A 144179-nucleotide genomic window follows, 5' to 3' on the forward strand; every position below is an offset into this window, starting at 1 on the left:
AGTGAAATCTTAGGTGACACATTAGTTTACACAAACTACCGCAGTAGTATTGTTTGCTCAGCCTATGTGTTCCTCCAGCCTCGTAAAAGGCTTGAATAACCCGGCCACTAACCCAGGCTCTACAGCCTGTTTTCAGATGATACAGGTTGATCTCATTTCACTTTTGTGTTGCAGGAATCCTCCTGGGATTCTGTGACTATTGTAATGACACGTTTCAAGGTCTTAAAAAACACATCTCACCGAGTGACAAAGCAGCATTTCTATAATAGGATAATAATGTGGCGAAAACACCGTAATTACTCCCTGACCCAACGATGGGTCCATTCCCACGCGCGAAATGACTCCTTATAAAACACACAAAACATGTTCGGTCAGTAGATAAAGTTGACACGCTCGAGCTGTGACTCTTCTGCGAAAAGCAGGGCTACGTACGCGCACCTGTGTGCTGTGACATCACCACCTTTACCTGTAAGGCACTCGCTCTGAGCCTGCTCGGAGGGCGGGGCCGTGCGCGCTCAGCGCTTCAGAGCAGTGCATCCTCAGCCCGTCACAATTCTCCGTATCCCGGTGATCCTCTTTCCTGCGCTCGAGCTCCACCAGTACGGCGCGCTTTTCATTTATTTTAAATATACAGATCGAATATGTTTTTCTCCTCCTCTGATGAATTTACTGAGATAATGTTAAACAGAAAACGGGCGGATTTTTGTTTGTAGCCGCGGGACAGGATCGGCGACACCAGGGCACACGGAGCGGAGAGGAGAGCGATTCTACGGCTTATTATAACCATTGGACGTTATTCGACGGTACTTTGGATTACTTTGGTGCGCACTTTGTGACTGGGGTACACCACAGATAGTACTACAACAGTTTATCCGCTGTTTCCCTTCATGTCGCTTTCATTTAGTGCGTAATAAAAAGCCCTCTTTATTTTCGGTGAGCGGGCGAACACTTTGCGCTTTGTGGACGACGGGAAACCAGAAACCTGTAGCAGAATAAAAGAACAGGACGCCTTTATTTCATTTCCAAACAATCACCTGAACTTATTTTTTATCTCTAGTTTTTTCCCCCCACTGAACTGGACTCAGACAAATCCAGGATCAAGATCAAGATGCACCGCAGCTGAACCCACGAGTCCGGGAGTCCTGGTGGTGAAATCGGACTGGACAGACCTCCAACCTCCTTGGTGCTGGACAGGAACTGAATCAAGATGACTCTCAGCGGTGCGATATTAAGCCTTCTCGCGTTGCTCGTCTTTCTCTCCGCCGGATCATCGGCTGCGACTCTGAGCGCTCATAGAGGTGAGTTCAACTGCAAGGTGGAGGAAAGCAAAAAAGTCTGGGCACCAAGGTTGGAGCTCACTACTGACAGTCAAAGCTAAAGCGGGCATCAAGGCACGGCTTTTTTCACACTATAAATGTGTCAGTGTGCGAGTAAAAACGGTGCACAGCATCTTTACTGACGATCATGATAACAGATATCAAAACAAGCACACCTGAGGCTCTGGCAGCACATGCAACTTTAGAGGAGTTTGCGTGCCCGTATAGAGCTGAAACAGTGCTCCACAAACGATTAGCGATTTGGCATTTTAAAAGCAAATCAGCCTTTACCACAAGTTCAGGTGTCTTTTGTGTTAACTTCTTCTCTGCGCTGTTGTTGTTTTTTTCTTTTGTTTTACGCACACAGAGCGATGCCAAAGCTCTGCCTTCTGCCTTTATTGTTGCTTGATAAATGGTGATACTGGGGAAGCAGGCAGGTGCCAGACTTGTTCTGCTCGCAGCCAACAACAAGTGCACGGACTGGGCAGAAACGCCAGGCTGTGTGCTGGTTGATCCAGACACGTATCGGCTTTGAAATTTAAAGGGACAGTTCAGTCAAATGAGCTTTCTGCTGGAGGGATTGCTGCTTGTAGGGAATTTGTCTTTTTCGTTCGCCCTCCTCTGGAGAAGCCAGAGGTCAGAATCAGCGGCTCTGTGAGCTGGTAGTGATTCAGCATCTTCGCTGGGGGGGCCGCTTCAGCAGAGAGGATGAAGACGGGCAAACTCAGTTGGATGATCTGGGATATTACCCTGCTGCACAAGTGTAGTTTAAAAAAAAATGACTGTAAAGTAGTGGCATTTTTTTCCTTTCTTTTCAACTCTGTATAGTTGGAAATATTTGAATTGCGAGAGCAATAATGCGAGGATAAAAGAGCCAGACAGATTTTGTATAGCTATAAGTCAGAGTGAACACAAGACAAGCCCGGGCTCTCTAACAAGCTCCCTCTTTGTGCTGTGACCGTCAGGGTCAGGAGCACAGACTTGCCAGCCTTTCTGTTCTCTAAAAAGCAACTGACAGTTTAAATGAAAAAAAAAATAAAATAAAAAAAAATGAGAGGAGACATCCATCACAACAAAATAAGAAGTCACAAAGAGCCATACTGTGTCCCTCCGGAGGCCGGATTGGTGCATGTGTGTGTGTGCTTATATCTTTTATATCTTTGTCCCTGTTGAATGTTTTCTCTTTGTTTACAGGTAATAAGTGCCTTTGCTATCTTCCTCCACTCCCCTTTTCAATATTTTATGCTTGCTTAAGCTCCTTTCGTACTCTATGTAGCACATGATGGTGTTTACGCGCAGATGCAGTGAGGAGGAAAAGATTTAGAGGTTGCGTCACTCTGCCCATTGACCATTAGCTGTCTGCACTTCAGTCACCTGACTGTGTTAATGGGCTTTAGCCCTGTGCTGCACTGTGCTGCAGCGCTTATTGTGCTTTAACCCTTTGTTTTTCCAGGTGTGATCAGCCCGCATCTAAATCCGTCCTCTTGACACGTCTTTGCTGTCGATCCGGGTTCCTTTGGCGGAATGAATGGAGTGCCTGTAACTTAGCTCCCTGGCTCTGTATTATTATGCAACTGTGGCCTGTGGCCTCACAACAAATCCAGTTGCATAGCTCTGATAGAGAGTGGGGAAGAGTGGGAAACAAGCCGATATGTTGCCCCACAGAGCAATGCGTCTGGTTTTCACAATAAAGCAGTTGTAGTTTAAGAAGTGCATCAATAACTCCAGTGTCTCTTCTGTTTTTTGGGCAGATCAGAAGCTTTGGAGACGAGATGCCAAGTGCAAACACGCAGGGCTTATGTCTTCATTAAAAACAACAACATTGTTTTCGTTCAGAGAGCTGAAGTAGTTCCTGCCCTCTGGGTGTGTGTCTCTGTGCATGCTTCACTGTTTGGATGTGTGTTATGATGACAATGGGGGACTCTTATGTAAGACAGTGCTGTTGTTAAGGAGCAACTTTTCAGGTGATGTGTGTTTGTCTTGAGCTAGATTTGCACGTACAGTAACATTTTAGCATGGCATCCTCATGTCAGATGCTATTCTGCTAATAGACTGCAGATACTGACTATCATTCGAAGCCAGCAGAGAATGAATCTCAGTGATTTTGGAGTCGTGACTTTTCATATGGCGCCATCAGAAGGTCAGACGTTCCAGTATTTCAAGACTGCACTTTATGCGAACAGACAGGCAGACAGTCATGCCTCACATTATCCAACTGTCTTGTGAAAAATGTTCTTTTCTGCCTTCCTCGTTGCAGTTATGATAAATCTGTTTTTATGGCGCTTGTTGGATGTGTTTATCAGCTGGTGCTGTGGTTAATTAGACTGATGTGGGACTGTAGCAGTTCTCTGGGTAACTGTTGAGGGAAAAGTCATAAAACTGCTCGGCTGAAATTACACGCTAAATAATGAAGTCACTGGGAGAATGTCGGATTTTAATTGAAAGAAATCACAAACAAGGCCGTGTAGGTGGTCATCATTTTCACTTTCACGAACAGATTTCGATTTTTTTTCTCTACACCCACCTTTCCATTGTGTTTATGTGCATATCCGTTGTGTGCGCTCCCCCTCTGCCAGCTCCAGTTGCACTGGTCTAGCGGCACTTTTAATGCTCCTCACATGAATCTCATTAGGGTGTCGGCACACATGGGAAGGTCTCTCTCCCAGTGGTTTGGTGACTGTGTGGATCAGGGTCCGTTTACAGAGTGGGCTAGAAGAGTTTGGTCTAATTTGATGAGCTCGGTTAGTCGGATACTATGCAGGTATATAAGCGTTATGTTGCTAACAAGGCCACCCGGCGTCCACCTACTGTACCACCTGCTTGCCTCCCAAAAACTATACTTTTTCTTTGTTTATTGTAAACAGCAGCTTAACACAATCTCTTTTCAAACACTTTTCACTTCACTTGCCTTTAGTGAGCAAAGATTTACTACTCGATTGTAGTTTTTTTGTTGTTGTTCCTTGGCTGGCGCTGACTTGTATGTGGTAAACATGGTTGGTACCATCATTTAATATTAAGTGTGTTTTTGGTTGGGAGATGGATGAGTGTGTGGTCATTGAAAACTGGTGTGGTCTGTGGACCTGTTGGCAGAAGGTCAGCTTTTCGATGGATCTTGTTGATTAAAGGCTCTCCTTTCATTGTCTTTGCTCCAGTTGAACTAAACCGTGAAAGAGTTTGGATTTGAGAAAGGGGAAAAATGCAGTGCTGTGAAGGAAAGCAAAGGAAAGCAGTGCACTTTGTACCAAAATTCAAAAGGTATAATATTTATATCCTGAATAACTTGTTTTGATTATAGTTGTAAGCCAGAATTTTAAAAATGCAGTTAATTGCCAAGCTCCATGTTGTATTTTACCTTCTGTGTATGTTAATAATTTAAAACAGAACATGTGTTGAAACTCATTTCATCTGACTTGATGTGGCCATTGTGCATTCGTATGACTCACACTGTTACCAGGAAAATGATTCCAAAATTTCTCACTTGGAGGGCTTGGTAGGCTCAAAATTCTTGTTACTGCGGTATATCCATGTTAGAAACATGCCTGGGGATTAGGCCAGGAAGAGAGGAACTACTAAACTAACTGAAGCAGGCTTTGCCTGTGAGGGTACATGTGGACTACAGTAGATTATGTGTTTGTGTTGAGGATGCATTGTTAGTCTCCCACTGGGGAATGTGACGTGGTTTTGCAAAGACAAGAGAATGTCTTCTTTCTCATTCCCGTATCCCATTGTCTGTTTCTCCCTCATTCATTGTCTGCCCTTCATCCCTCTCCTTCGTGGTAGTGAAGCTGATGGGGCCTGATGCAGTTGAGTGGTACCATGGGAGTGGAGAATGGCATCAGAAATGCTTTTAGCGCTTCTCTCAGTTTGGTCTGATAAGCTCTCGCCTCGGCTATAGCTTGAGTGCAGAGGAGGGGAAAGCTGTTGCATTTTAAAGTCTGCCTTCCAGTCTCTCGTTGGCTTCATCAGAAACACCTCCTCCTGACGCAAAGCTGATTTCTTTTTTCGTTTTATGTAGCAATTTGATATTCAAATCTTAAGATCTTCTCTTTTTTCAACACGTTCGCACTCCCAAAGCGTAGCATTTTATGCCAGGTGACAAATCGTCGATATATTACGCTTCCGGGCACCCAACACGTCCCTAGGTTACGAGTAACGTAACGTTTTACTTAGTGTTTTCCAAAGCGATTTAGCATCATTAAAGTGCTGCTTAAGGTTAGGGATAAGGTTAGGGTTAGGGCTGGAATACACGGCTAGAATGTGTATTACCGCAGGAGCGTCATTCTACTGGATTTCATCTATAACCCGGCGCGTAGCATAAGAGCACGGACGGTCACCTTTCGCGTTCCTCAGGAATGCCACGGGACTTGACAAATCTTCATTATATCAAGCTTCAGGAGTCAGAACGGACTGCTTTTTCTCCCCATTTCTCCATAATTTGTTTCTTCCAGTTACTTTTCTTTTTCCTGTTATCTTCTAAATTCTCAAAAGACCTTAAGCTAACGCTAAAGCTAAGACTTAAGCTAACGCTAAAGCTAAGCCTTAAGCTAAGCTAAAGCTAGCTGACTCGCACACCTACATGGATTTTTCTATAAAGTTAGTGTAAAATATTCGTCCAAAAAATGGCAAATCAGTTGAAATGAAACCAAAATTTGCTACACATGAAGGGAAGAAAGGGAGTCAAAGAAGGGAGGAGAAGATGGATAAATTCTCATTGACTGTTAGCCACCTACAGCAAATACTCTCTCACTCCTTCTTGCTGTCGTCACTAAAGTTCATTAGCTTCTCATACGCTCTGACTTATAAAGCGTCCTCTATAAAGCCCAGACATTTCAATTCTGAGAATTACGTTAGCTGCGCTCACGCACTTGTTTGTCAATGGTCAGCCCACACAGTCGCGCCTTGACTGGACTCTGTCAGAGCAAAGGTCAAACCAAGTCAGATGTCAGAAGCCACGCACACACCCAATGTCTCTCTTTCACACACACATGCATAGTTGACACAAGCAGATTTGTAGGATTACCAAGAGGATTTAATGATTGGAATTCTTTTCACTGCCCTAATTCTGCACCCCCTTTTTTCAGTATAGCTGTCCCCGCTCAGTTTGATCGCCATTACCAGGTTAAACTACACGTCACCTGTAGGTTACTGCATAGGCGGATCGGTGGAGTTCTCCATCTTTCATTCCTTCATTCCTACCTTCTGCATTCTTCTCACTCCCTCGCTAATGGAAATCCTGCGAAAAGTGCTGTGTCATAATGTATATGCCTGCTTTCTTTTCTTTCTGTCTTTTTTTTTAAGCTGTTGAATATTCTGGAGTTAAAGTCGTGGCAGGTTTAGCAGAGAGAGCATTAGCGTGTATTACCTTCGCAGGGCTTTAGAAGAAGTGACGGCCGCATACAGCTCAAGCATATATCATCAACTCATTGGGATTCACACCCGCTTTCCTTCCTCATCTCCTGCCTCTCTAGCCCTCTGTTGCGTGAAAATCCCATCTGATAGAAAGCAATCCGAAACCAATTATAATGCACTGCGAACAGTTTTCAGCGTTTAAACTGAGAGGGTACAGTTAAGCCGTAGATTTAAAAATTTCTATCGCTTGTTCTTTTGTAAAATCTAGTTAAAAGAAGCCTTTAAAACATTTTCATCAAATCTAGGTGACCCTGTCATGCTTTGTGTTTCCTGTCTGTGAATATTGCTGACTATCATCAGTGGTACAAATCAGAAGGGATTGTTTTGGCCACCGACTCAAGGTGAAGTAAAAGGGAGCGAGAAAGGACAGTTGGATTTTCGTGTAATGAACCGAGGAAAAAATAAGGGCTGAAGAGCATGAAAAACAAAGAGGAGGTGAAGGTGGAAAGAGGTCAGAACATTTAAAGTGGGTCTGAGTAGCTCGTGGAAAAGAGACAGAAACTAATAGATATTGATGAAATGAAGCAAAGACAGATTAATTGATCTGTCTGATTCGGGACAAACCAACCAGACAGCGAGGACATAACGGGTGTCACAGGATTTGAGGCAAGGTCAGAGGTCGTGCAGGGTGACCTTGCTCAGGTTCAGACACTGCATCCACTTAACCTGTTAGCATCTCTGCGACCACACGCGCTCTGCTGCAGTCGTAATGAGAGGATCCTCAGAGATTTGGCGGCTGTTTACTCAAACTGATTGGAAGTCCTGAACCAACAAAAGTCATTGGTCAACTGATCCGTCAGTCCGCCGGCTCGTCTTTCTCTGTTTCGGGGTGTTTCAGGTCAGTGCGTGCTTCCATTAGTGGATGGAATGTGAAGGCACGCTCCATTTATTTGCCTCTCACACACTTTTTGGTAATTGATTCATGATTGGATGAGTGATTGGATAAGCTTCTTATGTGCTGAAGTCAAATGGCCTTATTGTGTCTGTGTGTGTGTGTGTGTGTCTGTGTGTTTGCTGTGTTGTTCTGTGTCAGCACTAAGGCAAAAGGTGGGAGTTTATTAGGATGAGGAAGGAAAGGCACACAGACACATCTCTCTCTTTCTTTCCTCTCATGAGCACAATACTTCACTTCCTTGAGCCTTTTCCTGCTTCCCATACTCACACACGCACGCTCGCGTCATCTCGCCAGGTTTGTTTCGGGGCTTTCGATGCCCGCATGCCACCTGCGACTTTGTTTGCGAAGCCAAAATCAAATAAAACGCCACATGAACACCATGTTCTTCTCATAGTGTTTGTCAGAAGTTGGGCTAAAAGGTGGACATGTTAAACTCCCCACATCAGCGCTGCAGTGAACAGTCAGCTTTTTCCACTTTTGTGCCTGTTGGCATTTTTTACTCTCGGTGACAGCTGGAAGCTGGAAAAAGCCATCGTGTGCGGACTGCTGAGTTTGAGCACAGAAGAAATGTTTAGTAAATACTGCTTTCTCCTGGCACCGATGCTTCTGCTTGTATTCTGTCAGACTTAAAAAACAATTAAGTAGTTATGGCACAAAGTGACATCCCTCAGATTATTAAGTAGAATATTAATTTGTTAATGGGGCTTTATGTCTGTGTGGGCAGACAAGCTTTTATCATTAATAAGTTACTCCTCTGAAAAATTAATAAATTAGCGAGTGAGTCTCTCACCCTGTGGATGAACTCCAACTCCAACAATCTGGGACAGACTCTGGTGATGTTAGTGCTTGTTCTGCTCTGGTGAAAAACGACACCAATGAACCAGCTCTCCACCTGCTGCAGGTTCTGGTTAGATCAACCCTCCAGTTTGCTGTGGATCTCCAGAGCAGAAAGTCTAACATCGCCAGCTGCTGTCCAAGACGGAAAAGATGGGATCGGATCCCGGCTAAACATGAGCTGGGAAGGGCTGTCAAAATAAGAGTGAGAGGATTGTGCATGTGTAATTCGATCGCAGGATGACTTTGTTCTCTCAGACTAACACAAAAAATAAAATGCTGAACGTGAATTTCTCTCTGTTCTTAACACAGTTAGTACACACTGGTGGCCCACCCATGCAATGTCTATGTGTGGGAGACACTGCAGAGGGAAATATACAGGCCTATATGGGTAGACCCTTTCAGACTTTCCCTTACCTTTTTCACACCTATTGATTTACTATTGTTATAAATGAGATGATAAACATGAACAGGGAACAGAGTTCACAGTTACAGTCCAGTTGCGATTGGTCAGTCCAGGCTGCTTGTGTGGGCTTCTTTCTCATACCACTTTGCAAATGCAAACGCAGGTTGTTGATAGTGAATACAACATTAAGGAAGTGGAACACCTCAGCTCAGTAATCTTTTGCTTTTCAGTAACAGACATCTCTCAAATCCATCTCCCATGCAAACACGGTGATGCAGCAGCATGATATTAGTCTCGCAGCAGAAGTTATGTGATTGTGCGAGCCTCGTGCAGTAGTGTGAACCCAGTTTAAGTCGGATCTGCAGGTACCAGAAATTGGTCTGTAAATTCATGTCTTAAAGGGCAGTTTAGGTCTACTGGGAAGCCAAGCTACATACTCAGTGATAAAGGTCTGACAGTGCGTACTAGTTTAGTATCTAACCTGCTGCTCCTGTTTTCCAGAGGATTGCTTTACAAATATTTACAATGTTCATCATGTGCTTAATTGTTTTATATTCCTTTTATATTCCAAACAGCACAGCGCAGAGCTTAACAGCAGAGCAGGCTTCCATTCCCCTGCTAAGTAATGTCATAAATGTGACTCAAATATTCTCTAAAGTTCCAAATTATAATCACAATCTGTGTGAACAAGCTTTATAGTTGCCACGTGAGAAGAGTAAACAAATACACACAGTCTATTGGGCTCAGGAAGAAGAACCGGAGCAACAGGTTGAACTCGAGACACTTCATTGCAACCAGTTCTCAGATCCTAAGCATGGATGGTATTTTACACGTAATTTACAGTTCAGTGAAGATTAGGAAAAACACTCTTTGGTCTCTCTCTCTCTCTCACACACACCACGGGGCGTTTGGCGGGTCATGCGGAGAAGGTTACTGCTCCTGCTATGATCAAGGTAACACACCAAGTCATAAAGTCAGAGCAGCGACTCCCGTCTGGCACACACACACTCGTAGCCTTCAAAGAGAAGCTGAGTAACAGGCGTTCTAAATAAAAAGCGATAAGGCTGTCTCAGGCTGCTGTGTGTATCTGTGTGTGTGTGTGTAATAAACCGAGATATCTATTTCCTTTCTGTGAGTTAGGCTTGGGCTCCCTTTGGCAGACTAGCAAATTAAAGCACCTCTCTGCACTTCTTCTCTCTCATTCCTTTTGTGCATGTGTTTATATGCATGCGAGTGTGTGTGTGTGTCTTTTGGCAGCCTTGGTTGGCACACAACCATGAGGTCCATTTCATCTGCACACACACTCACTTACTCGCACAAAGATTGCTTGACAGTAAGGGCTACCCTGCTGTGCTACTTTGTGTTCATTGATTGATAGTGCCTTCCGCTGTGGGGAGTTTCTTTGGTATTATTTTATGTATGTGCGTGTGTGTTTGTGTGTGTGTTGGTCAGTTTCGAACAGACGTATCGACGTAGTCTTGCTTCCTCTCTCTGATTTGTTGAGCTCCAGTTTGATTTTCATTCTTTTTATCAGCCCTTCTTCCTCTTTGGTATATTGACCTTCTGTCTCATTTGTTTTTTTTTTATTTTGGTGTGTGTGTGTGAAAGGGAACTCCTGGCAGTTTTCCTTTCTGTTTGCTTCAGCCTGTTTCCTGCCATTTATGTTTCCCAGTGTTGCACTGCTTTCCTTAACAGCACACACACACACACACACACACACACACACACACACACACACACACACACACACACACACACACACACACACACACACACACACACATCTAAGTTTTTAGCACACACTGATATGAGTGTTATGTAAACATGTATGTCTGATGTCCCTTAAAAAGCCTTAAAAGTCACCAGGATTTGCTAGCAGTTTCAGTGTGTGTGTGTATATATATATATATGTCTGTGTGTGTGTGTGTGTGTACAAACTGCTCATTAAATCCCCCCTCCCTCCCCAAACCACAGCCTCTCCTCTTTTCCTCCTGCGTCCCATATACCTCCCCCTGCTCTCCCTCCTCTGTTCTCTTTTTTGTGGTTTGTTTTAATTGGAATCTGAGGTGGTAATTACAAGGAAGGCGGTAGAGGAGGAGGAAGAAGGAAGCAGGGTCGGGGAGGGGCGGTTAAGAAAGAGGGACAATGAGGAGTAGGAGGTAAGGAAAGGCTCTGTATGAAAGAGGTGAGACTGGAGACAACGTTCAAGAGAAGTAGTTGTTGAGAACGGAGTGCTCGGTGTACTCTCAGATGACCGGGGGATTGTAAGGAGCTGCTTGTGCTTTAGTTGTCTCGCAGACTCAGGTAGTGTGGGGCCCAGTGCTTACACAGTTACTGCCTTCATATTCACAAGTATCCACCAGAAGGGGCCCTGCTACTCCCCAACACTAAAGATCATAGCACTCAGCTCATTAGACATCCTTAAACACTGATCCACATGTGTACTCATAATGTTTGCACTAAGATTTAACATTAGCTAACTCAGCTAAAGACCTATGTGAACTGAACACAAGCTTGTGAGTTAGGAATGTTCTTAAAAGACCCTACAAAACTCATTGTCACTGGTTTGCCTTTTTGAGCAACTCTCAGTCGTAATATAACAACAAAACTAATTTCTGCTCAATTCAATTTCAATTCAGTGTTATTTATAAAGCGCCAAATCACAACAACAGTCACCTCAAGGAGGTATGTATTATAAGGTAAAGGCGCTATGATATTACAGAGAAAACTCCAACAATCAGACGACCCCCTACGAACAAGCATTTGGCAACAGTGGGAACGAAAAACTCCCTTTTAACATGAAGAAACCTCCAGCAGAGCCAGGGAGGGGCCACCATCTGCCGTGAGTCGTTGGGGTGTGGGGGTAGGGACAGAGGACAAACTAATGATTAATTGTAGAGTGACGTGTAAACACATAGAGCGTGAAAAGAGGTGAATGAAGATAAACACTCAGTGCATGATGGGAAGTCCCCAGCAGCCTAGGTCTATTGCAGTGTAACTAATGGAGAGTGTTGCTGCAGTATTTTGGATCAACTGAAGGTTTTTCTGGGAATTTTTTTGGACATCCTGATAATAATAAGTTATAATAGTTGAACCTAGAAGTAGCAAATGTATTAACTTATTTTTCAGCTTCACTCTGAGACAGGATGTTTTTAATTTTAGAGATACTGTGAAAATGCGGGTAACAACTCCAAGATTCCTCACAGTTTCACTGGAGGCCTAGATTAGGCCATCCAGAGTAAGCATCTGGTTCAACAGCGTGTTTCTAAGAGTTTTAGGGCCGCGCACAATAACCTCAGTTTTATCAGTCTTCAGTGATGCACAAGGCTCGAGGCGCTTCTAAACAGTAAACTTTTGAGCATGTAATTCACTACCAATGTCTGACGCACATCCCCAATCAGGATGGCACCAAACACAGTAAACCTAAGCAACAAAGCTGCGCTTCAGTAGAAGGTTAGCAGTTTCCAGCTAAAGCACGCTGATTAAAAAGGGTTTGCTCAGCGTTTGTAGAAGCATTGGTTTTATTTCAAATTACTTAATAACCGTCAGCCAAGAGAACATGATGAGGTCTGGCAGGAAGTGGTGTGCGCCCTCTGAGCTGAGCTCAGGCATCAGGTGTAGCCAATCAGCGATCAAGCCCAGGCCACACTGGAGAGAAAGGGTTGTCGAGGAGCATAACAGTGATGCAGATAAATGAGTGAGGATAGTTTGGTCTTTTTCCAAGACTGTTATGTTATGCATATTCTTGGTATCTCATTGAATCAGCTGATCGTTGAATCAGCTGGGTTACAATCTTCACATCTCATCCAGTCTTACTCAGTTTATATTTGGTCCACTTTAGGATGCGCTCCTATATTATATTACGGTCAAATATTTTTTTTCGAAAAAACATTTTTAGTGTAAATATTCAAAAGAGAATTCATGCGATTTTTATTTCATGTCGAACGGAGCGTCTGACCATGCGCCTCGTGGAGAAGAGCTGACAGCTAAAAGAGCTCCTTCGCATCCTTCGCATCTGGGTGCAGATCTATTTCGGGGAACAATCCAACCACTCGTGGCTAAAGCTCTGCATCCACATCTCTGTGGAGAAGCAGGAGCCATTGCTCCACAAAAAGCCCTAATGAAGATGTAAAGTCCTCTTTGTCATATGTTCACATGTCAGGGCAGCTACTGCAGCCAGTTCACAGTGAAACAAGATATTGGCAACATTTACAGACTAGTGTAAACAGGCAAGCCAAAAAAATCCCATTAGAGCACTAAGGTTTTTCTGTGTGACTGTAGCAGTATGTGTACACACACATGTAACCACTATAACACACATCTCTCTGAGGCCCTCGTGCTATTAAAATCAAGTTCTCACAACTGTTTTGTCCTGTTTCTTTGTCTTTCCATTTTCTCAAAGCACACTCTGGCTTCTTTATTTCTTGGAGCTTTAAGCGTGTCGCCCATGTTTCCCTTTGCTGGATTCATGAAAAACTTTTGTTTAACCACGTGTGTGAGCCCCTCCCTCCCTCTCTCTCTTTGTATGTGTTTTTCTTGGTGCAAGGTAGAAATGCTGAAGGCCTCAGCATTTTGCTTTCCTGCAGGGAGTAACCTGCGTTAAATGAGATACAGTAGCTGCCCCTCCTCTCCTGCTGTCTGGGACACACACACACACACACTCACATTGCACACAACATTGTTGAAAGCCAGCCGTGCTGTAAGGATACATTAATGCTGATCCACATTATCATAATTGAGGTGTCTGCTGAGCCTGTTTGTGTAGTTTGTGTGTGTGGTGGGGTCCGGGGGGAATATAGAAAGAGAGAGGGTCTTTAGTGCCAGACAGACACCATACTTTCATCTTTTAGCTTAACATTACAATAGACGACAGGCTCTTCCAAAAAATGTATGTGTGTGTGAGTAATATCACTCATGCTGGAAAAGCCTCATATAAGCCATATCACACTGATCTAGAAAGCATGCTGGCATTGCAGAGCACTGCATAGGGGCATATAAACATAGGTGATGGCATCACAGTAAGCGCACTTTATCCGGGCCTTTGTTTTGATGAAGTGAGCACAGATTAAAACTCAGATAGTCCCCACACAAAGACAGTAACGCCATTGTTTGCTCAAAATGTTCAATATTTAACCTGCTTTAAGTTTTAATGTAGTGAATCTGTTGAGACAGCACCACACAACCTCCATTATGAAACAGCGGGCTACCGACCTGATCATGATTTAAAGTTTTAATTAAAAGTTTTCGATGACATCACACCTCGGCGTGTGCAGTCAGATGGCGGCACGACATCGCAGCGGCCTCCGTCTCGGCAGATCTCATCAGCTTAAGTGCTTTTATGTAACGGCTTCCTTGCCCACGTGGAACAGAATAGAAATGAGAGCGAGAGAACTGATTAGATTAATGACATTGCTGCTCGATGTGGCGCAGAGACCTAACAAATGCATGCACGTGAAAGCTGCTAGCACAATTACAAAAAAATGGCCAAAATAAAGAAAATTGAATTTGATAATCTGTTAGATGGACTTGCCAACCTTGATGTCATCTGCAGGTTTGTTGAGTCGTTATTTGAAGCAGGACCTTTTGGCCGTTACCTCCATCCATCCATTCATCCATCCATCCATCCATCCGTCCGTCCGTCCGTCCATCCGTCCGTCCGTCCGTCCGTCCATCCGTCCATTCATTCATTCATCCATCCATCCATCCATCCATCCATCTGTCATCCATCCATCCATCCATCCATCCATCCATCCATCCATCCGTCCATCTGTCATCCATCCATCCATCCATCCATCCATCCATCCATCCATCTGTCATCCATCCATCCATCCATCCAGTCATCCATCCATCCATCCATCCATCCATCCATCCATCCATCCATCCATCCGTCCATCTGTCATCCATCCATCCATCCATCCATCCATCCATCCGTCCGTCCGTCCGTCCGTCCGTCCATCCATCCATCCGTCCGTCCGTCCATCCATCCATCCATCCATCCATCCATCCATCCATCCGTCCATTCATTCATCCATCCATCCATCCATCCATCCATCCATCCATCCATCCATCCATCTGTCCAGCCATCCATCTGTCCATCCATCCATCCGTCCATTCCGTTCAATTTTTTTAGCCACTCATTCAATATATATAATACTTCCTAGAGTCAAATGTTACAATAAAAATATGACCATCATACTGTAATAAACGGGTCTTAAAACCTGCGATTGAAACCATCGACTGTTTCCGTGGTCATAAATTAAGGGAAAAATATAGAGAAGCAGAGAATTTTTCCATTGTTTTCCATACAAGCAGACTTGTTATTGCAGTTGGAGGAGTTGCCCCCTGCTGGCTTCTAGTGCATGAAGTCCACAATGTTTCTAACTTTGGTTTTGACTTTGGTGTGTCTGCCTGGATTATTAGGTGGCCAAACTAAACATTTTAAGACCTCACATTGAACTTTGGAAGGGATAATGCTCTGCTCTTTTATATAACTCGATTATGTCATTGACAAGGAGGGCAATCAAGAAATTAAAAGTATAACCTGCTTTTTCTGCACCAGTTTAAATATTTTCTTATGCCTCTGTAATTACCTTTTAGTAGATGAACGAGTAGAGGACAGCTTTATCTTCTTGTTCACTGTTTACTGACCTCACATACTGAGACCTTTGTCGTCTTTACGCAAGCACAACGTAAAGGTAAACGAATGCAGGGGAAATCTGTTAATGAGACTGTCTGTGTGCTAATGTGTGAGGACTGGTTAGTGCACTAATAGGGAATTTAAAGCAAACACTGTAACCATAGACTCAGAGGTGAAGTGGACTTATCCCACCAAACATATGGGTCAGGTCAAAGCCTTTATGTGTATGTGTGTGTGTTTGTGCTTAAGAGGGAATTTAGGGCTAATAAGCTTGTGGTTTGGTATCTAAGGTGAATCACTTTGATAATTAATTGCAAGGCTTAAGTGTTTTCGTGCTTATGTTGATTACATTATGCAGCTCCTAGTTGCTTTGTGCAAGATTGGCAGGATGTTAAGGCACTACTTACGATTATCTCATCACACCCATGTGTGTCCTGTTGTCATGGAAGAACACAGAAGGCTTTGTTTTGGCAGGACCGGCAGTGCTTATAAGCTGAGTCTATGGTAGAACAGGTGACCTATTTACACATATGTGGCCGGAGCTGCTAAAATCAGACGTTATAAGAGTATTTGTGTTATTTGCCTCATGATTTCAGTGTCCAGTGAGTGATTAACGCCATTAATGGCTTATTCACAAACCCAGGAAACCATTACGTACCTACCTGTGTCAACAGTCTTCTCGGTACTAAATAATGACTGCGCCATGCACCGTACTGTGCTGCGTAACAGGATTTTGCAAGCTCCATAACATCCCATTACTTTGCACAGATACCAGCAGTGCAGCAGTGTTGCACATGCTACGCTTCGACAGATAGAAAGGATTTGTGAATGTAGAAGCCAAGTTAGCAGAGATCAGTCTTTGCCTGTGAAGAAAATCATGTGGATATAATAATAAAACTAGAGGAATATTATGGAGAAACTATGATTTTTGTAATGAGCTCATGAGTTGTTTTATGGGCTTACTGCTCTTAAATAGTTACAGTTCATTACAAAGTAAAGAATTACATGCAAATTACACGCACTCAGACTCGGATAAATCTTTGTGGGGGACTTTGTCAGTGTGAGACACAGAAAAACTCTAGTTCAAATTCCAAGTAACACTCTGGGAAACTCGTACATTCATGCACAACACGCTTTCCCATCATTTGGATGTAGTAATTCAATTTTTCCCAAGTTTGCATTTTTTTTTGTCCATATGGGTGCATGTTTGTTGTGTCAAGTAAATGCATCGTCAGCTGACTTCACGCCAGCTCATGAGTCACCTGTATTGCACAAACACCCTTACAAAATACACACATACTTTCAGCTTTGGTTTTAACAGCTGAACATGAAGAGCAGGGCATGAAAAGAGTAGGAGGAGTCCCATTTAATAAGCATAATAAATGTCACTTACAGTTCTATTTGTAGTGAGAAGAGTTAAAGATGTGAACTAACATGGCAAGTGAAGGTTGACCGAGGACGTGTCAGGCCAGTTAGTAGCTTAGCAGGCATGTTTTGTACGTGGACATGGATATAATTGTTTTCAGCATAAGAACTGGAGCAAGACAAAACTACTCTTTTAAAGTAGATCACTTTAAAGCGTTAGGAAAATGAGTCCAGCTCCTTTCCCTTTAAGTGCTGGTTCTGTTTGTGTAGTATACACGTTCTAAGTCACGTTGAACACCATGGGCGTGTTTAGCTTTGTCAGCTGGACTGGTTTACATTATGAACGAGTTGGGAATTTGCATGTCATCATTGTTGTGTTTCAAACAGAGCTGCCCTCTGAGATGCCGGGAAAGACGGCATATTCTTTTAACTATAAGATATTTATAGCTTCAGATGTTAAAGTTAGGTTGCTTTTTAAAGCTAAACTCTGTGCCTTTGCAGCAATAATAGGTAACAGAAAATGCTGCTTACTGTCAGGTTTTGTGCATCTAAACTGTACTTGTAATGTAAAAATGACCCAGTGGCATAAAGTGTCTGTTATACAAAGGACTGGAATCATGATGCAAAGAAACAATTATTTCTTTCTATTGTTACTGTTCACTTTAGTACAACAAATTTGCAACAAGAGCAGAAAATGTGTATTTTTCTCTGCAGCAAGTTGTTTTTTTTTAACAGGCTTATTTGCATTGTCAGCCAGAAAGACAGAATCTGCCTGACAAGTGAATTGACACCACAGTTCAACCACAACAGCCAGAAACATTCAGACAATGTAATGTTGCTATATTTTATCAAGAAACAAGTCAGAGGTTTCAGCTGTGTGAGCTCACTTTCGACATGCCTGAATTGGTTGGTGAAGTGGGTATTTGTGTATATGCCTGCATAAGAATCATACTTGCTCTATATTAAATATAGAGAATTTGTTGCATGCTACTGTGCAATGAGCTAAGAGCCCTAAGAATGGACACCTGAATGCATTTAACCCTGACCTTTTTCTGTATATGTGGTATGCATCATGCATTTCCCCCCTCTGAATCGACACAATAATCAATGCTCATGTGTTTTTTGTATATATCTTTTGTCTTTCTGCTTCTTCTTATCGGTGCATACGTGTGTATGGATGTGGGCTAGCTCATTGCTTGTACCTAAGCCAGCTGACTCATTGCAGACCGTTCAGTGCTCCATTGCTGGACTTTAAGCCATCAAACACTGATAAACATGTCAAAAATTTGCACAGCTAATGTTATGAAAATAAATAAGAGAGGAACACAGCCACACACATGCTTCATGTCAGACGCATGCAACTAACACACATCCTTATTAGAGCATAAGGCCCAGAATATTTATAGGTGTCAAAACAATGTCATCAATTTCCACTTTTTAAAAATACAGTTTGCACACATGCACATGCTGATTAGCAGGTTCCAGGGCAGCTAAAAGCCATTACACAGACAAAGATTTCCTTGTTAGGTCAAACACACAAACACACACTCACACACATACAGAGCGATCGTAGCATTTGCCAGGAATGAGCTAAGGTTCATTAATCTTGCTTGTCCTGGAGCAAACTGACCAAATTTAACCTCTCTCTCTCTTTCACACACACACATGGAGAATATTCATGTATTTACACTTGCAAACATGCTGCTTATGCAGTTTATGTAGACTTGCATGTGCACAAACACACACGTGCACACAAGCTGACAGACAGTCGCACCACTTTGAAGACCTTTTTTAAATTTTATTTTTCACATTGTTTCCTTCTTCCCTTTGTGTAAAGCTCCTCCCTCCAGGTGTGCACATACAGGTGCAACCACACGAATGCATGCCTGCATGTGCGGTAAATGAATTGACCGAGACTGGGTGGTGCAGCTCCATTGTTTGTTTGTTTTTTGTTCTTTTAGGTCACACACAATCTGTGAATGTTGTTGTCTTATGTAGTGTTTGCACTGCTCAAACAGAAGTCCCCAAAAAACTCCAAATCAAACCTTACAAGTGATTGTTTTGGCGGTAAACAAGGATTTGACAGTGTGAAGCCGCTGCAGTGAAAAAAGCGGATTTGAGGCCTTTTGGTGATTATGAAAGCAGGGGGTATATACGGTTAAAATAGATCCATCTTGTTGTCACTGCTGTTCAAAAATCTTTTCTTTGAACTGCAAACCAATATTCTGCTGTACTTTTAAAATCGGTTGGTGTTACATTACTACTGAGGTTTTAATATTTCAGTGATGCTTAAAACAACATTATGCAACTGTTTTCTTTTTCAAATAACAGCATCAAAATAATTTAAACGTCCAAGAATATCTTTCTGAATGTCTTTTCTGGGAAAAACGTGTACATGTTACAGCTCTGTTATATATATAAAATTAGGTAATAATGCATCTCAGTATAAGGCTATTATCATGAAATAGAAATAATAACATTAGCATATGAAATCGAAGAGGACCAAGTGACCAAGCAATAGGCTAGACTCAGTAAATCTTACTAGCTTTTAGCTGTTGGTTAGAGCTTTGCAAAACAGATGCTTGGTTAACCCTCATAGCGTTGGACAACCTAATGATATGATCTGACTTGTTTTGTCTGCTAATATTAAACTTGCTTGATTTTGGTCTATAGCAGCAAAGCTGGCAGCCTGCTATTTGTTATCACAAACCAACTGAATCTATTTTGACAGAAGATTAGAAGCTAACCTTCTAGCTTGCGGCCTAGCTAGACGAGGTCATTCAGCTATGAAGATGGCTAGCTTTACTTAGCCAAATCTGCTTTGCTTAACTGCTATTAATGCTTACAACAATACATACAGTACAAAAATGTCTTCTACCATACGTAGCATTAGATTTGTATTGTAAAAATGTGTATTTCATTACATTTTCTGACCTTGAATCAATATCTTACATTTTCATTATATAGGCCTAAATACAGTGTAAATTAGTTGGACACAACATGCTCGTTGTTAAAATTGCTCGTTTTGTTTGAGATGTTGATATTCAAATGTGATATTGCACTTGTTGCATGGGGAATTGCACTGGTGCCGTAATCCAGGCAGTATGTAATGTCTCATTATCCTATCCTTACAATGTATGGCTTCAGAGGACCATAAGTTCACCACATGTTGCAGTTCCTTTGAATTTTGTTTTTGGCAGAGGAATTACCTGTGGGTTAGTTTAATCTGTAATAATGAACAATTCAATAACTAGATTTTGATATGGGCTCAAAATAAGCAGCAGTATTGTATTCTGTGCATTGGAATACACAACAAGGATGAAAGGAATCCTTATGGAAGAATTAGAACTATATCATCCAGGAGTGTGGGCATGGTGTAAAAAGGATGAAGTGAGGTGTTTCTAGGATTAGTGTCCTGTATGAGAGAGGATAAAAAGGGAGAAAAAACTGGAGAGAGGACAGACGGGCAGGAAATGAAAGTAAGAACGAGAGAAAGGGAGGATAGTATTTTTTAAGTAAAATTTGGATCAAGTCAGTGGAATAGATGATCCCTCTATCTCTGGGCACAACCAGAGATAGAGGGATCAGAGTGAGAGAAAAAATAGGAGGAGAGATAGCGAAGCTACAAGGAAATTTTCTCATCACTGGGAGAAAATGAAAGTGGATGGAAGGAGAGGAGAAAGATGAGAAACAAGGGCAGGAAGTCAAGACGAGCTGTCATGTCCTGTAGACTGATGGCAGCCTGAGAGGAGGAGAGATAAAAGGAGGAGTTTTTTCCTTTCCCTGTCTGTCTCTCTATATCACACTGTGTAACCCGCTCTGTCTCTCCCTTTGGGTTTAATCAGGCGGACAGTTGGTCCGAGCCGATCCGGGGGGGAGATTTATCATCACCGGGCATTAATCTGTGTGACAGGGGCTTATTAGATGAGAGCGACCACCCCTGCTGGCTTACACAGTGGATGGAGCCGGCCCTGACAGAGTGAGGTGGCCGAGGGGAAAGTCACACTGTGGGGAAGCCAAAAAAACCCCCTCCCCCCAAAGAGACGGTGATTTAACCTTAAGAAAGCGGGGAGGGATTTATTTTGGTTTGCTCTGATGAGAGGAACTGCTGTCTCTGTTTGGAAGGTCAGCATCAGTTATATGTGCACTGGAAGCTGGTGCTGTCCAATTCCATTTTTACTGCCGTGTGTGTGCGTGCATGAATGACACAGAAACACACACGTAGTGCATGCTCTGTATGTGGATTGTACCAAACACATATTGTTGTGTGTGTGTTTGTTTGCACACACTGTCCTTGTACACGAATGACTGATCTTTAGTGCTGATTACATAATGACACAGCAGCTCTCCAGAGTGTGTGTTTTCTGAGCAGCACAGGGTCTCCTCAGGCAAAAGCAAAAGTTATGAGACTTATCCTTTCAATACTTTATACAGTCCTGGCAGCTTCTTCATCTTTTTTACCGACCTGCAATTTAGTGAGTCTCTTTAACTCATCTGGAGTTTTAGTGGTAGGGTTTTTGTCATTTGGGCAAAAAGCAGCTGAAAAGAACATATATCACCTGTGTGGTGATACTACACTGTGCTGACTCACAGTCCTTTGAGCTAACAAAGAGGTGCAGACTCATCAGACCAAAGACAAGATTAGCAGATCATTAATATACTTTAATAGATTTTGAAGGAGCTTATTTAATATTTTGAGGATTTAACTGTGTCTGCTTCAAGTACACAACATTGTTTCCAAAAGAAATGCCACTAAATAAAAAAAAAAGATTGCACACGGTTTGTACTTGAACCGTTTGAGAGTGTCAAAGCTATTTTGATAAATAATAGTTGCTTTGCACCAAAAACACTGAGCCTCATGAGCATTAGGTACTGTTTTATTAAAAAAAGTCACATCAATTGCAAGCGGGCAGAATTAGAGTATAAGCAGAGCCTTTTTACCCTCTGAGGTCAAAGTCATCATATGTGCTAAGCCTAACCTTAATCCTACCCAGCACTTTGGGACAGCAGCACCAACCATTGCTTGCAAATAAAGTAAAACAAGTACCTGAATCCCAAATATCTATTCACACTGAAGCCAACATTTTTAAATTTTGTGTTGTTGTGTTGTAAATGTAAATGTCCAAAGTTATAACAAATCTTAAATGTCCAAATCCGAGCATCTGAGTAGAGGTCATTGAGGTGAATGGCTTAAAAAAATAGGTCCTGCAATATGTTTTATGGCGGGCTGTTAGGAGGAAGCACAGTGAGGATGTTGGCACTGTAAAAGCAGCATTCCAGGAAAAGGCTCAAGCGAATGCACCTACCGTCTCCAGCTGCCTGTACATTGCGACTGTATCCAGAAAATATCTGTCTCCTTCTTTCTCTTCCTTCCTCATCTTGTTTCTTGGCACTACGAAAAGCTGGCATGTTGTGGCTGATGATTGACCCCCCTCCAACCTGACCCAATTTTAGTCTTTCACAGCATACGTGCACGCGGATACACGCGCATGCTTTAGTGGAGTTGTAGAACAGGTCCTGCATATTTGTGTGACTGGCAGGAAAGAGTGTGGGGGCGGATAGTACCTGGGGATATGGGTTCTCCATAATAGCCTGAAGCCAAGTGTACAGTGCAGCATATATGTACGTGTTCTCTTTGTGATCATGCTTGTGTCTATGTTTCTTTTGTGTTTGTTTTGACTATAAAATGGTCTAAAAATGGTTTAAAAAAGTGTGATTTTAAAAATACATATTTTCATTGTAAACTCTCGCATTCGTAGCTTGTTTATACTACATTTTTTCTTTTACACACTCACGCTCTCTTTGCCCGGTAGATTTTGACTGTATATTTGTGTAACCTGCTAGCGGTTCGCATCTTCTTACAACACAAAACACTTCCTGCTTCCTGTTTCCAGTCGGTGAAATGTACTTTGGATCCAGTTAATTTCAAGAGAAGCTAAGAGAGTAATCAGACCTGTTTTCTAGTCATTGTCCATGGTCCATTGTCGTCTTCCTCTAAAGTAATTACCAAAGATTTAAAAAATACCAGCCTGAATTTAGTTTCACCTTTTTTTTGCATTATTTCCATCATATGCTACTCCTCCTTTAACAAATTGTCAGTCACACAGTGTGGTAGCTGCAGTCATCACCTCACTTTGGTTTTGGTTTGGTTATTTTTGTTGAGCAGACTTTCACAGGATTCATGGTATAGTGAACCATTATCTTAAACTTCTGCTTTCTGGCTCATTTCTGTAGCACGGGCATACCTGGTCTTTAGCTGTAGTTCCACTTCCTGTTGCACATGGAACTGACTACCTCCCGCAGACCTTGTTGTGTTCCTTTGTTTGCATTTGTGACTCCTCCTTGAAGCATGACCAGAAGAGTGGAGTTCATAAAACACAGCCATTTACATAGACACGGTTTGCATAAACCAATCCAAGAGCTTTTCCTGCACTACCCGACACAGTGTGCGTCTCTATTGTATTGGAGATGGTGTCAGGAAGGAAAGCCCCGCCTCTTTATTTCCCCTTGTCGCCCAGAGTGACGATGACATCACAGAGAACGCTGAAGCTGCATACAGGGCATCGTGGGAAATGACTTTTAGACCCCTGGTCAACAAGACTCACGCAGGCGCACACGCCTCGTGTTGTATGGATGCATGAAGAGGAAGAAAGAGAATGAGATACATGGAATCAGGTTAAGGGGCTGGACTCATGGGACTCCCATCTCCAGAGTTGGTGATATCGTACCCATGTCAGCAATTTGTCACTGCATGCATGTGTGTGTGTATGAGAGGGGGTGAGGGGATAGATAAATGGATGAAGGCAACCCTACTGACATGATTAATGTCTACACACAGTTTTCAAGTGTCTATTGTTGTTAGTTAGTGTGTGTGATGCAGCCAATCAGTATGTGTCAGGATTACAGTAACATTTATTGAAGTCCATTAAAGTAAAACCCATCTTTGTAGCATCAGCAGTGTATGTAATAGAAGCAAACTACTGCTTGTACGGCTCCATGATAAATGTACAATGAGAAAATTGTGCATGAAAAAAGCCCATATTGTCTGCAGCAGCAGAGCATTGTCCGCAGGACCTCCTGGCCTTCTTCCTCCCCGAAGAAACCACAGCAAATAAGAAAATAAGAAGAAATACAGAAATGAAATAGCTTACGTATTTGATTTATGTAATTCAGCTAACTGTGTACGTGTTCTATATCAGTAAGTCTCTGCAGCATGTTGCTGTCACTTAGGGCTGTGCTTGTTTTACATGTCCAGTTATCATTTTACCATTTTACTCAAAACACTGTGTGTGTGTCTGTCTGGAAATAGGCGAAGTACAGGTAACATCAGAGTGATGTGACACCAACGTTACTGTGAGGATGATCAGTCTGAAACCACAGACTGGCGACATTATGGCTTTCTGTATCTCAGACGGTAGATCAGGCCATCTACTAATTGGAAGGTCGGTGGTTCAAGCCCTTGCTGCTCCAATCTGCATCTCAAATATCCTCGGGCAAGATACTAAACCCAAGTTGCTCTCCAATCCATCCATTGGAGTATGAACGTACGTGAATGTTAGATAAAAAGGACTTAGGCAGAAAAATTGGAAATTGTATAAATCGCTTTTAGTGCTCAAATAGAGTAGAAAAGTGCTGTATAAGAACCAGTCCGTTTACCAAATTGACCCCAAACCCAACAGCGCTCTTAAAGTCGGCATTGTTCGTGAATGAATCCAACCTGAATCTGGCAGCGATGCAGTAGCAGTTCTGTCGCTGCAGGAAGCTTAGAAATAGACCAGCACATAAGACCTGCTAAAACAAAACCCATTTTTCCACTGGCTGGCTTTTGTAAGGCCTTCAGACCTTACAAAAGCCAGCTGTTCGTAAGTGGGTTTTATGACCTTTGGACTGCTTTCCGCTGGTCTTCCGGCTAAGTGTCTCCTAAGTATGTACGTTCATATTTAATGTGCAGTGTGCTGCAATCTTCTGATTTATATCTACAGCGCGAAAACAAACTCAAGCGCAGATAAATTGTCATAATTTATTTCATAATGTAATATGCTTTAAATTGGATTCTGTTTGCTTCTTCCTTACAAAATGAAATGCTAAAGGCAATTTTGTGAAGATTTGGCATAAAAATGCCAAATAATACACAGCCCTAAATTGAGCAAATATTTTATTTGCTGAAACTATTTAACAACGTAAAAATACATAAAGATACACAAGTAGGAATTTTGATTTAATCAGAGAGAGCGCAGCGGGTTAGTGTTTAGTTCAAACAGCTCGTAAGCTGGAGACAGAAGAGAAACTTTTCTAAAGTACGTGTTCACTTACAAACTTCATAAAACATTCACAGACCTTAAAACATGCATCCAGTGCTGCTGGGAATTCTCTGTTTGTTAATAAATTGTGCGAAATGTGTGCAGTTCTTTCGTTTTTATCAGTGTGATAAGCACAAGTATTTTGGGGAAGTGCATTTTTAGATGCTTTATATATAATTGAAAAAGCCAAGTGTGCGAAAGAAGATATGAGCTCATACGCAGGGTCTGAGTGTGGGGGAGGGAAATAGCCAAGAGGTAAATCGCTCTTTATGGATAAAGCTTCAGAGGTAAAACCCGCCATCCATATAATGATCGCTGTGTGTGTGTTTGTGTGTGTGAACACACTATATAAATGCAACCTTTTTGCATCTTTCTCAGATCCTCTTAACAGCTGATGGTTTCTAAATGTCACGCCATCATTTTCTTGACCCTGCAGGCAACTATATCGTCTCTTTAGCTTCGCCGTCAGTATCAGGTGGGGGGATAAAACAGACGCAGCCCTGAGAGTGTATCTGTGCCATTCCCCAGTGCTCAAAGTCATATTTTTAGCGTGAACTTATAAACATTTATCCAAGCGCTTCGGCAAAGGAAGTGGCAGTAAATGAAGAACCCCTGGCTCTCTCTGTGCACCCATAGGTGGGAGTGGAAGATATTGATTTCTGGTCAAGCATTAATCATGTGAGTGGCAGAAAGAGAGAGACAGTATCTTCCTGTTTATTCACAGAATCACCGACCTCTACAGTTTTTACTAATACCCTTATTTTCATTCAGAATCAATACAAATGAGATATCGTGTGTTCATTTGGTGGTGAAGCAAAGTTTCACACCGCAATATGCAAGTGCACGCAGCTGCATGAATTTGGTGAATTTCACATCCTATGACTGCATTAACCACAAAGCACAGCTCACAGCTATTTGTAGTTAATAGTAACACTGTTTCTAAAAAGTCTTCCAAATTTCTTTTCTGCATCTCCTCTGTAAGAAACGCGTAGCATAAAAATAGATAGAGGTTGAGATGTTCTAGCAGCGCAGCTCGGTAGAATTGTTCAGGTAGACCCTACGTGTCTGGTAAATGTCCACATCTTGAGTTTTACAGGAAGAAACTTAATGCAAAGGAAAACAAACTTGTTCACACGAACGGTTTGTTTTCTCCTTCTGCCTCACAGCCTGAAGTGCCTGTGAGATCCTGCCTTCCTTATTTCAGGCTGGAGGCTATTTCAAGTTGACATCTAATCAAAATGAGTGAAAAGGTTTGGAAGGAGGACACTGACAGTTACAACTCACACTGCACTGCATCTTTTTGCAAAGAGGAAGAGAGTATACGTGAGCTGCACCTCTGTGTTAGTGGCTTTTCGCCTGCAGGGAAATATAAATCCCGACCTAAACTTGATATTCACTGCACGGAAACGGCACATGTAACTCAGTCCATCGCTCGCTTCCTGTAAGTGTCAGAAGCCGTCGTAGCAGCATTTTGTAAATGTTGCCTTTTTGTTAATTAAAATAAATGTGGAGGCTAAACGCATTCATCCGCACACAGGAATCAGACCCTGAACGCCCCGCAGCCACGCTTGAGCCGGCTGAACTGCATCTCACCCCTCGTCCTGCTTCATTTCAAAAGTTTTAAATAAACAATCTTCCATGATTTCTGCCCCGCTCCACCGCCCCGTTGTTTAAATACTCTAACTGCCACTAACACGGAGACCTGAACTCAGAAAAACACAAAACTTTGTGTTTAATGCTTCGTTGGAAGTCAGCGATGGGTGCACGCAGAATGTGTGCGTTTTAACCCGTGTTACACAGCCTGCTTGTGTTTATATATGTGTAGTCATAGACACTGCAGTGAATCAGCACAGGAGCTTCAGTCATGCGGATGTAATAGGTATCATTTATTTAGCACAGCTTCTGTGTGTGAGTTTGTGCATGTGTGTGTTATATACGGTATAAGGGTAAGCTGGTTTCTCATTCGTCTAAGATTACTGGCACGATAATGAGTCCCATTTTCATTACTGTGTCAAACCATCTTCTTGAACCAGAAAACACACACACACACTCACACACAGACAAGGTACTGAACGTGTGAACAAGTGCTGATTGCACATGTCAAATCACTGTGCTTTGGACTTTGGAGTCCTATGTCGGGCTATTATTTGAAGTTTTTATTTAGGCCTTGTGTTAGACTTCCTATTTTTATTCACTGTGCAGTTAGATTCATGCAAAAAAACTGAGACAAGCTGAGAAAATGGGTGAACACTGGCAGCATGTGAGAAGCTGCCCAATTCCTTGCTGGCTGATGAGTCCTCTCCCCATCAAAAGTATGATTTGTTGCTCTTAAAAGCATAAAAAAGCATGAAAATTATGTGTTTATTGAAAAAAAGCAATTGCGATGTCAGCCACAAACAGTTAAATATTTGTTTTTGAGAAGGTTGTTTAGTTTTCCGCCAATGTGACAGGCCTGCACGTCAGCCTGCTCACGGAGAGAGCGGTGACTGTGTGGTTTGTGTGACACGATATCTAGAAATAGAGGTTTATCTGATGCACGTACATACAACAAACAAACTACCGATATGTATAAAGTTTTTCTCTCGCACACACACGCACTCACTCGTGCCCTTATAGATCCAATATTTTTGTCTGTAGCTTTTTATTGATGTGACCTAATTTCATTAAAGTGCCCCCAGAAGCCAGGAAGCTGATAGGTTAGGTGTCGCCGAGTGTTTTTGTCATATCAAATTCAGGTGTAGTCAGTTACGCTCCAACTACAGCACAAGAACTCCAGCTGCTCTCGTTTTCATATCGATGCCGTAAACAGGAAATGTCTTAATATACTCGACTTTCTAGAAATATCGAAACATTATCGGCATTTATGTGATCGGCATGCTTGAAATGAACTTAGCAATTCCTTCGTGGTGCAACAGGAGCAGCGTGTATCTGAAGAAAATCTGCTTAAAATTTATTGCACTTTGTGACGGACGAATTTATCAGTGAATATAACCTGACAGTTATCAGACAGCATCAGATGCAGATAGATGATCTGAAGCACGGCAGGCCTCTTCATGTTGCTATGCCGATGCAGATCGTGGCAGACAGTCACTGAATATTGTAAAGTCTGCTGCATAGATAGATATTTGAGGTTGTACTGATCTTTTGTTCACTTAAAAATAATAAAAAATCACATGCCTTGATCTCTTTAAACTCATGCTTTATTTATGCATGATTGTGTGTCTATGAGGAGTGGCTCTTAAGTTATTCAAGTCAATAACAGATCCGGGGTAGACAATGATTTGGGGGCAGGGAATTCACAGTGCAGCCTTCATTCCCATGCAATATTTGATTCCCTCACACACTTAAAGCCGTGTTTGTCTTGCCTTTGTCTCTGACCCATGCGGGATGAGTTTTTAATTTATGTTTGTACTTTAGCCGAGGGATTATATCACAGGCATCTAAGTTTTAATAACCTCGGCGATCATAAAACTACATTGAAAATTAAACACGCTGATTAAATTCCTGGAAACGATGACAATTTTATCTAGCAACACATTTTTCACCCGAGCTACACGACACAACTTACAATGGTTCGTTTACAGTTCGTCACCAGGCATATTATAGCTGTCACCTGTGACATCCATCATCTGGGTGGTAGCTGTGGTAATTATTTCCCCAGATAACTAAAGGCAGTTTAGATTGTTTGTTGTTGGTGTCGTTTTTGTCTTTCCCAGATAGATAAATCTTCCAGAAAATCCCGATAACAGCAGCAGAGATGCAATGTTTGCCGCATCATCTGCTCTTTCAGAGAGTTTCCTACAGCAGAGCGAGCGATATCTGCTCTGCAGACACGCAGAGGACCTCAACATCCATTTCACAAGAACACTTAACCCAGTGACCTTTACTGCTATATATTACCTTAGACAGCAGCACTGGCGGTACAAGTAGTACTCAGGAAATACATCTGCTTTAGTTTCCTCACACCATGTGTTGTGTCTTTCCTCCTGCAGCTTCCATCTCTCTCTATATGCGCTTTCTTATTTCTCTCAACTTCACAAGATAATATGACAAACAAAGAATGAAAAAAAAGATGTGTCTGCAAAGCAACACAACACAAATACACAAAATCCAAGTTTTTATTGATATTCAAATCATGTTATCATCCAGAACTAAGTGGGAAAGAGTAAAGTGTTTAGTGGGTGCACAGTAACATCAGCAGAAAACGCAGTGATCAAAATGCGATCAGCTATACTCATCAAGCAGTGGAAATTAAAAACAAAATCATGCCTTTAGTTCAGGTCTTTGATCACTGTTTGAGGAAGTATGATATTCAACTTTAAATGTAGACGTTTTCTTTGTCAGTTTAAGTGATGGTTTCTGTGGATCGCAGTAATTAGGACGGAAACATGCTGAACTTCACTGAATAGTGACTTTTCCTGGATAACTGTGATCAGCGACAGTTGTGGCACTCAAAGCTTTACAGACATTACATGCAGCATTTTCTAATGATTGTTTACCGTAAAGCCTGCAACGCTTTTTAAATGAACATTGATTATTTTCAATTTCCCACATGTAACGGGAGCACACACGGGAAAGAAACGCTTAAGGAGTCGTTTACGTTCGGGGTCGTTCTCCTGCCTGGAGTTGGTGATGAGAAGGTGGACTATTCTAATCTCCGTGAGGGTAAACGCGTAGCTGAAGCCAGCCAGTAGCTTTGTGTACTGTAAATAATGTCACGTCATGTGTAGGCGGTTTGATCAAAAATGTAAAAACAGCAATTTGCTGTTTGTGGTGGGTTATGTGCCAAACTACTGGGGCTATATCTTGATGCAGTGGGATTGTTGAGACTATCCATCATTGGGAACTTGCCAAGAAACCAGTGGAGATGGCAGGAAACTCGTGACGTTCTCTGTTTTAGTATAAAGTAACAAGGTGAGTATCACAAATGGAAGGATTTGGGTGTTTTTCCTCCGTGTCTCATTTATTGTCTTCTTAAAGTGCAATGTGCTATATACCTAAACATTGTTGCTGAATAAGCACATAACCCGTGGGGTCGAGCAGTGGCCTCAGCACGGTAATCTGCACCCCAGAAACTTTTTCAGGAATACTTTTCAGAGAGTCATGAGCCTGTGGGGTGAAGCTCCACCCCACAACCACACTCTGATGCGTCAGAACCACATTTGTGATTGACTGCCTGTTTATTGTATGACTTTTATTGGGTTGCTACCAAAATTTATATAGGAGCAATCGAAGGTATTTACAGGTGGCTTGTTTGTATTTGCTCATCATGCCCACTTTATCTCCCAATTGCTTACATTTTCTCCCTCTCTTCCACTCTCTTCTCTCGCTGCCCCCTTTCTAGTTCCCTCTACTTAGTACCTTTATTTATTCACATTCCCCTGTGTCTCTTCCCCTCGTTTCCCTCTCGCTTTCTGTTTTTCTCCCCCTTGTGGAGTACCTGCTGTGATTCGGTGGTATGCTAAATAGCTTCTAAAACTGCTCACACACAAGCTGCGATGGAGCGAGGCAGTGAACTGCTAGCAAATGCAATTTTGAAGGAGCATCAAAACAAACTGGGATCCAGCTGACCTTGACAATGCAGCCAAGTACGGAGGGAAGGATGGGTTGAAGGGAAATAGGGAGCGAAAGAAGAAGGCAGGGAAGCAGGAATCTGTATTTCCAGCAGGAAACATTTAATTCTCCCTCTCTGTTTTGGGAATCTCTGTATGTTTTTGTTGTGTGAGACTGGTTTCTGTGCAGTTCCAAGGCTGTTAACCCCCCTATCACTGCACACACACTCACATACTACCGATACTGAATCTCAAGTGTTATCAGTTGTGCTGCTAAAAATATGTGAGAGAATCAGACAGTAAAGAGCAAGGGGTCATAGGTCACAAAGGGTGTCATGTTTATGTCACTGTCTGGTGAGAACTGCCAGAGTGGAACCTTGAATACAAATACACTGACAGCCACATGGTGAGGTGTGTGTGCTTGTATGTTTTAACGCGTGTGGTTTATTCAGTGAGTGAAGTTAAAGCTCGGGCTTTATAGTTGAGAAAGAGACAATTTGGGTAATGAGAGACAGAGAGGCATAGAGAGTCACTTGTGTCTTGGCAACAATGTGTCCATTGTTCTTTAAACTGAAAAGGAGAGGAGTGGAGAAGCGAGGTGAGGGAGCTGCTGAGAGCATCCTCCTCAGGATGAGCTGCTCTGGGAGCGCCAGCAAAGTCTCAGATCTATGAAGAGCACTAACTACTGTACCTGGAGAAAGGCCAAGGTCGGACAAAGAGAGGAAATGAGAGAAAGATTGATGGCGGCGGTTAGAAAATATTTCACGATAGACCTTTGAGGGTTATTGAGTTTGCATTTTATTCAAGCTAAAACACAGATCATGAACCTTTAATGCACTGAGTGCTTTATGCATTTTGGCATTGACACAATGTCCCTAACAAACACTCTCGTAGCCTCAGGGTTAGTCACTTCTTAGTGGTTAAATGTCGGTCGCTTTGATCCGTGGTCTGTGTCAGGGGCCAAACTCAGTTCGACACACTGTCCACTTTGTTCTGTGCCAAGAATAGACCGAACCCAGACATCATGAACAAAATGGATGCTTTGGAGGCAACGTCGGGTCAATGTATGTCATTTTCAATCTTTTAGGTTTTAAAGAAAGGGTTACTTTAATTATATATCGCAGTAGCTTAACAAAGTAGGTTTTTGGGCAGACAGTGAAGGAACAGCTGCAGAAGTGACACGTGGTTCATCTTTGTCAGGGAGAAACAGATGCAGGTGATGTGTCTTTCAGTCACATGATTCCTATAATACTGTACATGCACGTTTGCTGTTGCTTTTGCAATGACCCGTCACGTTATTGTCCCCCCAAAAACACTTCCGTTGTGTTTTGCGAGGTCGTTTTTTGTGAACCTTTGCTACATTTTTAGTTTTCATTGTGTTTTATTCAACTTCTGCTGTGTTTTGTGTGCTTTTGCAACATTTTGCTGGTGTTTTCTTAAATTGACCTCTCAGGGCCACCGTAATAATCCACTTCATTCAACCCTCAAACTGATCCTCAAACTAGAGGGTGCAGGCTCCTTGCTGGTGCATATAATATATGGATTTGACTTAAAAGAATAAAACAAACAAAAAAACTGAAAGATTTAAAAAAACATTTAGTTTACATTAAAAGAAAATTGGACTTTGCTTCATTTTATTTGGCTTCTCACATTAGAGAGAAGAAGAAGTATCAGCACTCTAACCTTTTCATATTTCTCATAACCGCAAAGCTGCCACCTAAAAAAATATTTGTCTGGAAAAGATGGTTCATGCTGGGTTTATAAAGTTGGTTTCATGTGATGCAAATGTTCATGGAAACAGATGTTGGTGTGATTAAAGGGTTAGGCTGTGGTATCTAGGATGTGGGGTCACCTGTGGGTGTGTATGTGTTGCAGTGGCTTTCGCAAATGGCTCAGTGGAAGTTTTTTTTTTTTTTTTTTTACCTTTTCTGGTTTCCACTAATGTTAATGAGGACGACTGGTGTGTTTGTCTGTGTTTTTACTGCCATTTAATCACTCCATGCCTGCTTTTCATGGCTCTCCCTGTGTGTTAAACTGCTAGGCTCAGCAGTCACAAGTCTCTTTATAATTAGCCTTTGTCATTATCATTGCTGTTATGGTAGAAACCGCTCTTCCCGGTCGCTCCTGATAACTCCTAACCCCCAGTGTTTTGCCTGACTTTAATTTTTTTTTAACTCTTTCTGAGACAAAATGTGATAGAGGAGCAGCATGTAGAATTTTGTGACTCCTACCAGATATGTTGCAGACTGCAATCAGTTTGATGCAATCTGACCTTTCTCTTTCCTCAATGAGAACCTAAGCTAGCGGCGAAAAACACAAAATCCCCTTCATAGAACCAGTGTTTGATTCGTCCGTTGTGGATTACTGTTGAAATATGACAATGCAACATAGTTAACATAGTGGATGAGTGCCTGCTGCCTCTGTACATATGAATGTCTGACACTAGATTTTCCTAAATTTGATCACTGGACTGTCCTTGAACAATGATGACGTCATTATTGAAGATATGGAAGAAAAAGAAGCTGGGAGAGTGGCTGCAGTGCGAATAATGATGGATACTAGTTGTGATGAGAGACTGAAAAGCTGAGTCCTAAACTTCTGTCCTCTCAGCCAACCAGGCCAACAAGCAACTAACTGATCTATCTATTATTGATTACCTCTGTCTCCCTTCCCTCTTAGTCTCTATTACTATCTGGTCCACTAATGGACATGCTGCTGGCTTGCTGCTAAAAGCTGTTTTCAGACCATAAAAATGAAAGGCCATACTGCCCTTTCCCCTCTTTTTTTCATGCTATTGTCCATTTTTGATCAATCTGTCATCTTTTTACAAACCAGGAAGTGAAAATGGGAGAATCACATGTCACCCGAGCATATGGGAGAGGAAATTTGCTATAAAACACACAGAGAGTGTATGTAGCTGACGTTAACATTGCCATTATCAGCAGTGGACAGGAAACTGCCTGTTAATTATTTACTACAGTCTCCACAGTTAGCACTCATACTCTTACTCACTGCTCATTATTGTTCAGCAGTCTTTGAAGAAAAACCCCTGTCCTATATTTTACAATAAGCAGTCATTTTCACCTACTCTTTGTGGTGAGGTTCACATTTACCCATAAGCCTTAGTTTTTCTATTTTAAACAAGGTGTTCTTTTAGTGGTTTGGGTTTTTCAGAGTATTAGTATCAGTTTCCAGACGTCAGATCACCACGTGGAAAGCAGTTGCTTTCATCATTAAATGGGTCATCTTTAAACATGTCAGCCAGCGGCAAGCAGCAGATTAGAAGCATTTCAGTAGATACGGTCAGTGTGTGCATGTGTGGGCTTGTGGTTTTACTTTCTATAGGCCTGCCAGTTGAGCCTCACTCAAAGTATGACATGTGGCTTGAGGCTGCAAAGGTGACCCGCGTGTGTCACTGACCAGCTGCTGCCTCAGAAACTTGGGAGTGTGTATGTGAGTGTGCCATCGTATGCTGATGTTCGCTGCAGCTGTGTGGTTTGTGCAGCTTTAATGAGAAATGTGTGGGGTCTCTGTGGGGTTGTGGTGGTGTGCAGGGCGGGTAAAGCTAGCTAAGATTTAAAGCAGAAAGAACTACAAGAGAAATGCAAGCAGGTCACAGATTTTCCAGTAGCACAGACACACACATGCGCAGAAAACTTGCACGATGAAGCGTACAAATCAGCCTGTATCAACTGGTGTCTGTGTGTGTGTGTGCATAAATGTGTGTATATCTTTGTCTGCCACAATATATACTAGAATCCAGCAAAATGCATCAGGTGGTTTCTGTTTGTGTGCATGGACACGTAAAGATCCGATTGTTTAATCTCACAGTATTTGGCTTGTGTCCACGTAACCCTCTCACTCTCTGTCTCTTTAACACTGATTTCTTGCCTTTTCTCTCAGAGCACTGTTGTTGTTTTTCTCTGTACTCATGGGAAATCATCTGTAGCAGCAATATTACTCAACTGAACAAATAACACAAGCCGTGTGCTCATTCACTCAGAAACAAAAAAACGCTTTCCGCCATCTGTAAATTCTCAGGAGAAGAGGAGTTTGATGCAGCAGCGGCATTTACCGTTTAACGCATCTTTGAAGGTTTGAGCAAATGAGACACTAAATACATAATTGATGTCTGTATATAAATGTTGCTTTTGTTCTAAGTCATTACACAAGAGGTTAAGCTGATAGCGATACAGCGTCTTGCATTTGAGCGCAGCAAGTAACGCATTCGAAGTCAGAAGGAGGAAAAACAGCATGACACGAGCACTGTCGCGCAGACCTTTACAAATTCTTTAGATGAAGCAGTTTGTGAAGGAAACTCTGAACTGCTCCTGATTTGCATGTAATTATGTGACTTCACAAGTACATGTTGTCTCAGTTTAAGGGGTTGACGAGCCAAAAAGGATCCAGAGCAACTGTTCTAGTGTGACAGATATTTTGGCTGCTCCTGCTCTGTTTTGGCTTTGGAGAGTCTCTAACTGTTTAGTCTGAGTTCGCCGGCCAGAGATAAACACAGTGAGGCAGGTGAGCTTGTCTTTGTGTGAAGGATGTTACTGCGTCATGCGGTAACACAAGTTTCCAGCCACGTTTCTTTCTGAATTTAATGATTGTGGGGGTTGATATTAAATACAAGACCAGACTTTTTTGTTACCCCTCAGCTGTAAAAGGCTGACGGGGTATTAGTGTCTCCCCCCTGGATGGGCGGCATAGATGCTTAAGTTTACAAATGCGATAACTCGAAAACCAGTCGAGAAAGGATTTTGAAATTCATACTAATTCATACAAATAGGTCTATCTATTAAAAAGTCTCGGATGAGTTTGAATCTTAGTTATGTTGACCTCAAAGTCAAGGTCAGTGGTCAAGTTTTCGAAAAATCTTGTGAATGCAAGAAGAGTAGGAAGAAGAATGAGGATTTTCAAACTGATACCACAGGTGTGTCAGGAGGCTGAGAGGTCGTGGATTTCTTTTATTTTCACGAGCCCTATCAGGGTCATTCTTTCACCTTTCCATAGGCAGGCAGTTTATTTTAGGCCTTTTATTTTTATGTAATAAATGATCAGTGATATTAAGAGATTCTTAAGTTATGTAATGAGGCAGTACAGTCTTACTGTAAGATAAAAATAGCAGGGTTGTGTTGACTCAGTGACTCATTCATACAGGCTCTCACTCTTTCTTGCACATACACATACATATACACATATACACTGGGCTGTATGTACACACATCTCGTGTGAGAGCTGATGAATGCTGCCGGCATGCAACTTCTAAACCAACACACGCACGCACGCACACACACATGCTAATCCTACAGGGCATGGGTGAATTTAGGGCAAGCCTGATTAGTAGTGCTACTGCTTATCACCCAGAGCCAGAGAGAGAGAGACAGGGGGAGAGAAGCGAGAGAGAGAGAGGGTGGGGGTGGGAGAGAAAGTGGGAAAACTGGGGAAAAGGTAGTGGGAGGCTGGAAACAGGGAGAAGGAGGGGAGAGAATCATCAAAGTATAAACACACAAATGCGCACAGCATCCCACCCCAAGAGGAACAGTGGAACAATAAAAAAAAATCCCCAAAGAAGCAGAAGAGGAGCAGAGCATGAAGTGATGAAGTGGATGATCAGTCACTGTCACCTTGGACCTCCTCTGCTTCACCTTCACCCGTACTCCTCCTTCTCCCCGTGTCTCTCACTAATTTTCTGCTCTTGTCATTCCTTCATACTGCATGTTCTCATTTCTCGTTTCCCAGCCTTTCCTTTGCTTGACATGGACCTTGGGAGTTTTAGTGAGAACCCGAAAGGTGAGGCCGATGCTGTGCGTCAGGGTCATTTCACATTTTTTGATGTCTTCACTTATGAGCTTAGGCCAGATAACGGAACTACATGACCTAAATGAACTAAAAGGTAGGCACATTGATAAAAGAATAACGTTTTCACATTAGCGAGGGAAATATTATCTGTGTTTATCCCAAGTCTGAGTTTAAAGGTGCAATATATAAGATCTAACACTGTGGTTTTATCAGAAGCTTTTAATTCTTGTCTGTATCCCATAAAAGACTCATTTATTTGAAAGTCAAAAGTTTGGAACAAACTGAAATTGTTTTTCTAAGCTCAATTTTTTGACTGGATTGTTAAATCATGTCTGGACAGAATCTTTAGCGAATCGTTTATTAATCCTTAGTAGACAAGTCCTGACACTATAACAAGGAAGAGCTTGAATCCTGTGAGTCTCCCTGCTAGGTAACTTCACATCTGAGCAGACAAGTATCACATGTGGAGTTCCCCAAGGTTCCATCTTGGGACCCCTTCTGTTTAACATCTACATGCTCCCACTGGCACAGATTATAAACAACAACAAAATAAACTATCACAGCTATGCAGATGACACACAAATATATATCACAATGTCACCAGGAGACCGAGGCCCTGTACAGGCTCTTGGTAAATGCATTGAGGAAATCAATGACTGGTTGTGCCACAATTTTCTCCAGCTAAACAAAAACAAAACTGAGGTAATAGTCTTTGGCGCCAAAGAAAAACGATTACAGGTCACCAGAGAACTTCAATCTATACATCTAAAAACCACAAACCAGGCGAGAAATTTGGGTGTAGTGATGGATGCAGACCTAAACTTAGAAAAACACATTAAGACAATAACAAAGTCAGCTTACTATCACCTCAAGAATATATCAAGGATAAAAGATCTGATGTCTCAACAGGACCTGGAAAAACTAGTCCATGCATTCATCTTTAGTAGGCTTGATTACTGTAACAGCATCTTTACAGGTCTACCTAAAAAATCAGTCAGACAACTACAGCTCATTCAGAACTCTGCTGCTCGAGTCCTCACTAAGACCAAAAAAGTGGACCACATCAGTCCAGCTCTGAGGTCTTTACACTGGCTGCCTGTCCGTCAGAGGATAGACTTTAAAGTTCTGATGCTGGCCTATAAAGCTCTGAATGGTTTAGGACCAAAATACATCAATGACCTCCTGACCCAGTATGAACCATCCAGATCCCTCAGGTCATCTGGATCCGGTCTTTTATCAGTTCCCAGAGTCAGAACCAGACACGGAGAAGCTGCATTCAGCTTTTATGCTCCTTATATCTGGAACAAACTCCCAGAAAGCCTCAGATCAGCTGAAACACTCAGTTTATTTAAATCCAGGTTGAAGACTCACCTGTTCTCAGCTGCATTTGAATAAAGCACCAAATCCACACTTTTAAGCTTAAATTTCAAAACTTACATTTAACTACTGATTTTATCTACTGTTCTGATTTTATCTGTTTTGATTTTATATACTGTTTTGTTTGTTTGTTTGTTTGTTAATTAGTTAGTTAGTTTATTTGCTTGTTTTAATCAATTTTAAATCATTCTTTTTATTTGTTCTTGTTTCTAATGTCTCTGTAAAGCACTTTGAATCACCTTGTTGTTGAATTGTGCTATACAAATAAACTTGCCTTGCCTTGCCTTGCCTTGCTATTTATTAACATTTATAGCTTCAGGTTAGATTATTGCAATAAACCTTAACTGTTTAATTACAATTATATTTCTAATTTTCTCATTTGTAACTAAAGAGGATAAGCCTAAACAGCTTCGGTTGATATTCACCAGAATGAGTTACCTACATCGTTGCGGTAGGGGAGTGCAGGCTCGTTTCCTGTAGCACGCAGGTCGATAAACTCACACACAATTTAAAAAAAGAACACATCAGCGTGACCTCAAGTAGGAGTAAAATGTTTGCAGCCGCTCCTAAAACAGTTACACACGCCGTGTCACCGTTAAAGGCCCCAAGATTTTGTGGGTTTCTCAGTATGCGCTTTATTAATTCAGCTCAGTCACGCAAACCTCGACACTTCGCTCTGATCGGAACTGCGTTTTTCATTTAGTTGTTTCATTTCGGGGGCAAAATTGGTCTTTTTATTTTAATATAGCAGCTGTTAAATGTCTTACGAGCTGTTACATTTGACTTGATGAAATTCACAGACGCGCAGGCAGCCCACTGCTGCGTCTCTATCATGTCTAACTCAAAGGAAAACAGGCGGCTAGAAAAAGACCTCTGCAGCGTGTTTGAGCTATTGTCTCTCTTTATATTAGTTTATCTGTTAAATAATCTGTGTTTTACTATATAGACTCAAATTTGTATGTATATGAAATAGATTGGCGTTTCTCATTGTTACTCTTACAGGTGGTAAAGACTTGATCTAATGTGCGCGGTAAGCGTGTCTCTTTGGATTTTGTCTGATCACGTGTAAAAGTACCAAACCGCAGCTGCAAGCACTTCAGTGAAATTAACTTTTCAGTGAAATCAACAATTGCGTCCATACATAAAACATGTCGCACACTTGTTAGGTTTTAGCCTTTTTAGCTTTGGGCTGAATCGGTAGTGACTGCTGCTTATAAGAGCTGAATGATGAGCTCTTTCTCTGGATATTTTGGGCACGCTGACTTCGTGCCCTTGTGCGACCATTTAACATCTGATACAAGGCAGAAATTCACAGCGAATACAGAGGAGTACAAGAGGAGGATTGTCTGTCTGCCTTTGACTCGAAGCCTTTTGATCTCTGTCACACATTTCCAACAAATTCGACTGTGATGTTTCATCATCAGAGATGAACGTGGGGTCTCGAAGATGCGGGCCGGCCTTTTCCTCTTTACACGTTTACGTTTTCATTTTAAATTCCGAAGCACTCCGCGTTGAGCTGTCCGCCTCCCTCTCCATCACTTTAACGCGCGCCTCTTTGAAACAGGATACGGCTGAATAGCCGACTGCTGTCATCAGTCAAAACAAGGACAATGAGCTGCTGAGGAACAATAACAAGGGGTTAACCAAACATCACACACACATGCACAATCGAAGCAGATGCTTCTTATTGTGAAATATATTTGAAATGCATCAAAGTGGAATTATTTAGCCTTTATTTTATATCAGCAAAGTGAATTCATGCTACAGTAACAACTAGAAGAATAACAGATTCATAACTACATTTTCAGTGGTTACCCAAAAACAGGAACTGCTCAACAGCCGAATCTGATAGAAGCTGCTTGAGAACCCATTGTGCCACAAATGAAGCTTTTAAAAGCTTTTCGCCCCACAGGTTTTAGTTCTGCTAGGATTGGGCGATTTGCTTCATAGTCCAATTGTTCCATCATCCCTGCTGTGGCATCACTGATCCCCTGGCGCAGGCGGGTCAGCAGAGGAGGCTAGTGGAGAGCGCTACCCGCTAACCTCTATAATGCACAACGTGTGGCCTAAACACAGGAAAAAAGTTAATTGATGACAGTAAAACACAGCAACAAGCAATTTATTTTTCATTTTCAGCATTAAAAAACATTTGCATTCAATAGTGAAGCCTTCGATCTTTGGTAATTAGTTGATTAATTAGTTGTGTTAATTCATAACACTTGCACTCTTCGCTGATTCACCTAGTCAGAAATAGATTCCTGTTTTCTCTACATCTAACAATGATGCCAGTTCCCCGCACACGTATGCACATTAATTTAAAGTGCAGAGAAGCCCGGTCATGAATGCAGTGTTGGTTATACATGGACATCAGATGCATAATATAAGCTTAATAATATTTCTATTAATAAAAAGCATCAATGGAGAACTGAGCTAAAATTGCCGCAACTGGGGAACTGTCACTTATCACTTTGACTGGGGTTAATCCCCAACAAGGGAATTCTATTGTCTCAATCCTAACATCTACTATCCAGATTGTATTTACAAAATCTGCACGTTTGCATCAGGGAGATGCAAAACAGTGCTTTAGTCCAACAACATGACTGGGTTGATGTTTATGGATTTAGCTCTTACAGCGTAGACGATGACCTTGTATGGGGGTCGGGTCTTCGGAGTTACAAAATCCCACCATGGATTTCTATTCAGGATTCCTCTCTCGTGATTTCTTTGACAGAAGCAAGCAGAGAGATTTGTAAAACAGTTGTTTAGGTGTGCGCTGGTGAAAAGCTCATCAGCTCGACCTGCTTGACCTGCTTGTACTGCATCAAACCTGGCAACACTGAGCTTAACCATATTATTTCTATCACTCAAACAGTTAGGATTTATGGCTGCGTGTAACAGACATGATGGTTGTCTGCTTTTGGATGACACTGGCTGCCTGCTATCATTCAACATAATGCACACTGAAGTGCTAGCATGGAGCAGGGGAGCTGGCTGATGCGCGCGCTGCCCAATGGGACAATCTGCCAAAATCTGGTCTGTCCTTTTTAACCTTTGAAGTGCGTCTGCCCCTGACTGCTGCAGAACAATTCAGAGGAAACAGCAGCTGGAAAATTGGAAAATGGCACTGAGTGGATGATAGTGCTATAAATGTGTGTTTCTGCAGAGTGTGGGATTGTGTTGTTCGTGCAGCTGTGTCCTGTCTCACCGCAGGGGCCGACTCCACGTGAGTGTGTGTGTTGAGAGACTGTGGGGGCAGGAGCCTGTGTGTGTACGCCTCTCTGCATCTCTTCTCTCCATCCCGTCAGTTTTGATTGACAGTTGAACAAGGGAGGTGTATAATTTATCACTTCCTGGTTGGTCCAGTCCCACAATGCCCTGCAGTCAAGGTTGGTCCCCCAGAGCAAAAGCCAGTTTATTAAACTCTTAATGGATACCCCCATCACACACACACACACACACACACACACACACACACACACACACACACACACACACACACTCTCTCTCTCTGTGTCGGCCTCCCTCCCTGGCTGTCTCTCTGTCATGTTTAATGTATAATGAATGAATGATTCATGGCAGGGGAGAGAATTTTGTATTTTAGGACTACTTATTCATTTATACTCACACCAGTCGCTTTTAAGTCAGGGTGTGATTTTTTTGCCAGCATGTTTAAGGTCACCAGGTTTTCTAGATGCATCATATGAATCTTTTTTTTAACGTGCATTTCCCGATTCCTCGACGAAACCTGCATCTTCTGTGTGGTTTCAGTAACATTCGACTTATCGCAGCATTTAAAAATGAGCCTTAGTGGTTGCGACTTTTATATTTGTATACATGTATTTATCCACACAGGAGAATAAAGGCCTTTATTCTAAGAAATAATCAGATCTCTGTGTGTGACTGCGCTTGTGGCGGGGAAAGAAAAATGATTATCACGATATAATCAGCAGGTCCCTGTGCACAGTTAAGACATAAATTACCTTAGTGAGCCTCACTCAGTCCTGCCTTTGTGCCCTTGACAGAGGGTACTTATTTGCACTTTAGTGGTTTGGAACCTTAATTAAACTATTCTTGAACAGTTTTGTATATAATGTAACGGTGCAGACATGGATCTTTTTTTCTTTTAAAAAAAAAGGTGGAAAATTAGTTGCAACACACCGAGTAAGTGATTATTCACCAGCGCACTTGGAAAACAAATCACCTTTGTGTAGCTCTTTTCTAGTCTTAGACGACTCAAAGCTTCATCTGTCTGACAGCTCCACCTGCGGCCACCAGGTACACGGAGAGTAAGGACAGCTTTGAACTGGAAACCGTCTTGCTGTGAGGCAACGATGCTGACCTCTGCACCGCTGTGCTGCTGCAGATGTACAGGGCGGACACAAATCAAACAGAATGTCAGAACGCTTTAGCTGCTTTTCACTTAACTAAAAGAAAACAATAAAATCTAACAGGAAAATCTATATTTTACCAAATTTGCTCGACAGAAGCTGTTAATCTTTTACTGCTGCTGGCAAATTCATCTAAGTTTACAGAAATTTATAAATTTTTTTACTGTAGCTCTATTACTGAGAATACAGGATTATTCTACACTCTTTTGGTCCTTTTTGTGCTTTACAACCAACCTGTAACTTTGCCATTTATTTCAGTCTCACAGAAGTTTCATGCTATTTGAAGCCCGGGCAGTTCTGACAGAGTATCTGCTCAGCACCAGACACTAGTTAAAGTGCCAGATGTGTTCCTCAGGAGGTCATGACGGGCAAAACAGAGCTAAAAAAAAAGAAATTGCTTGAAAATGCATTAATGTAGCAATGTGCCCACGCTGTGAAGAAGCTGTACAGTGGTTAAACACAGACCTCATTCTAATAACCCTCTAGTGTGCTAATCTACTTTATTCTACAGCACAACACATGGATTTGAAAGATTAAACACACAAAATCCTGACCTCCTGTTGTTTGTTGCAACATGTGTCCTTTTCCAATGACACACAGGAAGTGGGATGCGGTAGGTTGTGCGCTGCAGTCTCCTGCCGTCAAAGAGGAGGCATTTACCCTAACCTGCGCAGCATCCTCTTTCCCCTCTGTGACACACGTCAAACCAAATGTATTCATAAAACCCTTGAAAAAAAATGTCGATGCCATCGTAAAGATAAAAGACGAATATGGGATGAAAAAGAAGAAACTGCACAGTATTTCGTTGTGCCTCTTCTGCTGTGTGTTTCTGGATGGATTGGTTTGAAGGTGTGTGTGTGAGAAGGGCAGATGGCGTAGCTCTAGGAATCATCTCCCTACATTAGGGTGCACAGCAGGTGGTGGACCCACGTGCATGAGTCTCCCAGTTCACAAGGACATTTCTCCAGACTTTGCCTTCGGCCTCTGTCACAAACACTCATGTCTGCTTCGCTCTGTGTGTGGGTCTCTCTGTGTGTATGTATCAGTCGAGCAGGAGGAAGTAGGCAGCGCAGGGAGTTTAAAGAATTGGGGTCTTTTGGTGCTATGAAGCTGCAGGGTGACAAAAACGTGGATGATGACAGAGCAGATAAAGAGAAGTGACAAATATAAAAAAGGAGACAAAGTGAGAACGAGAGGGAGAGGTCTCTAATGCTTTATTGCCTCCTGTCTCGTCTTTCATTTGAAGCCAGCTTTGACTGACAGATTGAGGAGCGGAGCTGTTTATTTCAGTAGCTCGGGGTGTAAAAGCAAAAAGAAGGACGCCACACTCCAAAAGAAAAAACTTTTAATCAAGGGCAACACTTCACACATAAACACACATGTGTGCTTGTGCGTGTGCGTGTCTCCTTTTATTATATTGATCTCACTCTCCTTCTTAATATTGGCTGCTTTTCAGGAAGTGCTAACCCTCCACTAGCAAATCAGTGCCGCTCTCGCTTGTTGACTGCCTGGAGGCTTTTTTAGCCGAACAGATGGCTTCTTAGTGAATGAGAAATGACATTCATGTGAAATGTTACAGGAAACAGACACAGACTGACTGGATGAGGGAGTCTGGATTCAAGGCGGGGGGACGTGAAAATGTCTGTGATTCAGTTACAAGCAGATGTCAGCATGTTGGGGTCTTTTTTTTTTCCATGCCACACAGACGGACACCCAGATGAGCTCTAAGTGGAAAACCGTGTCAGCGCCGAGCGCCATTTATAAAAGTGACTTGACGTAGTCCCACCCACTATAACAAGAAAGAAAATGATTGTTCTCGTTTTAATCATTTAGTCGACAGCTGCCAAATTGGCCGTCGTGTTCCTTCAAACTCCATTTGTGGTCCTCGCAGGATTTTCCTCCAGGAATGCTTTCTTCTACGTAATTTGTGGAGTATATCACCAATTTGAAATTACCTCTAAATAGAAAAGAAACAAATCTTTGTGTACTTTAGATTGTTTGCATTGCCTGTTCTGTATTTTTCTAACATCTGCCAGTGTCACCTGCCCTCCCTGCATAATAATAGAGGCTGTGCGCTATTATTCTCTCCTCTCTATCGTTCTAATTTCTAAGTAAGAAATGCACAAAGGAATGCTGCTTGTTCTCTTATGGTGGCGTTCGTAGATTTGAAGCATGTTCGTGACCATTTTGATGGTGAGGTGGCTTTTCACTGAAGGGGAAGTAATGCAGTATTTCTGAGAAGCATGCATGCAGACGCAGTTATCTCTTGTTTGGTTTCATTATCAGAAGTGATGCTGCTTTCAGTCTTATCTGGTCTGCGGTGTACACATTTATTTATAGACCAGGTAAAGTTAGTTAACTTTAGATGTTGACATACATACACAGGAAGGGATCTGACATCACTTCCTGTATTGCAGCCACAGAAGTTGTTCTGAAGAAAGCTTTTAAATTAGAATTCAGATGCTACTGTGAACCATCGTAATTCGCTGGAACTTTAATATAATACAGTTGCAATATTCACTATCTATACTATACGTTCCATAAATGCTGCTCTCTTTACTTCCATTGTGGGAGCTTTTGAGGGTTTGTATAGTGCATGAATTGTATAAAATTGCAGGCAATGAACAGGCAGTGTAAACATAAATGGCAAACAATGTAAACATAGTAAACTGTGAGGGATTTCAGAGAGATTGTAGCAGGCTGTTCTGTGTCAGTTAGCTGACTTTTCTGTGCTTGAGCTGCTGCTACTCTATGTTTTAGTGCCATCTTATCTTGCAGTCAGGGCTCAAACATCAGGTATTGTATTATTGTATTGTCAACCACATTTAACTCACTGATTCAGCATATTTACAGAAAGGCTACAGGTGTTGTGTTCAGTGCCGTTCACAAGGAAACTTCAAGATGTGGACTGGGCAGTCCAGAGGCTTTCCAATCATTTTTCTGAGCCTAAGACCACTGAATATTCAAGTTATTCACATGATTTTTTAAAGAAATAGATGTGTGCTTAGCTGGAGATTCGACATTTGAAAACAAACTTTTCATTTAAACCAGACATAAATGATGGTCATTTAAGTTTAACTCTTAATATAAGAAAAAGAAGTGCAAATTCAACAAAACATCTAATTTTTTACATGATAAATGTGTAAGATGACAGAAGAAGTTCTGGTAACTCATTGCCCAGACTATCCTGTATTCATAATAATGCTCTTTTTTGTTTCACCCATATACCCATTGTTACAAAACAGAAATTTCTAAAGTAAATTGTGGAAAAAAAGGAACATTTCTGTCATTTATCTATTACTTAGCTATTTGTTGTGCTATTAATGGCGATGTGATAGGTCTTTATCAATAGAAAAAGCTGTAACAACTAGAGATGGCACGATACCACTTTTTTATGTCCGATACCGATACCGATATCATGAATTTGGATATCTGCCGATACCGATATGAATCCGATATAGTGTTTTTTAATCAATAAAACTGTTTTTTAATATCTTGCTGCATTTTGTATAAGTTCATACTCAAGTTTAAATAAACAACAGCACTAAAGCTATTCTGTTATACCTGTGTGTAAAAAGTACACTGCGCCCAAAATATTTCATAGTTCAGCAACACTGATCAATCTAATAAACTTAAACCTGCTCCATCCTTCCTATTCTGGTATTTTAAAGAGTACTTAGCAGAAATATTAAGCAACCTAACTAATAGGGTTGCAAACTACCAGCAAAAAAAAATAAAAAATAGGGAACCACCCTCCACCCTCCACTTTATGATGCTTAATCGATGCAATCAACTTTAATTTGATGCAGTGTGAAAAAAAAATGCACAGAAATAAATTATTTTTTCAAGAATAATTAAATAGATTCAACATCTTTCTTCAACAGAATTGCAGAATTCACAGATGGTACTTTCCCAAAGGAAAAAGTACTATAGCTTACTAGGGTATATTAGACTTAACAGTTACTATATACAGTAATGGACTTCTATATATTTTACATCAGATTAAAACGTTGGGTGTAAGATTCAGATAATTATTTATTAAAAGCGAGACATTTTAAATGAGAATAAGAAAGAAAAGTATGTCTTTGTGCCCCCTTTTCCCTGTTAATGCCCTATCGGCCCCCGTGGCTAAACTTTGCTAGATCCGCCCCTGAACAGTTACCAGCGTCAGCTACGTAGAAAAAGATCCTGGAGTAGAAAGTAATATTAAATAAATTCTAACAACAGCTTATCAAGCTTAAACGTGCTGCTGTTGTTCAGCCGCTGGTTTCCTCTTTCTGGTGCAAAGTGGGCCAAAAACAAACAAGAGACACGGACTCGCGACAGAAAAGCCGATCAGCTGATCATTAAGCAGTTTCATGAAGTAGCAGCAGGAGAGAGAGAGAGAGAGGCACTTGCTCCATATATCGGTTGTTAAGCTTAAGGCGGGAATGCTTTACAAACATTCAGAGAGGAACTTACACACTTGCTTTACTTCTCTCTGGGATAACTTCCTCGGAGATGAAATGCTGGTTTGGTAGCGAGACTACAAATACACACAGCCGCTGTATCACGTGACCACACTGCTCCGACGTGCTACGGTTATGAGACGAGTTTGTGAGGTGCTTTTTTGATATTTAATGGATCGGATTACATTTTTTATTTCTCGCCGATATCCGATCCAGTAATTTAGGTCAGTATCGGACCGATACGTAATATCGGATCGGTCCATCTCTAGTAACAACTATGAAAATACAGTTAACAGTTCAAAAACTCCTTGCACTCCTTCATGTTTTCCAAAGCATTCTAACGGGCTGAATTGCAGTCTTTGCAGGGCCGATTATGGCCCCCAGGCTTTATGTTGGACACCTTTTCTTTAGATTTTAGGTGCTAGGTGTTGAGTTTGACAGTAAATGTGTGTATATAGGTGATAAATACAGTTTCTCATATTATAAAGCCACGTCTGCCCTGTGAACAAACATGGGAGTTGGTTCTGTTGTTAGTCATTAGTCATGATTCATTAATTGTTTAATTGTGCAAGTGCAGTGAGTAATGCACATTATCTGGTTTGCTCTTGTTAGTTTGTTTGAGGTTAAATTAACACCACATGCTGCACTCATTAGCATTTATCTGTCATCTGATTTGTCATCTGTGGTGCAATGGCGCTTCTTTATTTTGTGTTCCTGTGTCTTTGATTGGGACGTCGAAACCAATCGCCGGCCCCGCCTTCTTTGGAGGCGAAGCCGTGTCTGGCTTTCTTCGTGAGGCTAAAAAAGGGTGACATTGGAGGACTTTAAAAAAACTGCTAAATCACACAAACACACACAATCGCTCACCAGTACTCAAAAGAAGTTCAGCACACAGCTGTGCTCTTTCCTCTCAGCAGCTGGGACATCAGTACGCACACACGCACAAACACACGCACAAACACACACACACACACACGCTTTGTCCTAGAGCTGAAAGAGTGGGAGGGAGAGTGACTGAGTGAGAGAGCAAACAAGAGCTGGAACACAATTTAAAAGCTTCGGGGATTTGATTCATTTGATAGTTTTTAGATTAAGGAGAGAATTATGGCTGATATTACACACCATATATTATGTAGAAGATGAATCAGTTATGTATTATACATTATGATTATGCATAATTTAGTTTGTTGTATTTCCTCCTCTGCAGTGGATTTGCGTTTGAATGAGGACGGCGTTTAAAAAGGAGGCAAACAGAAGGTTGTTTCCAGAGAGCTGCAAGGAAGGACGGAAGAGTTGGAAGATGCCTTTGTTGTAAACAGTATATCACTGCAGAGAGAGAAGGGCAGAAAAATGGCGGTAAACATCGAGTGAAAAGAACGATGAAAAAGTCTCAGAGAGATTAGGAATTAATCTGCTGCTCTGATTGTGTAAGAGGACAGTGTGAAACACGGGTTACGCTCATCTCTCCCTTCCTATTCTCATCCCTCCATCCCTTTATCTCTTTAGAACTTCTTGCTGGGAATATGGTGTTTGCTTAATCTCATCCTGTCAACCATTTGTTTCCACAGTTACATGGGTCAAGGAGGCAGCGAACAGATGTATTTTTTTTCCAAGCCCTGTTTTCTGAGTGTGTCTTTCCAAATTCATTTAGATCCTGTTATTGACATATATCACCCCCTCTCACCCCCTCTGTCTGACAGACACCATCCTGGGTTCGGAGACTTTCGGCGATGTGGCAAACTTCAGCACCTTCTTGCTGGACCGCTCATCGGGCATGCTGTTCCTGGGTGCCAGGGATGCCATACTGGCTGTAGACACCAAGAAGCTCAATGAAAAAAAACCATTAAAGGTAGGCGCAGTGCCAGTGTGTGAGTAACCAGGCAGCAGCATTAAACCACTGAATACAGGGTGTATCAAAAAGAATCAGGATATATACGTCCCCCGTCGCATACGTCCATATAATAGTCAAACTTGTCCCATACTTGTGTTAGTGTGTCTGGAGTCACTGCAGTTACTGTTGTTATGCTACCTACCAGCAAACAAGTGAAACTCTTTCTAACAGTGCGTGTTTTGATCGACAGCGGTGTACAGCTGTGGATTTAAAGCATTAAATGTATTTTGTGTTGTATTTGGTGCTCTCTGCCAAAGCCTGTATTATCTTTGTGTATAAGAAAACTGACAGACTTACTACGTCTGTGTATCTTCTTTCTTCCTGCAGATTATTTGGGACGTCTCAGACGACAAGAGGAAGTCATGTGAGGGAAAGGGAAAGACAGAGGTGAGAACAGTGCATGTGTGCTGCTTGTGTGTTGTTTTTGTGTAGTTCAGCCAAACTGGTGTTAATGCAAAATTGTAGTACTGTCTTAAATCTTGCTATTCTGAAATGTGGCTTTGACTTCCATTGTTGCTGTTTGAAACCCAAGAACAGACTGGAAAACACAGCCAGCACTGAAACTTGTACTTCCTGCAGGAACTCAGCTCAGTCGTACCCAGATAAAATCTAATGAACCATTTGAATGTCCATGAACTACGCTGATCGTTTCTAATATTAATTGAGTTGCTATGTAAATGAGAATATCTGGCTTAACTGTTTTACAAAGATTGCTGGATAAACATAAACACAGTGGACTAGAAGGTATTAATAATAAGCTATGACGAATCCCAGCCTTTGCAACTGAGGAGACAATGCATTTATCAGATATACCAATAATATGTATAGGAGTCCATTCATACTCCACCCATATATACATGAATGGTGCACATGACTAAGCGCATGGTCCTCGATTGAAGCTGTAAAGATTTTGATGCATGCAACAAAGTCTAGGTCTTCATTAAGAGAAACCAATGTAGACAAAGAGGAGGTTAGTGCTTATATATATATATATATATATATATATATATATATATATATATATATATATATATATCACCAAAGACTTAGATGTCACATGTCTCTGCTTTTATTTTGTGCTGTGCCGTACATTTGTGTGTCTTTGTGTGTGCTTTACAAACCTGTGCTGTTGGGCATTGGATGGGAAGTTCTGGGATTTATGCCAATGCCCCAGTAGGGGTGTGTGTGTCTGTGTGTGTGTGTGTGCTCGCGTGCATGTGTGTATATAAAGAGAGAGAGCGATAGAGATGAAAACCCAGAATGAAGTGGATGTGGACTCACAGATGTCCAGTAACTGACTACGGAAACTGATCAACTAGAGCGCACTATCCACTCCACTGTACATGTCAGCATGTTACTCTGCTCTGACCAAACTGCTCACAGAAACACACACTTGATCTACATTTCTTGTACCTGACTGATTTATTGGTTTAAACAAAAAGTAACAGACTGAACCAGATCTTTTGCTGGCATAGTGGAGTGTGCGGCCTGTGAAAAACACAAAAGATGTCCTTAAATGACTGGATAATGCTCCAAATTGAATCAGAGCAGAAGAAAATCTCTCAAATCAAAGATAAACAAAGCCAGTGGAAGGTCAGCGGTTCAAAAGAGAAGGAAGTGCAATTAGTTTTGACCTGCTTTTTCATAAACATCATCAGCACAGTTTGCTGTTCTCTACTGTAAGGAGGTGATAGACTGATAAAGCCAGGAAAGGGTTGTTTTTTTCTACAAAGGCATTGATTACAAGAATATACGTGAGTCAGATGGTTTAAAAAAGTGGGGGAGGGGGCGCAGGAGGGGAGTCGAACCAATAGAGAAAGAGGAAGTGCAGGGGAGAATAAATGAAGATTGCAGAGACAAGACAATAGACTCAACAAGAGAGTACCTGCCCGTGTGTGTGTGTGTGTGTGAATCATGTGAAAACTGCAGACTCAGAGACAAATAAGGACACGTTAGTAATAGCTTACTCCTATCAGCAGGACATTACTAACTACAGGATTACAGGAAAAGACGTGGATATATGATAAAAGATCTGACTTGAGTTTAATTCTGTCATCGCATTCATCATAAGGTGTAAGAAAACGTCAAAGCTTTAGTAAGTAGTGGGTGTGCATGTATACAGTCATCATACTTTACTAGTTATTGCTTCACTGATACTAAAATCTTAAATGCTTCTTGGGATTTTTTGGTTTGTAAGTTTGAATCTTTTCCGGTGTAACCCCCAACACCCCAACACGTCACAACACATGGCTTCCTCTTCCTGAGCCAAGTTCTGCTGAAGGTTCTTTCCTGTGAAAAGGACGTTTTTCCTTCCTGCTGTTGCCGAGTCCTTACTCATAATTAGTTGTCTGTCATTCAGCTGAAAGACACTAAAACTGCACTAATGTGTCATCTTCAGGTTCAGAGGGAGTTTTTTTCTCCTCACTGTCACCAAGTTCTTGCTCAAAGTGGATCGTTGGAGAGTCGGTTACTGTTTATAACCCTATAATATAGAGTGGCTTAAGATGACTATTGTTTCAATCTGGTGCTATATAATTCAAATTAAATCAAATTAAGCTGAGGCTTTGAGGGAAAGACGAAAACAACCCCTGTCAATCAATATTTACTTAATTTACTTCAGGTACTACAGTAGCATCACTGGATATGCTGCACTGTCAAAACTGTTGTGGAAGTGCTTGCAAGGAGAAAGTCTGCAGAAGAGAAGCAGTGAGAAAAGTGCTGGACAGAAAGAGATAATGGAGGGTGAGCGCGGAGCATGAGGTCAGGAAAAAAAAGTTGGACCATGTCCTCTCACACACATACATCAGTAATTACCAGGAGATTGCTTTGAGCAGGTAAATGTCAGCAAGCATGAAAAGCTTTTAGATGTTTAGGTGGCAGGACTTTTTATTTCTGCGTTGCGCACCAAAGTCATTAAAGTTTTTACTATGAAAGATGTATAATTGGAGGCCATTTTAATCAAGAGTACAAAAGAATTCAATAAAATCAAACAGAATAGAATAGAGCCATTCGAGCCACCCCCATGCCAGATTGTGAATGAAGCTTATTAGTATGAATGGGGTTAATTTGGGGCCAATGAAATAGCTAATCCCAGGCTGATCCCTTTGTTACCAGCCTGAGCTCCACTTCTGTCTTTCTCTTGTTCTCTCTATCTCTCGCTCTCTTTTTTGGCTCTCTGTCCAACTCACGTGGAGCTGTACCAGCATGGAGGGCTGGTTTGAGTGACACGATCTGTGCATCAGAGAGGATCAGGTCTCTGGGGAGGTGAATCAGGCCTGGAGCTCATCCAGGATGGCGCACACACACACACACACACACACACACACACACACACACACACACACACACACACACACAGAGCTTAGTAGAAATTGCTTACGTCATGGTTTCTTGGTAACTGGCATGGGACAGTGAGGGTGTTTTTCCATAACAGCTTCTGATGTGTGACAATAAGGAGAGAAAAATAAAGTGTGCTCAAATATATGTGTAATCTGGTGTCATGCATGAAAGTGGATGATCTCAAGTTTCATGCCTGTGTGTGTGTGTGTGTGTGTGTGTGTGTGTGTGTGTGTGTGTGTGTGTGTGTGTGTGAGGCCTCGGCTGATAGCAGTGGGAATCTCAGGTGTCACCTCCAGCAGCGAGGCATCACCAATTTCCTGTTTTGTTGTTCAAAACTGAACTCTTTACCCTTTAAACTCTTTAAAACGGCTCATGAAGAAAACACCTTTTTGTCTCAAAATTCAAAACATTTTTGAAAATCATTAATCATTTGGTGTTCAGCAACAAGAAGAATAAAAAAAGGCAGAAAGTTAATGTTTATAACGAAACTTATTTATATATCAGTGTAGACCAAGACTATTTTATCATATAACATACCTATTGCCCTTTTTCACTCAGTGAAATCATTCTTAATCCAATGTGAATTTAACTCTTATTAAACATGTGTAATTATGAACATATTTGCTGTATGTCCTGATTGTTAAACCGAGCTTAAAATGGATACAGTATCTTGCCTTCTATGTTGCCTTTATTTTTTACTGTTTGTCTCCCCCTGCAGGGCGACTGCAGGAACTACATCCGACTGTTGGAGTTCCTGGGAGATGGTCGCATCTATGTGTGCGGCACCTATGCTTTCGACCCTCAGTGTGCCTTCTTGGTGAGTGCGTCCATGCGCTTGTAGTTTAGCGACTGATGCATGATGATGACCTCTGACCCCGCTCAAACAGACAGACATACAGACAGGCGAGCCACAATATGGTTACATAATGGGTTTGAGTTTGCACATGCAGCATTAATGAGTGCAGATGGATCTCCCACACTTGTACCCATAATGCGTTTATACACCACCTGCAGTGAGGTCTAAAGACTTTTCCAGGCTTCAGCAACACCTTCTCACAGTAACTATTTTTAGGAGTTCATAATGAATGAATTATGAATGAAGCAGTGTAAGTTGCCAATAAGCAATCTGTACGAGATCAGACAGAAAAGCCTGTAATTAATTAGGAAATATAAGTCCTTTGTTTCTCTTCTCTGCAGAATGCCACTACATTTACTCTGGAAGAAGTTGATGGAGTGGTGAGGATGGAGTCAGGGAAGGGAAAGTGTCCTTTTGAGCCTAGTCAGCATTACACAGCTATTATGGCAGGTAAGTACCACTGTGTGTGATTGACTGATTAAGTTTCCTGGTCAAAATGAAAATTTTAAACAAGAGTTTTTAAGCTCTCTTGATATCTTTATATAAAATAAACGTTGTCCTTTCTCTCATTTTTTTGCCTTTTAGATGGTCTCCTTTACACAGCAGCTACCAGCAACTTCCTGGGAACACTCTTCGACATCTCCCGGGCAACGGGCCCTGAGCAGGAGCGCATCCGAACTGAACGATCCATCAACTGGCTCAGCGGTAAGAGACACATTTGCCCACAGTCACACATGCTGACCCCACACTTTCCCACAAGGATAATTAGAACTGTGTGTCTGCGGGTGTTTTTTCTCTCAGACCCAGAATTTGTCAGCTCAGCTTTCATAGAGCAGTCCGCAGGAAACCCGACAGGAGACGATGACAAAATCTACTTCTTCTTTAACGAGGTGGCCAAAGAATATGACTTCTACACCAAAGTCAAAGTACCCAGGGTGGCCCGGGTCTGCAAGGTAACCCACTGTCTTGACTGAATCATTGATCCCTATATATGATTGAATCCCTGTTAAGATTAACTCTGTCTGTTCAGTCTGATGTGGGAGGGATGAAGACTCTGCAGCGACGTTGGACCACCTTTCTCAAGGCACAGCTGGTGTGCGAGGACAAGCCCAGCGGCCAGCGCTATAACGTCCTAACTGATGTTTTCACCATGCAACATATTCCAGGCGACCCCAGCAGCACACACTTCTATGGACTGTTCACCTCCCAGTGGTAAGCCAAAGAGTAACCAAGAGGCCAGAGCAGAGCCTTGGTCATACGAGATATTGTAACACTAGAAATGTAGTTTCTTGCTGTTGTCTTCTGTTGTAGACAAATATAGATGATCTATCAGTGGATATGGTGCAATACAGGCTCATTCACAGTTTTCAATTGCATGATATAAAAAGTATAAATAAGCATGAAGCTGTTTACTTGCTGTAGCTTCATGCTTATTTTCCAAAAAAAAGATGTGATTTTACTCTTTTTAAAAAATGAGCTTTTTCCTTCCATACTTAGCATCATGCTAAACATTTATTTTCCCTTCCTCACAGGGAGCAAGTAGACCTGTCGGCCGTGTGTGTTTTCAGCCTGTCTGACATCAGCAAAGTGTTGGATGGTTCATTTAAAGAGCTGAAGAAAAGCTGCGACAACTGGATCAATCATGAGCCGATCCCCTCACCGCGGCCTGGCCAGGTATTAAACTGCACTTTCACATTTTCGATGATTTACACTGCTTTTCTGAATCTAAATATGGCAGCCCGCAAACATCACGGATGATTTATGGTTGTTGTAGAAGATTTTACAATCTAAATAATGCTTGGTTTACACTGAACATCCTCTTTAAAGTTCAGAAAGGAGGAGACATTATGTGAATTTCTCTAGTGGATGTTTAGGAATCATTTCTTTGATCCAAGGCGTAACTTGTTTGGTCCAATATTTTTTTATCCTGCCAAAAATACTTGATCTGTTTGGCATTTAAAACTGAGGTTAAATGAGGTTTGTTCTCTTTTATTAGCAACGTGTCCTTCTGGATATGATCCAAAGATACTCTTTTACTCTGACCTTTTCCCAAAAGGTCAGAGTAAAAACACAGTTTCTTTAATCTGTGAGAAGTTAGTGAATATGTTTGGTGTACATATATTTATTTTAACAGTTATATTTAACAGGGTGGCACACATGTTCAAAAGTACAGCCATCTGTTTATCTTAATTTTAGCCATCTATTCAAGTACAGGCTGATTTTCAATCCTCTGTTCAGATTTTAGTTCCACAAATCTTCATCCAGTGCATTTATAATGTGAACTCTGATGAGGCGGATGTATAGACTTTATAACATTTGGTTTTACAAGAGTTCTCAGCTGTATATATTAAAAAATAATAGATGAAAATAAATTCCAGGTTAAATTTATACCTTAGTTATTTCTAAAAACATGATATCTTCACATTTTAAAGGAGGCACATATGAAATATTGTGAAGCCCTCTGGAAGTTCAAACTTTAAATGTACCATGCATGCATTTTATTTGACTTTACTACCATAAATTACTAAGACACACCCTTTCCTTTCTTTATAATAGTGTTTAAACAGTGCATTAAAGGCTGAGGGCTTTGAGTCCTCGCTAAAACTTCCTGACAAGGTGCTGACATTTGTGAGAGACCACCCTCTGATGGAGAACAGTGTGACTGCAGCATCCCTGCTGGTTCGAAAGGGAATCAGTTACACCAAACTGGCTGTAAATCTGAAGGACGGCAGCGAGGAGCGGAGGGCAGCAGTGCTGTATCTAGGAACAGGTGAGAGATCAGACAATAGAGACGACAGGAGGATATAGAAATTGTAGTGCGTTTAAAATTGTAGTTAATGTAGGCAGCTCCCTAAAGCTGAACTAAGATACAGATAAAGATAATGGTCCTTAGAAATTAAATACTGAAGTCAATGCAAAATTGATAAAAACCTAAACTTTCACAAGTTGTATTAGAAGTTGTGACACGAATGTGAAATAATTAAATAAATAAAAATAAATAAAAAAATGTGTTGCAGACCGTGGGGAGCTCCACCAGGTGGCAGTAGTGGGCCAGAATGTCACCTTACTGCAGGAGACTCCTCTGTTCACATCACAGGAACCTGTTAACAATATATTACTGCACAAGGTAGAGCGCACGTGCGTGTACATACACATACTATAAGCACAGCCGTGCTTCGTTCCATTTCTCAGCGATTCTGCAACTGTTCTCCGTGTTTCCAGGGCCACGCTCTGGTGGGCAGCCCTCTGTCTCTGGCTCGTGTCCAAGCTGAAGGCTGCGCTCTGTATCGCAGCTGTGAGGTGTGCGCCAGAGCCAGAGGACTGGGCTGTGTGTGGAGCACAAAGGAGGAAGCCTGCAAGCAAACAACAGAAGAGTGAGTACTACAGGAATATCACAATGAATTGGAAATTTTCCAGAAAAATGGAAATGAAAGGCAGGCAGCAGCTGTATAAGGTTATAAAATACCACAGTGACCCATTTTTATTCCAGCAATACTTTCGTGTACCAATGTTTTCCTAAGGAAAAAAAAATGGAAATGTAATACAGAAAATTGAGCTATATGTAAGAAGCGTTTATAACATATAATATGTTATAATTTTGCCCTTGTGTGCAGGCCCGGTCCCGGTGATGTGGTAGACGCTGCCTTAAAAAAGTGTAATGTAGCAGAAGGTAAGTTTATACTTTCATTTAAGATAACGTGATCGTCGCTGTCCAGTGTGATTGTGAGTGAAAATGCCTCTGCTGTTGTTAATCAGCTATTCGCCGTCTCCGTTCTCGCCCTCCGCTCTAGGTCGCTGCAATCCGTCGCCCCAAGTGCTGCAAGTGTTCCGGGGCCTGCGCCTCTTGTTGTCGTGCGTCCAGCTGTCCCCTCAGCCCTGTAGCTGGGAGTATCCTCCCCACAGACACACCAGGCAGCACAACTCTGACCTGGAGGTGGTTGTCACTGACGACAATCTGGGAAACTATGTCTGCACGTGCCAGGTATGAAGCTACGAGGCAGGCCTGTGTTTGCTTTCCTTTTGTCATTTTTTGTTGTTTTTGCTTTTTTTTTTTTTTTGAAAATAAGGACTTTTTTTTGTCTGTGCTATTTCTCTCATCTAGGAGGGGGGCCCGGCAGTCAGAGACCCCACCCCTTGCCGCAGAGCAGCCTATTATCTGACACTAGAAGCTCCCAGTGTCGAAAAAGTATCAACATCCGAAGGTCGTCATATCCTGGCCTTGTACATATTTGCCATCTTACTAGTTTTAAGTTTTGTCGCCGTCCTTATCTTCTTTGTGAAACGGCGGTGTGGGATTGCCCGCAACCTGCCAGATAATTCGTTGTCATCGGGAAAGGGGCGGGACTTGCTGGGTTCCTCGGCCACTCCTCAATCTCCCAGCAGCTCCAGCCTTTTCTCGGATGGATTCCGGATGGCGGAAAAACGAAACGGGACGGCGACTTCGACCACAACAACCACGCTCCTTAGCAACCATGGAAACGGTGGGCACAGTTACAGCGACACTCTGATAAGCAGCAACTCCAGCAACGGCCATGGGAATTCTCTGTACGCCAACTGCAACACGAGCGGCAGCGGGAGGAGGCTTGGCCCTGAATTTCTATCACCAGATATGCTGGACAGAAGGACGGGGGAGCGGGAGAGAGTGAGGTCTGAGGGGGGAGAGAGAGAGTCAGGGGAGGGAGAAGAGGTGGAGGAGGGTCTGAGGGATGGGTTGGGGGAAGGAATGAAAAGACTAGAAGAGGAGATCTCCAGCTTTACCATGTTTAAATCACCAGCACCGCTGGCTAGGTGTGAAGAAAGTTCGATATGAAAATGTTCGATACCATTTTGCATCCTCCAAAAAACCTGAAAACTACTGGAATCAGTGCAAAGTGGCTACTGCCAAATGCCTTTGAATACGAGCTGTGACGTGAGAGAGACTTCAGAGATTTATGAGAAATATAACTTTATGTCCAAGCATGTGAGAGAGACCTGTTATGCACAGAGAGAGCTGCAGGACAGAAATCATATGACAGTGTTGGTATAGACTTCTTATAATGAGTAACTCAGGATGAGAGCTGTTGCCGATGTACATATAAATGTAAATATGAGCAGTGTGAACAGGTGATAATGGACTTGAAACTGAGCGATTACATAATTCTAATATTACAAAGAATCAAAGATGAAACGTCTACATCTGTAGACATGGAAAAGCCATATTGTCTTTCTCCTTAACCCCTGTTGTTGTTTGCTCTCATTTGCTTCTCCTGGAAAGGAAAAGTGCACTTCTCTCTCACCGCCTGTCTCTCTTTCTCTTGCTGTCTGTGCTTCTCTTTCTCACACACACCACTTGAATCTCAAAACTCGATGGGTTCAAAGGCACCAAAGGACTGCTGAGCCATAGACTGCCCGGTCAGACCTGGGCCTCAAACAGAGAAACGTCACTGACAGAGATTTAGAACCATAAATTCACTGAGGAGCCTTCACATGGACTGCAGTGACTGTGACGGGGCTGTCCCTTTCTGCTCTGCCGAAGATGTGCAGAGGCTGATAGGTTCAAGGTCCGTCAGACTTGTGTCACTGTGGAAAAGTGTAGTTGCAGCGAAGACGCGAGAAACTGAATGCTGCTTTCTGTCACTGCTCAGATTCACCATCACTGAGACAGAAGTCGTTCAAAGGATATGAAATTCATTTCAGTCTCTAGGAATGGACCTTATAGACTCAAAGACACCATCACCTCATGTTGTGAGTGTGGATTTTAACATAAAGTGTATTGTTTTGTCACGTTGTTTTGTAATAAAACATTTAAAAAGTTATTATCCTGTTGCCGTACTGTCTGCTAAAAGCATGGATGTGGGGACATGTAACAAATAGTGACGTGTCCTTCTTTTGAATGCACAAAGCAGCTTCTGTGCCTCATGTCTGTGTAACTGTCTTCACCGTAGTGCGTATGTGGTCCTGTTTGTGTCTATGACTGAGTGTGGGTACCTTGGTACATGAAATACATGGATTATATTACACCGTTGCAAATGCATCCTTTCATTTTTCAGTTCTTTAACTATACAGTGATGAGCTGTAAAGTTCATCAATTTCCCACATGTCTGCTGTAGAGCTTTGAGTTCCAATAATTCATCATTCATACAGTAATGTTTGGTTTTTTTTGCTCACATGCTAAGGTAATGGGTTGCATTTATTTATATAGCGCTTTTCAAGACACCTAAAGCGCTGTATAATTCCACTATCATTCACTCTCACATTCACACACTGGTGGAGGCAAGCTTCAGTCAGTCTGCCCTGAGACTGAATGTGTCCTTGGGTGAAGTGTCTTGCCCAAGGACCCCTGAGCCACGGTCGCCCCAAGGTTTCAAAATGCTGTACAAACAGTATAGAAATAGAGCTCAGAAATCCAAAGAATCCAAGACACATGAGAACAAGATCATAGACAACAAGAGACAACTCGACAAAGTGCAATGGGCGACTGAGACAATATATTACATAAAAAGGTGACTATAGAGACACAGTTGAAAAACGTAATAATAAAGAACCTAAGAATCATCCTGATGATCTTTAATAATAAAAAACTGACAGGACCAAAAAACACAAAACACTGGGTCAGCAATCCAGGACCATGACAGCATTGTCAAGCTAAAAGTACTGCCCAACTGACTGATTTGATTCAGCACCAACATATAGTTGTTACTTGACATGAAGCCTATCTGCTCAGGAAAGAGAGCCTGGGCTGTGCATACTCTGCTGATGATCTGACTACTGAGAGTGAAGTGTCTGGAAGGAGTCACTACAGGAAACTAGTGAAAGTGTAAATAAAGACGCAGCCCTCTACTCCTCATTCTCCCTGACAATATTAGCCTTACTTTCCTTCACGTAATTCTCAATGTTTTCCATAAATGTGTCAATTCAAGGAAAACCATCAGGTAAAATTTTCGCAGATTTCTTCAGTCACGCCCTGGTGAATCAGCAGGCAGCTGATCAGTAGTGTTTTTGTTTCTCTCTCTCTCCCCCTCTCTCGCCTGGGTGGAACTCGTTGCAGGTTCACGTCCTCGGCCCACGCACCTGTGAAGAGGAAACACCTGTGCCTCATTATCGCTGTCAACGTTTAAACCAGAGGATGGCAGCTACTCGTCGCTGGATCGTCGTGTGACTCAAAATATAGTTGATAGCTCTTGCTGGTTCTGTGCCTTTGTGCTAATGTGTATCCTCTACATAGATTTCCTGGATCTGTCACTGTGTTTCCTGAGAAGATTCTTATTGTGAGTGATTGGAGATTGGCTGGCAGCGAGCAGTGTGTGACCGAAGAGGAGAGAATGTTTTTTCCTGTCTTCCCCTCTCTGGATTTGCCAGAGCCCTTGCCCCTGTCACCGCTGCTGTTTGACTGAGGAAGAATAAAGTAGTCGTGGTAAGCCAATCACACGATCACTTTAAGATGACAAAGCAACAAGGTGATAGATACCAGTTTTTAAATTGTGTTGATAGGCCACGTAAAACCAGAGTCATGATAAACAATAGATACGGTGTTTTTTCCTTAATAGTTTCGTCATGTTTACTGTCTAAGGACAGTGCTAGCAAGCACTCTGCTTATGACCAAAAAACAAAAAAAATAGTCCGTTCGTTTTGGTGGAAAAATGCACCATGTCAACCAATCAAAAAATGATATGGCAACATGATATCTGGTTGTTTAGGAAAAGGGGCAAGTTTTGGAAGTGACGGCGAGAGAAAGAAATACAGCAGAAAAAGAGAGAGTGAGTTTTGAGGTGTGAGAGATTTGTGAGGTTTAGCGTGTTTGTAGTGTGTAGTTGGTCTTGTGTAGTTAATGTGTTGTGGATAGTTTTGTGTTGTGTGTCAGAACAATGAGGTGACTGCTGTCTCCAGGTAGAAAACAGGAGTGATACACCTGCTGCTGTCAGACCTGCAGGTATCAGGCTGTGATGTTCTCCTTTATACTGGACAGAAATTATTTTTTTGAAGTGGCACAAATAATTTGTGTGGCATCTTATTGAATGTAGAACAGCTGATTGTTCTGTAAATAGTTTGAAATGGTTATTTAAAAAAGGGTAAAAGGTAAATGGCTGCAAATAACTTTGTTTGCTAAATTTGTGCATATGATTTTAAACTCATCCCCAAGTGGAGGAGTTCAAGTATCTCGGGGTCTTGTTCGCGAGTGATGGGAGAAGGGAGCCGGAGATCGACAGACGGATTGGTGCTGCAGCCGCAGTGATGCGGACGCTGCACCGGTCCGTCGTGGTGAAGAGGGAGCTGAGTGTAAAAGTGAAGTTCTCAATTTACCGGTCGATCTACGTCCCTACCCTCACCTATGGCCACGAGCTGTGGGTAGTGACCGAAAGAACGAGATCGCGGATACAAGCGGCAGAAATGAGCTTCCTCCGAAGGGTGGCTGGCCTCTCCCTTAGAGTTAGGGTGAGAAGTTCGGCCATTCTGGAGGGGCTCAGAGTAGAGCTACTGCTGCTCCTCCACATCGAAAGGAGCCAGTTGAGGTGGTTCGGGTATCTGACAAGGATGCCTCCTGGGCGAAGTTTTCCGGGCATGTCCCACCGGGACACGCTGGAGAGTCTCTTGGCTGGCCTGGGAACGCCTTGGAGTTCCCCCGATAAGCTGGAGGAGGTGGCTGGGGACAGGGAGGTCTAGGCTTCTCCGCTTGGGCTGCTGCCCCTGCGACCCGGCCCCGAATAAGCGGAGCAAAATGGATGGATGGATGGTGGGACTTCAAGAGAACTGTATATAAACGAATGCCCAAACGAACAAAACGGCTCTGAGAGCCGGGTCTTTGAAGTGACAAAGCAGCACGTACAAACTTCAAAACATGTACAAAAGACAACAGAAGTGCTCCAGGATGCTGGGCGCAGTGTTGAGCTTTTGTTACCTAGTGGCTACACAAGCCAAGAAGTACCAACAACTGGATTTGGTGTGTGGTAGTAACAGGTAAATGAACTTTTTTTTTTAAAATTATTTGAACATATATGCGTGCTTGTGTGTAAATACACAAACAATACACACATGCTTTCAATTGTGTAATTTAAGTGATCTAGTAGCTCTGCTTTGGAAGTTCAGTTAACGCTAGAAATGTGCTTTGGAGTTTGTACGTGCTTTGTCTCTAGGGGCCACCGCATATATTTATATATAAACATATATAAATAAAACCACTTTTTTTTTTACATTAGTAATTCCTTTTGTGCATAATTTTATATTATTGTTAATAATAATTAAAAATTAATTAAAGCAACAAAACAACCTGAAGAGGCGGTTGGGAGCCGAAAGAGCCGGCTCTCTAAAAAGAGCCAGAAATCCCATCACTACTAAGAATCACCCTGAAGATCATTAATAATAAACAACCGAAGGGACCAAAAAACATGATCTGACTACTGAGAGTGAGGTGTAAGGAAGGAGTCAATACAGGAAACTAGTAAAGGTGTAAGATGCAGCATGATGCTTATGAAAGTACATTATGGACAAACATTGAATGCGTTTCTCCAGTTACCATCATGCACCAGTAATCAGGCTTTCTTAACAAGGGTGTCTGTGCCAGTGGTTATGTGGTTAACCCAATTCAATGCAAAAATACGAATGCTGTAGCACTATACAAATAAATGAAAAAACAAAACATGTTGAATTCTCCCAATTCTTTTAATCTTTGGGCTGAAGGAAGGACAGTACTCGGTGTATAAATGCTCAATCAACAATCATTTATTTTCATACAATTCAACACTTAAGAGCATTTAGAACGTCCGGACGGGAGAGATGCCTGCAGAGGGTTCACAGCATGTCTCGAAATGGCGACGAGTTTCACAGCCGCTTCTGACGACCCCCACCTAGTCATAAAAGCTACATCTTCACACGTTTTTCTAATTCTTAGCAAGACTGGCTCCTGACCTTGGCTCCCTGTCTTTCTGCTCTAAGGAAGGTGGGGGTGTGGAATGTGGTTTATCTCTTCTGCCCTAGACACAAAGTCTCCTGCTCACAACCTTCTTTTTATGATTCAACAATAAAGCATGTCAAGAAAACAGTGTAAGACATTCACAGCCGATCAAGGATACAGAGTGATGCACACTTTATCTAATGAACTACAAAATGATTATGTTCTTTTAACCCAAGAGTATAATGAGAACTAAACTACATACACAGCACACCATCTAAACTAGAGGATAATATATGTCCTACAGCTGTTATCATAATTCAACTACCTTGACTACGGGCATAAAATAACATATGTTTTACTACTGGTCTCAACAAACAAAAGGTCAAACATTCGCAATACTACTACTACTACTACTAACAATAATAATAATAATAGTTATTATTATAGTATTCAATTATAAATACCATCATCAATTAAACAGCAGAAACTTTCTGGTGAGGGCATACTTGCATTTCACAAGAATGTGACCAGGTAATTAATCATTATGTTGCTGAGGAAAAGAAACAATAGTAGTAGTAGGTAAATGTCTTTAATGTATGGCAGTTTGCAGTTTATAATATATATATATATATATATATATATATATATATATATATATATATAATGGAAACTAACCAGAGATACAACAGATTGTTAAAGAAAAATGAAATGACTGGCATGGAAGTTACAATTCATCTCGGTGTTCCTCAATGCATTTAATGCGTTTGTTCAGCTCTCCCAGTTCCTTTTCAGTTTCCTCCATTTTCTCACCCAAGTTCTTATTCTTCCTGTCAATTTCAACCTTAATCACCGCCACTAAATTCTTATAGCTCTCCATAAGTGTGACTTCTTCATAAAAACCATCAGGTGAATCTTTCGTAGATCTCTTCATCACTTCGATAAACGGATCCATAAGCTTCAAGTATTCACTCAACAGTTCGGAATTGAAGTTCACCTCTTCCTCACGCTGAGCCTGATGGAAATTTAACAGTTTCATATTACAGGAAGGCAGTTTACTATGTTGTAACGTTATATTTGGTCATATATATCCATGAGTTTCTTATTGCAGTTCTCTGAACATGCACTGACCTTCAGTTTGTCCAGATGTTGTTTCATGTTCTGATAGTTTTCTTTGAATTGTGTCTGAAATCAATCATATACAAGTGGTTACACTAAAAAATACAACAGCAACTTTGTTTGTGGTGACTCGCAAAATTACTGAAGGTTAAGAAAAAACAATTTACCAGCTGGTCCTTGTCTATCCAAGCACTTGAAAGGGAAACCAGAGACAGCAGCGTGAACATGAGGAACAAGCCTTTGGTGGTGCTGCAAACAGTCACTGATGCCATCACTCTTCTGAGAAACTCTGTCTCTAAGCCAAAGACGTACAGTGTTAAGAGTTGAATTGAAGGTTTACAAACTACAGATGAACATCTTCATTATCCAGTGGAGTTATCATTTTAAATTTTAAAAAGTGCAACTTTAAAGATTTACAAAGAATCACAATTGAAAAACTCAAATTACAACTCAATCTAAAACGTTTAATTTCTTTATAAGAAAATGTGAAGTCTGTATAAACCATGTTATAGTGAGTTACTTACCTGTGATGAAGCTGATGAATGAAGAAACAAAGATACGGCTCATCACACAGTTCTTTTATACATGCTTGTGGTGACACCTCCCATTTTGCGTGTGTGTGTGTGTTGTGTGTGGGCATGCGGTTGGGTGTGCTGCAGTGTGGTCTGCGTGCAGAGCCATTAACAGTTAGCTTCCTCAGACTTTCAGTTTTGTTTCTGTCAATAGAAAATTGTACTTAGTAGTCAGTATAATCTTTTAATAATATAAGTTTTGAAGATATGCGTAGCCTATTTTAGAGTTTAGAAATGTGTTAGAATGTAGAATTATTGTAGAGACACTGACACTGTCCTCGATGTAATAAAGACCTGAGTATGTCAGGAATTTAGGAGTAGATTTCTAGGAGACCCTCCCCCAGTTTGAACTGTGAAAGTGAGACAAAGAGAGGTTAATGTTGCGTGGGAATTCCTCAGGGCATGCCTGGGTGGGAGTCTCAAAGTTTGTAACTAAAATAACTTTGGTTTGGAAGGGAGATGGACTTTTATGACCTTCGGGAAGGCACGTACATAGAGATATACGCACATAGTGCTTTAACTGTTACGCACGCACATCCACACGCACACTCACACATACACACAGGTACGCGCATACACTCACTCATGTGCTCGTGCACATAGACACAGACACAGAGTTTGCAGCACACCGTGGGGGTTTTATGATGGGGTCGCTCCTACAAAACTGTGTTTCACAGACAAAGGAGTGAAGATTTTTCAGAGGGACAGCAGACTGTTGTTTTAATTCACTGTGACCCGTTATCAAGCAGGGAAGGAGCAGTGCCTGCTAGATAAGAGCTTAACAAGCAGTTTCACTTCGTACCAGGTAGAGGAGCCTCTCCTGGCACACACACACACACACACACACTCCAATGTAATAAACGAACGCACCTACTGTTGTATATAAATAAAGACCAAGGGGGACACACGAAGGCTGTCTTAGGCTTGTCATCCTTGGCTACCTGTACCTGATAGTAACTGGACTTAAGGTCCATGACCGAAAACAATTTAGCTTCACTGACAGCTGTAAATGTCTCCTCAATATTCGGCAGGGCATATGCATCTCGCATAGTTCTTAGATTTAATTTACAGTAATCTATGCATAGCCTTTTTGAGCCATTCTTCTTCCTTACCAATACAATTGATGAGGCAAAAAGACTTTGTGACTCTTGAACGATACCTGCATCAAGTAGTTCTCTTAGATGTTGTTTTACAGCCTCCCTGTCAGTTGGTTGTATGGGCCTTAGCCACTCTTTGAAGTGCTTTTCATTGTTCAATTTGATTTGGTGTTCTACAGCTGTGGTGTGGCCATGTGATATGTCATCGAGAACAAAAATTTCGGGGATGGATCTCATCTTTTCCAGAATACAGTCTGGGATGGGAGAATCATCAAGATTGGATGCGTGGTTGTCGCTGTTTGGTTCATTTCCAGCCGCACAAGCTGGAGCAACTGTTGGGAACTGGATTCCCTCCCCGGTCCTTTGATTCTGACCTGGTACAAGAAAAACGACTCAAGACAGAACGCTTATTCCATCAATTCTTGATACACCGTGTACGCGGGAGATGTGCATAGCACGAAAGCCATCTGCAGATCAGAAGGGCAGTCCCTGGATCTGCTACATTTATACTGCTTTCAGACTTCCTCAGTCAGCATCTGCCTATCCTATGTGGTTAGTACTTTGTGTTGTTTGCCCCATTATTCATGCACAGTTTCAATCAGAACACCTCCCTATACGGTTATCTGTCTCAACTTTATTTTCTATTTCCCTGCACATGCCCTCACTTACTATCTGTGTGGGTGACCTTTACATGAACTCTCCATGCACCTTAAGCTTCACTGTCTAGTTCTGCTTTGCAATCTACGCTGGGTTATATCTTTGTCTATACTTATTCAGATGTGTTAGATGTGTTAGACAGCCGTTAGTGCTGTTTGTTCTGTACCATTTCCTTTAAATGCTATTTTCTCTGTCTGACTATTTTTCTCCTGCAGCTACACAGAAGCCTGCCCTTACAAGAAGGCCTGACCTTAAGATGACACTCTCATACTCTAATGCAGCAAAATATTGCTGTTAATCTATATAATGCAGCAAGCTAATACATCACATTCGTCTTTGGCTCTCAGCGAAGGCGGTCGCACTTTTTCTCCTCTCCTCCTCTCCCTTAGCTTCCCTGCTTAGCCTCTTATGTCCTTGTCTAGTCTCGTGGTTTTTTTTGTATTACTTTTCCCTGGAACATTCTCTCACAGTCTGTTCTCTACAACCTAAAAGAGGAATTATGGATTTGGATTTGATCAACTGGTCTCTGAATGCAATTGACACCCCTTCTCAACGAGAAGTCTGGGCTGCTGATCGGAGCTGGCTTGGCCCTGACTTATCGAAGAATTAAGGAAGCAGAACCGGCTGTTCAAACCCCACAAGGCTGCCCGCTGGGATTGAAATGATGGGACGAGGCGTGAGTTTCTAAAAATGGGCTCATTGAGTGCAGCACGGAGAAGATCTTGGAGAACGCACGGCTGCCGTGAATACTCAGAACAAGACCTCTGAGTGAAAAACTGGATTACATCTGGAGGGGCTAGCTCAAACAACACCTTTTGAGTGCAAATTCGATCACATCTTGGGGAAGTGCACTGCGGTCGTGAGCTCTCAGAACCTGCTCTTTGAGCAAAAAGAATGACAACATCACGGAACGTAAGTTTGGATAACATCATAGAAAGCTCACGGCTCTCCAACGGGAGATTGAGAGACCAGTGTTGGACTGTTAGAACAGCTTTGAAATTCATATGAGTTGTTTGCACTAAAGTAAAAACTATCATCACTTCATGCGGAGACCCTTTCGGCGCCAGCTGCGGCCTCAAGGCTGGAGCTGAACAAAACACCCTGATAGCGACTGTATTCAGACTGTCCCCCCCATTCCATGCAAGGCCACCTGGGTTGGCTGGAAGACTGTTTACTTAGCCTGGTGGGGCGAAGGACACTGTCTCAGCTGAACTCTGGACACACACACACACACACACACACACACACACACACACACACTGATATGCACACACTGATCCCCCCCCCCCCCCTCCCTTTCCAAACGCCTTCCATGCTTGTGCCCTACCGGGGAAGATGGCAGTCGACTGGACCAGCGCAGACATGCTGCAGGAACGGATGCGCTGTCTACACCGGCTCTCTCTTACCCTTTACCCGCCCCTGTTGCTTGTCTTGTGTTTCTATGGTGTATTGATAGTCATGTGCTTTTTGTGCTGAGGTGTTTTTTCTGTTATCAAACTGTTCTCCCACTAGGAGCTCAGTCTGAGTGGAGTTTTTTTGTTGTTTTTTTCCTATCAGCCTACCTTTCTGACATGTCTCCCCAATGTGATGTTTGTGTAAAGTTGGTCAGAAGGTTCCTTTGTAAGTGCGCATGCGCCATTAGCGTGCTGCCTGCTGTAACCCTAATTTCCTTCGGGATGAATAAAATATTCTGTTTCTGATTCTGATTCAAGCTATATAAGAATTCCACAAAACAATGCTGCTTTGACTGCAACGTAACAGCATGGTCACTAACATTGTGTACAATGACAGGTACTTGCTGGCAGGAACGTGTAATAAAGCCAACTCGAGAAGCAATCCACCAGGTAACCTTTATTGCTCATGCGACTCAAGGACAAAACAGTGGAAATCAATGCAAACATGGCTTCTCTCGATACTTATCTTTTATCAAGATGGATGTCAGTGTAAGCTGTTTCTATCACATTTAACCTGAGACCGAGTGTCAATGGAAAATTGTACTTAGTAGTCAGTATAATCTTTTAGTGATATAAGTTCGCATATGGTAGAATACTGCATGTAGTTATTTGTATTAGGAAATATTTAACCATGTATGCTTAGAGGCATATAATCAATTGTGTAGTGACAGGATGTGTGATCTCTAGCAGGCTGCAAAAGGCTTGGTGTGCACTCCAGGAATGCACCCCCACATCCTGGGAGCACGAGAGAGGTCGTACCTTGTTTTATTGTTTTACGGTAGGATTAACGTAGCTGTGTCTGTTTTAGTTTAAGTGCTTCTTTACATATAGATGAACTGCTAGACTTCCTCACCATGTCATCTAGGGTGAACAGGGCCGTGCAGAGAGGTTTAAAGGGGCGGGTGCTCAAAGTTAAAAAGGGGCACATTGAACCAGGCTGAATAACAACAACACACATTCATCAAGAATCTAATATGGGAAGGGCAGGGCTGTGTTGATCTGAGACTGTAGACATTAAAAAGTCCACAGGAGAGATGGTAGCTGATTAAACAAGTGTCATGAGATAATAACAAAATGCAAAGATTGGTGACAGCGCTTGGAACCATAAGGCAACGAAAAACTGTGACATAAACTCGGCTCTGCCTGTGCATCACTCTTTGCTTCTCTTCTTCCTTCCATCCCATCATTTCATATATCACTCTCCACTTGCTGTCTATGTGAGAACAAGGCACAACTTGCTATTGCAATAAACTATAATCTAATTATCCACACCTAACAACTCTTGCACTTAATCTAAATGATGACAGAAAAATGTTATAGCCCTGCCTTTAGTAGCCTCACACAGCTCCTGCTGTTTCCTCCTCATGTCCTTACCAGGCTTGTCTGGACAATGTTATATCATGAGTAATATTTTTTTGAATCCAGCTAAATAAAACACACACATGCACACACAGTGACATTTTAGACCTTCTTCAGAATACTGTATATACTATGGGCATCATGGTGCTCATCCAGAATCCTTACATTATTATTTATTACTAGAGCTACAATAATAAAGCAATGAGGAGGGGGAAGTAATAAATATGAAATAATGTATTTATGATGATTTCATTTGTTTCACTATCCACTCTGTGCAGGGGCAAAGCTTATTACATTTTTAAACTGTAGAGATACAATCATTTTACTGCTGTAAAATCCAAATTTTGTCTTATTTAAAATATAAATCTGATATAATCTGCTTCTTAATGTATGTTCTTTAAAATACAGCGCGTTTTTTAATATATTATAATTATAATAATTATTATGTGGACATGCATATTAGATCGTTTTTTAGTGAAATATAATCCCTCCGGAAAGGCAGGAAAAGCCTGGAAACTTACTTTAAAACTAAATATGTTCCCTAAAACGGTGACAGAGCTACAGACCCATGACAGCCTTACACAGGTAGCCAGCAGCTGTGACCAGCACTACTTGTGCAGTTAATAAAAGGACAGGTAATGTTTGTCGCGCTGTTGCACACACAGCACGCTCGTTTGTTTCAGTTCGTCAGTTGCCACAAGACAACTTACCAACGTGTACGTAATAAGCTAATACTCCTGTGTGCTACACACTACAGTGTACGCTGTACACCTACTTACTAGTTTTGTCGCATCAGTCTGTGTCTCTGAGTTAACTTGTGTTTCTCCTACAGCTCCGGACCGGAAAAAATGCGCGTGCTCTTTGTGAGCTCGTTCCCGGCTCGTAACCAGCGCGTTCTGCCGTCAAGGGCGATCATTGGTTAAATGTGATCATGTGACTGATGCAAGCCAGATCCTTTTATTTAGCAAAACTGTGATTAATAGTTAAATATTATTGTTGAGGGGCACAGAAAGGACTCCGCACGCACACACACACACATAAAAAAAATAAAAAAATGTTTTTTTAAAAAGTTGCCTCAACAAAAGGGCACTTTGGGCACCCATCAGGAAAGGGGCGGGTGCTCAAGCCCCTCTAGCTCCCCCCTCTGCACGTGCCTGAGGGTGAACCATCTAGGGTGAGGGGGAGGCTACCCTCTTCCTGACCAAGGATGTTTCCTTTTGTGCTTTTATGTTATATGACCCTTTGATCAGCAGGACACACACACACACACATACACCCACTGAAGTATAAATAAAGACCGGGGCAGTTTCTTAGCGCGAGTCTCTCAGTCTGGAGACTGCCCTTGCTAGCAAGAAGTTCTGTGTGTTTCTCTTCTCTGAGTCTTTACTGAAGAAGTGTTTTAGAATATTTTCCTTAACACCGAGCTTTGTGCAATTTGTGTGTAATGAAAAAAAGTGTTTTTTTTATAGCTTTTTTTTCGAACCACGAAATTGTTTAAACAGGTGTCGTGCCAAGGTAGGTATCCCCGACAGAATTTGTTTCCCCTGCGTTGGGAGCACACGCTGGGCTCTCCAAATCACGGACAAACAGGACAAAGATTCTTTACTTTTTAGTTCACAAACAATTCTTATAACGACTAACAACTGAAATTTCAGGTCACTACCTGGTTTACGCCATGTTGCAAGTTTTGTGAGGTGAATTTGTGATATTTAATGTATCGGATTACAATTTTTTTTCTCCCCGATATCCGATCCAATAATTTAGGTCTGGATCGGACCGATACTGTATAGTGGATCGGTCCATCCCTAGTAGCAGCTGTCTATAAACCCGTAAAAGCACATTTGTCCCTATTAGCAACAGAATTTTACTGTTAAAGTGACATTCAGGAACAAAAAGGATTAAAACGACTAGTTGTTCTTTGCCTGAAATGTTCTCGGGAAATGTAATAAGAGTCAGAACATAGCCCAAGTATGGCACGTTTTTCCCTCCTGCTCCTTCAATTTCAAGAAGGGCATGTATTGCTCCTGGGTGTCCCACGACAAGCGCTGCCACTAGTTTAAAGCAAACAGGATTGCGGCCTGTTGTCCAGCAAAAACAGCTTGTTTCTTTTTCAATTTCTTGCATGCTTTCCCTCAGACAAGTGTGGGATTGGCGTCATTTGTACAACCCACTGCAATACAATACCACACTTAAAGCAAAACCATGCCCGGAGAGTGTCAGGGTCTTTAGCAGCAGCGCTTGGGTTCCTGGTGTTAACAGCTAAAGAAATTTTGGGCTCATATTTTTCAGGTTTGGTTGAATGTCTTTGGTTTTGGACAAGCATTTGGACTTGTTTGATCAACTCAGCTATTTGACTTTCAAGCTCGGCAGTTTCATTTGGTTTTAGTTTCACAGGTTAGGGTTTGGTGCTTACAGGAGGTTCAGTACTTGGGGTGGTGCTCCTTGGCCTTGGTTTCACAGTTTCACTGTCAGTTGAAGTAGGAGTCGTAAGTGGTGCTTGTAAGGGGTGGGTGAGTTGGCTCATTACGAATAATATGTTCAACCACTACTTTCTGAATATGCGAAGCGTTGTAAATGCCCTGGTCTATATGCACTGAACTAGCAAAAGTATCAGTATGTGGCCTGAATGCACTTGTGGGCTCTACAGGTTCACTTTAATCAATATTGGGAATGTTGTCAGCTGTCGTATTAATGTTATGTTCAACAAGTGATCATGTCTCAGTGTGGGGTGTAGGGCTGGCCTGAAACTCACCTTGAAAAATGCTAAGGAAGCCACTACCCCATAGACTCAGAACTGATAACTTCCCCTAAGGCAGAAGGGTCTATCTTTAAGATAGCCTGTTCAGACTCGTACACTATAAGTGTTCTGCCTTCGGGCTGACGTGGCTCATCTGGGACCCTGGCGACTTTAGAGATTGTACCATTCACCTCGGAAAAATTTGTTATATCGTCACCAATACAGTGTCTTTCAATGCCTGTAACAAACAGGCTTTTCTGGCTGTCAGCTTGAAAGTGTTCACAGAGGTCAAGTTCCATTTTCGAAAATAAAAGTGTTGTCGTATGAGTTGGAGATAAAAACCAATCTCCTGGCTGGCTCGCCACTAGTCACCCTTTTTAACTGAGTAGTCAGAAATAATCCAATCCACAGTAATCTGTCATCTAAAGTAAAAAAAAAAACCCCAATCATTTAAAATCTACTCTTGTTAGGTTCAATTAGGCTCATAAGGAGACTGGCAGAGAAAACTCAGCTTAGAGGAAAAAAAGGTGAATTAAGACTATTAAAATTTGGAACATTTCATTTGCTCCAAAAAACATAGACATGAACCAAAACATTTAAACCCCTCCAAACATTTAGTTCACCCGAATAATTCGACCTTCAAAATGTTCAATACTGTCCCTTTAAGTGTCCATAAATGGACCAGGTACGCTGTCCATTTCACTTAATATTTTGTATTTGGTAAGTATCAACGTTATTTGGATTGTCTTTAGTTCACGGTTGTTCCCTCTGATGAATCAATTTTTTGTTAACTGGTATATATTAACTCTGTGGCTTCACACGTTAGAGCGCTGAAACTTCTACGACAGACAGATGCAATGGAAAACAATAATAACCTGGCACTGAGCAGGGACTTCCTGTGAGCAGTGCTACGGTGCTCAAAAAAGTAACATTTAAAATAAAATAAAAATAAAATACAATTGGTAATAAAATAATCCTGGGCTACAGAAATACACGAAATGTATGGAAAGAGTTAATACAGGAAACTAGAAAAAGTGTAAATATAGATAGTGTTAAATATCAACACTTCACCGAGTTCTTTTGATTCCTCATAGGCATCCGATGAAAGACTAAACACTGCTCAGTAGAGCATTTCACATTTTTATTCTCTTACACAATACTTCTAGAAGGGAGATGCATTCTGTGTGACATGTTGCAGAGAATCTCAACATGTCACACAGTTTTATTACAGGGTGTCCCATTCTAGTCTAAACAATAGTGTTACACAAGCATTCAGTAGTCACGTTGCATAGCGTACTCATAGGTTATTATCTATTAGCTGCAACACATCTTTTCTCAGCTCCAGTGAAGCTGCAACCTTGCCCTACTTCTCCTTCTCCGGTTATCTCTACTTTTTGCAGCCAAGTGTGGGCGAGAGACTCCTGCAAACTTATTTCTAAGAGAGTGACACGCTGTAAGAGCCTTTATTATTCAGGGCCGTGTCCACTTAATTACTACACTAAATAACTTTATAATAATAATGGATTGCATTTATTTACCTCTTTTTGAGACCCTCAAAGCGCTTTACAATTCCACTATTCATTCACACACTGGTGGAGGTAAGCTACAGTTGTAGCCACAGCTGCCCTGGGGCATGGCCGCAAGCGAGGCTGCCATATCGCGCCATCAGCCCCTCTGGCCATCACCAGTAGGCGGTAGGTGAAGTGTGTTGCCCAAGGCACTTCACCAACCGCCTACTGGTAACCTTCCGGTTACAAGATGAGCTTCCCAACCCCCTGAACCACAGTCGCCCACACTTATTATAACACTTATTAAGAAAAAGCAAAGCATTATTGAGGCACTTAAGCACAACAAATGCTTATGAATGTACATCATGGACAAACATTGAAAGCATTTCTCCAGTTACCTTCAAACACCAGTTATCGGGCTTTCTTAACAAAGTTGTCTGTGCCAGTGACACACAGATGTGGTTAACCCAAAATATGAATGCTGCAAATCACCATACAAATAAATGAATGAATAAATAAAAAAATGATCAAAACATTCACAATAATAATAAAAAACTTTATTAAATAATCAACTTTATGGTGAGAGCATATTTGCATTTCAAAAGAATGTGAGCAGGTCATTAATCTGTCATCATGTTGCTGAAGAAAAGAAACAATAACAGTAGTAGGTAAATGTCTTTATTGTGTGGCAGTTTGCAGTTTACACAAAAAATTTTTCCAATCCTATATTTAAGTAATGGTAGTAAAAGAAGCAACTACTGGAATTGTATTCTTAAAAGTTGTCATCAACACTTATAAGCCTGTGGACAATGGTAGCTCAAATCTTTTTTTTTTTTTTATATCAGACTGTAAAGAAGAAGGAAAGCTCTAAAAAAAAGTTGAACTGAATTTTTTTTGTTTTTCTTCCAACTTTGTTTTATTGATTTCAACAATGACATACAAAGTTAGCAACAGCTAAGTCAATCTTGATTTCAGAACAGTGGTATGTCCATTATACCCTCCAACCCCCCAACCCCAATTCTCCCCCTACCAGGTCCACACTAGACAAAACACCGCAGAGAACCAGTCTCTGCCCACACACACAAAAAAAAACAAAAAAACAAAAAACATCTCAGGACCCATACACATAACAAGCATAACCCCCAAAAAACAACAACAACCACAACCCCCCCCCCCCCGCCCCGCAACCAAACAAACAAACAAAAACAAACAAAGCAAAAACAGAGAAAACAAAAGCAGAGAAAGGACCAAACAAAACAAAAGGAAAAACAAATAGATAAGGTATAAATAAGATTAAAAAAAAGACAAAACAAACAAAAAAAACCAAAAAAAAAAAAAAACATTATAATGTAGCTTCGCTCAGTTCACTTCAGACTCAGGAAGTAAAGTAATGGTGTCCACCAGCAAGAGAAATGATTTCCAGATTTTGTTAAATTCCCTAATAGAACCTTTTAGAGAGAATCTAAGTTTTTCCAACTTTAAGTTAAAGAGTACATCTCTCACCCAATGATCATGAGTTGGGGGGTGGGGAAGCTTCCACTTCAACAGAATAAGCCTCCGGGCCAGTAAAGTGGTAAAGGCTAGGGCCTGTTTGAGGGGACCAGATAAGTTCAAGTCGGGAGGAATGCCAAAAATTGCGGAGAGTGGGTTAGGAAGGACAGTCTGGCCATATGCTTGGCTAAGTGTGTCGAATATATTCCTCCAAAATGCACTCAGTTTCGAACAAGACCAAAACATGTGGACATGGTTGGCAAGCGATAGTCCGCATCTGCTACAGGCATCACTGATGGTTGGATAGATTTTAGATAATTTTGCGTTTGTATAGTGTACTTTATAGACCACCTTGCACTGAATCAAAGCATGACGAGCACAAATTGAGGACGAGTGAATCAATTTCAAAGCACAATCCCACTGCTGTTCTGGCAGGGTTGTCTGAAGCTCTTCCTCCCATCTCAGCTTAATATGAGAAATGGATTTGGGGACCAAAGCATCTAGTATTTTATACAAGGCTGATATCAGTCTGTTTTGATGAGGGTTTGTCTGCAAGATGATATCCAGATTTGTTTCTGGAGGCCGATTGGGAAAGTGAGGGAACTGTGTTTTTACAAAACTTCTAGCCTGAAGATAACGAAAAAAGTTGGAATTAGGCAGGTTGTATTTAGACGATAGGTCAGCAAAAGATAGAAAGGTGTCCTGACTGTACAAGTCCTTAACAGTCCTAAGTCCGTTATCTTTCCAACTGCTAAAGGCCGCATCAGTGTTTGAAGGTGCAAAATTACAATTTTTTGATAAAGGCGTTAGCAAAGACGGTCCAAGTAGCCCGAAGTATTTTCTGAACTGTCGCCAAATAGTTACCATTTCCTTAGCTATTGGATTATCCCCAACAAGGGTTGGAGAAAAAGGGAGTGGTGAGCTGAGTATTGATGATAATGAGTAACAGCTAGATGCAGTTTCCATTTGTACCCAGGCTGGTGCAGGGGGGTCGTTATGAACCCAATGTAAAAGTTTTTGTATGTTAGCTGCCCAATAGTAGTGTCTAAAATTGGGCAGACCAAGACCACCGTCACTTTTAGAGGACTGAAGAATAGACTTGCGAATTCTAGCTTGTTTCCCTCCCCATATGAAATGTGACAGAATCTTTTCTAACTTGTCAAAAAATGCCTTGGTAAGAAGAATTGGGACATGTTGAAAAAGATACAAGAATTTTGGGAGGACACTCATCTTTATCAGGTTAACTCTCCCTGCCACTGACAATGGTAGAGAAGTCCAATGGTCACAATCTTTCCCAACATTTTCTAGTAGGGATAGAAAATTCTCCCTCATCATTTTAGCCCTCTCCTGTACTCACTCTACACCTACGACTGCACAGCCACTAACAACTCCAACATCATTGTGAAGTTTGCGGACGACACAACAGTGGTGGGTCTTATCACCAACAGTGATGAGACGGCTTACAGGGAGGAGGTCAGCACCCTGACCCACTGGTGTCAAGACAACCATCTCACCCTCAACGTCGCAAAGACAAAGGAGTTGATAGTGGACTTCCGGAGGTGCAGAGAAGTACACACCCCCATCACCATCAGCGGCGCTGCTGTGGAGAGAGTGAGCAGCTTCCGGTTCCTTGGCGTACACCTGGCTGAGGATCTTACGTGGTCAGTACACACAAACAAAACAGTGAAGAAGGCGCAGCAGCGCCTCTTCTTTCTCAGGAGACTGAAAAGATTCGGCATGAGCCCCCGCATCCTCAGGACCTTCTATCACTGTGCCATTGAGAGCATCCTCACTGGATGCATCACCACCTGGTATGGCAACAGCACCGCCTACAACTGCAAAGCTCTCCAGCGAGTAGTGTGGTGCTCTGAACGGATAATTGGAGGTGAGCTTCCCTCCCTCCAAGACATCTACAGGAAGCGGTGCCTGAGGAAAGCGGGGAGGATCATCAAGGACTCCAGTCACCCCAGCCATAAACTGTTCAGACTGCTTCCATCAGGAAGGAGGTTCTGCAGCATCCGGTCCCGTACCAGCAGACTGAGAGACAGCTTCTTCCACCAGGCCATCAGACTGTTGAACACGTCATAGACACCTCAGCTTCACTACTGGAACTTTAACATTATGCACTCCATACTGTACAGTAATACCACTGTTTTGCACATATTCAACTCTGTATATTTTATTTTATTTATTTTATATATTCTATTCATTGTTTACTCTATTTAATTTGTAAAATATGTGTACACACACACACACACACACACACACACACACACACACACACACACACACACACACACACACACACACACACACGTAGAAAAATATTTAGTTTACACATCCAGAAATGCATATACTATTATATATTGTACATATATTTATTAGTTTCAGATGTAGCCATTCTTGTATTTTGCTTGTTTACATTATTGTATTTTGCACAACTCTGTTGCTTGTGAAGCTCGCACACAAGAATTTCACTCACATGTGCTGTACCAATGTACCTGCACATGTGATGTGACAATAAAAGTGATTTGATTTGATTTGATTTGATTTGTATAGAAGAGGAAATAAAAAAACCCAAATATCTAAATCCGGTTTCTGTCCACTTAAAAGGCACTATTGAGTGGGGAAGAGCTCTGGCCAGGGAATTGAGGGGTTGCAACTCGCTTTTTTGATAATTGACCTTATATCCTGACAGTGTACCATATTGGTCCAGTATGTCAAAAAGCCCCGGGAATGAGTTTAGAGGGTCAGAAATGTACAGGAGCAAGTCATCTGAAGTTGAACTGAAGTTAAGCAAAGCTGTACTATATAACATGGAAACTAACCACAGATACAATAGATGCATTATTTAAAAAAAAAAAAAAATGAAGTGACTGACATGGAATTTACAACTCAGCTTGCTTTTCCTCAAGGACTTTAATATTGTTTTTCAGTTCTCCCAGTTTCATTTCACTTTCCTGTATTTTCTCACCCAACTTCATATTCTCCGTGTCAATGTTAGTCTTACTTTCTTTCATGTTATTCTTAATGTTCTCCATAAATATGTCAACTTGAGGAAACCCATCAGGTAAAACTTTTGCAGATCTCTTCATCAATGCAACTCACCTTCCATAATGCTCAAGTATTCACTCAACAGTTCAGAATTGAAGTTCACTCGTTCCTAAGCCTCAGCCTGATGGGATAAAATTTGTTTCATATTACATGAAAGCAGTTTACTATGTCATAAAGTTATATAGGTTTATATAATCTATCATATTAGAGCAGGGCTCAAGACTAACTTTTTGCCATGATTGCACTGGTGCGCTGTCTTTGTGTGGAATCTGTTTTCCTGCTCTCATTTACTGTTTGGTGGTGGTTGAAATAGTTTTGTGAATAACCTGAGATTCTGGCGTTTCTGGCAAAATAAATTTATATTTTAAAAGTCGCATCAGGATTTAATGAATTGATATCATTTTATTCAAGCTACTCACCTCTCTTTATCCACCTGCACTTTCAAATGTACACATGAAGGATTACAGAAATATCTGGACCGCGGCCAATCAGATGTCCCGCCCCTGACTATCTCTGATTGGTTTAGACCACAATAGGGGCATAATGTGTGTCTGTTGTTGACCACACGGAGACTTTCAGAGTTGCAGAGACTCGCACTCTAGAGCCCTGCAGAGTGTTAATAACTGAATTGAAGGTTTAAAAAATGCAGCTGAATGTTTTCATTATCCAGTGGAGTTATCATTTTAAATTTTAAAAAGTGCAACTTTAAAGATTCACAAAGAATCCCAGTTGAAACAACTCAATTTGAAATGTTTTAATTTTTATATAAGAAAATGTGAAGTCTTTGTATAAACCATTCAATAGTGATTTATTTACCTGTGATGTCAAAAGATGCTGATGAATCAATAAATGAAGATATGGCACATCACAAAGTTCTTTTATACACGCTTGTGGTTACACCTCGGTTTTTTGCACAGCACTTTGTGGGGGTGTGTGTGTGTATATGTGTGTATGCGTGCGGTTGAGTGTGCTGCAGTGTGGTCTACGTGCAGAGACATTAGCACTTAGCTTCCTCAGACTTTCATTTTTGTTTCACAGATATTTGCTTGTTTCACATAAAAATGCCAAGATGACAACCAGAGAAAAAAAATAAATGCACTATTTAAATATTTCAAATGTGCACAAACAATTCTGTTCACCCTTTACATAATATGTAAATAGGTTTGCATGACTGCTGGGAATGATGCATAAAAGAAAAAGTTGATGAATGTGTAATGCATGAGATGCAGAAATTTTCAGAAACCCTTTTCTGTTTATTAAAAAAAATTGAAGTTTGTCCATACTTTATAAAGTAAAAAAGCCTGACATTGACAGTGTAAAAAGTGGGTTAACGGGTATTACACATACTGTGCATGGCATTCTTTCATTTCATGAGTGCAAACAATGCATGTTGGTTCTGGTGGCCGGCCGCGTGGCTAATGGCGGTGGCGCAGCAGTCATGAACGTGAGCCGAGGCTCACAGAAGGCTTGGCAAGCATCCGGTGTGCAACACCCCACCACACGCTGGCCTCTGGTGGACAAAAGCCAGGATTAAAAAGGAGAAAACCCAGCTTCTGTTGATGTCCACGAGTTCTAGACTTCAGGCTGTCAATACCAGCAAAGGATTTTTCAGTTTTAATTTGTCCAATTACTTTTGAGCACCTGAAATTAAGTCAAATTAATTGGGTGTTTGTGTTAAAAAGTGCTTTTATTCCTCACAATTGTTTTTTGTTCAACCCAATTAAAGCTGAAAGTCTGCACTTCAACTGCATCTGAGTTGTTTCGCTTAAAATTCACTTTGGTAACGTGCAGAACCAAAATTTGAAAAAAGCTATGTCCAAATATTTATGGCCCCAATTGCAGTCAATAAAATCCTCCCTGAGGTTTCTCTTCAGGCATAGTGATTTCAAATTACATGGTTTTATAACAACATTGAGATTCCTGTAGCTCCTGTAGATCATTGTAAATGAAAAAACAGTGCCAAAACAGCAGTCTGTCAAGTACTGCTGTGTGACAACTGAGTTGGGACCCAAATGAAGACCTCCAAAGAATTCAAAACATATGAGAACAAGATGACACATGACAACAAGAGACAACTCGACTAAGTGCAATGGGCGATTGAGACAATATATTAACATAGAAATGTGACTGTGGGGACACCTAGTGGACACAGATGAACTAAAGAAGATGTGGGGAAAGTAAAACTTAATACCAGGCACAAGAAGTGAGACAAACAGGAAGTAACAAGTAAAAAACAAGTCTGAAAACAGGAAAGAGAGCAAGGGCTCTTCATGCTCTGCTGATGATCTGGCTACTGAGAGTAAAGTGCATGAAAGGACTCAATACAGGAAACTAGTAAAGGTGTAAATAAAGATGCAGCATGATGCTTGCGAAAGTACATCATGGACAAAAATTGAAAGCATTTCTCCAGTTACCATCAAACACCAGTTATCAGACTTTCTTAACAAAGGTGTCTGTGCCAGTGACACACAGATGGTTAAATATGAATGCTGCAAAGCACCATAACATAATGATAACAATACTACTACTACTAATAATAATAATAAGCTTTCTGGTGAGGGCATAGTTGCATTTCATAAGAATGTGAGAAAAGAAACAATAACAGTAGTAGGAAAATGTCTTTATTGTGTGACAGTTTGCAGTTTATGTGAGTTTATGTTTATGTTTTCACTTCTATATTTAAGCAACAGCAGAAAAAGAAGTAACTACTGGAAATGTATTCTTAAAAGTTGTCATCAGCACATATAAGCCTGTGCACAATGGTAGCTGATAGTGAAATCCTTTTCTTTCTTTCTTTCTTTTTTTTTTTTTAATATCAGACAGTAAAGAAGAAGGGCAGCTCTAAAAAAAAAGTTAAACTGAAGTTAAGCAAAGCTGTACTATATGAAATGGAAACTAACCACAGATATAAAAGATGCATTGTTAGAGAAAGATCAAATGACTGACATGGGATTTACAATTCAGCTTGCTTTTCCTCGAACACTTCAATAATTCTTTTCAGTTGTCCCAGTTTCATTTCACTTTCCTCTATTTCCTCACCCAACTCCTCATTCTCCCTGTCAATGTTAGCCTTACTTTCCTTGACGAAATTCTTAATGTACTCCATAAATGTGTTAAGTAGAGGAAAGTCATCAGATTTCTTCATCAGTGCAATCAATGGATCCATAATGCGCAAGTATTCGCTCATCAGTTCGGAACCGGAGTCCACTTCCTCACGCCCAGCCTGATGGAATCAAATTGTAGTTTCATATTACATTAAGGTAGTTTTTTATGTTGTAACGTTATATTTGGTCAAATATATCCACAAGTTTCTAATTGCAGTTCTCTGAACATGTACTGACCTTCACTCTGTCCATTTGTTGTTTTATCTTCTGATAGCTTTCTTTCAGTTGTTTCTGAAAATCATATACAGCATATACAAGTGGTTGAACTTCAAAACATTTAAATTACTCCAGCAACTTTGTTTGTGGTGACTCACAAAATCAAGAAAAAAACAATTTACCAGCTGGTCCTTGTCTATCAGGGAACTTGAAAGGCAAACCAGAGACAGCAGGGTGAAGATGAGGAACAAGCCTTTGCTGGTGCTGCAAACAGTCACTCCCGCCATCGCTGTTCTGAGTAACTCTGTCTCTAAGTGTAAGTTGTACAGTGTTAAGAGTTGAATTGAAGGTTTACAAAACTGCAGCTGAACATCTTCATTATCCAGTGGAGTTACCATTTTAAATTTTAAAAAGTGCAACTTTAAGGATTCACAAAAAATCAAAACTGAAACAACTGAATTTGAAACATTTTTAATTTCTATATAAGAAAATGTGAAGTCTGTATAAACCAAGTTATAGTGAGTTACTTACCTGTGATGTCAAAAGAAGCCGATGAATGAAGAAACGAAGATATGGCTCATCACAAAATTCTTTTATACATCCTTGTGATTACACCTCCCATTTTGCGCAACACACAATAGCACTTCCTGTCCATAAACCTTTAAAAGCACATTTGTCCCTATCAACAGCAGAATTTTACTGTTAAAGTCACATTCAGGAGCAACAAGAGTCAAAATGACTAGTTGTTGTTCTTTGCCTGAAATGTTCTTGGGAAATGTAATGTGAATCTGAACGTAGCCCAAGTTTGGCACATTTTGCCCACCAGATCCTTCAATTTCAAGAAGGGCATGTATCGATGGGATGGGAAAGGTGCATTTTGTGAAAAGACTCAGAAATGATTGTAACTTGTGAGCCTGTGTCCATTATGGATTTGCAGGGCATCCCATCAACAAGTACTTGGTCTTATGAGACCTAGAGGCAAAGATTGAGATTTAGGCTTTCTATGCAGTGAATGGGTATGTGATTTGCATTTCAGGATCACAACTTAATGTCTTGGGACCGAGGGAATCAGGTTTCAGCTCCTGGGTGTCCCATGACAGGAGCTGCCATTAGTTTAAATAAAACACGATTGTGGCCTGTCGTGCAAAAAAATCAGCCTGTTTCTTTTTCAGCTCTGCATTCTTTACTTGGACAAGTGTGGGATTAGCAGCTCACTGCAATACGATTGTCTTCCCACACTTAAAGTAAAACCATGCCCTGAATGTGCCAGGGCGTTTAGTAGCAGCCCTTGGGCGCCTGGTGTTAACAGCTAAAGAATTTTTGGGGTGCATGTTTCTCATGTTTGGTTGTCAGCTATTTGACTTTCAAGCTTGGCAATTTAATTTGGTTTTAGCTTCAGAGATTTGGGTTCAGTACTTACAGGAGGCTCAGTACTTGGGGTGGTGCTCCTTGGCCTTTGTGTTAACTGTTCAACTTCCTTTGAGAACTCTTTGACTTTTTGTTCGAGTTTCACTGTCAGCGGAAGTAGGAGTCGCAAGTGGTACTTGGTCAAAAGTGCACATACTAAAAACTGAGTGTGGATGCGCAGAAGCTTTTGTTGCACCTAAATGTTTTTGCATGCGGTCTAACTTGGCTGAACGCTGATCTTTCCTTTCCTTTCCACCCTTATTTCCTGATCTGGAAATAAGGGTGGAAGAAATCTTTTTTTGATTCGAGCTGGAGACTTATTATCATGCTTTGGTCCCAGAACCAATGGATTGTCTTTGGTTCACGGTTCTTTCCTCTAGTGCATCAGTTTTTTGTTAAGCGGTGTCAGGCCTGACCCAAAAGAAAGGTAGCAACATAAAGTGTCCTTAGATTCCAAGAAAGAAACATACATCCCTTAAAAAAAGTAAATAAGATAAAATACATAAATAAATAAATAATTGGAAATCGTTGTCTCCCACCAAGCACCAAAGAAGCAGGGGGCCCAAGGTAGTATGTTGTATGCCACCTGCCTTTTTCCAGTCTTTCATGTCGCCTCGCTTTGCTGGAGGCCCAAGAGGTCCACCCATCCGGATGGCCAGCCAGCCACCCGGCGGAGGACCAGGTCCTCATCCCATGCTGCCCAACATGGACCCCACACGGCCACAAGGTCATCCTAACTTGGGGCCAATGCAGAGAATGAGTGGCCCTCGAGGAATGGGGCCTATGGGGCCTGGCCCTCAGAACTTTGGTGGTGGGATGAGGCCTCCACACAACACCATGGGTCTTGGCATGCCAGGAGTGAACATGGGCCCAGGAACGGGTCGGCCATGGCCCAATCCCAACAATGCCAACTCTATGCCTTACTCATCACCCTCTCCTGGTGCATACGGGGGGGCATCTGGAGGTGGAGGGCCTCCTGGCACTCCCATCATGCCCAGCCCCGCAGACTCAAACAACTCTGGTGACAATTTATACACCATGATCAACACTGGACCTGGCAACCGAAATAATTTCCTTATGGGCCCAGGCTCTGATGGACCCCTGGGAGCCATGGCTGGGATGGAACCACACCACATGAATGGATCACTAGGTTCTGGTGATATGGATGGAATGAACAAGAATTCCCCAAACAATTTAAGTGGCATTACCAATCCTCCCGGGACCCCGAGGGATGACGGGGAGCTGAGTGGAAACTTCCTCCACTCCTTTCAGAGCGAGAACTACTCTTCAACCATGACGATAAGTGTGTGACCCCCTCCCCCTCTTCACCCTACCCGATTTGCCATCATTCCGAGGATCTGAAGTCACTGTAGGACGTGGCCAAACACATCAGCACCAAATCAGGGACAGGCGCCATTTTGGTTCCACACTAACGCCAGAATGCTGATTGGGGGACAAAAACAAAACAAAAAAATCTAAATGGCTGGCAAACTACTGCTCCTTGCTCAAAATGAAGGACAATTACACCATTTATCACAACCCCTGTGTGAGAAAACCAGCTACTGAAATGCATAAATGACACGTTTTATGTTCTTTGCAGAACCTCCTGACCCCGCTCAGTCCTCTCAGCCTCTTTAATCCTAGTGCGAAGAGAAAAAGGTTGGAAGTTTACCTCTTGTACTTTTTAATGATTGCTTTGTGGTGCAAGATGTGCAGGAAATATCTGCTTTTGTCACTTAAAACACTGGAGAGTTTGCATACGCATTGTGAGCTTGGAAAGTCTCTGTCTTGTCATTTTACTTTTCGCCATGCATACGGTGTCACAGAAATGGGTTGACACAGAACTGAGGATTTGTCTTTTACTCTGTGGCCACCTTTCTGAATAATGTATTACTCTGCCCAATGCCCACCTTTCTATTTAAAGAGTCTTAAAAATGGAAACGATGTGAAAGAATATGGCTTTTATTGTGACAGCCTTTTGCAGCGGTGTTGTTACAGTGTCACATTGATCCATATTGATCAGTCTCTCAAGCCCTTTTCAGACATGGGATTTTTAACATTGCCGCCTTCATCAGTCCCTCAAAGCGATGGCATTCTGTTAGACTTTGGTCACTTTTACATCAGTGTTCCTCGCAGCTTTATTCAGACGTAACCATGACAGTTGCAAAGAGAGCCACGGTATGTGAGATATTCACCATATGTGCAAAAGAATTGTCGCATTCGTGGCAGTGAGCATTAGGCATCTAGTGAAGTGTAGCCACACTGTTGAACGTTTAACTCGATGTGACATTTTTACCAAGATCAGGGTCTGTGTGAGTGAGTGTGTGTGTGTGTGCGCGAGTGTGTGCATTCTGCCACAGCTGCCCCTGCCTTTTGAACACAGACTCTCTCTTCTGCATGGGGAATATGCACTGCATTAGAGAGCGACGTTTTCACCTTACTGAAAATGAAAAATAGCTTCCGATGAGACAAAACGTCACGTCATATTTTATTGCTGTTTGGGGCAATCTCTACATCAAAGATGGACGAGAGATATGGGCAGTCATAATCCTGTGCATCGGTTAATGCATTCAGACATGTGCCAAGTTGAAAGTGCTAGGTCGGACCTAGTTCGAGATTTCCGTCGCAATCTTTGCAGAAAAGTGACCGGGGCGAAGCCGACGCGTTCGCGGGTGCTTAAGGGAAAAGGACTGCATGTCTGAAAGGGGCTTTGTTGTTGACAGTTTGCTACTCTGCCACTCTTGGCTGTTTAAACAGCTGGACTGCTGCCGCGTGCTGTCAAGGGAAGCCAGACTTTGGCACAAAAAGTGAGTGCATGAGTGCTGAGAATCTGTGTACAACATACTACCTAGTGCTGCTCTTCTCTATGTGGACACCTGCTTTAAGATGTGGTGTATATCTCTTTACCTGCCTGTGCTTAACACTCTGTGCGCTTCATCGTCATAGCCTTCTGTGTTACTTCCTATTTGGTTGATGGATATATGGATGAGTTGCCCATTTTAATCTCTCACACATACTGGTTAATACTTCCTTCCTGTATCACTGGTCGTCCCTTTGGTCCTGCCCGTCTCTTGCCCATCCGCATATTTTTTTATATTTTGATACAAACTTTGACTACATATATTGCCCAGTTATTCAGTTAGTCAAAGCTTTCTAAACAGATTCTAGTAGGCACCATTATAAACTTAGCCACAGTCTTGTAAATGTGATGAGAATTTTTGTTTCATTTTTTTCCCTGTGAACATTATGCATTATACACATCTGTCCTATGTTGCCTTTATTTGCTGATATTTTTTTTTATTTCAAATTGAGGAAAGATTGCTTGTTAATATAATTTTACAATAACTTAAAAAAAAAAAGAAAAAAAAAAAAAGAAAGACCAGCCAGGATATTCTTCACAGAATACATGAACTCTGTGCCTCAACAGGACGGAAACTTCTACGACAGCTTGTTGCTCGGTGTAGACAGATGCGCCTGAGCTGGGACTTCCTGTCAGCAGTGTTATGGTGCATTCATGGTACATGGGTAAACTCAATACTCAAAAAAGTAACACTTAAAATAAAATTAAAATAAAATACAATTGGCCATAAAATAACCCTGGGCTACACAAATACATGAAATCTATGGAAAGAGTTAATATAGGAAACTAGAAAAACTAGGAAAGTAGATGTAAAAATAGATGGAGCATGATGCTAATGAAAGTACATCACAGACAAAAACTGAAAGCGTTTCTCCAGTTACCGTCAAACACCAGTTATCAGGCTTTCTTAACAAAGGTGTCTCTGCCAGTGACACGCAGATGTGGTTAACCCAATTCAATGCAAAAATATGAATGCTGCACCGTACAAATAAATGAATAAATGATCAAAACATTCTCAATTCAATTCAATTCAATGCAATTTTATTTATATAGCGCCAAATCACAACAAAAGTCGCCTCAAGGCGCTTCATAGATACAGAGAAAAGCCCAACAATCATATGACCCCCTATGAGCCAGCACTTTGGCGACAGTGGGAGGGAAAAACTCCCTTTTAACAGGAAGAAACCTCCGGCAGAACCAGGCTCAGGGAGGGGCGGGGCCATCTGCTGCGACCGGTTGGGGTGAGAGAAGGAAGACAGGATAAAGACATGCTGTGGAAGAGAGACAGAGGTTAATAACTGATATGATTCAATGCAGAGAGGTCTGTTAATACATAATGAGTGAGAAAGGTGACTGGAAAGGAAAAACTCAATGCATCATGGGAATCCCCCGGCAGCCTACGTCTATTGCAGCATAACTAAGGGAGGATTCAGGGTCACCTGGTCCAGCCCTAACTATATGCTTTAGCAAAAAGGAAAGTTTTATGCCTAATCTTGAAAGTAGAGATAGTGTCTGTCTCCTGAATCCAAACTGGAAGCTGGTTCCACAGAAGAGGGGCCTGAAAACTGAAGGCTCTGCCTCCCATCCTACTTTTAAATACTCTAGGAACAACAAGTAGGCCTGCAGAGCGAGAGCGAAGTGCTCTAATAGGGTGATATGGTACTACAAGGTCATTAAGATAAGATGGGGCCTGATTATTTAAGACCTTGCACGTGAGGAGCAAAAATGACTCCAAGGTTCCTCACAGCGTTACTGGAGGCCAAGGTAATGCCATCCAGAGTAAGAATCTGGTTAGATACCATATTTCTAAGCTTTTCAGGGCCGAGTACAATAACCTCAGTTTTATCTGAATTAAGAAGCAGAAAGTTAGCGGCCATCCAGGTCTTTATGTCTTTAAGACATTCCTGCAGTTTAACTAATTGGTGTGTGTTATCTGGCTTCATAGATAGATAGAGCTGGGTGTCATCTGCATAGCAGTGAAAATGTATGCTATGTCTTCTAATGATGCTGCCTAGGGGAAGCATGTATAATGTAAACAGAATTGGTCCTAGCACTGAACCCTGGGGAACTCCATAATTAACCTCAGTGTATGAAGAGGACTCTCCATTTACATGTACAAATTGGAGTCTATTAGATAGATATGATACAAACCACTGCAGCGCAGTACCTGTAATACCTACAGCATGTTCTAATCGCTCTAATAGGATATTATGGTCAACAGTATCGAATGCTGCGCTAAGGTCTAGCAGGACAAGCACAGAGATGAGTCCACTGTCAGAGGCCATAAGAAGATCATTTGTAACCTTCACTAAAGCTGTTTCTGTGCTGTGATGAGCTCTGAAACCTGACTGAAACTCTTCAAATAAGCCATTCCTCTGCAGATGATCAGTTAGCTGTTTGACAACTACTCTTTCAAGGATTTTTGATATGAAAGGAAGGTTGGAGATTGGCCTATAATTAGCTAAGACTGCTGGGTCTAGAGATGGCTTTTTGAGGTTTAACTACAGCTAGCTTGAAGGCCTGTGGTACATAGCCGATTATTAGAGATAGGTTGATCATATTTAAGATCGAAGAATTAATTAATGGCAGGACTTCTTTGAGCAGTTTTGTAGGAATGGGGTCTAAAAGACACGTTGATGGTTTGGAGGAAGTAATTATTGAAGTTAACTCAGAAAGATCAATTGGAGAAAAAGAGTCTAACTTAACATCAATGGTATTAAGAGTAGCTGTAGATAATATTACATCTGTGGGATGATTATTGGTAATTTTTTCTCTAATGATAAAAATTTTGTTTGTGAAGAAGTTCATGAAGTCATTACTAGTTAACGTTAAAGGGATGGTTGGCTCAAAAGAGCTCTGACTGTTTGTCAGCCTGGCTACAGAGCTGAAGAGAAACCTGGGGTTGTTCTTATTTTCTTCAATCAGTGATGAATAGTAAGATGTTCTGGCTTTGCAGAGGGCTTTCTTATAAAGCAGCAAACTATTTCTCCAGGCTAAATGATGATCCTCTAAATTTGTGACACGCCATTTCCTCTCCAGCTTACGAGTCACAACAACAACAACGTTAACAACAACGTTAACAACAACGTTAACAACGTTAACAACAACAACAACAATAAAGATTATGATAATAAACTTTATTAAATAAGACATTTTCTGTTGAAGGCATAGTTGTAGTTCACACGAATGTGAGCAGGTCATTAATCTGTCATCATGTTACTGAAGAAAAGAAACAGTAACAGTAGTAGTGAAACTAAAGTTAAGCAAAGCTGTACTATATGAAATGAAAACTAACCACAGATACAATAGATGCATTATTTAAGAAAATTGAAACAACTGACATGGAATTTACAATTCAGCTTGCTTTTCCTTGAGGACTTCAATAGTTTTTTTCAGTTGTCCCAGTTTCATTTCACTTTCCTCTATTTTCTCACCCAACCCCTTATTCTCCCTGTCAGTGTTAGCTTTAAATTCCTTCACTTAATTCTTATAGCACCATAAGTGGGATTAATTCATGAAAACCAGGTTGATGTTCTCCAGAAATGTGTTAACTAGAGGAAAACCATCAGGTAAAGCTTTCACAGATTTCTTCATCAGTGCGATCAATGGGTCCATAAGGCTCAAGTATTCACTCAACTGTTCGGAACCAAAGTTCACTCGTTCCTCATGCTCAGCCTGATGGGATCAAATTTAACAGTTTCATATTACATGAAGACAGTTCACTATGTTATAACATTATATTTGGTCACATATATCCACAGTTTGAAATGTTTTAATATCTATAAAAGTAAATGTGAAGTATTTGTAAAAACCATGTTATAGTGAGTTATTTACCAGTGATGTCAAAAGAAGCTGATGAATGAAGAAATGAAGATATCACAAAGTTCTTTTATGCATGCTTGTGGTTACAGCTCAGTTTTTTGCACAACTGTTTGTGTGTGTGTGTGTGTGTGTGTGTGTGTGTGTGTGTGTGTGTGTGTGTGTGTGTGCATGCGTGTGCGCACGTGTGGTTGGGTATGCTGCAGATTGGTCTGTGTGCAGAGGCATTAGCACTTACCTCCTCAGGCTTTCATTTTTGTTTCGCAGATATTTGCCTGTTTCACATGAAAATGCCAAGGTGACAACCAGAGGGGGAAAAAAGTAAATAAGACATACAACAAATAAACGTACTGTTTAAACATTTCAAATGTGCACAAACAATTCTGCTCACCTTTTACATAATTTGTCAATAGGTTGGATGACAGCTGCGAATGATGCATAAAAGAAAAATAAAGTTTTTGTATGTCAACATCAGTCAGGCACAGGGTTTGATGAGGGGAGAAAACTAGTATGCTGATCATTCAGAGTCTTGCAAAGACTTGAGTGATGGGCAGGTCTTCTACAGCAACACAAGGGAAGACACCAGCCTCCCCCACAGCCACGCCACAGACCAGGCTGCGACACAATGAGAAACTGTACTTATTGCTGGTTTCACTTTCCTGTAAACAAACCACATTTATGGAAAAAAGATTCACAAAGGTGATGATTTATGGCCTTGGCAACTCCCATTGTGTGAGTGCTTCTTTCTCCAGTTCTAGTATAACTATGAGAAAATGGTCTGACTATAGATGTGTACTCTGTAAGTCAACAGCAAAACTGAGTTGGTCTGTACATGCCTTACAAGGGTGTAACACAGCATGGAAGCCTACAGGCATTCATGGACCAAGAATAACTAGTGTCGTGGAAAATTTAACAATAACCTGCAACACACCCAGCGAGCTTAATTTGAAGTGGGTTTAATAAACACATTGCAATGTGGAGAGAGCATCCCAGTGAAACACCAGGACCATCTCCGGATTGTGGCCACCGCCCTTACATCTTATATACAGAGACACAGACAAAGAACATTCCACAAACTCTCACATGTTGGCCCCTTTCACGGGGGGCTATACCTCCTCCCTCACGGAGAGAATTATGACCTTGTTTTCTGCTTGGCCGTCACATAAGGATTTACATCCCTGATAAGGAGAAGGAGTCCCACTATCTGTTCAATGTCACCCATTACAATGGCCTCACTGTGTTAACTTTCCACATGCGTGTAAACTAGTGACAGGAGTGCTCTTACTATAGTAAAGTGAGAAAGTGATATTACTATAACTAATGTGATATGATTAAATATGTGATTAATACATGAGAAAAGAAATCTGCCACTACATTCCACCCTTTGTGATACCACAATTAAGAATTAAAAATAATTAATTAAGAATCACATAAAAACACATGGAGATTTCTTTTCGAACTACTGAACATCAGCACCATTGTGTACTCAAAGAATTCACAATGTCCATCTTCCCTAAAGTCAGAAGGAAGCAACAAATTCACATTTTATGGTCACCTTCTCTCCATCTGAGTCTCCACCCTTTGTTCGAAGGATGGCAGTTATATCATAAAAGAAAACACAATATGAGATCATATAAGAAATGAAACTGTGTTCGTTTTTCATCTGCAAAGAAAACTTCAACCTCGGTTACATCAAGCTGCTCTTTCATAAGAACCCGTTGTTAAGATAAGGAAGTTTTTAGGTGTGTGATATATTTTCCCACTTTATCATTAAATCTCCCAATTTATTAACTGTTTCTGTAAAAGACCCTCTTCCCCAGTGTTATTAGGGATTGAGGCACACATGCCTCACCAAACATCACACACTCCTTTATGCCATTTGCTTTGCCCTGTCCAGATGTTTGCCATCAAGGACAGTGAATATGTCTGAACCTGTAGGTAAATTAATACCACAAACATATACTAACACTGATGTTAGTGCTTCTCGAGTTTTAAAGTAAAACCCAAAAGTAGCCATGAATTTCCACACAGCCAACATATATCAAACACTTCTGAGCTACATTTTACAACAGAATTATAGCTCTTTCCACTCTGTCTATGCAGTGTACTGTACTCTTTACTACTGTAGGGCCATCAGCCAGTTTAAAAGGTGTAAACCCTCTCCAAGGCATTTACAATTATCTTTACTGTGCCCACATCAGTGATTGGGGAAACCAAAACAACCACATTTAATTCTCAAAGAACAACTTCCTTCTTTAGGTGCTTCCAGCATGTTTGAGGTCTGTCAAAATCCCTCAATGAAATGTGATGAACCCCAAATCCTATCTCTACGGTGTCAAATGTGTCAAAATTGAGTACACATGTCAAAAGAACTCACAACTGTTGTTACTATGTTTACTCAGACAATGAGGGCCTAATGCACTTACACATCAGGAACTGACATGCTAGATAATCAATCTACCTACCCTACAAAATGTGCACAAGTTGCTGTAAAACTTGCATGCTATAATTACTCCAATCACTTTTACTCATGCTCAGGACTCTAACAGAGTTTGTGATGTTCGGAGAGTCATGTAAATGCATATCATTTATAAAATGATTATTAACGTCACCCCAACGACCTCCGTAACTTAAAAACATACTAAGCTTTCCAGGGAAACTGATTGGCTGTTTAAGTAGGTGTGATCTGCATTCATTCGCTGATCCCTCTCGGGTGGCACAGAGCCTGCTCTGCAGTCGTTGAGTTGGAGCTTGGCACGCCCTTGTTGGAGGAGGGCGCTCTTTTCACCCCTCACCCTCTCGTTCCAACGCAGCTTTATGGTTATTGCTGTGGTTCTGGAATCTTCTCATGATGACTAGTAGGGCCCCAAACCGCACGACCTTTGACCTCAACCACTGCCTGGGCTGTCAGCTCTGCTATGAATGGTCCCTGCTTCTCGCTGGGTCTCTGAAGACTTCTGATCAGCACCCAGTCTCAGTCAGGAGATTCCACCCTTGGGACAATTTCTTCCAGCAATACTCTGGCTGCTGCACCTGTATTTTTTGCTAGGAGGAAAAACTTCTATTTGAAAACTTCTCCTTTTGACGCATGGTCTCTCCCATGAGTCAACTCATCAGAACCAGGAGAATAACAAAAAGGAAAAGGTTAGTTACACAAATTCTCAGACAACATCATGGCTTCTCCTCCGGAGTAATTTCGCTTCAGCCCTGTAAACCCTGTGTTAAAGACTAACATCAGCATTAATGTCATGGTAAGTGGGTCTAACTCTTGGCTCTGCCTGGAGCCTGCATCCACACCACAATTACCTAGAAACCAAAATCGGTGAGTAAATATGAACTTCACACTTACAAACAACTGTAGGTTATGAGAGTAATAAGGCATCCAACACCACAGACAAAAGTGTGCCATATGCAGTTTATTTCCCCAAATCATTAAAACACTACTGTTACCATAATTTGCCCAAACCATGGATCATCCCATGTGTTTAATTAAAACTACTGTAACCAGTAACTTATCTTAAGTAATGTCACTCACTTGTTTTCACACTTTGAGCTCAACACCTTAAAATGAATAACGATATGATAATGAGCCCCACACTAAGATGTTCTGTAATCACTGCACAACCATCTTCATTTCACTCATGTCTGCCTGAGTGATGCCAGAACCCTTAGAGAGGGAAAAAAAACATTAGCCAGCGGTTTGTCCTGGCAGGTCGGGCCTGGATCAACAGATTCCAGAGGTGTTGCTGTAAATCATGTGGTCAACCCTCCTTGTCTGTGAAAGGAGTGATACTGATTTTAACACAGTATGTGTTTCACATTGAATACACATTTTCCTCCTGCAGCATTTAACATTTGCCAACAATACAGCGTGTTACTGTAACCAACAAGCAGCCAGGAAAACACAGTTTTCTCCACACAAAATCAGTAACACAGAAAAGTGCTATCTAAAGGGTTAGGTCTGCAAGGCCCGCCCACACTCATGTGGACCTCCAGTCTCCCCCTCCTCTGGTCTCTGTCATCCTCCTGCTCCTGCAAAAACAAGCAAACGCAAACACACACATCCACCCTTTTTTCACTGTTTAGGGTTTATTAGGCATTAGCATTGATTAATCCTAAAATAGTGATCCAATTCCGTAGCCACCTGTACTAACACACTAAGACATATTTAATGTCATTTTCATCACTACTTATTAACGCTTTCCCTCTCTTATTCTTCTGTCCACATTTTAACACATCTCTTTCCATCACTCTTGGTTATACACCACCCACAGCACTTCTTACACACACACACACACACACACACACACACACACACACACACACACACACACACACACACACACACACACACACACACACACACACACAGAGAGTTTTCTTTACTGCATTCCTCAGTTTTTACTCACTTCATGTATTCTTTCCCATATTTCTGAAAGAAGAAAAAGATCACACAATCAAAACCTGGATTTGCCCGGACCACCAGTAGGTAAATGGACTGGTTCTTATATAGCGCTCTTCTACTCATCTGAGCACTCAAACTTGTGCATTCACCCATTCACATGAAAGTTCTCATAAAACTGTCAGTCACAATGGTGGAGGGGTGACCTGATTTAGATGCTGTGATGGGACTTCAAGAAAAGTGAATATAAATGAATGTCCCAAAAACCCAGCAAATTGGGGCATTGTTGTAAAAATTATGCCAATGTCACTTTTTACCTGGTTCAAATTCAAAGTACACATTAAGTCAAGTAGACTCAAAATGCCTGGATGTGCTCTTGCTCTGCTTCTATCAAGAGTGCATCAGTAGTGAGTTCTGTGTACTTGGTGCAGCCAAGTATCCTAAAATGCATTCTGTCTGGAACAAAATAGGACATTACTTATTTGCAAAAGTCCTCCAAGGTTTTTGGACGTCTCCATTCCCACTGGTTTAACAGACAATTGTCAGCTGACCAGGGCGCTGAGGCTCACCAGCGAGAACGCCTGACTTGCACATCGCTTTCAAAATCAGTCATGGCCATTGATCACCAACCATTGATCGAAGATTGATCAATGGCCATGAGTACCATTCACAGAGATTTGGGGAATGGCTGCAATCACAGCATCATTTACGCGAAAAGGGAAAGACTATCTGAATTGAGTAGGAGACCTAAGGGTACATCTTTCATCATCTTACAATGCTGTGATTGCAGCCATTCGCTAACTCTCTGTGACTGGTACTCAGAGCCACTATTGACACGCAGATGTGGTTAGCCCAATTCAATGCAAAAATACGAATGCTGCAAATTACCATAAAAAATAAATGAATAAATCATCAACAACAACAACTACAACAACAACTACAACTACAACTACAACAACTACAACTACTACAACTACTTCTTTCTGGTGAGGGCATACTTGCATTTCACAAGAATGTGAGCAGGTTATTAATCTGTCATCTTATTGCTGAAGAATAGAAACAATAACAGTAGTAGGTAAATGTCTTTATTGTGTGGCAGTTTGCAGTTTACATAAACATTGTTTCCACTTTTATATCTAAGTTATGGCAGAAAAACAAGTACCAACTGGAAATGTATTCTTAAAAGTTGTCATCAGCACATATGAGTCTGCGCACAATGGTAGCTGATAGTGAAATGTTTTTTTTTTTTTATATCAGATAGTAAAGAAGAATGACAGCTCTAAAAAAAGTTAAACTGAAGTTAAGAGAAGCTGTACTATATGAAATAGAAACTAACCACAGATATAAAAGATGCATTATTAGAGAAAAATGAAATGACTGACATGAAATTTACAATTCAGCTTGCTTTTCCTCGAGCACTTCAATAATTCTTTTCAGTTGTCCCAGTTTCTTTTCACTTTCCTCTATTTCCTCACCCAACTCCTCATTCTCCCTGTCAATGTTAGCCTTACTTTCCTTGACGAAATTCTTAATGTTCTCCATAAATGTATCAACTTGAGGAAAACCATCAGGTAAAACTTTTGCAGATTTCTTCATCAGTGCGATCAATGGGTCCATAAGGCTCAAGTATTCACTCAACAGTTCAGAACCAAAGTTCACTCTTTCCACACGCTTAGCCTGATGGGATAAAAACAGTTTCATATTACAGGAATGCAGTTTACTATGTTGTAACGTTATACTGGTCACATATATCCACAAGTTTCTCATAGCGGTTCTCTGAACATGCACTGACCTTCAGTCTGTCCATTTGTTGTTTTATGTTCTGATAGTTTTCTTTGAGTTGTTTCTGAAAATCCAGCATATACAGTTATTAAAAGAATTTAAATTACACCAGCAACTTTGTTTGTGGTGACTCGCAAAATTACTGAAGCATAAGAAAAAACAATTTACCAGCTGGTCCTTGTCTATCAGTGCACTTGAAAGGCAAACCAGAGACAGCAGGGTGAAGATGAGGAACAAGCCTTTGGTGGTGCTGCAAACAGTCACTGATGCCATTGCTGTTCTTAGCAACTCTGTCTCTAAGTCAAAGTTGTACAGCGTTAAAATTTGAATGGAAGGTTTACAAACTGCAGCTGACTGTCTTCATTATCCAGTGGAGTTATCATTCAAAAAAGTGCAACTTTAAGGATTCACAAAGAATCACAACTGAAAAACTCAAATTACAAATCAATCTGAAACATTTTAATTTCTATATAAAAAAATGTGAAGTCTGTATAAACCATGTTACAGTGATTTACTTACCTGTGATGTCAAAAGAAGCTGATGAATGAAGAAATGAAAATACGGCACATCACAAAGTTCTTTTATACATGCTTGTGGTTACACCTCCCATTTTGCAACTGTTTGTGTGTGTGTGTGTGTGTGTGTGTGTGTGTGTGTCACCGTCAGTGTAAAAAGTGGCATAATCGGTATCACACATCCTGTGTGTTGCATTCTTTCATTTCATGAGAAACTTTACTTATTGCTTGTTTCATTTTCCTGTAAACAAACTATTTACAAGAAAACAAGATTCACAAAGGTGAGGATTTATGGCCTTGGCAACTCTCATTGTGTGAGTGCTTGTTCCTTTTGCTCTCCTCCACTCGTTGCCATCTGGTGTGAGTGTGGCTGTGAATGACAGGTGTAGCAGCCCTTGGCATCAAGAACAATAGAAGAGTCTCTAACGGGTGCAGCCATTTATTTCCTCACCAAACACGGCTCATTCTCTGGACATCGTTGAGCACCGTGAAAACTATAAAATAAGAAAAAATTGATGCCTGTACAGTCCCCTTGAACCTTAGCAATAAGCAATATCAACAAATGCGCTTCAATTCGATCAGGTATATTAAAACAAAACAAAACAAGTAATTCTGAGATTTACAGTCACTGCTTAAATAAAACTAAATAAAGGCTGTTTAAAAGGCATCAATGTGTTTCACAGTTCAGCTGGATAAAATATAACATCAGATCACATTGCATCACATACCTCAGTCCACTTGCCAAGGGTGCAAACTCCCGTGAACACGTAAACATTCGTCCCGTTTCTCATGGGGCGCTGCTAGCTTGCGCGACACACATGTCTAAGTTAAAAAATAGCACATGGATGCATGTAACATAAGTACAGAACGAGAAAGTTTTCACGTATCTCATGATACAAATGCAGTAACATACCTTATGTTAGAAACAAACTTAACACTGAAATTGATTAAAATATTATTGCAACTTACATGGACTTTATACAGCTTATTCCTGTGCATGACAGACTGCTCTATACAGTTTACTGAGTGCATCCGTCATTAATGCTACTGTGCACAAAGCTCCCCCGTAATGATAATTTATGGTACAGACCAGCGGTTCATTACAGCAGGTTTGGCTGCATTTGAGGTCCTGTTTCTGTTCCTGATAGGTTCCCAACATCCCTGCCTTTGACCAGATCATTACCCTCTGTGTATTTACCCATATGGAAAAGAAATAGTAAAAACTTATAAAAGACTTGCATAAGATGTGGCCTACTTCATATAGTGAATCATATAAGGCTTTTTATGATTTACTCATGAAAGTGGCCACTTTCTCATTACTTTCATATATTGTTTTTGTAAGTATCCAAAACAAACAAGTTTCATTTATATAATTTTTCAAGGGATCTTATATCTGTTTTCACTGTTGTATGCTTTTCATACAAGTTTCACACAAGACAGATACAAACTTTATGACTGTTTCTACAGTCAGACTGACACATTGCCAGAGCGTACAGATAATCATACAGACTATTTCCACAGCTAGTAGCAAATCAAGGTCTTCACTCCAGTTAAATGATTCCTACACCTGTTCCTCTCTTGTCCTCTGTCCTAGAAAACCCTCAGTGTTCCAGCTGTTACCTCCTCACTGTCTCCTCTTGATTCATACCTTGGAAAAGGAAAATTCTACCTCAGATTCCCTCACCTGTTCAACTTGATACCTGAAAGGAATTTTCCCAACCACTCACCACTTCACTGATTAATCCTCTACCTTTGCTCATAGGGACACATTTGATAAACTGACTCATTTAGTTTTGTTAATAAAAACTGTAAATCTGTACTTAGCCTTAGCCTGTGTGCTTTTGGGGCTCCAGTTCTAGTGTAATTCTGGTAAAATGGCCTGACTATATATGTGTACTCTGTAAGTCAACAGCAAAACTGAGTTGGTCTGTACATGCCTTACAAGGTTGTAACACAGCATGCAAGCCTACATGCATTCATGGACCAAGACTAGCGTAAAAACTGCACCTCTAACTGAGTGCTTGTATTGAAGTAGTCAGATAAACAAAGATCACAGAATACTGACTGAGATCACAAGAGGGCGCCAAACCATAAGAAACTAACAAACATTAGACACATTCAACTTACACACGATGATGTTTGAAGTTTGTCATATATCCAAAAGCCAAGATTTTTATTATCTTTAACTTTCTTAATACAAGATGCAGAACAGTGAAAATTTGACACTAATGCTGTGAGTGCCTCTGGGTGTGAGGAACAATGTAAACTTTACTAAACTAAAGCATTATTTATTTTTAGTAGTTGTAGTTATCAGCACTATACTAATTTAATAATCATTAACGCCTGACTTGCACATTGCTTTCAAAATCAGTCATACTCATTGATCAACAACCATTGATCAAAGACCACTGATCAATGGAGGAAATGGTTACAAATGTAGACACTCAAGACAATCAAAGTCAAACAAAATCATGAAAGATGGCCATCAAAATAAGGACGGGGCAAATCCAATGTTTAAATACTAACAAAAATAATAATGATAATAATAATTTCTTGTATTGGAAAGTTCCTTTCAATAAACCCAAGGACACTTAACAATAGAATAAAATACATGATGGAACAATGACAACAAAGAAAAATAAAAAAACAAAAGCTGGGAGCAGAGCAGCTAAAAGCTCTGCTTCACATGTTGGTGAGGTGGAAAGAAGGCACAGCAAGCTGGATAGAAGAAGAGGATCGAAGTTAGTGGGCAGAAGAGATAGTGCTTAACAGGTCAGAAAGGTAAGGAGGAGCGAGGTTATGAAAGGTCTTGAAGGTGAGCAGAAGAAGTTTGTACACTATCGGGAAATTCACAGGGAGCCAGTGAAGTTCCTGAAGAACAGGGGTGATGTGCTAATGGGAGGTGGTTCTGGTAATAATGCGGGCAGCAGAATTTTGAACCAGTTGAAGCTTATGGAGGGATTTTTGGGGGAGACCATGCAAGAGAGAAGTACAATAGTCAATACAAGAGGTAACGAGACTATGGACATGAATGGACGTAGATGGGGTAGAAAGAGAAGGATGTAATCGGTTAATGTTGCGTAGAGGGAAATAGGCAGAACGGGTGAGATTATTGATCTGAGATTTTATAGGATAGTGAACTGTCTAGGATGACTCCAAGGCTCTTAACCTGAGGTAAAGGGAAAACTGTGGAGTTATGGATGGTGAGTGAGAAATGATTTGCCTTCAGTAGGTAGGATTTAGTGCCACTAAGGATGATTTCAGTTTTATCCTAATTAAGCTTCAGAAAATTAGAGGTGAACCAGCATTTTAATTGAGGTAGGTATTCTGTAAGAGAAAAAGGTGCGAGGGAGGAATATAGATATAAGAGATATAACTAGGTGTCATCGGCAAAATAGTTGACAAGACAAGACAAGAAACTCACAGTAAACAGGAAAGCACGACTATGGTTAGTGTTAAAATGAAAACATTGAAAAACCCACTGTGCTTATAAAAAAATAAAACAAAACAGATTAAAGGAATGTGAACCGTTCTATTAAGAATTCAAGGTAAATAATGGCATGGCATGTGCTAAACGTAGTGTAAATAGGCAAATGATAAAAAAACTAAAAAACTAAACAAAAAAAAGATTTGGTTAAAATGCTGTTTTAAAACTCAATGTCAACTAGTTTCAATCGGTTGAGAACGCAACCTTTTGTCAATCCGGTGAAATTCAAAATATACATCATGTGGCTAACAATTACAATGTCACAATTTTCTGTTTGTCACAATGTGACAGCTCAAACACTCACTATGTGTTAATAGACCTCTCTGCATAAAATCATACTTGTTATTAATGTCTGTCTCTCTTCCACAGCCGGTCTTTTATCCTGTCTTCCTTCTCTCTCCTGAACCAGTTGCAGCAGATGGCCCCGCCCCTCCCTGAGCCTGGTTCTGCCAGAGGTTTCTTCCTGTTAAAAGGGAGTTTTTCCTTATCACTGTCGCCAAAGTGCTTGCTCATAGGAGGTCATATGGTCTACCTTACAATATAAAGCACCTTGAGGCGACAGTTTTTGTGATTTGGTGCTAGATAAATAAAATTGAATTGAATTGAACTTATTTTGTTTTTTATCATAAATGAAGTTTGTGTTTTACTGTAAAACAAAAGTGAATATTGCCATTTCTAGAAATCAGAGGCACACAGACACACCCACAGACAAGCCAAGTCATGCACAGGTAAGCTGTGTCATGGGGGAGGGGACACTGAAGAATATAAAGCATTTTGTGGCGTGAGCCCTTCATATTATCATTCATCAGTTCTCCTGTAGCAAGTTAAAAAAAACAAACTAGAACACTGTACTATAAGAGGATATTGTAGGTATTTTTATACAATTTTCACTCAAATTAAAACTTGCAATTTTCTTACTTAAATGTTTAAATTTACTTCATGCTCTGTTTTCTTCAGAAGAGTGATGACAACTGTGAATTTATCCAGAAGCAAAGGAGTGACTGGTGTCACAACCATCAGGGGTTTATTCATCATTTTCACCCTGTTGGTTCTGGTCAACCTTTCAAGTTCACTGATAAAGAAGGACCAACTGGTAAAATGATTGTGATCTATATATATATATATATATATATATATATACATATATACACACACACCAGTTGTAGTTTTACTTTTACCAGTTTGCCTTTGGCACACATGTTTCACATGGCTGCTTGAGGACATTCTCTATCTGGATTTGCAGGAAGAACTGAAAGAAAACATTCAGAAATTACAACAAGCAGCAGTGACAAGGAAGGTGAGTCTGTCTCTGTCCATGTTGTTAGCGTGAATGAGTAATGTGAAATATCTATCACTGCTAATATAAATATTTATAAATTTATTAAACAACCAAAGCCGAAAAAAGAATATAAAAGTATTTTTACACATTTGTTTTACTGTATTTTCTCCTCCAGGATAATCTCAAATTAGACATATTCTATATTCCACTATTCTATGATGATTATATGCGCTTACTGGACATTTTCTATGAATTTCTAAATACAACAAGTGAACATTATTCACCACTGCTGGATTTAATTGATGACGTGAAAACATTCCTGAAAGCCACCAAGAAGTACATAGACAAACACCTTGAGATGACAGCTGGAGAAATCCAGGACTATGAAGAGAAACTAAATGTTGTGATGGAGCGGCTAACACACGTAGAGAAACATAAAGATGAATTGTAACACATTAGTCTGCATATGTCTCTAATACTCTTTGTATTGTGTTTGTAAAACTTCTCTTTTATACCATGCAGTTTCAGTTTGATGTTTTTCCCTTATGAGTCCCAGTGATATTTTAAATTGCTGAGTAAATCTAACTGTAAACTTACGTTTGACCTGAAAAAATAACTTTTCAAATTTCTCTTTTTCATTATTTTCATTAAAAAAAAGTTGTAATGCAAGTACAAGCCACTGATCATGGGGATTTTGCATGTGAAGTAATTGACAATTATTAATGATTTATATGAAGAAACACTTTAATGTGAATAAAAACTTAATAAAACTGTTATCATTGCCTTTTTTTTTCTTCTTTTTTGCAATTTTTATTTTTAAAATTCAAAAGAAAGTACAAGAACTGTGGCTGATTGGTATCCAGTGTTTTCTCACTGCCAAAAATCTAAATTCTGTAACCCACAAAATGCAAAATACCAATCAGCTCTTACACTGTTTTTGGCTAACTAGTTTATACACACTATATTTTATATATCCTTTCTTTCCTTGCCATTCTGAAATAAAAGGGCCAGGCTATGTTTTCTGGTTATACCTCAATAATGTGATGAGGATACAATGAGCTATCTGGTCAAGTTCCCTTCAATGCTGCTGAACTAAAAGCACAGGAATATTCTAGTCCGAATCTGTGATTTATTTGGAAACATCAACCACCAAACACGTATATTTTGTTTGTCAAGTAAAATTAGTAATACTGATGATTTGTTATAAATGCCTATTTTTACAAACTGTGAAATTCACAAGGAAGGATGACTGTGGCTCACTCGTGAAATTGGCCATGTGGAACCCTATAATACATACAATCATTATCAAAGGATAACATATTTGAGAAACAATGATACAAATGGATGTAAAAAGCACACTGCAAATAAAGGTCTGAAAGGGTTTGAATTGTACTTCTTATACTTTTGTTTTTAGTGTTTGCATCAAATTATGAACACTGTTACCAGGTTATAAGTATATTGCTTCATGCTTATGTTGCTCAATATATGTAATGTCGATTTTAGTGTTGAGATATACTATTGATTATATGAGAATGATGAGATGAATACTAAACGAAAACCAAAAAGTTTAATCATTGGAGAACTGGAATATGAAGCATATGAAGTGATGCTGGCTCTAACATTGGATTATTCGCTTTCCGTTCATTTGTATATTCTGTTTTAATGTCTAAAAACACAGTTCTTTGTCTTTATAAGTAGCTCATGTGTTAAACAAACCCAGTCTCAGGGCAGTTTGTAAAATAATCCCAGGAAAGCCATCTAGATTTTCCTGTTCATGTACACAAACGGTCGATAGTTTTTTCTTGAAATGATGCTGAGTTACATGCTTAACCACATTCTTATCCTTTTTCTGCCACGCTTCTGTCGTGGCTGTTGTTAAAGGTGACGTATGTGGAATATCCTTTGACTGTTTAAAAGTCAGAACTGATGGGCCTTAATTTCCATAAAGTGGATCATATTACATGAAAGTGAAAGAGCACTTAAAGTATCTGTAACGTGTGAGTCCATTGTGTTTTCAGTCTACACCTGTATAGTGCAACAGCTCTTTCTCCTTTCACCAGCCAGGTAAGATCAGCCAAAACTATACCATAAGATGGTTTATAGTTAATATGTTTTATACAATATATAATAATAACATAACAACAGGAAGCATACATTTAATTCTTCATTTATTCATTTCATTTATTTTCTGTCATTTTCTCTCCAGAAGTTTTTATTTCACCAGTGATGGCGGCAGCAGCAGGCGTCTCCAAAAGCAGAGGACTGACTGGTGTCAGAAACACCAAAGCTGTAATCATCTTATTGCTGCTGTCCCTGGTCTATGCGTCAAATTCACAGACAACTGAGGAATATTTGAATGTAACACTATAAGTCACTATAAACTTATCAAAGTCTGGATGTTTTTTCTTCACTTACAGTTGTTAATATGCAGTTCTTAAGCAACTGATGCATTCTACTTTTGCAAATTACAGAAAATCAAGGCAGTCTCAAGAGAAGCTGATGAAAAACTACAGTATCTTCAATTTACCCAGGAACTAATGAAGACATCATCATTTTCAGAGCATTTTCCACCACTGGTGGATTTAGTAAATAACTTGATTCACTTCCTTGAGAAATCCAAGATCCTGTTCAAAAGAAAGGAAGATGACTTGTTAAAAATGGGTGAAAAAGAAAGTGAAAAAAATGATGGAGATCCTAAAACTCAATGGAATGAACTATAAATGTTTCTAACTTCTTTAAATTAAATGATAGATATGATTTAGAGTTTGGCATCATTGTTATTACTATTTTGATTAAAGAGCTGGATGAGGCATTTATTTGTTTTGTTTTTACTGTTCCTGAACTGGGAATTGTTTTCTTTCCTGAACCTCATTATTTCAATGTTCTTAAAGATCTAAAACTATTATCGAACACATAGAAAACTTTATGTTTTGTAAGTTTATGTTGTTCTCTTAACACAGGGATGCTGTCAGCAATACTGGCATCACATGTTGACAGGGTGCATTCATTAATATTTGAGTAAAAGACAAATATGATTCCCATGTTTTGCAAATAGTTGAAGCTATTTTGTCTTTACTTTGGATTTTTGTGATGTCTTTGTCCCAGACATTATGGAGGGTACTGGCATGGATTTGCTTACACTCTTGAAAATAGTTTTCTTCATCATTCTACCCTCAAGTTTATAAAACTCATCGTTGGATCTCATCATTAGACATGAAAAGATTGGTTGTTTAAGAAATATGCTATCTATACTGTTCACATTGGAATAGTATAATATGCAAAATGCTATATTGGTATTCCAGGTATTATTATAACCAAACTTGGAAAAAGTACCTGACAAGTGTGTGTGGCGTTCATAGCTCTTAATAATTTATATTCACATATTGTTATCTTACTGTGTTCTCTTTCATTTTGTATCTTCTGTTGGTTATTATGGATCTTCAATATTGTAATGATGGCTAGCCCTAAATTATTTTTAGAGTTTAAATAAATTATATCATAGTAATCGCTCTGTGTGGTATACTTTTCTTTTCTTTTTTTTTTACTATGCCTACTGCTTTCAGAAACATGGTGAAGAGATAGTAATATAATTAAAAAAAATCCTAAACTTGTCAAATCTGCTTTTTGGACATATTATTGCTATGACTGGGCAATTGTTTTTATGTGTATTAGTTATACATGAGTGTGTATTTGTAATATACTATCCACGAACCAATATATTCCTAAATAGAAAGGTTTCAAATGGTGATGTAATTTGATAAAGGTCTTTAATGTGCATGCAACTGTTTGCTTTAAAAGTAAAAGTGAGGAAAATTATCAGTTGTTGGTCATAAAACTCCTCCGTGTAGTTACTTTAAAATAACTTAATTCACAATATTAACCTGACTGAACCAGATGAACTCATAAAAAGTTTAATTTTTTAGTTAAATAAACCCTATAAAATAAGAAAATATAAACAGTAACTTTACTATTACTTATTAAACACTACTAAAAAGTAATTAAGTAATTTATGATACTTATTTATGATACTTATTATGCATTTCCAACCTAGGTTACGGGAAAGGCTTCAACTAGAAAAACCTCTTTTTACATGATGTTATTTCATAACAGTAACCGTTGGGCTTCTATCAACAGGACTAGACAAACACAACTTTGACAAAAACAATAGTGAAAGCGCTTTTCACAAGCGTGAGATATAGTGTGAGCTGGAGTGACACCGTATATAAAGCCTTTGTAGCATTATGTTTTCATTCTTCACCCGTACGGTACAACAGCTCTTCTTCACTCAGCAGGTAAGTGTAGTAATCGTAATCATGCACAGTTATATGATTTATATTGAATTCATTTACAGATTAAATTTATATCAACCTGGAAAGCATGATCACTTAAAAAAATGGAAAGCTGGAGAATAAAAGCTGGTGAATATATCTAAAATCTCTCTCTCTCTATATATATATAGCTTGTTCCACTTCTAAGAGCAATGGCAGCAGCAGTCTTTTCCAGAATCAGGGGACCAACTATAGCCACCAAAGGCTTATTTCTCATCTTCTCTCTGCTGTGTCTTGCTTCAGTCGCAAGTTCCCAAGCTTCCGAGGAACAACGGGTGAATTCAGTCTTCCTGAATTCCCTTTTTTGATACAACAATTACACACTTCTGTGTACATATACAGTCTAAGTCATCATAAGCTCATTAACTGTCATTTTTTCATTATTTGCAATGGTTTGTATAGATACTTGAGGCGATCAAGCAAGGAATAAAAGACACAAACAGATGGAAGGTGGGTCATTCCGTCTCCAAGTTGGCTTTGTAGAGTGTTTGGGCAGAAGATAAGAATTAACTCTTTAAATATACCTTAATAAATGCATATTACACTGGACTATCTATACTGCAAGTCTTGCAAGCACAGTAAATGCAGAGTATACAATGCAGAATAATATAGTAAATTTTAATGTGCTATCTTTTTTCCCCAATAGGCAGAAGACAAATATAGAAAGGAAACAATCACAATACTATTGGATCTCTCAAGTTCACTGACCCACAAGGGCCAACTGGTATATTTAATATTTCCTTAACCTTTGTTAATTAGTTTCATATAAATGATCCCTTTCTGTGTAAGAATGCCCTTCCTTTGGTGTGGTTTTAAATGTTCAGCAACTGTCAAACTCACTGTGCTCTGTTTTTTTGGGGAAAAATTTCAGGAACTATTCCAGGAAACCCTACAAAGAGCTGTAAATTTTGAAGAAAGGCTGAAGGTGGGTCAGATAGTCTCCAAGTTATTCACATGTTGACCGAGAAAGTCTTTAATTCATAAAACTAGTAACTAAAAAACTCCAGTAACATCAGGATACATTTAGTAATCTGATACACACCAAAGAAAATTCAAACTCATGTAAGTGTAGAAAACAGCAGTTATATAATTTGTGCTAAAATGTTTATTTTCTCATTCAGGCAAGAAGTACAAAGATTTTCCAAATGGTAACAAGAGAAATTGATGAACTGTTAGAGAACTACACACGTCAAGTGAAACTGGAGATGTTATTAGAAGAGTCCCCGCCAATTCAGGAAATGAATGAAATCAATTTGCGCCTTGTAAAGAATGGGAAAATTTGCATGGACAAGAAGAAGACTTTGCTAGATGAATCAAGAACAGTAAAAATACTCGGTGGGGTGATCACCATCTTTCATTTACTTTGGCAAAATGTTGTAGTAAACACAGAATTTCTTTGGTTTTACGACAATGATTCTTTAATTTAAACATTATACATTTGTATGCAATTTAAATAAATGTATTATGCGAAGATGCTTTGTGGTGCTTCCTTTGCCAAGCCCTGAAGGGAAAAAGAATCAGATCTGATGCATGTAGAAACTGTCATAACCTCCTGCTCTCTACAATAAAGATGATGACAGTCTTTCTTTGGTTCATAAGTTCTGATTATGTCCTTCAGGTCAAGCATAGATGTGATTAATATGATGGAATCATGAATCCATTTTTAGATATTTGAACTCCGAAAGCTTAAGGGAAAATGACATATTTCTTCATTTTATTTTATCTATTCATTTACTCACTTTCCTGCTATTTTACCTCTGTCCAACCCAACAGTGGATAATGGGTGTTACTAGTAGAAATCAGCCCATAGATATGGGCTAGTTTGTTCTGAAGATTGTTAACGTCCATTCGGATGGAGGGTTCAAGAACCATGAAACCAGCTCAGTGTCCTCTAGGCTGTTACACCCAAGCAGGCAGCCCAGAGTTTGTGGCCAAAGGTTGTTGTAAATGAAAGACTTTGTACCACTGAACGGAGGGTGTGTGTCATGCTGAGCAATATAACACTGATGTGTGTTACAGGGAGGTCTTTAGTTCTTTAGTGTGAACCTGCAGCTTTTTGCCTTTCATCTTCTATGCTGATAGCACACGGTTTATATTGTCCTAAAATTAGACACTATACCACCATCACCATCATCATCAACTTGAAATTCTACTACTCTTTATGTAAGCTAACGCTGACCATGAAACCACAGCCATTGCACCAGTCACACATTGTTTTTTGCTTTAAGTAAACCAAACCAACCTGTTTATTCTGTAATAACCTGCAGAGCATTTTCATGCAACCTTTAAATAACACAGTTAGTCTATCTCAGTTTGTTTTGCAGCAGGTTTCACAACATGAAAAAACACAATGTCACATGCACTTGTACTTTGTTACTTCACGCCTCTGCCGATCACTGACAATCTGTTGGTCATATGTATTACTGTGAAAATAAAAAACAGCCCTCTGGTGGTGCTGAAAACAAACAAACAAGAATAAAACCCATAATTTAGCATATAAAGGCCACGTAAAACCAGAGTAATGATAAACAATATATGCGCAGCGTTTTTTCCTCAATAGTTTCGTCACGTTTATTGTCTAAGGACAGCGCTAGCAAGCACTCTCTGCTTATGACGTTTAGTGTGTTTAGAGTGCGTAGTTAATGAGTTGCCTTGTGTAGTTAGTGTGTAGTGCTGTGGATAGTTTTGTGTGTCAGAACAATGAGGCGACTGCTATCTCCAGGTAGACTCAGGAGTGATACACCTGCTGCTGTCAGACCTGCAGGTATCAGGCTGTGATGTTCTCCTTTATACTGGACAGAAATTATTTTTTTGGAGTGGCACAAATAATTTGTGAGGCATCTTACTGAATGCAGAGCAGCTGATTGTTATATAAGTTTGAAATGGTTATTTTAAAAAAATCAAGGTCAAAGGTAAACGGATGCAAATGACTTTGTTGTTTGCAAAACTCGTGCATAGGATTTTAAAAATGACAATTTATATTTGCATTTAAAGTTATGAAATATGATTCATTAAACATGTTTGTGGTTGTTACAGTAAAAAAATGTAACTTTTTCTACTCTGACTTTATGTTTTTTGTCTGATTTTAGATCAATTGTGTTAAAACAGTATGTTAAAATGAAAACATAACTGACAGCATGGTGGGAGTTTCTAAAATTGACGGAGTCTTCATTAATCCCATGCAAACGTACACCTATCTGGAACAACCCTGACATATTACAAAACAATAATATGATAAACTTTTCAGATTGGAGTGGTAAAGGAATCAAATATTTAGAACATATACTAGAAGGAACAGAATTTATTTCATTTGACGGACTAGTTACACAATATGGGATCAACAAGAAAAGATTTTTAGAATATCAACATTAAATCCATAGTAAAAAAGAAATTTAAACCGGGTCAAGTTGAACTACAAACACCACCAAGTGTGGTTCAATTTCTTACTCTTAAAACCCCTAAATTACTATCCAAAATATACAGAATGCTTTCTAAAACAGATGAATCAATATCACTTCCTATTGCAAAATGGGAAGCGGATTTATCAGTTAACTTAGACCTAAACTTCTGGTCTCAGATTTGCTTAAAAACCTTTCATCTAATCAGAAATCCCAGTCTTCAATTAATTCAATACAAAATACTACATAGAGTGCACTATACAGGTCATCGGATGTTCAAGATGGGCTTTACATCTTCCAACAACTGCTCACACTGCCAAACCAATTCACCGGACAATTATATCCACGCTCTTTGGTTCTGTCCACCAGTTCAGAAGTTTTGGCGCGAGATATGTGAAGACTTATCGAAGTGTCTGAAATGTAACATTCCAACTTCCCCCTTAGTGTGTTTGTTGGGCAACTTAGATAATGTCACTTCAGAAAAGAATATCGCCCATATGGTTTTCACTGCCCTATGCATAGCCAAGAAAACAGTCCTCATGAACTGGAAAAATAAAAATAATCTTAATTCTAACCAATATAGAAATTATCTATTAGATTACATTAGTCTTGATACAGCCTCTGCCACCACATCAGATCAATTGCTCTGGGCTCCTTTGATCAGCTCCATCACCTAGTGGGGGTGGGGGGTCATAGTTTGGTCCCGCCTCCACTGTTGTGATTGGTGTGGGGGTAGGGACAGGCTTAGGGCGTCGGGGGGTTCCCCGGAGGCATCTTCCTTGGGGGGCTCAACCCGGGGGTAGCGGTCATGTCCAATTAGGGGCTCTGTTGGCTCTCAGGTGACTGTTTCCTCGTGGCTGCGTGCAGCGGGGCTAGGGGAGGGTCTGTGCTGACGGACGTGGGTTACTGACCTGGTAGCCTGGCTGCCCCTGGGTTGGTCCGAGATGGGCGTGAGGTTCTGGGGGCGCTCCGTCTCTGGGCTGGGGCCCTGGCCGGGCCTCGGGGGCTTGGGTCCTGGTTGGTGTGTTGCCGGGGTTGTGGGCGGGTGGGTGCATGGGGGCCCAGCCCTGGCGCAGGGTGCCGCCGGTGCGTTGAGCCAACTGGGGGGCTCTTCAACTGGTGATGGAGGTTGTCACATCTTGCAGGAGCTTTCCTCTCTTCAGGAACTCTCTCTGCAGGAGGGGGAGATACAGGAGAGGTGGAGGAAGATCTCAGCCTGGGCGTTTATTGTCTTATGTAGTCTGGAAGATGAGTGGATGGTGGGGTGGGTGGACTGTCCTGGGCTCTGTGGGGCCGGGAGGCGCTGCTGCACTGGGCCCCGGTCTGGATGGGCCTGGGCCCCCTTTCCCTGGTGGGTCGCGGAGTATGGGGGTGCCTACTGGGGTCAGCGGGGGAGCTGGCCCCAGGGAGGGGTCACTTGCCCCTCCCTTCCTTCCCTCCCCATCTCCAGCTGCCTCCCTCTTCCCGCTCCACCACAACCACCCACACATGCAGGGCCTTGGAGTAGGGGTGTGTCACCAGGGTGCAGAGGAGGCTACCCCCCCCCCCCCCCCACCCCCTGTCCCCTTCTGGCTGCCTCTGCCTCAATTTTATCTCACAACTTAGACATTCACATTACTCACACTCTCATTACACATACATATGGGATCTTGGGGGTGGGCACGATACACGGATTCCAAAAGACCATCAGGGTGTACACCTCACCCCTGGCATCGTTGCCCACCTCTCAATTTTGAATACACGTAGACATTGAGGGCTAGCAGGAGGGACCTTGCGCTTACCTGCTGCTCTCTGGCAGGTAGCTCCATGCCCTCCTGGGTTTTAAATGCACCTTAGAACACACATGCATCAACACGACAATGAGCGGGTGGAGGGAGGTTTGGAGTCTTCTCTCACCCCCATTCTCTGCAGCCTGCTGGAGCGGGGGGGCTAGGAGGAGGAGTTGGCCATCCGACTGGGGTCTGGAGTGTGGGGCCTCCCTGCTGCTACGGAGTCGGGGCGGTCTGCCTCTCCCCACCGCAGGGAAAAGGGTAACACCACCTGGGTCTGGGTGCAGTTCCCCCCTCCAGGGGCAAGGGTACCTAGACCTGGTTTGTAGAGTACGCTTGGGGAGTGTGATCGTGTGTACAGCGTCTCTTTATGTCTGTCTCCACGTTGGTTGAGTGTGGAGTAAGTGCATATCAGAGCATGAGGGTGGGAATGGATGTTTGTATCTGTGTGTGCATGTATGTCTGTGTCTATATGTCAGGTTGGGTGTCAGGCGCCACCTCTCTGGGGACATCTTAGGCCCTCCAAGGTTTGGAGGCCTATCTCCACCCACCACCACTTCCCCTGCCAGTGGCGGACTCCCTCAGGTGTCAGTGCGTTGGTGGTTCTTTGTGTCTGGGGATGGGCGTCCAGGTACACACCGGCTCACTCCTTGGTGGCCGCTTATCGGGGCCTGGAGCCTGGGGCTCGCTCGGGCCACTTCGGAGGTGGGGTGCCCCCGGCCTCTCGGCCTGGGGCTCGGTCACTCAGGCACAGCTGGCTGCCGGCGGAGCTCACGGGTGCGTCACTGCAACCCCCCCTGGCTTCTGCTCCGCGGCTGCTGAGTGAGCCCTCATCTGGGACTCTCCTCAGCTCTTTCTGGGACAGTGGCGCGGCTGCCCCTCTGTTGGTCTTCCTTGGTCTCTTGTGTTCTGGGGGCCTCTGGATGTCTGGAGTTTTGATCTCCTCCATACCTGCTTCATGCCCTGGAGGACGGGGCAGTGGCCCCCCCACACCCTCTAGCAGATCATTACATGAAGGAACCTTTTAAAAAAACAAAAAACAAGCGCGTCCATGCTCACAGGTGTACACACGGGGGATCACACCCACAAACTACACCCTTTTTGGCTCCTACCTCAAAGCACACTGTGCGCTGTCGATCTTATGTGCTGCACAATAATGTTTAATATTTAGTATTTACTGTCATATTCCCATATATCATTGTGATTTTGTTTATTCTATTACTCTTGTTCTCTTCTGCTTGTTTTCTTTTTTCTTTCTCAACAGGTGATCCAGGTGATCGATAGATGCATTTTTTTTCTTCTTTTTTTTTCTTTTTTCTGCCCATTCTGTTGGTTTTTGTCTTTTGCCCTTCTCCCCCGTCCCTCTTCTCAGCTGTTTCTCTTTCCCTCTTTCTTTCTCCCCTTCTTTCCCCCAGTCAAGTCTGTCCCGTATTCAGTAAGTGAAAATAAAATAAACAATAAAAGGTGAATCAAATGGACCATTACGGCAAGGCTGGGATGGTCAATTTGGTAAAGTAAATCCGTTGGGCATCTTTCTTTGCCTTTAGACAATAATTCTGATGGCACATTGACTACTTTGTCATACCTGCCGGTATAACAGCCACCCCGTACGGTTTTTCAAGCTTTGTTTGATCATGTACTCACATCACTCACATTAACTGTCAAAACCACTTTGTTTTTTTTTTTTTACCTGAACAACAGTTTCACTTTCCTATCAATGCAATCTCAAAGAACATCATAGTTCCATCTATGTAGTACACATAGGGGAATAAGCACTTAGTTGAAGCTGAGAAATGGGAGTTTCAAAGTCCTTTCACAAATAAATGATATACGTTACATAGGTCAACAAATGAAAACAGAAACACAAGTTCAATTTATTGTTTGTCTTACAATTTTCTGAAGCTCATCATTTACTCCTGTCATTTATATTTTTTGAGTTCTCTATTCTTGCAGCAAATCCAGCTTCTTGTCTAAGTAAGCTCTGTTTTTTTTGAACATGTGAAATGCAATGTCAACTATTTCCTGCAGTGGTGGAAAATTATATGATGATATCATTGCTTCTTCCAATTGAGGAATAAGTTCCTTCATTTTTTCATTGTATTGTTTTGAGAGGGTTGTCATTTTGTACTTGGATTCTTCCTAAAGGAGAAAAATGAAACTTTTCACATATAGTATTTCTACTCATATTATAGACTTTCTGAGAATAAACTGGAGACTGACTGACCCACCTTCAGTCTCTCTTCCTGTTCTATCGCTGTTTGAAGGGTTTCCTTGCATATTTCCTGAAAGGAAAGGAACAGAACATAGTGAGTGTGTTACAGAATGTAAACAGTAGCATATAAAAATCAAACAGGAAGGTCATATTTATGTTACAATACATATTTTTTAAATATTATGAAATTAGTCCATTTTAATTTACCAGATTTTCCTTGTTATCCAGTGAACTTGCGAGATCAAATATTTTTGTGATTGCAGCTGTTCAATACACGCCATCTTCCTATTGGAAAAAAATAGTACAATTAAATTTACTACACAATACTGAGTAGTGTAGTAAGTACAGGGAAACACTATACTTGTATAACTTTTGTACAATCTGACATTACTGTGTTGGTGTCATTGCTACATATATGTGTCCAGGACCAACATTGCAACTGACCAATGGCATTGTCTGAGCATTCAGTTAACAGTAGCCAAGAAGGTAATGCTAAGGGTAAAGGTAGGTAAAAATAAAAATGATCACAAGCAAATCCCACAAATAACCAGTGATGGGAATAATGGCGTTACAAGTAACGGCGTTACTAACGGCGTTACTTTTTTTCAGTAACGAGTAATCTAATTACTATTCCTATCGTTACAATGCCGTTACAGTTACTAACAACAAAACGCGGTCCGTTACTATTTTTCAACAAACAGATGGTTGAAGCTGTGTTCAGCTTACCGCATCTTATATCAGTTGCATGGAAGTAGCTGTAAGTAATCTGGACAGTAGTAGATGCTCCCGCGGACAGTAATCACGATCACTGTCTAGCACAACACCTTGAGCTAAGGGGGCAAAACAATGGCATGAGCGCTGCTGTTTGACTGAGGAAGAATAAAGTAGTCGTGGTAAGCCAATCACACGGCCACTTAAAGACAAAGCAACAAGGTGATGGATACCAGTTTTTAAATTGTGTTGCTAGGCCACGTAAAACCAGAGTCATGATAAACAATAAATACGCGGCGTTTTTTCCTCAATAGTTTCCTCACTTTTACTGTCTAAGAACAGCGTTAGCAAGCACTCTCTGCTTATGACTAAAAACAAACAAACAAACAAACAAACAAAAACAGGGCAGGTTTTAGGAGTGACGGCGAGAGAGAGAGAGAGACAGCAGAAAAAGAGAGAGCGAGTTTTGAGATGTGAGAGATTTGTGACGTTTCGTGTGTTTGGAGTGTGTAGTTAATGTGTTGTCTTGTTTAGTTAGTGTGTATTGTTGTGGATAGTTTTGTGTTGTGTGTCAGGACAATGAGGTGACTGCTGTCTCCAGGTAGAAACAGGAGTGATACACCTGCTGCTGTCAGACCTGCAGGTATCAGGCTGTGATGTTCTCCTTTATACTGGACAGAAATATTTGGAGTGGCACAAATAATTTGTGAGGCATCTTATTGAATGCAGAACACCTGATGGTTCGGTAAATAGTTTGAAATGGTTACTTTAAAAAAAGGGTAAAAGGTAAATGGCTGCAAATAACTTTGTTGTTTGCAAAACTTGTGCATATGACTTTAAAAATGACAATTTATATTTGCATTTAAAGTTATGAAATATGATTCATTAAACATGTTTGCGGTTATTACAGTAAAAAATATAACCTTTTCTACTCAGATTTTATGTTTTTTTGTTTGATTTTAGATCAATTGTGTTAATACAGTCTGTCAAAATGAAAACATAACTGTAAATTCAGACACGTGACGTTGTGCTGAAAAGAATGATACCAAACAAGGCAAATAAAGTTTTTAAAGGTGAAATGTAGAGGAAACATCAAAAGTAGTTAAAAATGGCCAATTATATCCTGGACCCCAGAGGGTTAAATGTTTTTTTTTTTAAGTAACGCAATAGTTACTTTTCAAGTAATTAATTACTTTTAGAATCTTGTAACTCAGTTACTAACTTAGTTAAGTTTTTGAAGAAGTAACCAGTAACTATAATTATTTACTTTTTCAAAGTAACTTGCCCAACACTGGCTGCAGTGTGGTCTGTGTGGAGAGACACTTAGCTTCCTCATGCTTTCATTTTTTCACATGAAAATGTTGAGATAACAACCAAAGAGAAAAAAGTGTCAACCCCCCCCCCCCCCCCCCCCCCCTCAACAAAAAACCCCACACATTTAAATATTTCAAATGCGCACAAACAATTCTATTCACCTTTTACATAATATGTAAACTGGTTGGGATGACAGCTGGTAATGATGCATAAAAGAAAAAGTTGTTGAAAATATATTGAAGTAAAAAGTATTTTACTTCAATAAACTGTTATCTGTTTATTGTTAAATCTGTTATCACTGATTAGTTTTGCTCAGGACGGTGTCAAAATGTTCGCTCAGTGTGGGATAATCAGATATCAGCCTTTAACACACCCTTTTGGCACATTGACTACTTTGTCATACCTGCCGGTATAACAGCCACCCCGTACGGTTTTTCAAGCTTTGTTTGATCATGTACTCACATCACTCACATTAACTGTCAAAACCACTGTTTGTTTTTTTTACCTGAACAACAGTTTCATTTTCCTATCAATGCAATCTCAAAGAACATCATAGTTCCATCTATGTAGTACACATAGGGGAATAAGCACTTAGTTGAAGCTGAGAAATGTGAGTTTCAAAGTGTACCTGAACGCCTACACTACATCAAAAAACCCACCATTTAAAGTTATATAGTTCGATTTAACTATGACGAAATATTTTGAATTTTGGATAAACATTGTTTACATTTCACAAATTCTGTAAAGTTTGAACAAAGTGTATCTGTGCATTCACTAAAAGTTAACAGCATATCAACAGACTTTGTACCACTCGCTTCAAGAGTAAATCAGATATTAGGTTGCAAAACTATTTCTGTGACTACCAAGCACACTTAAAACAACTAACACTCAAAGAGCACACACACACACACACACACACACACACACACACAGAAACTAATGCTGAAATGTAAGTGTGCAAGTAAAGACAAGGTTCTTTATTTTGTTAACTGAAATAAGGCCATACCCATTCACCGATGTCCTGGTTCAATGTTGGCCAGTAATAGCCAGCAACAACCCTGTTTCAGGTACCTCTAACACCATTGTGGTTCCCGGTACCAGGGTTATTGTGGCAATCCATCAGAACTGACTTCTTCTCCTCCTCTGACATGACTACCAAGCGCATGCACTGCATACTGGGGCCAGTGTAGAAGAGTCTGTTGTCTGTTACAAGATGAAAATGTAAAAAGCTGAAAGAGTTGCTGACTAAAGTAAAATAAAATGTCTGAAAGATATTAATAAAGTTTGGGATAATGCACCAGTATGGTACATTTACCTTCAATTGAAATTAACTTTTAAAACTATATATAGGGTATATATGACAGACTTGTATCTTTTTGTTTTATTTATATATATAGCTAGATAGAGAGAGAAAGAGAGAGAGAGAGAGAGTTTTAAAAAATAAAAAATAAAAGTAAAAAAATAAATAAATAAAAAAAATAAATAAAGGATCAACATTAATTTTCATAGTTACCCTTCAGTTTGTAATTACGTGCCATTCTTCATATTTTACGGCGCAGTTCTTCAGTCGGGGGAAGCTCTCCATTGAGGATAAAGGTATGAATTTGCTTGTATACATCTATTGTTTAAATGTCCCGGGCAGTCGAAAAGGAGGCAGAGCTGTCGACAAATGCTAGAAGCTAACTGAGTGCTAACCGTATCATTCAAATATATTAAGGTCGTGTCCAAATTCATGGGCTGCATCCTCCTGAGGCCGCATTTGTAGATCGATTACATCACAGTAACGTGACGAAGGCTGTCCAAATTCGTAGACTCCTCCGAATGCAGCCGACAAATGCGTCCTCCTTTTCCCCGAATTTGAAGGATGGGTCGGGTGTGTCCTTCGTGGCCTACCATATCCCAGAATTCATAGCGCGGCCCAGCCAAACTCCAGTTTCCAACAATGGCAGCCGCTACTGTTTTTAAATACATCATTTTCGGGTTTGGTGATGATTTATGGCATTGGCAACTCCCATTGTGTGAGTGCTTGTTTCTTTTACTCTCCTCCACTCTTTGCTATCTAATGTGAGTGTGGCTGTAAATACAGATTATTTCCACAGCTAGTAGCAAATCAAGGTCTTCACTCCAGTGAAATGATTCCTGCACTTGTTCCTCTCTTGTCCTCTGTCTTAGAAAACCCTCGGTGTTCCAGCTGTTACCTCCTTGCTGTCTCCTCTTGATTCATACCTTGGAAAGGAAAATTCTACCTCAGATTCCCTCACCTGTTCAGCTTGAACCTGAAATGAATTCTCCCGACAAATCACCACTTCACTGATTAATCCTCTACCTTTGCACACAGGGACACATTTGATCAACTGACTCATTTAGTTTTGTTAATAAAAACTGTAAATCTGTTCTTAGCCTGTGTGCTTTTGGGACTCCAGTTCTAGTATAACTATGAGAAAATGGCCTGACTATATATGTGTACTCTGTAAGTCAGCAGCAAAACTGAGTTGGTCTGTCCATGCCTTACAATGTTGTAACACAGCATGGAAGCCTACAGGCATTCATGGACCAAGACTACTAGAGTAAAAACTGCACCTCTAACTGAGCACTTGTATTGAAGTAGTCAGATAAACAAAGATCACAGAATACTGACTGAGATCACAAGAGGGCGCCAAACCATAAGAAACTAACAAACACTGGACACATTTGACCTACACACAATGATGTTTGAAGTTTGTCATATATCCAAAAGTCAAGGGTTTTATAATTATTAACTTTCTTAATACAGGATGCAGGACAGCGAAAATTTTACATTAATGCTGCCAGTGCCTCTGGGTGTGAGGAACAATGTAAACTTTACTAAACTAAAGCATTATTTATTTTTAGTAGTTGTAGTTATCAGTACTACAGGGAGTGCAGAATTATTAGGCAAATGAGTATTTTGTCCACATCATCCTCTTCATGCATGTTGTCTTACTCCAAGCTGTATAGGCTCGAAAGCTTACTACCAATTAAGCATATTAGGTGATGTGCATCTCTGTAATGAGAAGGGGTGTGGTCTAATGACATAAACACCCTATATCAGGTGGTGCATAATTATTAGGCAACGTCCTTTCCTTTGGCAAAATGGGTCAAAAGAAGGACTTGACAGGCTCAGAAAAGTCAAAAATAGTGAGATATCTTGCAGAGGGATGCAGCAGTCTCAAAATTGCAAAGCTTCTGAAGCGTGATCATCGAACAATCAAGCGTTTCATTCAAAATAGTCAACAGGGTCGCAAGAAGCGTGTGGAAAAACCAAGGCGCCAAATAACTGCCCATGAACTGAGAAAAGTCAAGCGTGCAGCTACCAAGATGCCACTTGCCACCAGTTTGGCCATATTTCAGAGCTGCAACATCACTGGAGTGCCCAAAAGCACAAGGTGTGCAATACTCAGAGACATGGCCAAGGTAAGAAAGGCTGAAAGACGACCACCACTGAACAAGACACACAAGCTGAAACGTCAAGACTGGGCCAAGAAATATCTCAAGACTGGTTTTTCTAAGGTTTTATGGACTGATGAAATGAGAGTGAGTCTTGATGGGCCAGATGGATGGGCCCGTGGCTGGATTGGTAAAGGGCAGAGAGCTCCAGTCCGACTCAGACGCCAGCAAGGTGGAGGTGGAGTACTGGTTTGGGCTGGTATCATCAAAGATGAGCTTGTGGGGCCTTTTCGGGTTGAGGATGGAGTCAAGCTCAACTCCCAGTCCTACTGCCAGTTTCTGGAAGACACCTTCTTCAAGCAGTGGCACAGGAAGAAGTCTGCATCCTTCAAGAAAAACATGATTTTCATGCAGGACAATGCTCCATCACACGCGTCCAAGTACTTCACAGCGTGGCTGGCAAGAAAGGGTATAAAAGAAGAAAAACTAATGACATGACCTCCTTGTTCACCTGATCTGAACCCCATTGAGAACCTGTGGTCCATCATCAAATGTGAGATTTACAAGGAGGGAAAACAGTACACCTCTCTGAACAGTGTCTGGGAGGCTGTGGTTGCTGCTGCACGCAATGTTGATGGTGAACAGATCAAAACACTGACAGAATCCATGGATGGCAGGCTTTTGAGTGTCCTTGCAAAGAAAGGTGGCTATATTGGCCGCTGATTTGTTTTTGTTTTGTTTTTGAATCTCAGAAATGTATATTTGTGAATGTGAAGATGTTATATTGGTTTCACTGGTAAAAATAAAAAAAATTGAAATGGGTATATATTTGTTTTTTGTTAAGTTGCTTAATAATTATGCACAGTAATCGTCAGGTGACACACAGATATCCCCCTAAAATAGCTAAAACTAAAAACAAACTAAAAACTACTTCCAAAAACATTCAGCTTTGATATTAATGAGTTTTTTGGGTTCATTGAGAACATGGTTGTTGTTCAATAATAAAATTATTCCTCAAAAATACAACTTGCCTAATAATTCTGCACTCCCTGTATACTAGTTTAATAATTATTAACCACAGCTTGGACAACATTAAAGTATCGTGAAGTTGAGTAGACTCAACAATAAAATTCAATACTGTATCTCCTACTTCTAAATGAACATAAGAGATAACTTAACTTAAAATAAGATGGTTTATTAACATAAATTGTGAAAAGGAATGGACCTACATGTGTAACCCTCATCAGCTCTGAGACCCTTTTTACAGACAGTATTCCTACCATATTTACAGGCTGCATATGCAGAAATTGTAAAAATGTGTACATATCAAAACATAATAAAAATCTTCTGATTGTGTAAGGGTTTAAAATGAGGTAAATGAAACTCCTCATACCAACTGTCAAGCACAATGGTGGAGGGGTGATGATGATTGATAGAGTTGACCAATGTTCTGCATAACTCAGTTACTTTTTTGAAGAAGTAACTATATAATTAATTGCCCAACATTGGTCATTATGTACTGTATTTTACAGACAGAGAGTTACAGGAATCTCTCACAGACCACAGACTCATAATACAAGTCAGAGCTTTATTAAAAAAAATAAAAAATAGAAAGTTGTGTTTTCAAAATTGGAGTTCAAGTTATTTTTACTTCCAATAGTGTTAACATACAACACAGGTCATGAACAATATATATATATATATTTTTTTATTGTAAGTGGGCTAAAGCAGTTAATTAAAAGTAGTCTAACATAAATATAAATGCTGGAATTTGATTATTTTAATAAACCATGTAACTTGGATGGATTCGATGCTGCTGTGACCACAGTTCACACGTCTGCTGTTGCTCACAGTGGACCAAGGGATCGCTCAGGGAGTTTGTGTGTTCGCTCAGACACGTGAAAAATTAGAGGGAACATTGGGCCTATGACATTCAGTACCCAGTTATTAAAATGTTAAGTGTAAATCATCCCCAGCCCACAATAGCAGCTGAATTTACTACGATTTCAGATCTTTTTACACGTCAATAAGAAACCACCGATGTGTAAAACAGGCTGACAACAGAATGACGTAAACCACACTGCTGCAACTGTGCAGCTCTCAGGTTTGATCTATTGTTTCTCTCTGTTTTTATGACATTTTTCACTGTGGATTACAACAACATCAACATTAGAAAATACATTTATAGTAGGTGATCATTAATCAGTATTATTGGCACTATTAAAGGGCTCCAAAAATCAAACTTTGCTTAGGGCACCACGGAGGGCCAACCCTTTTTACACTTCAACAATTGTACACAAAATACAATCATCCATCCTTCTATCTATTTATTTTCTTCCGCTTATATAATTCAGCATCACAGGGAAGCTGGATCCCAGTTGTTTTTCACAGAGGGCCAAGCAGTGGAGGGAGCTGCCGACCTCCCAGCAATACATGTAAAAGCTTTATTTTATACTGACTCTGGTCATCTTTATCTATCATAAAAATGTTCTTCACGATCTGAAACATGTAAGTGTGTCAAATATGCAAATAGCTAAGAAATCAGGATGGGCTAAATCGTTTCTTACTGCACTTCTGTTAGGCGACTGAATAAAAACACAAAGTCAGCAGTCTGGCTATGAATGTCTTTAATGTTTCCCAGATCAGAATCACAGCATACAGTGTATAATAACTTCTAAAGTAAACAGAAATATCATCACCTCATTTATTTATATAATTTTACTTTACTTTTTTTAATAATCATCTTTTTTTTATTCCATTATTTAACATTTTTCTTCATCTCAAGTCTCGAGTTTCTGAGTTCAACAAAGAAAGTAGAAAGAAGACAACAGGTGCAGATTTGCAATGGACACCAAGCTGAGGGTTTCTCTGTGGGTGTCACTGTCTCTGTGCACGTTTGACACTGTGGACGTGACACAGGATCATCCAATCATCATGTTTTGCTTTGCTGACAGTTTCTAAGTGTTGGAATAAAATAAATCCAGCAGTTATACCACAGAAAGGACAAAGTGTGGCTCTAACAGCTGTTGAACACACACAGACTGTGATGTTCTCCACACGTCACCCATCGCTCTGCACTTTTCCAGCATCCAACTGTTTTTCTGCTACATAACATCACTGCAGGAGAAAAACAACGGACAGACAGACAGACAGCACAGTGTGACACGAGCAGGTCAGACCACCTGTGTGATCTCATGAGTCTGTGAGGATATGAGGCATCTTATGGTATCAAAGCCCTGGAGTCTGTCAAACATGGCTACATGTAAACACTGCTACATGTTAGGTGAGCTAACATTTAACTGACTGCACTTTTTTCTGTCTCAGTTTAGGTCATTTATGTCCTTACTGCGAATCACTGAAAGGCAAAGCTGGCTTTTATCGCTCTGATGTTACGCACATCATGCAGCACAGATTCATCTCTGATCACAAGATTCATATTTCAAAATAAAAGCGAGCTAAGGCTTGAAAAGAGGACGACGAATTTATGACAATCACAGAGAAAAGAGCAACGAAAGGATTTAAAACTTGATGAAAATGTTTTTTCTCACTGAAAACTAGCAAATGCTAATAAACAGCATGACTGGCCCTCTGCTGTGAGGGGGCTTCAGTGGAGATGACTTCTGCTACAGCGACCTTCCTGCTACAGGATGGTCACATGATAACGATCAACGTTATGACAAAAAATAAAATAAATGTTGAAAAAACAAAGACAAAACTGATCGGTGGTAAGGATGAACTCATTTGAAACCTCAAGCTAACGGCCATTTTTTTCTTCTCATTACAAACTGCACCTGTTGTCTTTTGTCATCACAAAATAAGCATATCATTCATTCACTCCAAAAAACCCAAAAAAACAAAACATAAAATAAACAAGAAACTTAATATTTACAAATATTTTGTCTGTTTTTTTTCTTACACTTAAAAATGTACAGTTCTGATCTTCCAGATGTTTCGTCTCCATCCGTCTCCCAGTTTGGTATTTTCTTCTCTGTCCAGTGACCTCAGAGTGAGCGCTGAATGTGCCACAATGGCGCCCTCTAGTGTTAGCTTATAAAACAGACAAGGAGAAAGAACAGAGCCGAATGAAAGGACTCGTTTGTGTTCTCTCCTCTGCTGTAGCTGTGTGGTGCTGAGGTTAACTACACAACCCCTCGCCGCCTCCTTATACACAGGAGTGAGTACAAAAGGGTTCGTACGGACGCATCAGCCGGCCGTCCTTCTGCTCGACACTGTTAGCTGAAAGATGATCGGATCATCCTCTGTCCTGTATTTAAGGCTGAGAGTCTTTGTCCAGTCTCTTTTCCACAGCTACTGTCCACAGCACTGATCCACCTGCAGCACAGCCCCAGTCAGTTGTTTTATGATTTACATTGTGCACGTTTCCCTTCCAGTGAGCTTACAAAACCTCTGACAGGAGAAGTCAGGCATGTGTTTCCCCCACCTCCCCTTTTAGGCAGTAATAAAATAGAAAACAAACAATCAAACAGGCTAAAGCTAGAGCACAAGCAAAGACAGCACCGGTGACTAAGTTCTCCCATACTGGACGTACGCTACCACGTGGGCTCAAACAGCAGCACATCAGCTCAGTTTACATACTGTTGACATCTTCATCAGAGGATCAGCAGGGAGCGCTGCTGAGCTGCAGTCGTCTCCACCAGAGTGACGGAGCAGGAATCACAAACAGCACAAACCCACCGTGTTGTTTCCACCCTGTTCAGGAGATCTGAGCCCCCATCCCTTTTTTTCATGTTGCAGCTCTGCACTGCAGGCCCTGAACGCCTCCCGGTTACCCTCAGTGTGCTTAGAGTTTAATTTACAACCGACGAGCTCACAGATCATCTGCAGGCAGGTGAACGAACCCTTAATGTGAGGATAATAGCAGAGCTGACCTGAGGTCAGAAATAGTCAGGAACGGTGTCGACACAGTGAAGTCAGGTGTTTGGGAATTTGTCTGATTATCAGTTTGGGGGGGGTCGGTGTTAAATAACAAAGGTGGTGTAGGATGGAGAGAGGAGGAGGGAGGGAGCAGTGATGATATGGAGGAAGGTGATTGGTTAAGCAGCAGGAAGGAGCTCATGCTGGAGTCTGAGTTTTTACTGTTGGCCTTTTTCTGCTTTTTGTTTATTGTTGTCTGACGCGGGCCCGCCTACGCTTGAGTGATGCAGATGTGATATCACACTCACACAGCGACTGCCGCTCCTACACACACACACACACACACACACACACACACACACACACACACACACACACACACACACACACACACACACGACATAAGGGGGTCAGACAGGAGCAGCATCAGTCTCTGCTCTGTTTTGTTAATAACGTAGAAAAATAATTTTGTACAGTCAAGCTACATCGACGGACGCTTTACCTCACGTACCCTAAAATGAAAAAGTAGTGACAGTAAGATGAAGGCTGCACATGACACCATGACTGAGTTCACAGCTGTTGCTTTGATTCTAACGTTTAAGACTTTTGGCATCGACTCCGTTTTAATAAATGAGTGCTGGGAGGCGTCGTTTGACTTCAGGAGCTCCTGCGATGCTCTTACTCTGCGGGAGAAAACCAAAAACCAAAAGTAGCAAACATGGAGCGATATGACTCGTTTAGATTTTGGGAAACGTGCATCGACAGGTACAGTGTCCTTTTCCCCGCGTCTTTAAAGCTGCCAACTCTGCCTCAGCTTTCATACGAACAGATGAAGTTGAAGATCTTGAAGAAGTTTTGTGGCTTTCAACATTTGAAACTGCAAGAAACTCCATTCCGGGTTTCTCTGAGGCGTGGGCTTTCATCATCAGAGTTCATCCTTTAACCTATAACAATTAAAATATTCTCAAGTATGATCAACGGTTAATTACAGCATCGGCCGGAGTACCGGGAGCTGTTTGGAAGAACAAAAAGACGCGGAGACTGTTCTAAATTGTCATCCCAAACTAACTCAAAGTTTATTCTTTGTGCAGCAGTTTTTATAGGCAGACAACAAGTTTCAGTTCAGACCCTGCCCACTGGGTGGGGTGGTGTCCTTCGACAGTTGGAATCCTTTGTTCAGCAAGGGCAATAAAGATGCACTCACAAGGCCTATAAATCTTATACAGAGGTCTCCTACATCCGTGAGTTCTGACACAACCCAGATGGTCTTCACATAAACATCTTCTGCAAGGGAGTGATAAGTAAAAGAGTGATTTGTTGGTGTTTTCCCTCCAACCTTAGTATCTACTTTCACACCATAAAATCTTCAGTTGACACAGCAAGAGGAGATGAGGTTAAAACAAAGGGCATTGCAGAAACAGGGTCCTTTGTATAATATCATCAAAAACAATACTCAGTAAATGCTACCATGGTATCAAAATATCACAACAGAAACACTATCACTTGGCTTGATATCATCCTCCACTTCTGTCTCAGTATTTGATGCAACATTGTTTTCCAATAAATTGATTTGCTTTGGACAAACAGCAGGATTTTGTTCTCTTTGATTTATCCAGTTCTGAATTTCATTTAAAAACACATTTGTGTATTTCATGATACTTGAAAAGCATTCCTCTTGTTTTATTACTTCCTCTGGCACCAAAGACAACACCTCAACATGTGAACTTGAAGCCTTTTCGCACAGTGCCTTTAAATCCACCAAATACTGCTTAATTTGAGAAAGATTTTCATTGTGTTGCATGAGCGCTTTCATTTTTTGTATTAGTCCTTTCATTTTATTAACATATATTTTGCATTCATTTTGTGATTTTTCGATTTTATTCAACAATGCCTTTCCAGTCATTTTTCTTTCTCTCTTTCCCCCCAAATCATTAGAGGAACAATCATCATCACCTGTTTGACTCATGATTTTCCCGTTTGTTTGTTCGATTTTTTATTTATTTATTTATTTTAATCTTCAGTGATCATCCATTAAAACATATATCCACTGGAAGCCACAATAGACTTTGACCATAAAATCCTTTCAACGTAACGGCACTTTAATTGTCCATTTGAACATCATCCAAGCAGCATAATTAATAAGACGCAGCGCAGTCATCAATCCAAGAGCGCAGCCAAAAACATTGCACATTTAACCAACATTCATTCCATTCAGTGTCTCCTCTTAAAACATCTCAGCGCTAATGCAATGTCGCTTCCTTTTCCACAACCAGACATGCACAGGTATTCTTACCTGCGCTCCTCAGAATTGCGTCAGGTGTGTCGGTGCTGCTGGGCTCACTCATTCAGATGCGCTGCACTTACTTGGCGTCTTTCAGGTTCCTTGATCTGATTTCTTTGATCCTGCTTGTGGCTGGCTTCTCCAGAATGCCGTTTTTTGTTGACTAAAGATGTAGCGACTTCCACAGTCGCTAGAGGCCGGGGATGGAGCCTGCCTATTTGCCTGACGCGCTGTCAACTTTACGCAATAATGCGAGAGGTGGAACTGTTTGCTTGTTTATTAAAGTGCTTTGAGAGTTTACAGAGTAATGTCATCGGCTCCTGATTCAGACTCTTAATGGGGACATTTCATTTTCCAGCAGGAAGCTTTTTGTTATAGCCTTTAGATCAGGGTTCGGCAACCTGCGGCTCCGGAGCCTCATGCAGCTCTTTAGTCCTTATAGTGCGGCTCTGCGTGGTTTGGGAAAATAAATTAGTATTTAGCTGAAGTGTATTTTATTTATGCCAGTTCTTTTTTTTACTTGTAGTTCTAAATTGGAAGCTTATTGTGATTTTGCAATATACAAATAAAATTATATTTTGTTATTTTTTCATCGCTCAAAATAAGCATCACACTCGCGGAAGCCGGTGTACCCGGCGAAACGCCGTGCATTTATCGAGCCTTTCAACCCCAGATAGGCCAATTATGGCTCTTTGGGTCTTAAAGGTTGTTGACCCCTGCTTTAGATGAACAGAGTTTTTTAATTAAATACATACTCTTTAATAAATGTTCTCTTTTATAAAAAGTAGGATAATTAAAAAAACTTTTATTATACCTTTATTAGAAAAAAAACTGTCTTGTTTTCTGTCGTCTGTTATGTAATATTAGGGATGTTTGTGACAATTAATTTCATCATCGGCTGGACTAACCAATAGTCCACAACTAGGAAACACTGAAATTTTAAGTTAAGTTTGAAAACAGTTTAAAAAAAAACACCCCATTCCAAAACGTCTTGTGACAATCTCATTGGAGTGATGATGTCATAGAACGTCATAAGTCCTTTGATGTTTTTCCTTAAATAGGGGTGAGAAACAGCAAGTTTTAGTTCGTTTCAGCAGCATCTGTGTTTGCAGCATACAAAACGTTCACCACAGAAACATTTGGAAAGCTCTTCAAAGTCATCGTATAGAAACTCCAACATGTTTCCAAGAAAAAAACAACCAATTCAAAAAGATTACGCCGCCTCTCCTTCCTGGAGTGGCCAGCCAATTTCCCCAAATGGCATCTCATCCTTCCAAAGGGCATTAGAGGAGAGTAGGAAGGAAAACTACCTTCTCCAGAAAAAAATGCAACAAATTGAAGAAGAAAAACATCAACTGGAGGACAAGTGTAGACGAATGGAAGCCCAAAATAAAGAGCTGGAAGAAAGACAACAGCGCCAGCCGGACATAAACATTATTAATGAGGGCTGGGGAATCAAGTTTGCTCAGGCCCGAGAGCAGATTGTGCACCTCAATAAAGAAAACAGGCAAAAGCGCGCAGAACTAAAAGAAATGACCAACCAGCTCCAAGACAAGAAAACGATGACTGATAAGATACAACGGGATCTCCAACACATGGACCGAAAAAATCGGCTCCTCCAAAGACAGCTCCATGAAGCTGTGGAAGAAAAGAATAAATTCCTCCAACAGAAGGAAGAGCAGGACAAAAAGCAACAAGACATGCAGCACAAACTGAAGAGCATGCAGGAAAAATACCGCATGCTGAAAGAAAGCCTGGATGAAACACTGCGCCAAAATAAAGACCTTCTTCAACAGAAAGAGCAACAGCAGGAAAGACTGAAAGAAGGAAAACGCATCGTCCAGGACTTTCAGTCTAAAAATCTAAAACTGCAAGAGTTTTGTAATCAGCTGAAGGACAAAGCAACTAAAGTGGAAGAAGAAAGGGACAAACTGGAGAAACGGTGCTCACAGATGCAGAAAAGGATCGATCAGATAGCGAGAAACAACTCCGAGCTCGTTAAGGGGCGTTTGGTGGAATTCAATAACTTGAAGAGTGAACACACTCAAATGCAGTCACAAAAACAACAAGAAGACAAAATACATGAAGACAAAAATCAAGAAATCAAGAAAAGAAAGAAGCAGTTAGAAGACAAGCACAAAGAGGTCCAACAGAGAAATGCAGACATGCACAAGGACAAGCTGATACAGGAGGAAACATCCAAACAACTCAAAGACAAGCTTGAAGAACAACAAGCAGCATTGGAAGAGGTGGAACAAAGATGTGAGAAACTTGAAGAAAAACCACTTGCAGAAACCATCGACGAGCTGAGAAATCTCATCGTGGAGAAAAAAGCGCTTGTGGAAAAGTGCATGAAAAAAAAGAAAAAAATGGTTCCACTTGTTCCAGAGGAGAGACGCTACTGCTTCCTCACCTGATGTAGCCTCGTCTTGCTCCACCTCTGTTAACCCCCCCCCCCCAGCCAGTCCCGGCAGTTGACTGTCCCCTCCTGAGCCTGGTTCTGCCGGAGGTTTCTGCCCGTTTAAAGGCAGTTTTTCCTCCCCACTGTCGCCAAGTGCTTGCTCAGAGGGGAATGTTGGGGTTTTCTCTCCTCTGCCTTTTTTCTTCTTTTACTTGTTTAACTTCTTTCATTATTACTTCATTTTACCTTGTTTCTTCATTTACTTGTTCAACTTCTTTCATTATTACTTCATTTTACCTTGTTTCTTCATTTACTTGTTTAACTTCTTTCATTATTACTTCATTTTACCTTGTTTCTTCATTTACTTGTTCAACTTCTTTCATTATTACTTCATTTTACCTTGTTTCTTCATTTACTTGTTCAACTTCTTTCATTATTACTTCATTTTACCTTGTTTCTTCATTTACTTGTTTAACTTCTTTCATTATTACTTCATTTTACCTTGTTTCTTCATTTACTTGTTCAACTTCTTTCATTATTACTTCATTTTACCTTGTTTCTTCATTTACTTGTTTAACTTTTTCATTATTACTTCATTTTACCTTGTTTCTTCATTTACTTGTTTAACTTCTTTCATTATTACTTCATTTTACATTGTTTCTTCATTTACTTGTTTAACTTCTTTCATTATTACTTCATTTTACCTTGTTTCTTCATTTACTTGTTTAACTTCTTTCATTATTACTTCATTTTACCTTGTTTCTTCATTTACTTGTTTAACTTCTTTCATTATTACTTCATTTTACCTTGTTTCTTCATTTACTTGTTCAACTTCTTTCATTATTACTTCATTTTACCTTGTTTCTTCATTTACTTGTTCAACTTCTTTCATTATTACTTCATTTTACCTGGTTTCTTCTTTTACTTGTTTAACTTTTTCATTATTACTTCATTTTACCTTGTTTCTTCATTTACTTGTTTAACTTCTTTCATTATTACTTCATTTTACCTTGTTTCTTCCTTTACTTGCTTGTTATTCTTATCTAAATAATAAACCAATTAAATTTATCCTTTGAGTATTTTTCATCTCATCTTTACAGAATCTTTCCAAAACATTTTCAAACATTCAGATCTGTCTTTTATTTTCTTCTTGAAACCTCATAAATGGTGAACTAAAAACCCGGATTACGGTTTGAAACATAGTTTCAGCTGAAACTGGTATAACATGCTGTGTGTGTGTGTGTGTGTGTGTGTGTGTGTGTGTGTGTGTGTGTGTGTGTGTGTGTGTGTGTGTGTGTGGAGAGAGAGAGCTCACAAAATTAGGTGGTGTTCTTCATTGTAATAGGAAAGGTAACATGGGTCCCCACCGTTTCTCAAAGACTTGTTTCTGTAGTCTGAGTATGTAATTTGTTCCATCAGACAGACACTCACTGGATCCATAGATTATATCTGGTTTTAACCATCTGATAGTTATGCATTTTAGGGCTGCAGTGAGTCATATATTTAGCAGGTAACTTTTGGCTTTGCAGTCAATATGTTCTGCAATCCTTCCCAACACTGCTGCTGTAGGACTTAGTGGAATATTTACCTTGGAAAATGTCTTTGAGAGCATCAAATATCTGCCTCCAGAATACACAGAGTTTAGGGCAGAGCCACAATATATGAGTGTGGTTGGCAGAGTGTGTCCCACAGTTCCTCCAGCATGAACTCAGATGTGTTGGACCCATCTTAGCAGTTATTTCTGGTGTTCTGTAGAATCTGGCACATTAATGCCCCCTTTATTTTGGGCACTGCAGGGTTTTGAGTCTAATTCTAGGCCGCTGTTTAGCCTACATGAAGTTAGAAATTCTTCAATACAGCTTGGACTCTCCACCATTTGACCCTTAGAACTGAAGAAGCTTCTCGGATGAGAGGTGAAACGTCTTCAAGTAACTCAAAGAAGTCCAGACGCTTTTCTTTCCAAGCTCCTTAGACTACGATGACCTGGATGACTGAGAACCTTCACAGACTTCTCCACACTTTAAATGCGCTCTAATGATGGGAACGTGTGGTAACATTTAGTCTTAACTGAAATAACATATTGCATCTATAAATGGGATTAAAATGTTTACCAAAGACTAACGTTTTTCATTCAGAACAAACAGCATATTTCAGGTTAGGGCTGCACAACTAGTCTGTCCAATATTAAAGTGACAGTTGTTTGTTACAATTATTCACAGATTGTTGTGGCAAAATGTGTTTTGATTGCACTGTCATGTCAGAATACTGCTTCCACCTTTACTTTGTGCTACACTCATGTTAATTAATCTTCATAAATTAATGTTTGCAAACACAAAGTATAAAGTTTTCCACTCTGCTATTTGTACCTGCACAATAGATGTGAATAAAACTCAAACCTATACGAGCTCCTTCTCCGTTTCCCTGCAACATTTTGTATAGATCTAACTTTTTGCCACATAAAGAACCTTCTGATGTGTTTACAGTAAATGTATTTGATAGTAGCTTATTTTGTAACTTTTAGTGGGCCTATGCAATGTTCCCTCTAAGCTGCGCACGTGCGCAATTGCGCACTGCTGGCACAGTCTCTGTGCACAGAAATTCTGCTTTGTGCACAAAAAAAGATCTAACCTGAATTGAAATTAAAATTAATACTTTAACAATTCTGTTTTGCAGTGTTGGTCAGTAAGTGACTGGTTGCTCCCATATGGGAACGATGCCACCTTATCCCATAGTCCAGCCAATAATGCGTATATGCACAGCTAATCAACGTGGTTGACAGGCTATGACAGCGTCCTTATGTGACGCTTTTTTGTTTTTACATTTTCATGGATGGGCTAAAGCAGTTAATTAAAAGTAGTCTAACATAAATGTAAATGCTGTAATTTGATTCTTTTAATAAACCATGAAACTTGGATGGATTCGATGCCGGCGTGACCACAGTGCACACGTCTGATGTCGCTCAGTGGTCCAAGGGATCGCTCAGGGAGTTTGTGTGTTCGCTCAGACACATGAAAAATTAGAGGGAACACTGGAGTTGACCATGAATTCCTCTATGTGAAGCCATCTATCTGATAGCTGAAGCTTGGCTCAAATTGGGTCATGCAACAGGGCACTTATCCTAAGCACACCAGCAAGTCTACAAAAGTATGGAAAAAGAAAATCAATCAAGGTTTTTCCATTGCCCAGGGAAAGTCCAGATTTTGACCTGATTTAGATGCTGTGGTGGGACTTCAAGAAAAGTGTATATAAATGAATGTCCCAAAAACCCAGCAAATTGGGGCATTGTTGTAAAAATTATGCCAAATTATGGCAAATATTCTGTTGAGCTTAAATACAGAGTTTCCTGTGTCATGAAAGTTGCTCACTTTTTACCTGGTTCGAATTCAAAGTACACATCAAGTCAAGTTGGCTGAAAATGCTCTTGCTCCGCTTCTGTCAAGAGTGCATCAGTAGTCAGTTCTGTGTACTTGGTTTAGCCAAGTATTCTAAAATGCATTTTGTCTGAAACGAAATAGGACATTACTTATTTGCAAAAGCCCTCCAATGTTTTTGGACGTCTCCATTCCCGCTGGTTTAACAGAGAGCTCTCCCTATCAGTTGTCAGCTGACCAAGAGGCTGAGGCTCACTGGAGAGAACACCTGACTCGCACATCACTTTCAAAATCCCTGCTGACTTTTGCCACTTAGTGAAGCACAAATCTTCAAAAATGACACTTCTGTGAAAACAGAAAGGATTAGTGGATATGGATTAAAGGATACGGATATACACTCACACACATACCTCAGGGGCTACACAATAATGAGGCACATTTCCAGCAACAGCATTACGTTTTAAAATAGTAAATATACAGAGTGTAACTTTCTAAAAGTTTATATCCATTGAAATGTCATCTGTAATTAAGAGTATCCATAAACAGTAACAATTTCCAGAACACTTTCTAAAAAAATACATCTATTATTTTTATCTGTAGTAATGCCATTTTATTGCAAATACCTATTAAAACAAAACCGATATTAGAGTTGATGCAATCAAAAGTGACCTATTTCTTTTTATTCTTCTGTGTTGTTTTTCAGAAAAATAACTTTATTTACTATAACTACGTTGGACCGGAAACAAATATGACAGTAAATTAAACAGAAAGAACATGTGCTGTAAGGTCGCTGTAGCAGAAGTCATCTCCACTGAAGCCCCCTCACAGCAGAGGGCCAGTCATGCTGTTTATTAGAATTTGCTAGTTTTCAGTGAGAAAAAACATTTTCATCAAGTTTTAAATCCTTTCGTTGCTCTTTTCTCTGCGATTGTCATAAAATCATCGTCCTCTTTTCAAGCCTTAGCTCGCTTTTATTTTGAAATATGAGTCTTGTGATCAGAGATGAATCTGTGCTGCATGATGTGCGTAACATCAGAGCGATAAAAGCCAGCTTTGCCTTTCAGTGATTCGCAGTAAGGACATAAATGACCTAAACTGAGACTGAAAAAAGTGCAGTCAGTTAAATGTTAGCTCACCTAACATGTAGCAGTGTTTACATGTAGCCATGTTTGACAGACTCCAGGGCTTTGATACCATAAGATGCCTCATATCCTCACAGACTCATGAGATCACACAGGTGGTCTGACCTGCTCGTGTCACACTGTGCTGTCTGTCTGTCTGTCCGTTGTTTTTCTCCTGCAGTGATGTTATGTAGCAGAAAAACAGTTGGATGCTGGAAAAGTGCAGAGCGATGGGTGACGTGTGGAGAACATCACAGTCTGTGTGTGTTCAACAGCTGTTAGAGCCACACTTTGTCCTTTCTGTGGTATAACTGCTGGATTTATTTTATTCCAACACTTAGAAACTGTCAGCAAAGCAAAACTTCATGATTGGATGATCCTGTGTCACGTCCACAGTGTCAAACGTGCACAGAGACAGTGACACCCACAGAGAAACCCTCAGCTTGGTGTCCATTGCAAATCTGCACCTGTTGTCTTCTTTCTACTTTCTTTGTTGAACTCAGAAACTCGAGACTTGAGATGAAGAAAAATGTTAAATAATGGAATAAAAAAAAGATGATTATTAAAAAAAGTAAAGTAAAATTATATAAATAAATGAGGTGATGATATTTCTGTTTACTTTAGAAGTTATTATACACTGTATGCTGTGATTCTGATCTGGGAAACATTAAAGACATTCATAGCCAGACTGCTGACTTTGTGTTTTTATTCAGTCGCCTAACAGAAGTGCAGTAAGAAACGATTTAGCCCATCCTGATTTCTTAGCTATTTGCATATTTGACACACTTACGTGTTTCAGATCATGAAGAACATTTTTATGATGGATAAAGATGACCAGAGTCAGTGTAAAATAAAGCTTTTACATGTATTGCTGGGAGGTCGGCAGCTCCCTCCACTGCTTGGCCCTCTGTGAAAAACAACTGGGATCCAGCTTCCCTGTGATGCTGAATTATATAAGCGGAAGAAAATAAATAGATAGAAGGATGGATGATTGTATTTTGTGTACAATCGTTGAAGTGTAAAAAGGGTTGGCCCTCCGTGGTGCCCTAAGCAAAGTTTGATTTTTGGGGCCCTTTAATAGTGCCAATAATACTGATTAATGATCACCTACTATAAATGTATTTCATTTTCTAATGTTGATGTTGTTGTGAAAAATGTCATAAAAACAGATAACAAATTTGCAACTTTCATGAAAAATGTTTTCATTAATATTTTAAAAAACCAGCAAAACACCTCCCCCTGGTGGCCACACAGAGAAACAATAGATAAAACCTGAGAGCTGCACAGTTGCAGCAGTGTGGTTTACGTCATTGTGTTGTCAGCCTGTTTTACACATCGGTGGTTTCTTATTGACGTGTAAAAAGATCTGAAATCGTAGTAAATTCAGCTGCTATTGTGGGCTGGGGATGATTTACACTTAACATTTTAATAACTGGGTACTGAATGTCATAGGCCCAGTGTTCCCTCTAATTTTTCACGTGTCTGAGCGAACACACAAACTCCCTGAGCGATCCCTTGGACCACTGAGCGACATCAGACGTGTGCACTGTGGTCACGCTGGCATCGAATCCATCCAAGTTACATGGTTTATTAAAATAATCAAATTACAGCATTTACATTTATGTTAGACTACTTTTAATTAACTGCTTTAGCCCATCCATGAAAATGTAAAAACAAAAAAGCGTCACATAAGGACGCTGTCATAGCCTGTCAACCACGTTGATTAGCTGCGCATATACGCATTATTGGCTGGACTATGGGATAAGGTGGCATCGTTCCCATATGGGAGCAGCCAGTCACTTACTGACCAACACTGCAAAACAGAATTGTTAAAGTATTAATTTTAATTTCAATTCAGGTTAGATCTTTTTTTGTGCACAAAGCAGAATTTCTGTGCGCAGAGACTGTGCCAGCAGTGCGCAATTGCGCACGTGCGCAGCTTAGAGGGAACATTGCATAGGCCCACTAAAAGTTACAAAATAAGCTACTATCAAATACATTTACTGTAAACACATCAGAAGGTTCTTTATGTGGCAAAAAGTTAGATCTATACAAAATGTTGCAGGGAAACAGAGAAGGAGCTCGTATAGGTTTGAGTTTTATTCACATCTATTGTGCAGGTACAAATAGCAGAGTGGAAAACTTTATACTTTGTGTTTGCAAACATTAATTTATGAAGATTAATTAACATGAGTGTAGCACAAAGTAAAGGTGAAAGCAGTATTCTGACATGACAGTGCAATCAAAACACATTTTGCCACAACAATCTGTGAATAATTGTGACAAACAACTGTCACTTTAATATTGGACAGACTAGTTGTGCAGCCCTAACCTGAAATATGCTGTTTGTTCTGAATGAAAAACGTTAGTCTTTGGTAAACATTTTAATCCCATTTATAGATGCAATATGTTATTTCAGTTAAGACTAAATGTTACCACACGTTCCCATCATTAGAGTGCATTTAAAGTGTGGAGAAGTCTGTGAAGGTTCTCAGTCATCCAGGTCATTGTAGTCTAAGGAGCTTGGAAAGAAAAGCGTCTGGACTTCTTTGAGTTACTTGAAGACGTTTCACCTCTCATCCGAGAAGCTTCTTCAGTTCTAAGGGTCAAATGGTGGAGAGTCCAAGCTGTATTGAAGAATTTCTAACTTCATGTAGGCTAAACAGCGGCCTAGAATTAGACTCAAAACCCTGCAGTGCCCAAAATAAAGGGGGCATTAATGTGCCAGATTCTACAGAACACCAGAAATAACTGCTAAGATGGGTCCAACACATCTGAGTTCATGCTGGAGGAACTGTGGGACACACTCTGCCAACCACACTCATATATTCTGGCTCTGCCCTAAACTCTGTGTATTCTGGAGGCAGATATTTGATGCTCTCAAAGACATTTTCCAAGGTAAATATTCCACTAAGTCCTACAACAGCAGTGTTGGGAAGGATTGCAGAACATATTGACTGCAAAGCCAAAAGTTACCTGCTAAATATATGACTCACTGCAGCCCTAAAATGCATAACTATCAGATGGTTAAAACCAGATATAATCTATGGATCCAGTGAGTGTCTGTCTGATGGAACAAATTACATACTCAGACTACAGAAACAAGTCTTTGAGAAACGGTGGGGACCCATGTTACCTTTCCTATTACAATGAAGAACACCACCTAATTTTGTGAGCTCTCTCTCTCTCCACACACACACACACACACACACACACACACACACACACACACACACACACACACACACACACACACACACACACACACAGCATGTTATGCCAGTTTCAGCTGAAACTATGTTTCAAACCATAATCCGGGTTTTTAGTTCACCATTTATGAGGTTTCAAGAAGAAAATAAAAGACAGATCTGAATGTTTGAAAATGTTTTGGAAAGATTCTGTAAAGATGAGATGAAAAATACTCAAAGGATAAATTTAATTGGTTTATTATTTAGATAAGAATAACAAGCAAGTAAAGGAAGAAACAAGGTAAAATGAAGTAATAATGAAAGAAGTTAAACAAGTAAAAGAAGAAACAAGGTAAAATGAAGTAATAATGAAAGAAGTTGAACAAGTAAATGAAGAAACAAGGTAAAATGAAGTAATAATGAAAGAAGTTAAACAAGTAAATGAAGAAACAAGGTAAAATGAAGTAATAATGAAAGAAGTTGAACAAGTAAATGAAGAAACAAGGTAAAATGAAGTAATAATGAAAGAAGTTAAACAAGTAAATGAAGAAACAAGGTAAAATGAAGTAATAATGAAAGGAGTTAAACAAGTAAATGAAGAAACAAGGTAAAATGAAGTAACAATGAAAGAAGTTAAACAAGTAAATGAAGAAACAAGGTGAAATGAAGTAATAATGAAAGAAGTTAAACAAGTAAATGAAGAAACAAGGTAAAATGAAGTAATAATGAAAGAAGTTAAACAAGTAAATGAAGAAACAAGGTAAAATGAAGTAATAATGAAAGAAGTTAAACAAGTAAAAGAAGAAACAAGGTAAAATGAAGTAATAATGAAAGAAGTTAAACAAGTAAATGAAGAAACAAGGTAAAATGAAGTAATAATGAAAGAAGTTGAACAAGTAAATGAAGAAACAAGGTAAAATGAAGTAACAATGAAAGAAGTTGAACAAGTAAATGAAGAAACAAGGTAAAATGAAGTAATAATGAAAGAAGTTAAACAAGTAAATGAAGAAAAAAGGTAAAATGAAGAAATAAGGAAAGAAGTTAGGAGAGAAAACCCCAACAATCCCCTCTGAGCAAGCACTTGGCGACAGTGGGGAGGAAAAACTGCCTTTAAACGGGCAGAAACCTCCGGCAGAACCAGGCTCAGGAGGGGACAGTCAACTGCCGGGACTGGCTGGGGGGGTTAACAGAGGTGGAGCAAGACGAGGCTACATCAGGTGAGGAAGCAGTAGCGTCTCTCCTCTGGAACAAGTGGAACCATTTTTTTCTTTTTTTTCATGCACTTTTCCACGAGCGCTTTTTTCTCCACGATGAGATTTCTCAGCTCGTCGATGGTTTCTGCGTTTTTTTTCTTCAAGTTTCTCACATCTTTGTTCCATCTCTTCAAATGTTGCTTCTAGTTCTTCAAGCTTGTCTTTGAGTTGTTTGGATGTTGCCTCCTGTATCAGCTTGTCCTTGTGCATGTCTGCATTTCTCTGTTGGACCTCTTTGTGCTTGTCTTCTAACTGCTTCTTTCTTTTCTTGATTTCTTGATTTTTGTCTTCATGTATTTTGTCTTCTTGTTGTTTTTGTGACTGCATTTGAGTGTGTTCACTCTTCAAGTTATTGAATTCCACCAAACGCCCGTTAACGAGCTCGGAGTTGTTTCTCGCTATCTGATCGATCCTTTTCTGCATCTGTGAGCACCGTTTCTCCAGTTTGTCCCTTTCTTCTTCCACTTTAGTTGCTTTGTCCACCAGCTGATTACAAAACTCTTGCAGTTTTAGATTTTTAGACTGAAAGTCCTGGACGATGCGTTTTCCTTCTTTCAGTCTTTTTTGTTGTTGCTCTTTCTGTTGAAGAAGGTCTTTATTTTGGCGCAGTGTTTCATCCAGGCTTTCTTTCAGCATGCGGTATTTTTCCTGCATGCTCTTCAGTTTGTGCTGCATGTCTTGTTGCTTTTTGTCCTGCTCTTCCTTCTGTTGGAGGAATTTATTCTTTTCTTCCACAGCTTCATGGAGCTGTCTTTGGAGGAGCCAATTTTTTCGGTCCATGTATTGGAGATCCCGCTGTATCTTATCAGTCATCGTTTTCTTGTCTTGGAGCTGGTTGGTCATTTCTTTTAGTTCTGCACTCTTTTGCCTGTTTTCTTTAATGAGGTGCACAATCTGCTCTCGGGCCTGAGCAAACTTGATTCCCCAGCCCTCATTAATAATGTTTATGTCCGGCTGGCGCTGTTGTCTTTCTTCCAGCTCTTTATTTTGGGCTTCCATTCGTCTACACTTGTCCTCCAGTTGACGTTTTTCTTCTTCAATTTGTTGCATTTTTTTCTGGAGAAGGTAGTTTTCCTTCCTACTCTCCTCTAATGCCCTTTGGAAGGATGAGATGCCATTTGGGGAAATTGGCTGGCCACGCCAGGAAGGAGAGGCGGCGTAATCTTTTTGAATTGGTTGTTTTTTTCTTGGAAACATGTTGGAGTTTCTATACGATGACTTTGAAGAGCTTTCCAAATGTTTCTGTGGTGAACGTTTTGTATGCTGCAAACACAGATGCTGCTGAAACGAACTAAATCTTGCTGTTTCTCACCCCTATTTAAGGAAAAACATCAAAGGACTTATGACGTTCTATGACATCATCACTCCAATGAGATTGTCACAAGACGTTTTGGAATGGGGTGTTTTTTTTTAAACTGTTTTCAAACTTAACTTAAAATTTCAGTGTTTCCTAGTTGTGGACTATTGGTTAGTCCAGCCGATGAAGAAATTAATTGTCACAAACATCCCTAATATTACATAACAGACGACAGAAAACAAGACAGTTTTTTTTCTAATAGAGGTATAATAAAAGTTTTTTTTAATTATCCTACTTTTTATAAAAGAGAACATTTATTAAAGAGTATGTATTTAATTAAAAAACTCTGTTCATCTAAAGCAGGGGTCAACAACCTTTAAGACCCAAAGAGCCATAATTGGCCTATCTGGGGTTGAAAGGCTCGATAAATGCACGGCGTTTGGCGGGTACACCGGCTTCCGCGAGTGTGATGCTTATTTTGAGCAATGAAAAAATAACAAAATATAATTTTATTTGTATATTGCAAAATCACAATAATCTTCCAATTTAGAACTACAAGTAAAAAAAAAATCGAGAAGAAAAACGAAAGAAAAATAAAGTATCGCTATTTACCGTCAACTAACAGAGTTCTGTCATGTTCTCGTGACAAAGTGCCAAACTGGCCTCAGTCGTGTTTTTCTTTCTTTCATCTCCTCTTCTTTTGTTGTTTTGTTTGAAGCATTTGTTTAATTGTTGTTTTTTATTGTGTGGAAAGAATTTTTCTGAAAATATAGATATAGAGAAATGATATTATATATAGTTCTATATAAAATGTGTACAAAGGAGAAAGTATATAAAAGGGTTTTCTCAGTGGGGGATCTATGCATGAATTATTTTTAAAGACGCGGGGAAAAGGACACTGTCGATGCACGTTTCCCAAGACTAAACGAGTCATATCGCTCCATGTTTGCTACTTTTGGTTTTTGGTTTTCTCCCGCAGAGTAAGAGCATCGCAGGAGCTCCTGAAGTCAAACGACGCCTCCCAGCACTCATTTATTAAAACGGAGTCGATGCCAAAAGTCTTAAACGTTAGAATCAAAGCAACAGCTGTGAACTCAGTCATGGTGTCATGTGCAGCCTTCATCTTACTGTCACTACTTTTTCATTTTAGGGTACGTGAGGTAAAGCGTCCGTCGATGTAGCTTGACTGTACAAAATTATTTTTCTACGTTATTAACAAAACAGAGCAGAGACTGATGCTGCTCCTGTCTGACCCCCTTATGTCGTGTGTGTGTGTGTGTGTGTGTGTGTGTGTGTGTGTGTGTGTGTGTGTGTGTGTGTGCTGCTGCTGTCGCTGTGTGAGTGTGATATCACATCTGCATCACTCAAGCGTAGGCGGGCCCGCGTCAGACAACAATAAACAAAAAGCAGAAAAAGGCCAACAGTAAAAACTCAGACTCCAGCATGAGCTCCTTCCTGCTGCTTAACCAATCACCTTCCTCCATATCATCACTGCTCCCTCCCTCCTCCTCTCTCCATCCTACACCACCTTTGTTATTTAACACCGACCCCCCCAATCTGATAATCAGACAAATTCCCAAACACCTGACTTCACTGTGTCGACACCGTTCCTGACTATTTCTGACCTCAGGTCAGCTCTGCTATTATCCTCACATTAAGGGTTCGTTCACCTGCCTGCAGATGATCTGTGAGCTCGTCGGTTGTAAATTAAACTCTAAGCACACTGAGGGTAACCGGGAGGCGTTCAGGGCCTGCAGTGCAGAGCTGCAACATGACAAAAAGGGATGGGGGCTCAGATCTCCTGAACAGGGTAGAAACAACACGGTGGGTTTGTGCTGTTTGTGATTCCTGCTCCGTCACTCTGGTGGAGACGACTGCAGCTCAGCAGCGCTCCCTGCTGATCCTCTGATGAAGATGTCAACAGTATGTAAACTGAGCTGATGTGCTGCTGTTTGAGCCCACGTGGTAGCGTACGTCCAGTATGGGAGAACTTAGTCACCGGTGCTGTCTTTGCTTGTGCTCTAGCTTTAGCCTGTTTGATTGTTTGTTTTCTATTTTATTACTGCCTAAAAGGGGAGGTGGGGGAAACACATGCCTGACTTCTCCTGTCAGAGGTTTTGTAAGCTCACTGGAAGGGAAACGTGCACAATGTAAATCATAAAACAACTGACTGGGGCTGTGCTGCAGGTGGATCAGTGCTGTGGACAGTAGCTGTGGAAAAGAGACTGGACAAAGACTCTCAGCCTTAAATACAGGACAGAGGATGATCCGATCATCTTTCAGCTAACAGTGTCGAGCAGAAGGACGGCCGGCTGATGCGTCCGTACGAACCCTTTTGTACTCACTCCTGTGTATAAGGAGGCGGCGAGGGGTTGTGTAGTTAACCTCAGCACCACACAGCTACAGCAGAGGAGAGAACACAAACGAGTCCTTTCATTCGGCTCTGTTCTTTCTCCTTGTCTGTTTTATAAGCTAACACTAGAGGGCGCCATTGTGGCACATTCAGCGCTCACTCTGAGGTCACTGGACAGAGAAGAAAATACCAAACTGGGAGACGGATGGAGACGAAACATCTGGAAGATCAGAACTGTACATTTTTAAGTGTAATAAAAAAAAACAGACAAAATATTTGTAAATATTAAGTTTCTTGTTTATTTATACATCCGGCCCTGTATGCTTCAGGAAAAACTGAACAGGATGGAGGTGGACCCCTGCCTGGTGGCTTGGATCTCCGACTACCTCACCGACAGACCACAATACGCCAGGCTGAAGGACATCACGTCTGACACTGTGGTCAGCAGCACAGGAGCACCACAGGGAACTGTGCTGTCCCCTCTTCTCTTCACCCTGTACACCTCTGACTTCTCTACAACTCTGAATTATGCCATATTCAGAAGTTTGCAGATGACACGGCCATCATGGGGTGTATCTGGGATGATCAGGAAGAGGAGTACAGAAGTCTGGTGAGGAACTTTGTCGCATGGAGTCACACAAACCACCTGCAACTCAACACCTCAAAGACTAAGGAACTGGTTGTGGACTTCGGGAGGTCCAGAGAAGGTCCACTGCCGGTTCAGATAGAGGGGGAGGAGGTGGAGGTGGTCAATAAGTACAAGTACCTCGGGCTGTGGGTGGACAATAAACTGGACTGGTCATGCAACACAGAGCACCTGTATAAAAAAGCCCAAAGCCGACTGTACTTCCTCAGGAGGCTGAGGTCTTTTAACATCTGCAGGAAGCTCCTGAGGATGTTTTACCAGTCAGTGGTTGCTGGAGTACTTTTCTATGCTGTGGTGTGCTGGGGGAGCAGCACAGCAAAGAAGGACTCATCCAGGCTGGAGAAACTGATCAGGAGGGCTAGCTCTGTGGTCGGCATGAAGCTGGACACTCTGGTGACAGTGGCAGAGAAAAGGACATTAAAGAAACTGCTGGACATTATGAACAATGCTGGGCATCCTCTGCACACGGCCATTAACAACCAGAAGAGTCTGTTCAGTGACAGGTTGCTTCTCTCAAAGACAAGAACCAACAGACTTAAAAACTCCTTTGTCCCACACGCCATCAGACTGTTTAACTCCTCTCTGGAGGGGAGAGGGAGGGGAAACAGGAGGACAAAGGAGGGGGGAACAACTAAGCTGTAGTGCCTCTTCACCTCACTGTACAATACCTTTGTGCAATACTTTTGTAAATAGTCAATGGTGCAATAGACCTCAATACTTGAAATGTGCAATTCACTTGTATTTTTATTTTTATTCCTATTTATCCCCTTCGTATATTTTATTTATATTTGTCTCTGTATTTATGTGTGTGTGTGTGTGTGTGTGTGTGTACATATATATATATATATATATATATATATATATATATATATATATATATATATAACATTCTGTAACTGTAACTTCTGTCGGTGCTGTGCTTTTTTGGAAACCGAATTTCCCAGAGGAACCCACCCGAGGGATTAATAAAGTTCTATCTTATCTTATCTTATTTTATGTTTTGTTTGTTTGTTTTTTGGAGTGAATGAATGATATGCTTATTTTGTGATGACAAAAGACAACAGGTGCAGTTTGTAATGAGAAGAAAAAAATGGCCGTTAGCTTGAGGTTTCAAATGAGTTCATCCTTACCACCGATCAGTTTTGTCTTTGTTTTTTCAACATTTATTTTATTTTTGTCATAACGTTGATCGTTATCATGTGACCATCCTGTAGCAGGAAGGTCGCTGTAGCAGAAGTCATCTCCACTGAAGCCCCCTCACAGCAGAGGGCCAGTCATGCTGTTTATTAGGATTTGCTAGTTTTCAGTGAGAAAAAACATTTTCATCAAGTTTTAAATCCTTTCGTTGCTCTTTTCTCTGCGATTGTCATAAAATCGTCGTCCTCTTTTCAAGCCTTAGCTCGCTTTTATTTTGAAATATGAGTCTTGTGATCAGAGATGAATCTGTGCTGCATGATGTGCGTAACATCAGAGCGATAAAAGCCAGCTTTGCCTTTCAGTGATTCGCAGTAAGGACATAAATGACCTAAACTGAGACAGAAAAAAGTGCAGTCAGTTAAATGTTAGCTCACCTAACATGTAGCAGTGTTTACATGTAGCCATGTTTGACAGACTCCAGGGCTTTGATACCATAAGATGCCTCATATCCTCACAGACTCATGAGATCACACAGGTGGTCTGACCTGCTCGTGTCACACTGTGCTGTCTGTCTGTCTGTCCGTTGTTTTTCTCCTGCAGTGATGTTATGTAGCAGAAAAACAGTTGGATGCTGGAAAAGTGCAGAGCGATGGGTGACGTGTGGAGAACATCACAGTCTGTGTGTGTTCAACAGCTGTTAGAGCCACACTTTGTCCTTTCTGTGGTATAACTGCTGGATTTATTTTATTCCAACACTTAGAAACTGTCAGCAAAGCAAAACTTCATGATTGGATGATCCTGTGTCACGTCCACAGTGTCAAACGTGCACAGAGACAGTGACACCCACAGAGAAACCCTCAGCTTGGTGTCCATTGCAAATCTGCACCTGTTGTCTTGTTTCTACTTTCTTTGTTGAACTCAGAAACTCGAGACTTGAGATGAAGAAAAATGTTAAATAATGGAATAAAAAAAAGATGATTATTAAAAAAAGTAAAGTAAAATTATATAAATAAATGAGGTGATGATATTTCTGTTTACTTTAGAAGTTATTATACACTGTATGCTGTGATTCTGATCTGGGAAACATTAAAGACATTCATAGCCAGACTGCTGACTTTGTGTTTTTATTCAGTCGCCTAACAGAAGTGCAGTAAGAAACGATTTAGCCCATCCTGATTTCTTAGCTATTTGCATATTTGACACACTTACGTGTTTCAGATCGTGAAGCAAATTTTTATGATAGATAAAGACTGTAGGTTATAAACTTCTATTTGAAAACTTCTCCTTTTGACGCATGGTCTCTCCCATGAGTCAACTCATCAGAACCAGGAGAATAACAAAAAGGAAAAGGTTAGTTACACAAATTCTCAGACAACATCATGGCTTCTCCTCCGGAGTAATTTCGCTTCAGCCCTGTAAACCCTGTGTTAAAGACTAACATCAGCATTAATGTCATGGTAAGTGGGTCTAACTCTTGGCTCTGCCTGGAGCCTGCATCCACACCACAATTACCTAGAAACCAAAATCGGTGAGTAAATATGAACTTCACACTTACAAACAACTGTAGGTTATGAGAGTAATAAGGCATCCAACACCACAGACAAAAGTGTGCCATATGCAGTTTATTTCCCCAAATCATTAAAACACTACTGTTACCATAATTTGCCCAAACCATGGATCATCCCATGTGTTTAATTAAAACTACTGTAACCAGTAACTTATCTTAAGTAATGTCACTCACTTGTTTTCACACTTTGAGCTCAACACCTTAAAATGAATAACGATATGATAATGAGCCCCACACTAAGATGTTCTGTAATCACTGCACAACTGTCTTCATTTCACTCATGTCTGCCTGAGTGATGCCAGAACTCTTAGAGAGGGAAAAAAAACATTAGCCAGCGGTTTGTCCTGGCAGGTCAGGCCTGGATCAACAGATTCCAGAGGTGTTGCTGTAAATCATGTGGTCAACCCACCTTGTCTGTGAAAGGAGTGATACTGATTTTAACACAGTATGTGTTTCACATTGAATACACATTTTCCTCCTGTAGCATTTAACATTTGCCAACAATACAGTGTGTTACTGTAACCAACAAGCAGCCAGGAAAACACAGTTTTCTCCACACAAAATCAGTAACACAGAAAAGTGCTATCTAAAGGGTTAGGTCTGCAAGGCCCGCCCACACTCATGTGGACCTCCAGTCTCCCCCTCCTCTGGTCTCTGTCATCCTCCTGCTCCTGCAAAAACAAGCAAACAAAAACACACACATCCACCCTTTTTTCACTGTTTAGGGTTTATTAGGCATTAGCATTGATTAATCCTAAAATAGTTACCGTCTTCTCAATTTCAAGTCAGTCACACTTAGTCCACATCATCAGTCCAGCCACAGTCCAATCACATGCATTTATCCAGTCACATGCAATTGTACCAATCATTGCTGATAGTGGAAAACCGCGCATGAATTTAAATATCCACTGACAGCAATATTACATCATTCCAAAAATAAAAACAATTCTTGT

General features: G+C 40.7%; 4 protein-coding genes, 4 long non-coding RNA genes and 3 pseudogenes across 8 annotated transcripts; 6 read left to right on the forward strand and 5 right to left on the reverse strand.

The window, feature by feature from the left end:
- The first annotated feature begins 526 nt into the window (after positions 1 to 526).
- Positions 527 to 58812, forward strand: sema4f (sema domain, immunoglobulin domain (Ig), transmembrane domain (TM) and short cytoplasmic domain, (semaphorin) 4F). The gene is made up of 15 exons (XM_085267255.1): positions 527 to 1298; positions 48430 to 48578; positions 48948 to 49007; positions 52678 to 52776; positions 53157 to 53265; positions 53401 to 53520; positions 53617 to 53768; positions 53846 to 54027; positions 54348 to 54489; positions 55372 to 55585; positions 55833 to 55942; positions 56038 to 56189; positions 56430 to 56485; positions 56607 to 56797; positions 56918 to 58812. The coding sequence occupies exons 1-15, from the start codon at positions 1208 to 1210 to the stop codon at positions 57623 to 57625; spliced, it is 2535 nt and encodes an 844-aa protein (XP_085123381.1). The 5' UTR covers positions 527 to 1207; the 3' UTR covers positions 57626 to 58812.
- A 3677-nt stretch (positions 58813 to 62489) lies between these two features.
- Positions 62490 to 64461, reverse strand: LOC146580488 (uncharacterized). Its single transcript, XM_085267256.1, has 4 exons — positions 64324 to 64461; positions 63967 to 64094; positions 63812 to 63865; positions 62490 to 63695 (listed from the first exon to the last, which is right to left on the reverse strand). The coding sequence occupies exons 1-4, from the start codon at positions 64364 to 64366 to the stop codon at positions 63408 to 63410; spliced, it is 513 nt and encodes a 170-aa protein (XP_085123382.1). The 5' UTR covers positions 64367 to 64461; the 3' UTR covers positions 62490 to 63407.
- A 15930-nt stretch (positions 64462 to 80391) lies between these two features.
- Positions 80392 to 81353, reverse strand: LOC146580489 (uncharacterized). The gene is made up of 3 exons (XM_085269602.1): positions 81231 to 81353; positions 81070 to 81123; positions 80392 to 80951 (listed from the first exon to the last, which is right to left on the reverse strand). The coding sequence occupies exons 1-3, from the start codon at positions 81333 to 81335 to the stop codon at positions 80682 to 80684; spliced, it is 429 nt and encodes a 142-aa protein (XP_085125728.1). The 5' UTR covers positions 81336 to 81353; the 3' UTR covers positions 80392 to 80681.
- A 1681-nt stretch (positions 81354 to 83034) lies between these two features.
- On the forward strand, positions 83035 to 84234 carry LOC146580490 (single-stranded DNA-binding protein 3 pseudogene; annotated as a pseudogene).
- Positions 84235 to 88613: 4379 nt separating this feature from the next.
- On the reverse strand, positions 88614 to 89664 carry LOC146580491 (uncharacterized). Its single transcript, XR_014891692.1, has 3 exons — positions 89526 to 89664; positions 89373 to 89409; positions 88614 to 88990 (listed from the first exon to the last, which is right to left on the reverse strand). It is a non-coding gene; the product is annotated as an uncharacterized LOC146580491 (long non-coding RNA).
- A 4941-nt stretch (positions 89665 to 94605) lies between these two features.
- On the reverse strand, positions 94606 to 95940 carry LOC146580492 (uncharacterized). Its single transcript, XM_085269603.1, has 4 exons — positions 95838 to 95940; positions 95487 to 95614; positions 95329 to 95382; positions 94606 to 95213 (listed from the first exon to the last, which is right to left on the reverse strand). The coding sequence occupies exons 2-4, from the start codon at positions 95589 to 95591 to the stop codon at positions 94926 to 94928; spliced, it is 447 nt and encodes a 148-aa protein (XP_085125729.1). The 5' UTR covers positions 95592 to 95614; positions 95838 to 95940; the 3' UTR covers positions 94606 to 94925.
- A 4381-nt stretch (positions 95941 to 100321) lies between these two features.
- On the forward strand, positions 100322 to 101283 carry LOC146580493 (uncharacterized). Its single transcript, XR_014891693.1, has 3 exons — positions 100322 to 100413; positions 100564 to 100617; positions 100775 to 101283. It is a non-coding gene; the product is annotated as an uncharacterized LOC146580493 (long non-coding RNA).
- Positions 101284 to 102616: 1333 nt separating this feature from the next.
- LOC146580494 (uncharacterized) lies at positions 102617 to 104169 on the forward strand. Its single transcript, XR_014891694.1, has 3 exons — positions 102617 to 102663; positions 102806 to 102957; positions 103071 to 104169. It is a non-coding gene; the product is annotated as an uncharacterized LOC146580494 (long non-coding RNA).
- A 906-nt stretch (positions 104170 to 105075) lies between these two features.
- Positions 105076 to 106465, forward strand: LOC146580495 (uncharacterized). The gene is made up of 5 exons (XR_014891695.1): positions 105076 to 105202; positions 105330 to 105377; positions 105574 to 105651; positions 105799 to 105852; positions 106049 to 106465. It is a non-coding gene; the product is annotated as an uncharacterized LOC146580495 (long non-coding RNA).
- Positions 106466 to 125920: 19455 nt separating this feature from the next.
- LOC146580496 (uncharacterized) lies at positions 125921 to 128290 on the forward strand (annotated as a pseudogene).
- A 7149-nt stretch (positions 128291 to 135439) lies between these two features.
- LOC146580497 (uncharacterized) lies at positions 135440 to 137547 on the reverse strand (annotated as a pseudogene).
- Between the last annotated feature and the right edge of the window lie 6632 nt (positions 137548 to 144179).

Source organism: Mchenga conophoros, linkage group LG3 (genome assembly GCF_057382185.1).
Source record: "Mchenga conophoros isolate Kocher_MC1m ecotype Shallow Benthic linkage group LG3, M_conophoros_male_GT1.1, whole genome shotgun sequence".
NCBI classification, from domain to species: domain Eukaryota; kingdom Metazoa; phylum Chordata; class Actinopteri; order Cichliformes; family Cichlidae; genus Mchenga; species Mchenga conophoros.

Coding starts and splice junctions, on each gene's coding strand:
- sema4f (XM_085267255.1), top strand. CDS start 1,208: ATGACTCTCAGCGGTGCGATATTAAGCCTTCTCGCGTTGCTCGTCTTT. Junction 48,579..48,947: donor ATGAAAAAAAACCATTAAAG/GTAGGCGCAGTG, acceptor TTCTTCCTGCAG/ATTATTTGGGACGTCTCAGA. Junction 54,490..55,371: donor CCTCACCGCGGCCTGGCCAG/GTATTAAACTGC, acceptor TCTTTATAATAG/TGTTTAAACAGTGCATTAAA.
- LOC146580492 (XM_085269603.1), bottom strand. CDS start 95,591: ATGGCATCAGTGACTGTTTGCAGCACCACCAAAGGCTTGTTCCTCATC. Junction 95,383..95,486: donor TGATAGACAAGGACCAGCTG/GTAAATTGTTTT, acceptor CTGGATTTTCAG/AAACAACTCAAAGAAAACTA. Junction 95,214..95,328: donor AACAAATGGACAGACTGAAG/GTCAGTGCATGT, acceptor TTATCCCATCAG/GCTAAGCGTGTGGAAAGAGT.
- LOC146580489 (XM_085269602.1), bottom strand. CDS start 81,335: ATGGCGGGAGTGACTGTTTGCAGCACCAGCAAAGGCTTGTTCCTCATC. Junction 81,124..81,230: donor TGATAGACAAGGACCAGCTG/GTAAATTGTTTT, acceptor TATGATTTTCAG/AAACAACTGAAAGAAAGCTA. Junction 80,952..81,069: donor AACAAATGGACAGAGTGAAG/GTCAGTACATGT, acceptor TGATTCCATCAG/GCTGGGCGTGAGGAAGTGGA.
- LOC146580488 (XM_085267256.1), bottom strand. CDS start 64,366: ATGAGCCGTATCTTTGTTTCTTCATTCATCAGCTTCATCACAG. Junction 63,866..63,966: donor GGATAGACAAGGACCAGCTG/GTAAATTGTTTT, acceptor GATTGATTTCAG/ACACAATTCAAAGAAAACTA. Junction 63,696..63,811: donor AACATCTGGACAAACTGAAG/GTCAGTGCATGT, acceptor AATTTCCATCAG/GCTCAGCGTGAGGAAGAGGT.